This window comes from Arvicola amphibius, chromosome 11 (genome assembly GCF_903992535.2).
Source record: "Arvicola amphibius chromosome 11, mArvAmp1.2, whole genome shotgun sequence".
NCBI lineage: Eukaryota > Metazoa > Chordata > Mammalia > Rodentia > Cricetidae > Arvicola > Arvicola amphibius.
In genome coordinates, this window is record NC_052057.2 from 95,961,955 (window position 1) to 96,073,665 (window position 111,711).

General features: G+C 49.3%; 7 protein-coding genes and 1 non-coding gene across 12 annotated transcripts; 3 read left to right on the forward strand and 5 right to left on the reverse strand.

The window, feature by feature from the left end:
• The first annotated feature begins 277 nt into the window (after positions 1 to 277).
• Positions 278 to 6,502, forward strand: Ca9 (carbonic anhydrase 9). The gene is made up of 11 exons (XM_038347608.2): positions 278 to 629; positions 1,521 to 1,550; positions 1,776 to 1,946; positions 2,060 to 2,202; positions 2,286 to 2,378; positions 3,316 to 3,382; positions 4,621 to 4,778; positions 4,937 to 5,072; positions 5,210 to 5,236; positions 5,635 to 5,713; positions 5,824 to 6,502. The coding sequence occupies exons 1-11, from the start codon at positions 293 to 295 to the stop codon at positions 5,888 to 5,890; spliced, it is 1,308 nt and encodes a 435-aa protein (XP_038203536.1). The 5' UTR covers positions 278 to 292; the 3' UTR covers positions 5,891 to 6,502.
• Positions 6,503 to 7,402: 900 nt separating this feature from the next.
• Tpm2 (tropomyosin 2) lies at positions 7,403 to 15,736 on the reverse strand. The gene is given in 10 exon segments (XM_042055975.1): positions 7,403 to 7,544; positions 10,551 to 10,620; positions 10,727 to 10,789; positions 11,323 to 11,398; positions 11,537 to 11,607; positions 11,699 to 11,816; positions 11,920 to 12,053; positions 15,111 to 15,242; positions 15,621 to 15,686; positions 15,689 to 15,736. Coding segments are annotated over 10 exon segments (861 nt in total). The 3' UTR covers positions 7,403 to 7,461.
• Positions 15,737 to 23,728: 7,992 nt separating this feature from the next.
• Tln1 (talin 1) lies at positions 23,729 to 54,846 on the reverse strand. Its single transcript, XM_038347506.2, is given in 61 exon segments — positions 23,729 to 24,239; positions 24,348 to 24,476; positions 24,963 to 25,145; positions 25,259 to 25,321; positions 25,444 to 25,569; positions 25,674 to 25,798; positions 26,061 to 26,166; positions 26,565 to 26,672; positions 26,762 to 26,947; positions 27,424 to 27,540; positions 27,638 to 27,763; positions 27,849 to 28,032; positions 28,142 to 28,308; positions 28,416 to 28,562; positions 29,468 to 29,587; positions 29,662 to 29,763; positions 29,872 to 30,021; positions 30,108 to 30,278; positions 30,357 to 30,458; positions 30,751 to 30,849; positions 30,852 to 30,885; positions 31,056 to 31,090; positions 31,092 to 31,238; positions 31,327 to 31,467; positions 31,661 to 31,846; positions 32,304 to 32,447; positions 34,085 to 34,207; positions 34,321 to 34,417; positions 34,495 to 34,581; positions 34,763 to 34,890; positions 34,892 to 34,903; positions 35,085 to 35,282; positions 35,464 to 35,514; positions 35,516 to 35,573; positions 35,930 to 36,143; positions 36,255 to 36,357; positions 36,509 to 36,637; positions 36,759 to 36,893; positions 37,077 to 37,190; positions 37,292 to 37,408; positions 37,968 to 38,096; positions 38,810 to 38,976; positions 39,560 to 39,857; positions 40,028 to 40,195; positions 41,078 to 41,176; positions 41,338 to 41,546; positions 41,743 to 41,851; positions 41,960 to 42,073; positions 42,222 to 42,402; positions 43,358 to 43,434; positions 43,582 to 43,683; positions 45,147 to 45,302; positions 45,653 to 45,757; positions 46,492 to 46,552; positions 47,225 to 47,352; positions 47,451 to 47,593; positions 47,783 to 47,935; positions 48,033 to 48,162; positions 48,458 to 48,555; positions 48,973 to 49,135; positions 54,524 to 54,846. Coding segments are annotated over 60 exon segments (7,647 nt in total). The 5' UTR covers positions 49,103 to 49,135; positions 54,524 to 54,846; the 3' UTR covers positions 23,729 to 24,113.
• A 142-nt stretch (positions 54,847 to 54,988) lies between these two features.
• Positions 54,989 to 60,171, forward strand: Creb3 (cAMP responsive element binding protein 3). Its single transcript, XM_038347505.2, has 10 exons — positions 54,989 to 55,128; positions 55,212 to 55,367; positions 55,455 to 55,611; positions 55,686 to 55,756; positions 55,874 to 55,963; positions 58,036 to 58,142; positions 58,233 to 58,301; positions 59,304 to 59,388; positions 59,474 to 59,558; positions 59,646 to 60,171. The coding sequence occupies exons 2-10, from the start codon at positions 55,215 to 55,217 to the stop codon at positions 59,969 to 59,971; spliced, it is 1,143 nt and encodes a 380-aa protein (XP_038203433.1). The 5' UTR covers positions 54,989 to 55,128; positions 55,212 to 55,214; the 3' UTR covers positions 59,972 to 60,171.
• On the reverse strand, positions 60,103 to 72,403 carry Gba2 (glucosylceramidase beta 2). 3 transcript variants are annotated; one of them, XM_038347499.2, is made up of 17 exons: positions 71,549 to 72,403; positions 67,396 to 67,487; positions 67,104 to 67,219; positions 64,426 to 64,644; positions 63,903 to 64,142; positions 63,576 to 63,678; positions 63,277 to 63,430; positions 63,077 to 63,202; positions 62,719 to 62,891; positions 62,411 to 62,515; positions 62,109 to 62,216; positions 61,854 to 62,005; positions 61,634 to 61,740; positions 61,373 to 61,515; positions 61,181 to 61,296; positions 60,898 to 61,089; positions 60,103 to 60,649 (listed from the first exon to the last, which is right to left on the reverse strand). In XM_038347499.2, exons 1-17 carry the CDS (start codon positions 71,881 to 71,883, stop codon positions 60,371 to 60,373), a joined length of 2,760 nt encoding a protein of 919 aa, XP_038203427.1. In that variant the 5' UTR covers positions 71,884 to 72,403; the 3' UTR covers positions 60,103 to 60,370. The 3 variants fall into 3 exon arrangements, with proteins under 3 accessions (XP_038203427.1, XP_041911911.1, XP_038203428.1); XM_042055977.1 differs by having other exon boundaries at positions 63,903 to 64,137; positions 71,549 to 71,598; XM_038347500.2 differs by having other exon boundaries at positions 64,426 to 64,663; positions 71,549 to 71,598.
• Positions 72,225 to 81,009, forward strand: Rgp1 (RGP1 homolog, RAB6A GEF complex partner 1). 3 transcript variants are annotated; one of them, XM_038347503.1, is made up of 9 exons: positions 72,225 to 72,633; positions 72,907 to 73,041; positions 73,359 to 73,495; positions 73,751 to 73,834; positions 73,932 to 74,081; positions 74,294 to 74,440; positions 74,633 to 74,760; positions 74,934 to 75,123; positions 76,480 to 81,009. In XM_038347503.1, the coding sequence occupies exons 2-9, from the start codon at positions 72,926 to 72,928 to the stop codon at positions 76,701 to 76,703; spliced, it is 1,176 nt and encodes a 391-aa protein (XP_038203431.1). In that variant the 5' UTR covers positions 72,225 to 72,633; positions 72,907 to 72,925; the 3' UTR covers positions 76,704 to 81,009. The 3 variants fall into 3 exon arrangements, with proteins under 3 accessions (XP_038203431.1, XP_038203432.1, XP_038203430.1); XM_038347504.1 differs by having other exon boundaries at positions 72,225 to 72,627; XM_038347502.1 differs by having other exon boundaries at positions 72,226 to 72,526.
• On the reverse strand, positions 76,929 to 77,850 carry LOC119826300 (microseminoprotein, prostate associated). Its single transcript, XM_038347507.1, has 3 exons — positions 77,721 to 77,850; positions 77,427 to 77,535; positions 76,929 to 77,109 (listed from the first exon to the last, which is right to left on the reverse strand). Exons 1-3 carry the CDS (start codon positions 77,848 to 77,850, stop codon positions 76,929 to 76,931), a joined length of 420 nt encoding a protein of 139 aa, XP_038203435.1.
• Positions 81,010 to 84,319: 3,310 nt separating the features above from the next.
• On the reverse strand, positions 84,320 to 84,423 carry LOC119826993. The gene has a single exon (XR_005287544.1). It is a non-coding gene; the product is annotated as a U6 spliceosomal RNA (small nuclear RNA).
• Between the last annotated feature and the right edge of the window lie 27,288 nt (positions 84,424 to 111,711).

The following is a 111,711-nucleotide window of genomic DNA, read 5'->3' on the forward strand; positions in this document are numbered from 1 at the left end:
GCCTTGGGCTCCAAGCTGAGCTGGTGATTCCGATAACCTTCTGCCTGTGAACACACCTGCCTCTCGCCCCAACCCTACCTCTTACCCAACCTGTGTCCAGGCTTTGATATCGGGGAGGGGGGCACAGGGCCAGGCAGACCTGTGGGACTTTGGCTCCATCTCTGCAAAAGGGCATTCCGTGAGTCAGCCTGCTCCCCTCAAGGCTTGCTCCTCCCCCAACCCGGCTCCTATTTCCGATGCACGTACAGCCCGTACACTCCACACCGTGTCCTGGGACACCCCAGTCAGTCGCATGGCTTCCCTGGGCCCCAGACCCTGGCCCTCTTTGTTGATCCCAGCCCCTACTGTGCTGCTGCTGCTGCTGCTGCTGCTGCTGCTGTTTCTGCTGCCCCTAGTGTCTGCTCATCCCCAGGGCCTGTCCGGATTGCAGGGGGAGCCCTCCTTGGGAGAAAGTTCATCTGGGGAAGATGATCTGGGCGTGGAGGATCTGCCCAGTGAAGAGGATGCACCTGGAGAGGCTCCACCTGAAGTTAATACTGAAGCTGAAAAGGTGGATTCCCCGAAGTTAGAGGATCTACCCACTGTTGAGGCTCCTGAGGACGGTCATGGCTCCCACGAGGACAGTCATGGCTCCCACGAGGATGGAAAAGGTAAGTGGTCATCAGCTTCCAAACTGAGGCTCAGATAGTTTTAGGCCTCCCCTCCCCACATCCCAACCCTAGCAAAGCATGCAGGAAGGACACTGCGCTCTAATAGGCAGCCCTTCTCCCTAAAGGGGGGAATAACTGGGAGAGATGGCAAAGAAGAAGGGAGGAAGCTGAAGAGGAACTAGAACTGAGGAATAGACAGAGAGGGGGGAAATGCAGAGAGAGAGAAAAGAGTAAGACGAGGAGAGGAGGAGAGGAAAGGAGAGGAGAGGAAAGAAGAGAAGAGAAGAGAAGTGAAGAGTAGAGAAGAGGGGGTCCCAGAGGACGTATAGAGAGCATACAACTGTCACAATTTTCAGTGAAGGAAGAACCAATCAACAGGCGGAGGAACTTTGATTTGTTTCTTTGGGGGTGGGGGGAGGTGAGGGGTGAGACGGGGGTCTTATCGTATAGATTGGGTTGGTCTTGAATTATTTTCTGCCATCTACCTGTCTCTACCGCTGAGTTCTAGGATTTCAGGTGTGCGCCACCACACTTGGCTCTAAGTTAGGGACTTTGGGAACGCTGGAGACAGGAAAAAGAGGAAAGTGAGCCGAGTAAAGGGAAAAGGACCACCTGCAGGCTTGGATCTGCTAATTGAAGCTGCTCTGCAGACCCTAGCATTTGCTGGTCTGCTGGTCACTCCCCAGAGGCCGAGTCACAGTTGGTGGCAGGACACCGTGCTTTGTGCCTAGCTTTCTTCATTCATTACCTGCACACTCTTGTGAAACAGCCGGGTCTGTGAGGCCCTACCAGAGCCGGAGGGAATCTCTTTCATTCTGGGCACTGACTGGGCTGTAAGAGTGAGCTTATTAATTCTTCTCATTTATACAGGGGGTGGCCACGGTCTTTGGAGCTATAGAGGTAAGACACCCACCTCCTACACACACCTAATCTTGGAGTCCAACCCTATTGATCCCCCCCCCTCGCCTCCCGCCACCTCCAATACAAGCTCTACTCTGGACCCACGTCTCTGACCCCACCCTCCACCCCACTCCCGCCTCTAAGCTTCCTGACTCCACCCCCTGCTTATCCTAACGGTTCTTGTCCTAATCATCTGACTTCGTGCACCTTTTTCTCTCATCCCAGGCACTCTACTCTGGCCCCAGGTGTCCCCAGCCTGTGCCGGCCGATTTCAGTCCCCTATAGACATCCGCCCAGAGCTCACCTCGTTCTGCCGCGCCCTGCCCCCCCTGGAACTACTCGGCTACGAGCTCCAACCTCTCCCGGAACTGAGCCTGCGGAATAATGGCCACACCGGTGAGGTGTCTGGGGCGGGACCTACGGAGGGGAGTGGCAATTCAGCCGTGCTTGGGGGGTTCTGCTGGCGCTCACGGGTGGGTAGACATCGCTCCCTTGCACTCCCCACGCAGTACAGCTGACTCTGCCACCTGGGCTGAAGATGGCTCTGGGACCAGGGCAGGAATACCGGGCTCTGCAGTTGCACTTACACTGGGGAACTTCAGATCACCCGGGCTCAGAGCATACTGTGAATGGCCACCGTTACCCTGCTGAGGTGGGCATTGGGCTGTCCCGGAGAGGAACAAAGAGGATGTGATCGGAGCACTGGGCTCATTCTGACCCTTAAACCCTCTCTAGATCCATGTGGTTCACCTCAGTACTGCTTTCTCCGAGCTTCATGAAGCCTTGGGTCGCCCTGGGGGCCTGGCCGTTTTGGCTGCCTTTCTGCAGGTACCACACTTGACACTCCTATCCCATGGGTTCGGTGCATCTTGTTAGCAGGGACTCCATTCCAGCATTCTCAAGCTGGTCAATTAGCTGTCTGCTCCATTCACGCCTTTGTTCATTCAGCAGCAGCAGGGAACCAGGAAGCAGGGTACAAGAGGGCTTCCTTTAAGGAGCCCATAGGGCAAAGGCTGACTTGACAGTCATAAACGAAGAACACTAAAACAGTGGTCAAGGAGGAGGTGAAACTTAAATCCTTCACCGGTGGGAAACAAGGAGGGCTGTTGCACAGAGACCATCATGATCAAAGACAGTATGGACCATTTCAGGGAATGCCACATGCAACAAATGGCCTGGGGAAGAGGCATTTCTCGGCTACTTCTGTGAGCCATCAGGTCCCCGTCATGAAATGCAGTGTTCACTGACCTCTGTGTACCCTTAACTATCAAGAACGTGCTTGCCATGGTAGGAGGGAGCCAGGAAGTGAGGAGATGCCAGGCCTGTAAACCTCACTAGTGTGAAGTTCACAGCATCGAGCCAGACAAGTGCCTTAGATATAGCATGCAGGACTCCACTCCAAGAGTCAAACTCATGAATCATTAAAGCGAATACAGAGGCAACACAAGTACAAAACCTATTATGGTTTTCTTCGGGAGACCATGGAGTATATGTGGAAATAATGACAAGGGACACTATGAAAGTGAGCAGGGCCCAGATCCCTGAGGGGCCAAGCATCCTCCTTCAGTTTGCCATTAAAATCCAGGACACCAAGCTAATTCATTTGCAAAGCAAGAATAACAGAATTTGAATAATCAGATTTTTATATTTTCCCAGCATCATCAGAGGTGAGGAATGGGGAAAGACTACAGGAAACCTACCCCATGTTCAGGCCTCTAACTGTGGTCAATCTGCCCTGTACTGTACCCCATGCCCACCCCTGCAGGAGAGCCCAGAGGAGAACGATGCCTATGAACAGCTGCTGTCGCATTTGGGAGAAATTGCAGAGGAAGGTCAGTTTGTGGCTCCCTCAGGAGCTGCCCATCTGAGGATGGAGATAAGGAAGGAGTTGAGGGTGAACTGGCTCTGAGATTGGTAACGATGGCGAAACTGCTGAGAGACGAATGGGAACAGGGAAACTACTGTCCTCAATTAGAAATCAAAACCAAACAGAAGATACAATTAGACGAAAAAGCCAAGTTGAGGCTGGGCATGGTGGCATGTGCCTTTAGTTCAAGGCCAACCTGGTCTACATAATGAGTTCCAGGCCAGCCAGGAGTGTATAGTGAGACCGTCTCAAAAACAAACAAACACAACAATAAATAAAGTAGAGAGGAAAAAATGTTTAATGTTTCAAGCATAGGATTGAGTGTGAAAAGCTAAACTGACTACCATGTATGAACATCAAACATTTTGTTTGTAAATGTTTGAGAGCAGGTCACGGCAGAGCATGCCTGCAATCCATAGTGCTTGGGAGGCTGGCTACACACCAAGTTGGAAGCTAGCCAGAGACCGTGTCTCTGAAAGGCTAGGGGTATAGCTTGACGGCAGAGAGAGAGCATGTGTGACACCCTAGGTCTGGCACTGAAAACCCACTTTAGCTGAAAAGTTAGCTCTCTTCTCAATGACTGAGTTATTTTAAATCTCAACTTACTAGACTTTTAGGTTTTTGATAAACTAAAACACATAGAGCTTTGTGTCTTTTTTGTGTTTTGGTTTTTTTTTTGTTGTTGTTGTTTTTGTTTTGTTTTTCAAGACAGGGTTTCACTGTGGAGCTCTGGCTGTCCTGGAACTCACTCTGTAGACCAGGCTGGACTTGAACTCACAGAGATCCTGCCTCTGCCTCCCAAGTGCTGGGATTAAAGGCGTGCGCCACCACCGCCCGCATTTGTGTCCGTCTTTTATAGTTACAAATATTAAATGTATTTACAAGTTATTCTACGTGTGTGTGCTCACTAGATAGAATACAGGATCTCCACCAGTGACCTACATCCTAGCTCCACTTTCTCCTTTGATTCCAATCTGGGTTGAGTCCTGAATGAAGACTGAAGGCCTCGAGGAGGGCTGATGAGCTCTTTTCTTGGGACTGGAGAAATGGCTCAGCAGCACAAGGCCTCCTCTAATTGCCCAAAACCCTTCACCTCCTTTTGGATCAACCACACATAGTGAGAAGCAGTGAACCTAGGCGTCTGCCCGGAGCTTCCAGGGCCACATGATCTAGGTGAGACCTCAACACAGACCCTCTCCACAGGCACACAGATCGAGATCCCAGGTCTGGATATCTCCGCGTTGCTGCCCTCGGACCTCAGCCGCTACTACCGATATGAAGGGTCTCTAACCACACCTCCCTGCAGCCAGGGGGTCATCTGGACTGTGTTCAATCAGACAGTGAAGCTGAGCGCGAAGCAGGTAAGAGTGGGGTGCGGTAATGACACGGGGCGTTGGGAAATGGGAACGTAGGAGGAGATAAGGGCGAGTCAAGGGGCCATGTCGTGAAGGGAGACAGAGGGCTGGGGACCCCTTGCTCCTTTTTGTCTTGTACTATCTACCGGCCCTCCCTCTCCCAGCTCCATACTCTCTCTGTTTCCCTGTGGGGACCTCATGATTCTCGGCTACAACGGAATTTCCGAGCCACACAACTTTTGAATGGGCGAATGATTGAGGCTTCTTTCCCTGCGGAAGTGGACAGCAGCCCTGAGCCAGGTGCATAGTTGTCTGATGGCCCATGTTGCCAGGTCCCCTAGCCATGGGTCCCTCCTCTTCCCGTGTCTTCATTTTGTGCTACAGCCCTGTCACAGGTACTCATGGGCCCGGCTCTAATGTCTCCTTTTTCTCTTCAGTCCACACGAATTCCTGCCTTGCTGCTGGTGAGTTGGGGTCCCTCTTGTTCCTGATGGTGGGGAGCACCCTTTAGTATCATTCAGTCTAGCAGCTAGGATTTTATTTTTCGGCAGAATAAATGGCCCTAAGCCAATGCTAGATCAGGTAGATAGATCTGTACCCACTGGTTTAGTTTATCAGGATGAGGCCTCAGAACTCTCCTGAGATGCCCCTCTCTCCCCGAACACCTCTTTCACCTAGCTACTGGGGGGAAACCTGTGCTTTTCTTACCCTTCTGCTCTCCACCTCCAACCTCCAGCTGGCCTGCCCTGGAGACTGAAGCCCTGGGGGCTGCCTGAGCACTCACTCGGGCAAAGAGTCAGGAGTATAGGAAGCCAACTTGGAGGGAAACCCACTTTCTGAAGCAGCCCCTCCTTTCTCCTAGGTGACATCCTAGCCTTGGTGTTTGGCATTCTCTTTGCTGCCACCAGCGTGGCCTTCCTCATACAGCTGAGGCAGAACAGGTATCTATGGTCCTCCCTTGGCACAGCCTCTTTTGTAGAACCCAGAATTCCAGGACTGCCAATGAGCTCATTCAGGGCTGGCTTTCTGATTCTAGTTCTCTGTTCTATAGGCACAGAAGTGAGACCAAAGATGGAGCTAGCTACAGCCCAGCAGAAATGGCAGAGACTGGAGCCTAATGAGAAGCCAGCTAGAGGATCCTGGAAACCTTGTCCTGTCCATCCATCACACAACTCCTTTTAACCACTAAGGAACCTTCCTCGCCTTTTTAACTTTTCTTCTTTTCCGTAAAGTACTGTAATGGGATCTTATAGTGAAAAGCCAAGCCTGCCTGGACTCAATTCTTGCTTTTTTTGTTTGTTTTGTTTTTTGAGACAGGGTTTCTCTGTAGCCCTGTATTGGAACTAGCTCTGTAGACCAGGCTGGCCTCAAACAGTGATCTGAATGCCTCTGCCTCCTGAGTGCTGGAATTATAAAGGTGTGCACCAGCACTGCCTGGCAATTCTTGTTCTTACTATGCAGTCAAATGCTCTACTACTAAACAATACACCCCTTGATCTTACTATGGAGGCCAGGCTGGCCTTGAACTGAGTGTGTGGGTAATGGAGTTTGAACCCAGTCTCTTGCTCTGACTAGGCAAGTGTTCTACCAATGACTAAGCTTCTAGCCCCTTCCCTTGAACGCTCCATCCTCCTGTCTCAGCCCCTTGACTGCTGGGATTACAGGCATGCACCATCATGCCTGGCTCATCCTGATTATTTTTAAAATAAATATTTCTAATAAAACACGTATAAGTTGCCTTTGTCCTTGAATCAAAAGGATGTTCTATTAATTTCCCATGGCTGCTGGAGGAAGAAACAACTCCCACAAGATGACACACTTACAGTCCCCGAGGCAGGGTTGTCCAAGAACTTTATGTGTTAGCCCAGGTGTGAGGGGGCTATGTTCTTCATGGCTTTCTCAAGCAGAACATGCCCACTTTCAGATTTTAGAATCTGCCTGCTTTCCTTGCTCATGGCCCCTTCACTACTCCGACTCCTTGCTTCCAATGTTCCATCTTCATTACTACCTTTCACCTATTCCCAGCCCCTCTTTTCCCTTCTAGGCAGTCTTTGTGGTGGCTTAGACTGGATCAAGACTACAGGACCTGCACCATCATGCATGGCTTTTTCCTAACCCTCTGAGGACCTTGGGATGATACTGGCCTGACCCCTAAACCCAAAACAACCTCTTCCATTTCCAGTTCTTTGCTCACACAGTGTCTCTTTCTGGCTAACGTGGCATTTTTCAGGATTAGAATATGGACCTTGTTGGGGCAAGAACACAGAGCAGTTTGAGTCAGATGGTTGGCTTAGTCACACGGAGTGAGCCTTTTGGGCTTGTACCCTGTTGGAACATCTGCCCCTTTTTGAAGTTTTGCCTCTAGAATGTCTGGCCCAGTGACTGTTGAAGCAGAGCTGGGCCATGGATGGCAGCTCTGCCCTGTGAGGACTAGAGGCCAGGACAGTTTCCTACCTGCTAGGGAACCGCTACACAGGGTTGTTTGCCGAGTCTCGGACCTACACCTCAGAACTCCCATTACAAAGGGGATCCCACTGCAGGGATGGGAGCCAGGCCCTGCCCATTCAGGGCCCCTCCCAGCACTACTGCCAACCAAAAAAAGGCTTAAAAGGGCCCTGGCATGCCAGGAACATCAGTTTATTGGCCTGAGCAGGGAACTAGACAGTCTGGTAGGCAGCAGGGCCAGCCCTTACAGGTTGTTGAGTTCCAGAAGGGTCTGGTCCAAGGTCTGGTGAATCTCCACATTCTCTTCCTTGGCACTAGCCAAAGTCTCTGTGAGGGGAAGCAACAGGTGAGGTGGGGGAGGGGAAACGGGAAGCAGGAACAGGAGGGAGGGAACCAAGGACAGGGATGGCAACACATACAGAAACATGTTAGGAGACACTTTGTGGACCTGGGGCAAATGGGTAGACCGACTGGACACAAAAGGCTGGGGTGGCATCAGTGGCCTGGGGAGGTAAACAGGCGGCCTTCCTTTAGAAGGTTCAGGAAAATTGAAAACAGAAGGGAGGACAAAGGTTCAGTCAGGAAATGGAGGGTCAGACAGACAGAATTGGGACAGAAAACAGACCTGCAGTTGCTGTGAAAGCCCCTCTTGCTGAGATCCAATACTTTTTCGACTTCACTGGACCTTTTCTGACCTTCCAGCCCCTCCCCTGTGCCTCACTACCCCATCTCCCTTCCAGCCATTCCATCAGATTCCAGAATCCCAGTTAAGTGCTCCAAGGTCAGTGATGGGCTGCAGAGGGGAAGGGAGGCTGTGCTCGATGGACCCACTTATATCACATGCATGGATTATCAGGAAGTGACAGGCTGGGGTGCCATGCAGAAGGATCTGTGTGGGCCAGTGTTCTGCGCGGGGGGGGCTGAGTGTCACAAGACCAAGGACGTTGGTAAAAGCCAGGGTCTCAGGAGTAAACAGTGCTTTGACAGTGATGATGGGGGACTCTCTGGGGGGGCAGGAAAACAGCATGGAGACCGAGTTCAGAGTTTATTAAGTAGTAGAGGAGGAGGGAGGTCAGTGGATGGTGGATAGACAGCAGGGGGAAGCCAGTGCCAGAGTAGGTGACAGAAATGATAGGCATGCTCCCTCAGCTGCCCTCGGCCTGGCTATGCAATGTTGCCAATTTGTGCTCCTCTTGGCTGCCCCCGCTCCCTCAAAGAGAATGGAAAAAGAGACGAGAAGGGGCCTGCAGTGGCCACAGTGGTATGGACTCAGAGGGAGGTGATGTCATTGAGCGCGTTGTCCAGCTCCTCGCTGATGGCCTTGTACTTCATCTTCTGTGCATAGACCTCATCTAGGGAGTCCAAAGAGGAGGAGGAGAGGAGGGAGCATGGGGGAGGAGATGGAGGAGGGGAGGAGGAGAGGAAGGAGCACAGAGGGGGAGGAGGTGGGGGGAGGAAGAGATGGAAGAGGGGAGGAGGAGAGGAGGGAGCATGGGGGAGGAGATGGAGGACGGGAGGAGGAGAGAAGGGAGCACGGGGGTGGAGGAGGGAGCATGGGGAGAGGAGATGGGAGAGGGGAGGAGGAGATGGAGGAGGGGAGGAGGAAAGGAGGGAGAGGTGATGAAATGGAAAATAGAATCAGAGAGATGAACGGAAGAGAGAGGCCAGAGGACAGGCCAGATGGCAGTCAGGGCTTCCTCTTCCCCTTTCTCTCCCCTGGCTTCTTTTTGTCCTCCGCACCCCAACTTCTCTCTCCCGCTGCAGCATCTCCCAGTAGCCTGTGGGCAGTGCTCTGAGCAGGCAGCCATGCAAGCTTAAGAGGGAAAGAAAGGGTGCTGGCCAGGAAAGTCTAAAGTCCTACAGTTGGAGATAAAATCCTGCTTGCCTGAGAAGATTGGAAACAGGAGACATGGGGATTAATGGAAGTAAAAGGTTATCAGAATAAAAGAGAAAGGCGACCTTTGTTGACAACAGCAGTAACCACAGACTAGCAGATACCTGGATTTCTGGTTTTGCTAAGGCTAGCTCAAAGTAGCATCTTCCATTAACAGTATTGTGTAAATCCTGACATTTGATCAAATAGTGGTTGGGGATATAGCTCAGTGGTAAAGAACTTGCCTACCATGTATGAAGCCCTAGGTTCAATCCCCAGCACCAAATTTAAAAAAAAAAAAATCAAATATCTCTGTATTCAGTAAAGAAGGCTTGTGGCTGCAGACAGGCCTGTGGCAGAGCTCAGGTCTAGAACATACAAGGCTGTGGGTTCCATCCCCAGCACAAGGGGGTGGGGCATCTGCAATAAGACCATTGCATTGTCCTTAGTGGTGGCATTTGCTACACTAGTGTTATGCAAGACCGGCAGATCAGCATGAAGGAGCTGGTGGCCCAAGCCTGTAATCCCAGCATTGTGGAGCCAGATTCCAAGGGATTGCCACAGTTTTGAGGCCAGCCTGGTCTACAGAATAAGATCCTGTCCAGTGAAAACAATCATTTGGAGTAGGGTCTATATGCTGCTTGTTTATGTTTCTTTCTTCTTCTCTCTTTCTCTTCACCTCCCATGTGACCTACCACTCCAGCCCTCAGAAATCCAATTCTGAAAATTGTGTAAATATATAATGATATGTGTGTGTACATGCTATAGTGTTTGTGTGGATGTCAAAGGTCAACTCTGACGTTGGTCCTTAACTTCTATCCTGTTTGAGACCAAGTTTTATCATCACTTCGCATGCCAGGCCAGTTGCGCTTCTAGCCATCCTCCTGTCTCCACCCCCATTTCCTCTCCTCCAAGGTAGGAGTGTTGGGACTGCAGACACCGGCTACTGTGTCTAGCTTTTACACGCATTTCTGGGTTTCGGAATTCATGTTCTCACGTTTGTGGGACATGCTTTACCCACTGAGCCACTCTTCCAAGCCCAGGAACATGTTTTCTTTTTTAGATTAAAAAAAAAAAATGTGCCGGGCAGTGGTGGCGCACACCTTTAATCCCAACACTCCGAAGGCACAGGCAAGTGGATCTCTGTTCGAAGCCAGCCTGGCCTACTGAGGTCCAGGATAGTCAGGGATACACAGAGGGTGTTACAGAAGCTGGTGAACCACCATGTAGATGCTGGGACTCAAGCCCGGGTCCTCTGGAGGAGCAGCCAGTGCTCTTAACCACCGAGCCAGCTCTATAGCCCCATCAACCTGGTTTTAACTTTTCAGATAATCATTCATTCTAAACCCAGAAAAGCACTGGAGTGTCCTGTCATAATTCCTTGGGTTGTGGGTCTGCAGACCCTGGGTAATTAACAAATACAGTGAGATAAGGGGCAGGCTGAGGGGCGTCCTTTTTACCTTCTAGGTCATCGATGGTCTTCTCCAACTTTGCCACAGATCTTTCAGCAAACTCTGCTCGGGTCTCAGCCTGCAGTAAAGACGGATTGGAGACGCGGTCAAGCAAGGCCTTCCTCCCAGCACTCACCCCTCTTTCTCGTCTCAAACCCCCAGTTTCCCACCAGGGGCAATCTCACCTCCTTCAGCTTCTCCTCCAGAAGTTTGATCTCCTCTTCATACTTGTCCTCTTTGGTGGAATACTTTTAAGAGACACACACATGCCGTCAGTGAACTGCTTCCTGCACCCTGAACCCTGGAGCTCCCCGTGAACCCCACGGGCTCCTGCTGACCTTCATTAAGCACCTAGCCCTCCCTACCTAAGCCCTCTTCTCCGCCCGGCATGACCCCAAGACCCAGTCCTCACTGCCCCTCTGCCCCTTCTACCTTGTCCGCTTGGGCTTCCAGGGATTTCAAGTTGTTGGTAACAATTTTCAGCTCTTCCTCTAGGTCCCCACATTTACTGCAGGGGTGTGTGGCAGGATGGAGCGTGAAGGCACAGTGAGGTGAGACAGGGGTGGAGGGTGGGGGGGGGGTGGCACAGTGGGGGAGGGGTGGAAGAGAAAAGAGAAGAGCCAAGTGGTGAGAGTGACAGCAGGCTGAGTTTGGAAGCCTTATCCCCTCCCCCCCAATCCCTACTGCAGGAGAGAGACAGAAGCCTGAGATGCTGAGCCGAGGTGAGATGTGAGGTGAGAAAAAGGTGCCATTGCCTAGAAAGGCCCAGAGAGGTTACTACCTCCTCCTCAGAGGCTATCAGCGACTTGAGGGCCTGGTCCATGGTTCGAAGCTCCTCCTCCAGCTGCCTGGCTCGGCTGGGGGGCAGCAGGCATAGATCAGTGGATAAGGCCTGCCCCTGTGGCCTCTGGCCCGGGGAACTGCCTGACCACTGTGCACAGTGCCGAGCCCTTAGCTGTTTACTGTCCCCTTCCGGCCCCCCAGGGTATCCTTACCTCTCGGCCACCTCAGCCCTCTCTTCAGAGCGCTCCAGCTCTCCTTCCAGGATCACCAGCTTCCTGGCCACCTGAGGGAACGTGGGAGGGAGAAGCAGGTCAGTGGCAACTGCCGGGAACTTTGGGGACTGCGGGTGAAACAAAGCGGGGCAAGGCCGGCACCTCTTCATATTTGCGGTCTGAGTCCTCGGCGATGTGCTTGGCCTCCTTCAGCTGCATCTCCTGCAGCTCCATCTTTTCCTCATCCTTCATGGCCCGGTTTTCAATGACCTTCATTCCTCTGAGAAGCAGGGGGAGGAGTTCACGCGGGGTCAGTCCCAGCAGAGGCAGGCCCCTCCCTCTGGAGCCCCTGACCTGCCTCCCTCCAGGGCCCCCTCCCCCACCTCTCGCTCTCATCAGCCGCTTTCTCAGCCTCCTCCAGCTTTTGCAGGGCTGTAGCCAGGCGCTCCTGCGCCCGATCCAACTCCTCCTCTACTAGCTGGATGCGGCGGTTCAGGGAGGCCACATCTGCTTCAGCCTGTGGGTCAGAGGGCAGAGGGCAAAAGGCTTTGTGTGTCTTAATGAGCATCAGCTAAGCTCCAAGAACAGCACAGTTCTTCTGAATCTTAGCTTTCTGGTTTCTGTGTGGTCACCGTATCTTCCCCCTCCCACCCATCTGAACAATAATGTTCTGCTTAGGTGAAAACCTGCATCCCCGCCCCTCCCAAGCTCCGTTCTCCCGAGGTGCTGCCTCTTCTGGCACTATACATGGTAGTTCCTATAACTCCCTTGAGAGAGACCACTCCAAATGTTAACACCTAAGTCTGGGGCAGCTCTGTCCTACAAAGCAGACCCTGGCTCAGGTAAGAAGGAATTGGGAAGAAACAGTACAACTAGACTTTGCCGCTGCTAAAAAAGCAGCCAATCACAGAATCAAGGTTCTGTGATATCACCAGTTGCCAGGCAGACTCTCAGCAAGGCAATCCAAAAAGGCAAGCCGGGCCTGTAGGGAGCTGTGGCAACAGCAAGGGGCTCCCTGCCAAGGTGACAGTGGGGGGCAGGAGGAGGGAATGCAAGTGATGAGACTCAGACTCTGAATATGGAAGCAAAACCTTAAAGGTTTTGGAGAAGGTCCATGGAAACCCAGGCTACCCTGAGAAAGAGAGGCAGGGCGGGGCGGGGCAAGACGGCCCATAAGGGAAGATGACAACAGCGGTGTGGTTTTTACGCGCACTGTCGTCTTTGAGCCGCGGCTCGGCCACTCCACACTTGTTAAGTGACCTTGGGCAGCACTTTTGGCCTCTCTAAGCCTCAGTTTCCTCCTTCACAAACCGGAACTAACAATCACAGCAGACGCGCTGTTAACCCACTGGACCAGGCGGGAAGCTCATGAAACTAAGGCAGGTTTTCGACCCCATGCTAGATTCACTGAACTGAGACCTCCAAGGGGCTTGGGACTCTTGTGCCTTAAAAAAAAAAAAAGTATTGATTTTATTTTATATGTATCATTGTTTTGCCCACACGTATGTGCGCTGCATGTGTGCCTAGTACCCATATGCTTGTGAACCACCAGGAACTGAATCCAGGCCCTCTGAAAGAGCAGCAAGAGCTCTTAACCACTGAACCATCTCCCCAGCTCCTCCCCACTTTAAGCCGCCTATGGGAAAGAGGGACGTTCTCTGCAGGTAACATTCTAAACGCATTGCCTGCTCAGAGTCCTCCCTTCACGTTAGATAGGTTAGATAGCCGTGTCTCATTCTCCAAGACAAAACCAGAGACCCCTGTTGAGATTTAAGACCAAAAAGAAGGGATGGGACTAGTGGAGGGGAAGGGGGAGTGAAGGGGAAGAGCTGGGAAGGGGGGTGAAGGGGAAGAGCTGGGAAGGGGGAGTGAAGGGGAAGAGCTGGGAAGGGGGGTGAAGGGGAAGAGCTGGGAAGGGGGAGTGAAGGGGAAGAGCTGGGAAGGGGGGTGCAGGGGAAGAGTTGGGAAGGGGGGTGAAGGGGAAGAGCTGGGAAGGGGGAGTGAAGGGGAAGAGCGGGGGGGGGAAGGGGCAAGGCTGGCACAGAGGGAGGCCCTGGGAAACATCACCATATATAGAAAGCGGCTTATGGCTTGTCCTCCAGGTGCCTTCAGTACCCAGAGTTTGGCCACCTAGAACAAGAGTCCATAGTGGGCACAGGGCCCAGTGACTCAGTGTGGAAACACTGGAGACAGCACAGGGGAGAATGACTCTGGGGGACGCTGGGGTTTACTCTAGAGAGATGATTGTGGTAGGGTAACAGTGACTGCCTATGGGCCTGTATAATACGGCCTGACAAGCTTCAGAAGTCCTGGGGTCATCCAAGACTGATATCTGTCATGTCTGCTTTCCTAAGCTGTGGATGCAGGCTCTTCTCCACTACAGGATAGTCACAATAGTCACTGGCTGAACGGCAAACAGAGAAGAGAAACTGAGGCACTGTGTAAGTTAACCGCCGTGTTCAAGGTAACACTATAAAATTGGGCTGCTTTTCCTATTTATGCTGGCAGGGCTGCCTGCTTCCCCAACTGTCCCTGCCCCCCCTGCCCCCCACCAAGCTCCTTGGGTTTCCAGTCTTGCCTCCAGCTGCACTGAGCCTTGGTTATTTATAGAGTACCAGATGCCCAGGGTCAACTTTGCTAGCAGCTGCTGGTCAGTTCCCTCCCAAATGCCAGCGCTGGTAGAGAACCCAACCTGGAGACTAGAGGTCAAAGAAACCCAGCTATGTGGGCGCGGGGAAATAGAGAAAGAGCAGCCCCAGTGCCATCTCGGTGTTCAGACCACACTTGTGTTACTCACCCCCCAGGCCTAATTACAGACTCATCTTAAATCCCAAACCAGAAACTGAGGCAGGGAATGGTGGCAGTGCCTCATGCACAGTCCTGTGATCACCCTGCCTGAGGACGCCAGTGGGGAGCGGCAGGAAGCAGAGAAGTCTGGCTGGGGATGGGCAGGCAAACCTCAGGGTAAGTGGAGCCTGCCAAGTGGAGCCTTGGCAGTTGTGGCCCTGTCCCTCTGCCCTGTGGCCTGGCCTGGGCCTGAGGTTGACAGCTTAACAAGGGTAAATGAGGAGCCATTAGAACCTGAGCTGAGGCTCCAGGGCAGCAGCCCTGCTGGGGCCAGAGGTCAGGGTGGGGAATTCCTAACTGCGGCCCCTTAGCGCCGGAACTCTCTCCCTGTCCTGCCCGCTAGCTCCCCACATTCAACCCCAGCCCTCAAACCCCCCAAATGTGGCTGCTGTCTCCTCCTCTTCATGCTCAGAGGGAGGATGAATCAAGGGGGGGGGAATGGTAAATTCTCACCTCCCACCCTCAGTGACTCACCCAGTCGATCACTGTACATTCTAAGGGCTGGAACCCAAGGGAATTACAAGGCTGAGTCCTGAGGGGATGTAGTAGGGTTTTGTGGTTTACCCAGGTCTTGCGGTTACTTGTGTTGTTAACCCTGTTCCTAGCTGGTGTTATAGAGAGGAAACTGTTTCTGGTGCTAGAGACCTTGGTCCCTTTCTCCCTTCACGCTCATGCCTGGGGCTCCTAGCCAGTGTCCCAGTGTCATCAGACGTCCCCAAAGCCACACTCACGTCGGTTTGGCCTTCTTCCGGATGCTCCCACGTTCTCCTGGAGCATCCTTCACAGACTCAGAATACTTTTCCACCTCATCCTCTGTCCCCTTCAGCTTCTTCTGGAAGGGCTGCTGCTCTTCCTCCAGCTGTGGAAGAGGGAAGACATGCTCAGCCAGGTCTGGGTCAGGCCCTGGAGGCAAGGAAGGCAGTGGTCTGGGAAGGATTGTTGTGTGTGTGTGTGTGTGTGTGTGTGTGTGTAGGAGACACTTGGAGATTGTTGGGTGAGAAGGAGAGACAGTACAGTTAGCAGGGTTGGGAGGCCCTGGGAGGCGATGCAAGGACCCTCTGCAGCTTGTAAAGACAGGAGTGGGAACTGGGGACTCCTGGGGGTGGGGTTAAAAGATATAGTTAGGGCTGAGCTCTGAAGGGTCATGTGAAGACCCAGCTCCCCACATTGAAAGGAAGGCCTTGGAGAGCAGACACAAGGCTTGAGGAGAGCAGGGGAGGTTACACGGGACCCACACTGCTTGCATCGGTCCCTCAGCTTGCTTTTTGTCAGCTTCGGCCTGTTCCGCGCGGTCGATGGCACTTCCTCCTTGTCCAGTTTCAGCATCTGCATCTTCTTCTTTGATGGGTCCATGGCTGCAGTTGCGGGTGGGGCCGACAGGCGGGCTGTGAAGACTGGGTAGACTGGGCTGTATGCGAGCACTGGATGCACGTGGGGGGACAGGTCAGGAGGAAGGAGAGGGACTGGGGTGTGTTCCAGCAGCGCGGGCGCCTAAAAGGCGGGGAGGGAACGGGCGGAAGCCGGGTGACCAGGGACCCCTCCCCACACCAAGGCCCAAACCTTGTAGGGGCAGAAAGCACTGCACGGTCGCGGGGGCGCGGCCGCCTCTTTGCGACCACCCCTCCGGTCCGCCCCTCTTGGGTCCTGGCCCCGCCTCCCCTCTTCCCCTGGGCCAGCCGTCGGAAGGAAAATTGAGGGCTTGTTAAAATCTTGGTCCAGCAGAGGGGACAGGACCCTTGGGCGGGGGCTCAGTGCTTCCTCTGAGTGCAGCCGGGATCGTGGCAGCTGTGGCTGGGGCCCCCGGGGCTATTTCAGGGCGTGAGCTCACGGCAGCTGCCCGGGCGCAGGGACCGCGTGCCCTCCCTCAGCTAGCAGCAGCCGCTGCCCTTAATTTAGAAGTTTCCTGTAAATCCCCCCAGATTAAATGTCTCTTGGGAGGCGGATCTTCTGCACGCCTCGAGTGCCTCAGTTTACCCCGGGTTCCAGACTCCAGGTTTGCGCTAACGACGTGGAGGTGGTGGCGAACTCTCTTCGAATGATTGGGGAAACTGAGGCAGGAGGCCTCCTGCCTCCAAGGGCGGGCCTGGCATCTGTTAACCTAGTGTCCCTTCCCAGTCTCAATGCCCAGAGCCAGGTTCTCAGCTCCCTCCCGCCCCGCCCCCCACGTGCCCCGCATATTTTCCACGAGGCTGCAGCCCGGCTGGCCAGGGAGCTCTCCCCACCCCCACTCGGGACCCGGCGCTCCCGCCCCCTCGGGTTGTGTTTGCTCCCCCTTTTCGCCTCTCTCTTCTTTCCCAGGCGCCCGCCCTCCTCCCCACTTCTCCCAGCGGACTCCAGCGGTCTTCCCCAATGGGCCAACTTGACTCCGAATTTCTTTTCTGCCCTTTTTTTGGGATGTTTCCCTGTGGAGGGGCGGTGGCCGGGCCACAGAGAAGCCGAGGGGGAAACGCCAGGCGTTGGGAGAGGGGCGGTGAGACGTCCCCCTCCTCCGAGGGCTTCTACAAACCTCGGTGGAGCTGGGCGACCGTGGCGGGGATCTCATTCCCCTCTGGAGTGGGCGAGCGCAGCGGCGCCGGGAGGAAGGCGCCCAGGGAGAGAGTGGTCTAGCGCCTCGCCTGGACCAGCGGGTGCAGAGGGGTCAGAGGGCCTGGGATTTGCTGGCGACAGGAGGACAACCGTGGGAATCTTGAACAGAGAGGGCTGGCGGGTGTGAAAGGGGCACGGGTGGATCCTCCTCTGCTTCGCCGTCTGCTAACCAGACTCTAACTAGAGCACACAGGTCTGACCTTGGCGTTGACTCCAGCCCACTGCTGTGTGTTCCCTAAATTTTGTGAAGGACAAAGATACCTCATCCATCCAATAAGCCTATACTAGACCTCTAGGGTTTTGCTTTCTCCCTCTCCTTGTCTTTCACTTTTCATATGCGCAGAAGCCTGGAGAGTCTTTTTGACACGAAGTCGACCGCCCCTGGAAGTCCAAATGGACTCTGAGCTTGCTTTCTTGAAAGTTCCTGGTGGTTTATTGGGTCGGTTGTGACCTTTCTTGTTTCTGGTTCTCTAGTTTCTTCCTTTAACTACCACTGGCTTTTGCTGCCTTTTTTTTTTTTTTTTTTTTAAGTTAGTGAAACAGAAAACTCCTCCAGTGTCCCCTCCCTATTCCTTTTGTGACTTCAACATTTAAAAGAAAAGGGCCACTCACATTTCTTAATATGGTTTAACTACTCTTTGTTTGCGTCCCTGTGTTACGCTCAAATCCGTGGGTCCCCACAAAAGCCAACAAAGGGGACCGAGTCCCATATGTAAAAGCAAAGAGCCTTTATTTTAATCAAGTTTGCAAACTCAGTCTCTCCGCATGTCCATTGTATTGGAATAACCGGAGAGCCCCCTGAGCTCAATTAGAATAGGATATTATAGTAGTAAAGGTGGGGGTGAGGGGTTTCTGAGATTTTAAGACCCCTGATTGGCTAACATTCATCTAGGGTTTCCTGGTGACTGTGCACTGGCAGGTGTTTGTATCTACAGTGCTTGGAATGCCAGGAATTCCCTTTGAAAGGTCTGCTCTTGGGTGGGTGGGGTCGGGTGACCTCAATTGTGGTGTCTCCTGCAGCCCAGCGTCATCTCAGGGTAAACAGTTTCAGACTCCACTGAAATTCATCAAAGGCCAGAGTCCCAGGTGGAGGAAGTAAAGAACTCCCTTTCTGCCCAGACTTCGATTTTCATGGCTGGCCCTCACACCTGCCTACTTCGCTAACCTCATCTTCAGTTTCCAGCCCCACCCCAGTACTCGGACTGGTGCTTCAGCTTACATTCATATCGAGCTATGGACCAGGCTGGAAATAGCCATACCTTCTTAACAGCGTCCACATTTTATGCATTCTGTTCCCTCTCCCTAAAACACCCTTCCCTAACTTGATTGCTAGTGGCCTTTAAGGCTCAGATCAAGTGTCAGCTCTTCTGGGAAGTCCTTCCCTGGCCACCTCCCGTTCTGGCCTCTTTCATCTATTAGGTGTTTGTTTTCCAGTGTAAGCTTGATTCTCAGCCTGGTCTCCGCGCTACAAATCCTTGTACCTGTTTGAACTCTTGTGAGTCCTCCAGAGCAAGGGACTGTTGTTCTCAGTTCTGGGTCCCACAGCGCCCTGACACAATACCAGGCTTAGACTAAGCAGTGCTTTATAAACATTCGGACAGTGTGGTTTTTGCATAGACGCTTTCAGACACTCAATACACGGCTCATATGGTGTTGTGAATTTAGGAGAACGAATGGCCCGGTGCAGAACTCCTCAATGGTTTTTTCCGTTAGAACCCCCTTATGCACTTAAAAATTATGGAAGATCGCCTGATAGTTTTTGTTGAAGGTATTCTAGACTCAACACTTGCTGTATAAGGATGCAAGCCCAGAAAACGTAAAATTTTTTTAAATTATGAATTCATTAAAAAATCATGAAAGTTAAGGCTGGAGGCATAGCTTAGCTGGTAGTGTTTGCCTGACATGCACCAAGCCCAGAGTCAACCCCTGACACAGCAGGAGCTGATCAGGGTGGCTTCCCCCACTAACCCCAGCTCTCAGGTGGCCATGGGAGGACCAGAAGTACTAGGTCATCATCTGCCACACATTCAGTTTGAGGCCAACCTGGACTACAGTTAGACGTCGTCTCAAACAAAACACACACGCACACCCCGTTATGTACCATCATGTTACTATAAACGATATTTAGAATAAAAAAGTATATCCCCTCCCTCAGACTAGTGAAGCAATTATACTTGTTAATTTTTTTCTGGGAGGGGTTGACAGGGTCTCATGTAGTCCAGGGCTGGCTGGTCTTGAATTGCTGAGGATGACCTTGAACTTTTTTTTTTTTTTTTTTGGAGACTGAGTCAGTGCAGCCTGACTACTAATCTTGACTTGCTGTGCAAACTGGCCTGGAACTCCCGCCTTCCTCTGCCTGGGGTCAAAGCTGTGTACCGCCATGTCCACCTTGAATTTCTTATCCTTCTTTTGGGTAATCGCTTACTCACACATAATTTTGTTATGTCATTCGTTGGTCAATTAGAAAATATTGATTCACTGAGCCACACAGATGTTCCAAATGTTGACACATCTCAATAAATGCACTATATCAAAATATCACATTCTTTAATATCTTGATTATTTCATCGGAGAGTCTACAACTATGTTCTAAACTTGGAGAAGCTGTGAGGTCACAGTGTCAGAGAAGAGTTATTCAAAATTAGAATTTTCACTAAAATTTTAACTGTATAATTGGTAACAAATACTGTCTCTGAAGTGACATCCATCGTTTCTTTTTGAGAACAGATCTGCCAGATATCCAAGTTTGAGAACAAGAGTTTATATGTCACTTTTCAAGTAAACATGGTATTGCACACACACTCACACGCGATCATGCCAAATGATTCACACTTAACAGCGGTCTGCTTTCCTCAGGGGAGCCGTCACATTGCTGTATGCAGAAGAGTTTCGTGTGTGCTTCACGTTCATGAGAAGGATTCCTGAAAGGCACAGCCAGCAGGGTCATAATACTAGCACTTGGGAAGTACAGACAGAAAGATGAGCATTCAAGGCCAGTTTTGGACACAGTGAATTTGGGGCCAGCCTGGTCTACATGAGACCCCGTCTCAAACAATGATCAACAACAATAACACAAACAGAGAAGAGAAGAGAGAAAAGTTTTTGCTTAAGAATTAAGATTCAGGGCCTTCCAGATGGCTCAACAGTTAAGAGCACTTGCTGCTCTTGCAAAGGACCCAGGTTTGGTTTCCATGGCGGCTCAGTTCCAGAGGATATAGCGCCCTCTTCAAGCTTGTGCAGGTACTTCACACATGTAGTACACATACATTCATTTAGGTGCACCATGCATGGGTGAACACACATACACATAGAATAAAAAATAAATCTTCAGCAACTCTGAGTTCAAGGCCAACCTGGTCTACATAGCAAGTTGTAGGTCAGACAGAGCTACGTAGTAAGATCTTTCTTTAAAAACAAAACAAAATGCCAGGTGGTGGTGGCTTACATCTTTAATCCCGCACTTGGGAGGCAGAGGCAGGTGGATTTCTGTGAGTTTGAGGCACAGCCTTGTCTACAGAGAGAGTTCAGACAGGCTCTATATAGCTACACAGGAAGAGAATCCTGTTTCAAAAACAAAAGAAAAGAAAAAGCCCACACAGCTAGGGCTGACGATATTTGCTCTTAGCAGAGTGCCTCTCTAGCGTGCCCGCGGCCTGAGTTCAATCTCCAGAATCAAATAAACTGGACGTTGGTGCTATGCATTCGAATCCCAGCCCCTGAGAGTGGAGACAGGAGGGTCAGGAGTTCAAGGTCACCCTTGGTAAATTCAAGGCCGGTCTGGGTTACACAATGTCCTGATCCTGTTTATTTGGATGTGTGTGTGTGCGCGCAATTGTCTGTGCATGCAGGTGTGGAGGCCAGAGGTTGATGTCAGGCATTTTCTCCTATTGTTTTCTACCTTATTTTTATTATTTATTTTATTTTAGAGACAGGATCACTTAATGAACATGGGGCTTGCCATTTAGGCTAGACTGGTTGGCCACTAAGGCCCTGGTACCCATCTATCTCTGACACCCAGTACTTGGTTATATGTGCTTGGGCACACCCAGCTTTTGTGAGGGTGCTGGAATCCCACATTCAGGTCTTCATGCTTGAGTTTCTCCCCAGCCCTAGACTTTTTTTTTTTGAAAGAGGGGAACAGAGTGATGCCTAGGTGGAAGAAAAACTTACTGAGCCAGCATGAGGGTTCAAGTTCATATTCCAGCACCCACATAAAGATCTGGATGTGGCCTTTAATGTGCCTTTAACCTCAGCATTGTGGCAGGTGGGGGCAGGGTTGCTGGGGATTGCTAGCCACCAGCCTGATCCGGGCTCGGTGATGGAACAGTCTCTGGAGGACTGGATGGAAAGTGATAGAGGACACCAGTGTCTTTCCCTGGCTTCCTCACAAGCACATGTACACGTGTGTGTGAGCATGCGCATGCACACACATTTAGGCACAAAAAGCACACATACCAAAAACCTGAAAGACAATAAAATTAACCATTTTGTACAATTTATTTGAACTCTTGATTCTTCTGCCTCTACCTCCTTCATATTGGAATTATACAGAAATGTCAACATGTCTAAGATTAGGATACTTAAGAACATTCTTTTTAATATTCATTCATTCATTCATTCATTCATTTATTTATTTATTCATCATGTATACAATATTCTGTCTGTGTGTATGTCTGCAGGCCCGAAGAGGGCACCAGGCCGGGAATTGAACTCAGGACCTTTGGAAGAGCAGGCAATGCTCTTAACCACTGAGCCATCTCTCCAGGCCCCAGAACATTCCTTTTTTCAAGCAAGGTTTCTCTGTAGCTTTGGAGCCTGTCCTGGAACTCACTCTGTAGACCAGGCTGGCCTCGAACTCACAGAGATCTGCCTGCCTCTGCCTCTTGAGTGCTAGGGTTAAAAGAGTGCACCACCACGGCCTGGCTTAAGAACTTTCTTAAATAAGGAAGCGCTCACCTGTAATCCCAGCGCTCAGGAGGCAGAAGCAGGTGGAGCTCTTTGAGTTCTAGGCCAGTGAAAGCTACAAGCTACATAGTAAAAACCTGACCCCCCCCCAAAAAAAAACTTATGAAGTTGCATTTATGTTTTATATGCAAATTCACAGTGAGTATATGGCAATCAGTGTAATTTGGGACCACTGCTTTGATCTGTGCTGAGATGGTTTCACTCAACAGTATTATTTGTGTAATGTTGATGCTGTAAAAAGTTTTTTTTTTTTTTTTTTCCAATGCCTCATTGTGAAACTAATTTTGACTTCTGGATAGCTGAAAGGGTCTTGGAGAATCTCCAGAGGGGGAGACCCCATCTGAAGAACAGCCAGAGGTGGCTGGAGCAGCTCGGGAAGCTATCACCACAGAGATGTACGTGACTGGCTGCGGTTCCTAAGGGGCACCATAAGGAAGTGGCAGCAGAAGAAGGCAGCTGTGCAGGGCTCAGAGCTGGCGCTCAGTCTAGATTACCATTCGCGTGGGAGGCTGTGAAGAGACTTGATCTCCAAGGCCCTCCAGTCACAGCGCTGTGACATTGAATCTGGGGTTCAGGGCCCACTGCAGTCCGTGGTGGAGCTACCAGTCTGTGCGTCAGAGAAGCGATAATCATCTTGATTTTCCAGTGCTTAGCACAGGCATGGCTTAGTAAATATTGAATGAATGAATCACAGGTGACCTAGTGATGGTAGGAAGTGGGCACTGGCCCAGATGGGTGGCCCTGGAGAGGACAGAGTATTCCCATCTGCTTTAAACTTGCTGTAATGGGGAGAAAGCTGGTGATGCCCATAGTAGCTGCAAATGAGCGCTGTTTGTTTTCTACGTGGAGAAGTACTGTATAATACACTGGGCAGCAGGATTGGCAAAAAAAAAAAGTCACACATAACAACACGGTCAGGCTGTGAGCAGAGGGGGTGGATGATGAGGGAAGCAGAAGACAGTTTGTATATACCTCCTTGACTGACTCCTTTCAGGGAACCAGGCTATAATCAGTAACCAACTTTTGCCTGGCCACTAGGGGTCGCTCTACCCATCTATAAAGTCTCAAAGATGGATCAAGTTCCCTTGTTTTTGGCAGGAATCCCCCGAACCAATCAACAATAGCCTGAGAACCACACATTTTTGGAAAAGGATTTGTGTGTGTGTCCCCTAAAGGCCAGGAGAGGGCATTTATAGTTTACTCTTTATTTACTTGTTGTCCATGTCCCTCCCTGAGCTTACGGGAAGGAGCCCAAGGTCAGAAGCTGGCACTATACCCTCCTGGACTGGAGTTCCAGGCAGTTGTGAGCTGCCATGCGGGTGCTGGAAACAGAACCCGTATCTTCTGCAAGGGCAGCAAGTGTTCCTTGACCACTATCTCTCCAGTCCCTTACTCTTATTTTTTAGTAAAGTTACTTTTGAAAAATGCAATTTGGCCAGGGACTAAATCTGAACCTCTTTATGTACTCTAACTGGGCATGAAGAGTAAGGTGTACTGCCAGCCAGAGATAGACAGACGCACTAGAAGCTGGCTCTTGGCCAGTGAGATGGGGACAGAGAATGGTTTTGGAGGCACAGTTTCCCATGTAGGGTGACTGATGGGTGCAGGCAGGAGAAGGGGGTCTGACGGGCAGATGGCTCCCATTTGAACCAATCAAGTCAGGTGACAGCTCACTCCTACTCTCCCACAGAGCCCCTGGGGAAGATTTCCCATCTCCTCACAAAGCCTGGCTGCAGCTGTAGGTAGAATCACTTTTATTGGAGCATGACCTTTTTGGGGTTTACAACCCCCAAGCTCCACAGGTAGCTGGGGTAGGAGATACAGTATCAGAAAGGGATGAGTTGAGCTGAGGTCGTGGGGCCTGGCTGGAAGCTGCTGGCAGGCTGGAGCAGATGAGGCCCTGGCAGGTTCAAGCTGAGGTACAGCAGCGTTAATAATACTCTTGGAGCGTTAATACTCTGGGAAGGAGCAGGCACTTAGCGGCCCTAGGTACGAAGGCACTTGGAGTCAGGAGGAGGACAGGGCTTGCAGTGGGACTGGGCAGGGCCAGGCCCGGGGTTTGGCAGGCACTTTTGGGGAGTGCTGGGGTTGGGCAGGTTGGGCCCGGATAGCCCAGAAGGCTTTGGTAGTGGCAGGCACAGTCTCTGGGCTGGGTCTGCTTTAAATAGAAATGACTTCCCTAGTGCTCATCTCGAAGCTCTGAAGGCAAAAACTTGTACTGCTGCTGCCGGATCTGCGCAAGCTTTTTCCGCGCTTCTTCCAGCTCTCGCTCCTTCCGAAGCATCTCTTCCTGTGCTGCGATAATCTGAGGGGCGAAGGGAAGAAAGCTCAGTAAATGTGCGTCAGGGCAGAGGCTGCTGGGGCAGCTCAGGCAACAGGACCATGTTCCCAACAGTGTCCCCGAGGGTCTCACCTGGGCAATGCCCCCAACCATTTTCTCCTTCACCACCACTGTCTCATTCTCTTGGTCTTCAAAGGCTGCAGCCTTTTGGGCCGCCTTCACCAAGTTATCTGAAGCCCTCTTCACTGCATTGCCCGCAGCCTGCATGAGAAGCAAGGAGCAACTCCTGAGAATTCAGAGTTCCTCAACTCCCACAAAGACAGTTGTCCCAGGTGTGGTAGTGTTGATTGTCAAGTTTATATAATCTGGGAGCAGCTGAGCAGGGAGGACAAATGAAGGACTGTCTGGATTGGGTAGGCCTGTGGGGGTGTCTGTGGGGAACTGTCTGACTACATTGATCAAGGTGGGGAGAACTGACCACTGTGGGCGGCACATCCCATCAGCCTTGGGCACTCTGGATTGTATGAGTGGGAAAAACTGCCAGCTAGCACGCACCTAGTAATCCACTGCTCTCTGCTCTTGACTGTGGATATAACGTACCCAGCTGCTTTAAGTTCCTACTACATTGAGTAGTCAGCAACGATAAACTGTCTCCCTTAAACTGCTTTTGTTAGGGAATGTTATCATCAGCAAGTCCGTTTAAAGCAGCGCTGCAGATGGGATGGGGGATGGGCCAGGATTTCTTACCTGAAGCCGTTTCATTGCCTCAGAATCTTGATCAGCTTTGACTTTGCAAGCTACCAGGAGCTGGGCTGTGGAGGCAGCTACCTGCTTGGCTGAGGAAATGAGTTTCTCCTGACTAGCATGGCCCTGGACGGCTGCATTGGCTGCCTCACACAGATTGTTGGTGGCTGCAGCCACCATACGGGCCTAACGGAGAGAGAGCTGAGATTAAAGTATGTTTCTTGTTCTGGCCCATTCCATTCCACTCCACCCTCAAGTCTACCCAACTCAGAAAGACACAGAGGGTGTTAAACACTCACAGCAGAAATGAGGCCCTGGGACCACTGCCCATCATCCAGTGCATTGGCTGGAATGGCGCCCACCTGCAGAAGAAAGAAGTGAGCCCACTTAGACCTACACTGTCCTACTTCAAAGCCACTGCTGGTTAAGGATGAGAGTGGGATTGGTCACCTTGTCCTCATTCTTCTGGTGGCAAAGTACTGACCTTTCCTTGAGCCACCAGTTCCCTCTGGGCTGCTGAAGCAGCCTTTACTAGTGCACTGGTGGCTGCTGCAATGGACTTGGCAGCTTCTAGGATTTGCTCCTCAAAGTTCAAGGACTCATCTGCCTCCTATAAAGAGAAGGTTGCAGAGGGGCGGGGAGGCTGTAAGAAAGGGAACAAAGGTGGAGATCTCCTGCCCCAGTGAGGGTGGAAAGGGAGGGAGTAACCCTGACCTTGGGTTTGGCCCGGGGCTTCAGCTGCTCTAGCTTTTTGGCTGCAGCCTCAATGGCAGCCGCAGCTCCCAGGAGCTCATTCTCGGCAATAACAGTGGGGTCCTCTGGGTCCACCCATTCTGTCCCTGTGGGATGAAGATGGAAGGAGGAGGCTGAGGCAGGGCAGGGGGACAGAAGCCCTGGGTGTTTGTTTAGCATCACTAGGCCCTGGCACCTGTGACTGGATGCAGAGGCTAGCTCAGGAGACAGAGGCCACGACAACTAGCTCAGGACCATCCAACCAGTAGACAGAGGCCACGACAACTAGCTCAGGACCATCCAACCAGGAGATAGAGGCCACGACAAGAGTTTCTCTGGCCCGCCCTTCTGTCTCTCATCACCCCTTACCTTTCATGGCCTCAGCAGCCTGGATGAGCTCAGTCACGGAGCCAGCCACCCGTTTTGAGTGTCCTGTCAACTGCTGCTTCAGTTCTGGGTTTGGCTTTTGAAGGGTCTGGCGGGAGGGAGAGTGCACAACAAAGAACATCGGATCCTGGGTTTCACCTTGACCTGTGAGGCAAGGCAGACCACGCTCCCGCCCCACCCCCCAGAGCACTCCACAGCACAGCCCTTGAACACTCGGTCCTGCTCAAGTGCACACAGTGCAGCAGCATGCTCCACGCACGGTGAAAAGTGGCTGTCACTCACCGGCTGACAAGCACGGAGAATGGTGAAGTGAGAAGAGATGGTAAAGACAGAGAAGCAGGCCAGGTGGGGAGGAGACAAGAGAAGAGGAAGAAGAGGTGAAAGGAAGAACAGTGGGGGCCTGGGTCTGAGGTGCTCAGGAAACTGACTGTGTTTGCAAAAGGCTGGGACAGAGGCTGGGACGAGGAGCAACGAATGCCTTCTTACCAGCAGCACGTGGTCCAGCAGCTCCAGGTAGCCATTGGCACATTCCCGGCCATAGTGCAGGGCTCGAAGCCGCACATCAGGTGCCACTTCTGGGTGGAAAGCTGCTTCCTGTCCCCAGAGCAGCAGGTTAGCTTTAGAGCTTCAGGCCTCCCAAACCCCTCCCTGCAGTGCTACCACTGCACTACCAGCATTTCTACCTTGCAAGCCCGAAGCATATCTGCAATAGCACGCCGGCTCAGATTGGCTGTGGCAATGACGTCTTCCTGTCGACAGGAATTGCCAGCAGCAACAGCTTTGGCTGTTGCCATAGTAATACCCTTGGTCATTCGGATGAAATCTTCAGGGGTAGAGGTCTTGGCAGGTGGTTCTGGGGAACAGAAGACCTGTTGAGAAAAAGGATTGAAGATTTTATGAATTCTAAGCCTGGAAGACAAACAATCACATGATATAGTTCACACATTCAAAAGCTTTTCTTTCTTTTTTGTTTTTGGAGACATGGTTTCTGTGTGTAGCCCTGGCTACCCTTGAACTTAAAGAGATCCACCTGCTCTGCCTCCCAAGTGATGGGTACAGGTGTGTGGCACCACCATCTGGCTCACAAAGCTTTCCTTGATTAGCTAATGCAGGTCAGGTCCCTGCAGATATTCCTACAGCACAGCTAACACAGCCGCGGTTGGCCACGCTCTGACTGAAGAGAGGCTGGGAGACTATCTGGAGTTTCAGCTGTGCCTTTTGGCCAGGATGCAGCTCAGCAGAGACACAGAGGTCATGTGGGAAGTTTGGTAATAAGCAAGCAGAGTGCTGAGGAATGCAGGTGAGGTCCACACTCAGCTTATCACCCAATGCCCCGGGTGCTTACCGCCAGTTCCTGACGTATGTGTTCTGTGGTTGCCTCGAGGGCCCGTGTGCCTTTGGTGGCCTCATCCTCCACAGCCTTCACTGTCTTGAGCAATGATGTCACATTGGTCACCATCACCTGAGGGCGACAGTGGAATGGGGGTGGAGATCACTTTAAGAAGCAGGAGAGAGACCATTAAACATCCCTCCTGCTGCTGCTCCTCACTGCCTCCAACCTTGGCAGAGTTCTTGAGCTGCCACACTGCAGGGTCGTCCCCAACTTTGCCCGCTGCAGCCTTTGTTGCACTGATGAGGTCTCCTAGGGCCTTGGCTACATCCTTTACTGCATTGATCAGTACCACCTGTGTGGGAGAGGCGACTCTGTGAGAGAGAGCAGGGCAACAGGAAGTGAGGTTCTGGACAGAGGTAGGGATGTTAGGCAGATACCTGAGTTTCTGGGTCTTCCGCTCCCAGGCTGGCTGCACCAAGCTTGACGACATCAGCAAGACGGGTAATGGTGGCCACTGAGGACTGGGCAGCTTGTGCCAACTTCTCCTGGCTCCCAGCTGCATTCTGCACTAGGACTTTGGTGTCCTCCACAAGAACCTTCGCTGTCTTTAAGATACCCTCCCTGGGGAGGTCCCAGCCTGGTCAGCTTCCCTCAGAGTCCCCAGCCTCCAGCCCAGTGTCCCTCTGGCTCATCCCCCAACCTGCTCCCTCTGAACAGTTTCCCCCCTTACCGGTGGTCAGCGAAAGTTTCAGCACCCTCACGGTTGAGCGTGCCAGCAGTGGCAAACATGATGGTGGTGTCGAGGTCCGCAATAATACCCGACACGGCACTGGCTGCTGTAATGCAGGCCTGGGTTCCACGATTCCCAGCCTGGAGTGCAGCCAGCACATGGGAGACCTGCAGGCCAAGTTATACAGCGCACAGTGAAGGGAAGGTCACCCATGCTTGTCTGGGGAGACACATGGAGGGGGAGAGACATGCAATCCCAGGAGATCAGTAGTCACCTTCTCTGATACTCTCCGGGCACACTCTATGAGCTCCTTCTTGGTGTAGACATCACTGGGGCTACACTGCAGGGCGCCTGCCTTCGTGACCAGAGCGGAACAGCCATGGCCCAGCTCCTGCACTCGGTGCTTGATATGGGCACCTATCTGTGAACAACAGAGGGGACACCTGTTATTTTATGAGGGTGCTCAGGGGCCCTCCACTGCACCTAGAGGAATCACTGAAGATGCATGAAAATGGGAACAGAGCGATGACTGGGGGTAAGAACACCTGCTGTGTATGCCTGATCACCTAAGGCAGCCTCCGGAGCGGAGGTGGACGGAGGTCTGATTCTTCACAGCTGTCACCTGACCTCCACATGCGCACTGTGACATGTGCATGCCTGCACTCACACATGTTGAATATATACTCAGATACAAATAAGTAAAGAAACACGGACCACCGGCTCATGGAGTTGTAAGGAACAGCTCCCAGCACAGCCCTCTCAGGTTTCACTCAAGCATGAGTGGTCTTCTACACACAGAAAACAGTGAGAGAGCGCCACTGTGTGAGGGCTGTGTTCAGCACCATGGGAGAGAGAATCTCTTCATGCCTGGTTATCTGAATCAGAGCCGTAGATTATGAGTCAGCCTGTCTGGGTTTATGGAGGGTTTGCGGATTAGGTGTGTCCTACTAAGATCCAGTTACTCACTTTCTTGGAAAGAGCTTAGGCAAGGGCGAGCTTCATGGAGTGTGCGACAAGGAAGTACTGAGGAGGGAAGAGACTCATGGCCCAGCAGAGAAGATGCCATAGGCCTCACAGGGGTTGGGCAGAGGCAAGAGAAGCAGAACCCAGAAGCCAAAGGGTCCTGAGCTGCCCTTTGTCTCTGTGTTGAAGGTTTTAATCCTTAATATCTACCCTGCTTATTCTTTATGGAGTGGCCCTGAAGGTCACTATGTGCTGCCCTTCATCTAGAGAGAGGGAGTGTGGGGCAGCCCTGGAAGCTGCCATAGGAACAAGGGGCATAACCCGGACTCTCCTGAGAGAAGGCAGAACTGCCTCCATGTTTACCTCTTCATTTTCAGCAGCCACAGCTGCAGGCTTGGCTTGTGAGGCTAGTCGGCCATAGTCACTGGTCAGCTGGTTGGCAAGAGGCCCCAGCTCTTCAGGGCTGGTGTTGGACTTGGTTACCTAGCAATAAGGGAAGAAGTGAAATTCTGACCAAGCTCAGCTCTCTAGGAAAATCCTATTTGTCCCAAACTTACCATCTCCTGCACAGTGACAGCAATGGCCTTGGCTGTCCTCACCATGGTTGTTTGGTAATCTACGAACGAACCTTCTGGTTCACCCATAGGTCCTTCATCTAGCTGAGGAAGGAGGATGAGGCAAGGAGAAAGACCATCAGGATCACGGCTGCTGTGCCCAAAGTCCCTAGACCAAGGCAGCCTCTGTGCCCACAGTACCCAAGGCTCTACCTGGTTGATGGCCTGGGTGATAGAGTCCACCATGCCACCGACAACTCCGGCAGCACTGGCTGCTTCATTGAGGGTGGCTGTTAGGTCCTCCACAGCCTCTGTCATCATCTGGACAGCTTCCTCCAGGGCTTCCTGGGTGTGTGCTGCTTGCTATGGGGACACAGAGCAAAGACAGGCTATAGCTCCTGCTTTTCTGGCTCTTCCTAGCAACTACCCCTCCTGGGCCCCCTCACTACCTTGGGGTTACCACCAGCTTCCTTGGCAGTGTACAGCAACTGCAAGGCAGACTCTGCCAACGTTTTAGTCTGGTCCAGAAGTGCCATCTGCTGCGGGTGGCTCAGTGTCTTAGATGCAGCACCCACTGCGGCCAGGGTGAGTGGTTCAAAGTACTGAGCCATCTGGGACACCTGAAGCAAAAGTTGGGGTTAGGGTCAGGTACTCTCTTAACTTGTCCCCTGGGACTCCTCACACGGTCCCCTAGGTACCTTGTGTCCCAGCTGTGAGGCTTCGGCCCGGGCAGCAGTGGCCAGTGGCTCAATGAGATGGGAAATTTCCTGCACTGCAGTGAGCATCTGAGTGTGCAGAGCCTGCGGAGAAAGCGGACAGCAGTCCTGAGTCTAACTGTAACAGGGCCCGCGGGTGCAGTCTTCCGTCCAGCTGTCTGCATGGGGATGCAAACCAGGGCTCTGTGTGCTTAACATACACTCTTCACTGAGCTACACCCAGCCCCAGGCTTCCTTCTGTATCTAACGCCTTACCAGACCCAGCATGTTCCAGCCCTTGGATGTCTCCGTGAAGGATGTCTCCCTGAAATCCTTCTACCCCTGTATCCCCTTCCCTGAGCCTGACATCTCTATTCTTGAATACGTTTCTCCTCACCTCCTGAGAGATTCCTTCACGGGGAGCAAGCTGTTGGCTGACAGCAGCAAGAGAAGCCTGGTCTAGATCCCGCAAGCAGCTGTCAGAGCTGTCAATGGCCTGTTCTCGCACCTCAACTGCCCTGGGGCTTTGTCTCTGCAGATACAGCACAGCTACCACGTAAGACCATCTCTTTAAAGGCATCTGCCTCAGCCTACCCATCCCCAAATCTGGAGTACATGTCACCAGCAGTGTGCCACCTCATCCCCACTCCGTCATCTGCCATGTCTGTCCTCCGGCCACACGTGCTTCCCAACCCTCAGTACCTCATGCTTGTAATAAGTTTCTTGATGGAATCCGAGGACAGTCCGAGAGTGGCCAGCCAACACCGACCAGCGTGGGGGATCCCGGGGATTGACAGCTAGCGCCCGAGCTGTCTGGATGAGCCCTCCAGCACTCTCTAGCATTGTTTTGGCAGAGATTACAATAGGCTCCATGGCAGCTCGGCCCTGAGGAGAGAGGAGGCATGGAGGCAAGTCTCAGACTTGTGTCCATGAAGACGAAGTGGCTCGTCAGTTCTCTGTGACAGTCACTCACCTCAGGGCTGATCTGGGCAGGGACGCTGGAGAATTCGGGGTTGGATGCAAAGGCACTCAGATTATCCACAGCTTCCAGTAGAGGAGCTGTAGCTGCTCGGCACTGGGCACGGTTCTCTTCTGTGAAGGCCCCGTCTAGTGCCTAGAAGTGAACGGGGAGCCCCAGGACTCAGTAAGCAGGCACACAGTGAAACCCAGGCCACCCGCAAGGGCTCAGAGGACTGAAGAGCTGGAATTGGTAAGTCTGGAGAGGCAATAGTAGGGGGATCTAGCAGAAGACTTCATGACTTCCTAGTCATTCCCAAACTCAGGAAGAGAGGAGATGGTCAGGGCACTGAAATTCAAAACACCGGAAAACCTTGATGGTCTCTGACAAGATTGGCTGTACTGTTGGCCACCTCCTTGGCTGACTGTACAAACTGGCGCTTGGCAGTGGGATTGGCGGTCCGAGCAGAAGCCAGGCGACAGCTGTTACACAGTGCAGATGTGTGTTTGGCCACAATAGTGGCTGCGGATAACACCTGAGGAGAGAGACGGAGCAGCTGTGACAAGAGCAGGACGGAAGGATGCCAACCTAAGGGAGCCACTTTAGAGCTGGAGGACGGAGGAGGATGCCCTGAAAGTCTGATAGGAAAGAGCTACAGGAAAAGTGGATACTTGGGGATAACAAAGGGCACTTAAAGACGACTGGACGTGGGGGCGGGGAGAGAGAATGCACAACACATACATTCATGGAGCAAAATCAAAATGGGGCAAGTGGAAAGAATGAGCTCAGAGGTCTCTAGAGAGGTTGGTAACCTCAGCACTAAGTGGGAGGAGAACAAGAAAGAAGACGGCAGAAGTCAGTCAAAGCGAAGTGTTCTATGGATGGTGGGGGTGGATCCCCGCCCTCTCCTCATGTGCTTCCTCTCCCCTTTCCTCCTGGGGCCTGTCCATCCTTTCTCAGCCTTGCCCAGGGTACCTGTACTCTTGCATTACCTGAGCTTGGGTACAGCCAGGCTCCCCCAAACTCTGACAGGCCATCTGAATTGCCTGGTTTGCACGGGCAAATTGTGTGGGTTCCACCAGTCCTTGCTGTCCAGCTTGGCTATTGGGGTCAGAGACACCAACCAGATATGCTGCCTGAGGAGAAATGGACAGTGGTGGAGGGAAAGGCAGTTTAGAGAACAGACCTTATCCTTCCGAGTTCTATGTGCACAGAAGCAGTACTAACAAACCTTAGCTACCCGACTAAAACAAATGTTCATTCAGCTAAACTGATCCAACATTTCAGAAGATTTGAGAAGTAAACAGGCTGGAGGTAGTGTTTGCCTGTAATCCCAATCCCAGGAGACAAAGATGCTGAGTTTGAAGACAGCTTGGAGTAGTGAGATACCATCTCAAAAAAAAAAAAAAAAAAAAAAAAAGGATTTTATTGAACTTCATTTCAGTTTAGAAGTACATGTGTTTGTGCTGGATCATAGACTGAAAAGTACCAAGCACAACACACTTAAGAAGCAGTATGAATATTTAAAATGCAATTGCATACAAAGAGGCAAGAGTGTATGAATGTTTGAGGCCTAGCCTAGTTTACGTAGTGAATTTGAGGCCAGTCAAGGACTATCCTGCTCAAAAAGAAAAAAACAAAAAAGATAAAATTCTAGAACTAGAAGGCTCTTAAACTAATAGTATCCACTAGGCTTTGGAGTCTGGGAAATGGCAACAGATGCGTACACTGTTTACTTATTGTGTTGTTTTGTTTTTTGTTTCTTGAAGACAGGGTTTCTCTGTGTAACAGCCCTGGCTGTCCTAGACCTCGCTCACAGAGATCCACCTGCCTCTGCCTCCCAAGTGCTGGGATTAAAGGCATGCACCACTATGCCCAGCAACATTTACCATTTTTATAATGAAAAGAGCATCAGAATGTTTAATTCATACTTCAATCAACACAGGATAGGTTTGCTTTTTCTTCTGTATGTTTTCCAAAAATAAAAGAAGAAACAAAACACAGGAAGATTTTTAAAAGTCAAGCCTGGGGCTGAAGAGACAGCTCAGCAATTAAGAGTACTTGTTCTTGCAAAACACCTGGGTTCAATTCCCAGCACACACATGGTGGCTCACAAAGTTTCCTCTGGGGTATCTGACACCCTCTTCTCATCTCTGAAGGCACCAGGTTCTCACATGGTACACAGACATACATACAAGAAAAACATACACATAAAATAAAAAATTAAAAAAGTCAAGCTACTTACAGCAGGGTACCTAGGGCAAAGGGAAATAAGGGAGAGGGAAGAGAACGGTAGGCTTTCAGGAAAAAAACAGCTGGAAAGAAATTCCCAGGCGGTATTCATTTTTTTGAGGGTCACCTAGAACTCACTCTGTAGACCAGGCTGGCCTCAAACTCAGCGATCCGCCTGCCTCCGCCTAGTGCTCTAGACGGTGAGCACGGTGACAACGATCTTCCCTTCTCTGCAATACTTTAACCAAACGTGCTTCACTAGGTGCGAGGTGTAGCTCAGTAGTACAGTGCTTGCCTAACAGGCTGCGAGCTTTAGTTCAATCCCCAACACCATAAACAACCTCACAGCTGGTCAATATAATCAAACTAAGGGTCACAGCACCTCAACTGTTGGTTGTTCAACCACTTCTGATGGACCGTCTCCCTCCCCTACTGGAAGAGCCCCAGATTTTGCACGAGCCTCTTGAGTTATAGCCTTGCAAAAGGAGAGAAGGGCGTGGAAAGCAAGAGCTGCTCTAGGGGTCCATCTGAGGGAAATAACCTGCGCAGCTGCCTCGGTGAAGCCGCAGAGAGCCTTGGAGGCTGTAGCAATGGCATCTCCAAACTCCGGCAGATTTCCGTTCTTCGCATTTTGGGAGATGCCAGTCATGGCCTCACCTAGGACCTAATCGGAATAGAGGGTATCAGGAGGGTGTGGATCACGTCCCTGAGCATCAAGGTATCTGTGTTAAGTCCACTTTCCTGTCCCGCCTCTCTGGAGCTCCCCATTCCACTAACCTTGGAGTTCTCCATGACACTGTCCAAGCATCCGAAGTAAGACATGTCGTTGATGGGCTGGACTGGATTCTCCAGAAGTTCTCTGACTGTCTGTGTAGGGGAGTGACATGAAATTTAGACATTCTGTCAACCCTAGCTCCGTGTCTCAGCTTCCATGCTAAAGCTCACCTCTAGTCCCGAAGGGCATTGTCACACTCCTTCTGTCCAGGTGCTTGCTGGGTGCACATGGTGATGAGCTGGTTGATGCTGTCTGTCACTGCCCTGATTTGGGGGAGAGGTGTGGAACTAAGTGACTGGGTGATCTTCCCTGAGTCTTGTGTGCATGGGACTGTATATATTTTCTTTTGCTTGACTATTGCCAAATCTGGGGATGTCTCATGAAATGTTCCCTCTCTGGCCTCTTCACAGGTCCCCAGAGCTGGGCTTTTCAGTTCCTGCTTACCTAGCAGCTGCAGCCAGTTGACTCTTGAGGTTAGGAGCAGCAGGATCTGTGGATAGGGCCTTAGCAGCAGAAGGAAGTTTGCTTGAAGACATGGATATGCCCTCAAATTGGATACCCACCTGGGCTCGTGTCCTCTTGGCTCTGTTAAAGGTGATGGCATACATTACCCTGTTATATCTGTTTCTAAAAGTATCTTCTTTCCTAAATGTTTACATTCTGTTAGACACTGCGCAAAGGGAACCAAGAGGAACCAAGGGAACCCAGGCCCTAAATACCCCGTGCTCCCTATAGTGCCCTGATCGCACCCACTGCCCCTTTGTACCGGAGCCTGTCCTGCCATCTCAACTCCAGCTTCCAGGAAGGTGCTGAAGTCCTGTCCAAATCGGCCCGAGGCCCGAGCCAGGTCCTGAGGGGTTCCTCGGGAGGCCTGCACCAGCTCTGTGGCTGCCTGATTTAACCCAGCAGCAGCTTCATTTAGTCGGCTTTGAGCTTCTTGAAATGTCCCCGTGCTGGGCGGAAGCTGAGGGGTCAAGGGGGAAAGTCAGTAAAATGGATGGGAGCTGAGACAGTTTGGGAAAGGAAGCCAGTAAGAAGGGCAAGGGATCTAGGACTAGTGGAAAGGGACAGCTCTTGGGAGGGCAGGGTCAGAGAAGAAGCTCAGAGACAGAAAGCTCTCCTCTGCTGGCCATGCCTGTTCCTACCGAGTCACTGAGGAGTCGCTTGCTGGCATCTCCAACTGTTCTTAGGGCATTAATCCACATATCTCTGGCCAGGCAGGCAGCTGACACAGCGGTTCAGGGCCTGGTCACAGCTTTCGCCACCTGGAGTGCAAAAGAAACAGGGTTGCCAAGAGAGAATAATCTGGGAGAGCCCTCCTTCCACACTGGGACGTAGGAGATAACCCAGCTGTCCTGCCACTAAACTGGAAGAAGCTGAGGTCAGGGTCAGAAAACAATGGTCACCAAAACATCCCAAACCGGCTGCTCTGCAAGCTTGTGCCTAAGTTAACAGACACTTTTAAGACAAGAGAGAAGGGTGAATTCAGACAGGTGCTCTATGAGCAGATCTGAGAACACATGAAGCTGACTGAAGGCTGAAGAAGGTGTCCTGTTAGGGCGGCTTTATGAAGACATAAAGGACGGGTGGGGAGATGCCCCTCCCCAATACCTGACCTGAGCAAGCCTTTGCTGGCTCTCTGGGTCCCCTGGATGGCCAGCTGCTTTTTTTGCCTCCTCAATGAGGCTGCTGGCCTTGTCCAGAACGTCACTGGCTGTGTCGAGAACAATGGCCTGCACTGCAGGATCTGACGTCAGGGCAGCGACACCCCGAGCAGCCTGGGCAAGTGACCGGAGTCCACCTGCCACATCCCGAGCTGCAATACCTGGGAATACATAGAGCAGAGGGGTTTGCTCCATCAGCTTCTTTCTTCAACAAGCTCCCACTTCTCCACTTCCCTATCATGTGTCCCATTTCTAGCCTTGTGCCCACATACCTGCATAGTTCTCATTGCCCTGGGCAACCTCCCCCAGCAGCTTAGCGATGGCGGAGCTCACTGCTTTGGTGCTGTTGCCAAGATCTTGGGCACACTTCTCCATCTGCAGATAAGGGGGTGAAGGCTTAGGAGGAGGAACTGAGAAGACATCTGAGAAGGTTCTGGGGACAGCTGGCAGACTAAAGGAAGGTTCTAGAGCACAGCTGGACAGACTTTCAGGGTTTGAGTGAAGGCCTGTTATTAAGAATACTCACTGTTTCCCCGGGTAAGGGTTTAAGCTTGCCATCTCGAGCTGCTGCCTTTACTTCCTGCAGGTCTTTCTCTAGATTCTGTACGACACTCAGTGCGGAATCCATCTCCAAAGGTCCACATGCCTCCTGAGCTGTGACAGTGAGCGCAGGGTATGGCTAGAGTCATCCCTTGGAGGTTCTACCGTACAAATTCTCCCCATCCAGGAGTTCACATGCAGGGCCTCATCCTCCACACTAGAACCAGCGCCCATACCTTCTGGGCAGCAGTACGGAGTTCTGCCAGCGCAGTGCCCAGGTTCTTTGCACACTGACTCAGCTGCATTGCTGAAGCCTGGTCCTGAATTGTTGGCACTGAGGCTTTTGCAGCTGCCACCATCTTCCCACCTGGCTGTTGGAGAAGATATGCAAATGAGGTGCAACATCCTGGCTCTCTAGCCTTCAATGGACACTGGCAGGATGGAGTAAGTACTCAGGTTCGGTCTTAGCTACTAGCAGATATTCAGACTGTGGGAGATTTAAGGTCTTGGGAAGGTGAGGAGGATCTGGGTCTTAGAAGTGGAGAGTGTCTTGCCTGCAGGAAGCTCTGGCTGGCAGCAATGAGGGCGAGCTGAGCACTGGGGCTGTCAGGTTGAGCTTGGCTTCCTCGGACGCCCTGTACCAGCAGTGGAATCTGCTCTGCCACAGCCTGTAGGTCAAAGTGCCGTGAGTACCATGTTCTTGAACTTAGGGAAAGAACAACCTTTCTTCTCACCCCTCCTCACTCCCACATGCCTCCTGGAAACTTACCTTACAGCTCTGAACCAGCAGGGGCTGGGGGCCCGCAGAGGCCTTGGAGGCAGAGGCTGCATGTTGGGCTGCAGCAATGGTCTGTGTAGCAGAGGCTGCGGCTTGCTTGGCTGCATGCTGAGAGGACAGAGTGATCAGAAGACCAGGAATTCCCAGGCTTTGGCTTACCAAGCCCATGTTATATATTCCTTGAGGAAATACTGATTCTACCCATCTGTCCCTGCTCATTCCTCTTGCTGCATCCATGCGTTTACCCCACCACCCTCTGCAGACACTGCCCAGCTTTACCCCCCCCCCCCCCCCCCCCCCGGCACAGACTGCCCAGCTTTACACCCCTTGCACAGACTGCCCAGCTTTACGCCCCCTGCAGACTGCCCAGCTTTACACCCCCTGCAGACTGCCCAGCTTTACGCCCCCCAGCCTCTGCACACACTGCCCAGCTTTACCCCCCACTCTCTGCACACACTGCCCAGCTTTACCCCCACCCTCTGCACACACTGCCCAGCTTTACCCCCCACCCTCTGCACACACTGCCCAGCTTTACGCCCCCCAGCCTCTGCACACACTGCTCAGCTTTACCCCCCACTCTCTGCACACACTGCCCAGCTTTACCCCCCACCCTCTGCACACACTGCCCAGCTTTACCCCCCACCCTCTGCACGCTGCCCAACTTTACCTCCAAGCGCTGCACCAATTTTTTCTTGATGGCATTCTGTGCAGCTGCATTAGTGGCCATGCGAAGCCCCTCAGCCGCTTCACGCAGTCGCTGCTGCTGTTCCTCACTGTCAGGATGGGCGGCTGCTCCCTGAGAGGACAGTCAGTCATCATCCATCATCACTTTGACCCGAAGTACACTCTTTTCTGACCCCTCTAAACCCAGTTTAAAACTCACTTGTTTTCCTAATTGCTAATTACCTGCACTTAGGCAGTGACTGTTGAAAACTGAGAACCATTTCTAAATGGGCAGGCTGGGGGGTGGGGATGCCCCAGGTTACTCTTTTTCTAGCTGTTCCCCATAGACTACTCAGAGTTCTCTGTTAACTCAGGGTGGCCCGGGAGAGGAAGGCTTTCTTTGGAGAAGTGGCAGCAGGAACCTGCAGCAGTTGTAAAGTCCTAAAGTTCGGGGATCTTCGGCGCTTCCTGTGTGTCACACCCTGTGTGTCAGCATCTAATACTATCTTATTCTGTACGACCTGCAGAGACCCTGGACCAAAAGGCTGTCTGCCTTCACAGGGGACCAGGAAAGATGTCAAGCAGATGTGGTGGCGGCAGAAGGAAGATGGGAACAGCAGCCTTCAACACAAAGTAAGAAAAGGATGTAGACGCTCACAGTCAGAGAGCACTGGGAGTCTCAGTGGCTGAAGGTCTGCCTGGTGGCCCCTGCTACAGGCTGGGAGCTTCCTGGGGTTTCCTCATCTGGGCTATTTTCAGCTTTTCCCATCAGACAAGGTCCCCATATGGACTTCTCTACTTCCCCTCAGAGCCCAGTCAGGGCCCGCACAGAAAACTACTCTGTACCTTGGCAGCCTCCACCATCTTGGCAGTGGCATCAGCAAGGATCTTGGCAGCACTCAGGAGCTTTCGAGAGTTCTCCAGATCGCTCTCCCCCTCAGCATCGGCCTTGATGGCGTTGACCAGGTCTGAGGTGGCCTGGGCCAGGATGCGGGCCTGTCGTACCATCTCCCCTAGAACACAGGGTATCATCAAGTAAGAAAGCCAGAGACACTGAAAGTGGGCAAAGGAGGAGGAGGAATGGGTCAGACAATGTAGACAAGGACTTTCAGGGACAGAAGAGACTGGGAAAGTTCTCAAGTGACTTCCTCAGCATGCCAGTTTCCTGGGTTAAGATCTTGGAGAACAGATCTAGGGAGTTCCCATGGGAGGAAGGACAGTTTCCAGCTAGTATTCTAGTAAATGTCTTTGAGAAGAGAGACAGTCTCGCTGAACGATGTGGGGGTGAAGAAAGTGAAGTGGAGGAGGCCACAATTTCCCCCCTCTTCTTCCTTATTTTCGAGGCTATTTTTTTTTTCTCGAGGCTACCTTTTAACCTGCAATTTGCTGCCCTATTGTTGTCTTCTTTAATGTTCCAAGGGAGACAGAACAATGCTGTACTGCTTTCTGATGGGGAAATGAAGGTTCTAGATTCATTAATGAGTGACTCAATAGTCACACAGCTAGGAAGGCCACTGTGCTGATCCTCACAGGTAGCATGGCTGGGTCTGTAAGGGACACTGGGGCTTCTGGCTTCCTGGGGGTGAGTATTCTTACCAGCATCACCCATGGAGCTGAAGATATTCTCAGTGACAGTGAGGATGGTGTCAGTGGCCTGGTCATAGCGGCCAGCAGGCCCAGCCCCTGTGGCATGGGCCTTCACATGCTGCAGCAGCTCATTGAGGGCCTGGGTGACAGCTGTGGCCGCAGCTCCTACCCCTCGCAATAGCTGTCCGTCTTCTGTAGCTGCCTGGGAGGCAGACACACAGCCCTCCACAGGCCTTGGCTACCCAGTTCGTCCAGCCTCTACCAGCTGCTCCTGGCAGACAGGTGAGCTGATCGTAGGCGCTACCACCTATGGGAAAACTGAGTTTCAGACATGTAGGCAAGGGACAGAGGCTATGAGATGAGGTATAGGCATCACTGGGATGACTGCTGTGGCCTCAAGAGCCAGAGACAAAGACGTTTGTGTGAGTGTGTGGTTGTACTAGCCAAGGGTAGAAGACACAGCAAACCTGGGCTCACCTTCGTACAGGCCACCAGTTGGGAGGTAGACAGGGCACACTGTGTAGCTGCAGCAATAACTTGGGTCTGAAGCCCTGAATCCTCTGTGCGCTGGGCCACGCTCTTGGCCTTGAGGACCAGGGCAGCCGCAGCGCTCGCCACTGCCTTTGCTAGTTGCATTAGAACGTCCTGTGCAGAAAAAAGGAGTCAGCAAGATCTGATTCTGAGCTTAGGCTCCAGACACTTCTCACAGGCTTAAGCTGCTTCATTATTCCCACTGACTCCAATCAGAGGACAGTATATGCAGAAGCGTTCAGAACCTATCCCAAGCCCCTCTACCTTCAGCACCCAGAAGGACAGACAAACCCTCACCGACAGAAATAGAGTCTACACCAAAGGGAGAGATGCTTGAGGCGGATACACTCGGACAGTGATGGGGGTGTGGTAAAATGGGTGGACGCTTCATGTCTCCATGCCTCTCAATCTCAGTGTGCAAGGAGCAAGACCCTGTACTACCCTGTCTGATCTCTTTACTCCAACCACGCCAGTTTAGGCCTCCCCATCTCCCATCATGTCTGTTCCCCTAGGAGGCTGAGGAAGAGGTGTAGAAGCGAGTGTATGCGGCTCAGAGAGGACCAAGCTGGGAAGGCCCAGGCCAGAGGCCGTTACCGTAGGGGAATCGGGGAGAGATCGAGCCCCAGCCCCTCTGGGTACACACATCTGCATGGGAAATCCAGGATGAAAAGTCAGCTGAGGCAACTCGCCTAGGGTGGGGGAAGGGGACAGCTTCCTCCTCAGTGTGGCAGGGGTATTTGAGATAGCTTAGAGCTGGGGCCATGGCTATGCAAAGGGACACCATCAATAAGGGCCAAAGCGAGGTAGGTTGTATTTTTATTTAGGGGTCTGAGTTCTCACCCCAAGAGACTAGAAGTTCTCAGTCTCATTCCTGGAAACAGATGACCAGGCTGGTTTAGATGGGCCAATTCACAGAAATAGGGACTAAGATCTGGATTTAGGATCAAAGATTTCCTCCTAGTAGTAGGGGTTCTAGTAGCTGGGTACATCACCAACCTGGAAGTGGGGGTCAGTGTCACTTTCCCCAATTTGCTGCAACAGCTCCCCACTGGCCTGGCCCACGTTCCCAGCTGCTTGAAGCAGGTTCTGACGGGGCTGTGGAGAAGGAACACCGTCAGAAGCCGCTTGACCCCTGGCCTCGTGTCCACGGGGCTCACAGGCTCCTGGGTTACATTTCCAACCTACAATCTAGACTGCCCTTCCTCCTTGGAGTGGAACCCTGTGTCCACCCTCACCCCGGCCCCGTGGCCCCTAACCTCGGCGCTAGCTGGCTGAGCACTGCGAAGCAGTTCTGACACTGCTCCTGCAAGGCCCTTCGCTGCTTGCAGGAGGGGCCGGCCATTGCCACCTTCATCCTCCAGGAGGGCAGCCAACAACTTCACCCCACGGGACATCTCCGTCAGGTTGGAGGAGATGGTGGTGACGGCACAGCCCACTGCGGTATAGTCTGTCTCTGCAGGGTCTCCTGAAACCAGGGGAGGAACAGACGTGATGGGGAAGGAGCATCACCCGTTAGTCACACGTGTCATGAGGGAGATGGACACACACAACCTTCCACTGTGAGTCAAGCACAGTCACACATGGAGCAGATCACATACTATGCTGGTGCACATGTGCTTCCCCTTCCCCTTCACACATACATAGGCTGACATCCAGCCTACCTGCTGTCAGGTTTACCACGGAGGCAGTGCCAGCTGTGATGGCGTCTACCTGGGAGTGGATTTCATGCTTCGACTCATCCATCTTGTTCTTACGCCAAGCTTTGGAGGCCTGAGAGAAGGAAAACCCTTAGAGTCTACTCTGGTTTAACTACCCCTCTATTCCTTAGAGTTCAGCTTTAAATTAAATCACTCAGCTCCTTCTCTACCCCACACTCACAGCATCCTGGCCAAGAGGGGGCAGTGTGTCAAAGTCATCCAGAGTAGCCTGGGCAGCCTGCACAGCCTGCATGCTGGAGTTAATGGTTCCAGTGAGCGCCTGCTGGGCTGAAGTCTAAAAGACAAGGAAAAGAGTAACCGACATTTAGAAGAAAGAAAAGATGAAGTCAGAGGGCAGGGAGAGGACTATAAAACACTGCTTACTCAGGACACTTGGGAGAGGGACCGACCCATGGACCATGCAGAGGTAGATGTACTCTTACCAAAGGCGGCATGTGGCCTCGGTGCATCTGGCCACTGGTAATCTGCTGCTGGGCAGGTGGCATGCTACCCACTTGGAAATTCTCGGGACCAGAGGCTCCAGAGCGCATGATAGCTGGTAGAGCCACAGAGCCATGCTCCACTTTCCCCACTCGGTTATACTGCTGTTGAAGTACTGTTGACCTGGAGACAGGATGAACAGCTGCGGTCCTTCAGCAGTCCTGGGATCTCAGGCAGTGGTTCCCAACCTTCCTAACCCTGTGACTCTTTAATACAGTTCCTCACAATGTGGTGACCCCCCCAACCATAAAATTATTTCATTGCTAATTCAAAACTGTAATTTTTTGTTTGTTTGGGTTTTGTTTTGTTTTGTTTTTTAGGACAAAGTTTTTCTGTGTAACCACCCTAGCTGTCCTGGAACTTGATCTGTACATCAGACTGGCTTTAACCTCACAGAGATCCACCTGCCTCTGCCTCCCAAGTGCTGGGATTAAAGGCATGCACCACTATTGCCTGACCATAACTGTAATTATGCTACTGTTATGAATTGTAGTGTAAGTATCTGACTCACAGGATATCTGAGACCCCCAAAGGGGTCGTGACCCACAGGTTGAGAACCACTGATGTAGGGTTTCATGAGCCTGAGCCTAGTGAAAGAACCATGGGATGGACAACAGGCTCAGCAGTTAAGAGTGCCTGCCGCTCTTGCAAGGGGCAAAGTACAGTTCCTAGAACCCAAGTCAGACAGCTCACAATTACTGTTCCAGGGACCAAACACCTGAGAGCACCTGAACTCACTCACACAAATAAAAAAATACAACTTTTTTAAAAAGAAGAAAGAACAAGCTATGTGGTGGTGGTGCACGCCTTTAATCCCAGCACTTGGGAGGCAGAGGCAGGTGGATCTCTGTGAGTTCAAGGCCAACCTGGTCTATAAGAGCTAGTTCCAGGACTGGCTTCAAAGCTACAGAGAATCCTGTCTTGAAAAACCAAAAAAAAAAAAAAAAAAAAAAAACCAAACCAAAACAAAACAAAGAACAAAGAACTAGGCTAAAGATGCCCAGCACCCAGTGACTCCTTGCAGTCAAGCCTTACTTTCCCTACTCATGGAATGGTTATCAGCCCACTCCCTTCCTACTTTTTGGGAGACACCGAGTCCTCCAACATAGTAGACTCTTCATCCCCCTCCAGCCCAAAATGGTCCTTGCTTTTTTTCTGTAAGAAGAAAAGGGAAAAGGAGTTAGGTAGTTAAGCAGAGGCAGTCAGCCATTTCTAGAACTTGGGCCTGTTTCTAGAGGGCTGGCGTGGGGAGGGGCTCGGGAGCAGTGCCAAGAAGTGCGCAGGCTGGGTGGAAGCACTCACCTTCTTAAGGATGATATCGATGTAGCCGGCAATGAGTTGTGCGATCTGCTCACCTTCAGTCGTCTGTACTGAGTAGTAGCCGTCCTGGTAGTCTCCAAAGTCCTAAAGAGACAAGGTGGAGACTGAGCAGGAGACATGAATCTACCCAGGGGGGAAATGGAGGAGGAATGGCTCAAAGTCCACCTGATGAAGGTGCTGTCCATGCCAACAGCCCTCTAGGAAGCTGGCCCACCTTTCTTCAATCACTGATTTCTTCACCTCCCTTCCTAGAGGGGACTTTGCTTCTGAGAAGTGGCTTTTATGCTACACAGTTTCAGATACATGTCATTTAAAAGATCTCTTCTACCTTCCCCAGAGAATACAACTGGGAAGGCACCAGTATGTTTATTAAATGACAAACATCCAAAGTGGAAAAATAGCATCTATCATTCCCATTTCCATCATCTAGCATTCTATCAAGCTGGTATCAGCATTCAATGCATAACCTTAAAATTATAAAGCCAGCGGGAAAGAATTACTGTAAATAGCTGGAGCTCAAAGAAGGGAGGCTTGCTCGTCTATTAGCGTTTCCTGACAGTTCACATAACCTCAGCAGCTGGCTACAGCATGCTCTGTCGACTTTACTTTTCTCTTTTGATACTATATAGCCTTGGATGGTTTGCTACTCACTCACTAGTGCAGGCTAGCCTCAAACTCACTGCCATTTCCTTGCCTCAGAGTGCTACGTACATGCCCAACTTGTTTGTGTGTGTGGAACTGGGGCATGAACTCCTCCTGTCTTTACAAATGACAGGCAAGCAGTTTACCACTGAGGTGATGCCCCTTCCCCACAGTCTCAGGCATTTAAACACTTGGCTGCACTGTTTAGGGAGGCTTAGGAGGTGTGGCCTTGCTGGAGAAAGTATGGGCTTTGAGAATTCAAGACTTCAACCATTGCCAGTTTGCTCTCTGATTCCTGCCTGTGGTTTAATATGATTTCTCAGCTCACTGCTCCAGCTGCCATGACTGTCTGCTCTGTGCATTTCCCAGTGATGGCAAAGAGCTCTTATCCCATTGCCCATATAAACTATATAACCATAAGCCCAAACAAACTCTTCCTTCTACAAGCTGCCTTGGTCATGTTGCTTTGGCAGAGCAATAGGATGGTAACAAATACTCCCTAAGCTCTGTTGAATATAAGGAGTATATCCATCCATTACCTGGTCCATTTAAGCATCCCTCACTGAGTTTCTTTTTTTTTTTTTTTAAATATTTATTTATTATGTATACAATATTCTGTGTGTATGTCTGCAGGCCAGAAGAGGGCACCAGACCTCATTACAGATGGTTGTGAGCCACCATGTGGTTTCTGGGAATTGAACTCAGGACCTTTGGAAGAGCAGGCAATGCTCTTAACCACTGAGCCATCTCTCCAGCCCCCTGAGTTTCTTATCCAGTCTAACCTCCACTTCCCATGACAGAAGTACTTTCCCTGCAGCCCTGTTCACTTCACCCCACCCTAAGGAAGAGGGGAAAGACCTTTGGATGTAACCCCAAGCCCTTCCCACTGGAATCCCAACACACACCAGGGTAAAGCTCTTGGGAGAGGCAGCCCAGCGTTTGATGTTGGTGAGGCTCCATTCCTGGATCACCTCCTTGGTCTTCTCATCCACACGCATCACACACTCCTTAGTGATGCCCAACAGCCTGGGCACTAGTTTATTCTTCCCCTTCATCTTTTCCTGTGAGACAGAGGTTGCAGTTGGTGTTAAGGTTAGAGGTCAAATGTGGGGCAAATGCTCAGATCAGCTCCAGACCACAAGGGATGCTGAGGTAGCCAGGAGGGCTAGGCTACTGTGCTCATGAGCAGGCCCAGGATGAAGCTCTACTACAGACAAAGTATGCTGGGGAAGGAGGAGGTGGTGGTGATGGGGACCGACAACAGACAGGTTTTCACAGTCAAAGCAACACTGAGAATCAGATTCCTGGGAACTGGAGGGGAAGACAAAGGACAGAGTCAGAGGAGTCTGGAGAGACAGGGAAGGACAAGAGTTAGGCATAAGGAAGGTAGTAAGAAGGGGACAGGACCCACCTTGACTAGGAAGAAGGAGACACCGTAGGTCTTGAGGGAGCGGGCCAGCTTCACATAGCGCACCTTGGCCTCGATCTCACTCATCTGCCCACAGTTCTTGTGTGCCTTCAAGTGGGAAATGGGAAAGTTAGCAATCTGGGGATAGTACTGCAATGGAGGAGTCAAGCAGAATGTTAACTGTAATGACAGAGTATTATTAGCACACAGAAAGGTTTAGGAAGGCAAGAGATGAGATGCAGTGTGGGCTGGCTAAGGAGCAGAAGCGACGTAAGGAACAAGGTTAAGGAACTTGCAGACATTCTAAACATGGGTCTGGGGAGTTAAGAAGCAGGAGGATCCAGGACTGTCAGAGTTCACAAAGAGGTCTTTGGGGCTGAGTATTCAGAACAGGGACAAAGACTATGCTTCACAGTCACTTCAGGCCAAAAGCCCAGTGATGCTCCTATCTGGTGTCCACAGTGTAGGCACCATTAACCCAGGGGAGAGGACAAGGAAAATACTGAATTGAGCCAGGCATGGTAACTCACACCCATAATCCCAATACTCAGGAGGCTGAGGTAAGAGGATTGCTGTGTGTTTGAGGCCAGCCTGGGCTACAAAGTGAGATCCTATCTCAAACAAAAAGCAAAACCCAAAATGGGAATTCCACAACAAAATTGGTGACGAGCTGAGATTAAAACCCAAATCTTCTGCTTTCTTGGCATAAGGCAGGTGGAGAACAGCTCGGAGGGCAGAAGCAAGGTGAGCAGAGATGGAGAGAAGGTGGGGGCCACTTAGCCAGGAGAATCAAGCAGCCAAGCTCCCAGGTCAGCCCAGACACTTTCCCCTACCCCATTCACCTGAAAGATCTTACGCTCGCCCTTCTGCTTCACATACTCCTTGGGCAGGAAGTCCTTCAGGCTACACCAGAAAAGGGAGGGTCAGCATGGAGTGGATAGCATCAGGGGCATGTGGGCCTAGAGGTTTGAGGAAACGTCTAGGACAGTATCATCTCTAAGAGAGACTGAGGAAACTGGTTTGCACTGGTTTCTGAACTAGTCGGAACTCAGCATGAGCTACTGAGTGACCTGTGCTTTCTTGGGGGATGGGGTGTTGAGGAAACTTCAATTGGGAACCTAGTTTTCTGAGAAAAAGAGGGAGCCAAGAAGAGAGGAAGCTCCCTAGAAGGAGGGTCACGTACTTAGGACACTAACAAAGCCTCACTAAGGTCTTTGGATCCTGAGAAATAACAGCGAATGAGATTTGGGGAACCTTTTAATGTAATGTTCCCCAAAAGGAAAATGTCCTATTATTTTACTTTGGCCAATACAGCAAATTCTTCAGAGACTCTAAAACAAACAGAAACAAGTTACAGGGGACAGGGCGGAGATACTGAACAAACATTGCCACTCTGATGGGGCCAGTGAGGAGACAAAGGACGATGGTAGCTGAAAGCATGAAGACCTGTGGGCGTCAAATTCTCATACCTTGGAAGAGGAAATGGGGAGGGAAGGTGAGGTGCAGACAGGTCCACTGGATCACAGTGGTAGGGGGTTCCAAGACATGACAGGGTATGGGATGTGGGTCACTTACTCAAGGAAGCCAGCCTTGTGCTTCTGCTCATTGTGAGGTCCAAACTGGATCTGGCATTGGAAGCCTGCAAACTCACAGGCCTTGTCAAAGGAGACAGGGTGGGAGCCGTTCAGGATGTCATCTCGCGCCTGGAGAACACAGAAGGAGCGAACGCTGCATGGGTGCAGGGACAGCCCTGTTAATGCCTGCCCCGCCCCATCTCACCCCGTCCAGGTCTACTCCATACCTGCACATAGAGAAGGTTCAGCTGTACAGGGTCCCGGGAATCCACATTCTGGTCTGAGTAGAAGAACTTTCTCCGCAGCAGCAGCGTCTCGTGCTCTTCTACCCCCTGTTCCCTCAGTGTCCGCCCGTGGTCCAGCCAGTTCACTGGAGCAGACAGTACCCTTAGCACCAACCCCACCCGGCCCTTGTGCTGCCTCCTGTCTAGGCTTTCACTTCTTCATGCCGGCCTTTCCTCATCAAAATGTAAATTCCATGACTCGGCAAACACAGAAGAAATGGCTGCCCTTCCCCTCCCTCCCCTGCATTTCCAAGGACCCCTTTGGTTCTGCTTACATTCATCATCTGTGTGTAATTTCTGCTTCAGTTTCTCCATCTTCTTTTCATCTCGCAAGAGGGTCTTGTCTTTCCTTAGGGTCCCTGTTCCCTCGTCCTTTTTCTCTTCCATCAGCTCTCGAACCAGTGAATATTCATCATGGTTGGTGATGCCTAGGGAAATGGATGGGTTGGTAAGTCCAAGCACAAAAGTCTTTTGACAGAGTTGGAACCTCCCCACCCAGGCCTTTGCCCTCCCAAGACCCCTTACCAATTCGGGCACAGATAGTCATGAGCATGTCAGTGACTGTCTTGGAGTCATCCACCATGATAGTCTTCACGGTTCCATCCAACATCCGGATTTTCAGGGGTCTCTGTTTCTTCCTGTACTCCATGGTGTCCTGTTGGAGCAGGGAAATGCAGTCAGGGCCTATTTAAACTAGTTCTCTTTATAGCTAAGGAGAAGGAAAGTAGACTACTGAAAGGAAGACTATGGTGGCTCAGCCAAAAAGAGGGTGCTTTGACTGCCTGTCATAGAAAGCCACATGGGCATGCTAGGGGTAGTGGGCCTGGTACGTGCAAAGCCCAGGGTTGGGGGGGAAGGAACTGGTGTGAGAAAGGAGTAGCAGATATAGTGGTGGAAACAGGTGAGACACTGGTTAGAGGAAGCAAGTGGTCACTGAGGAAGATACTCACCCCATTTCGGAGCATGTAGTAGTCCAAAGCTTTCCCAGCCTCTAGCCATATACCTTTTTTGGGGTCATCATCTGACAGAAACAGCCCAAAGTCGCTGGCTAAAAGAGATGGTAGATCACCTTAGACTTATAAAACCTCCACTGTGGCCAAACAGCTATACCATTGCCTTTGTATATAATTTTCTCCTAGACCTTGGACTTAAAGAGGAAAAGAAACACCGGGTGGTGGTGACACACGCCTTTAATCCCAGTACTCGGGAGGCAGAGGCTGGTGGATCTCTGAGTTCAAGGCCAGCCTGGTCTACAAGAGCTAGTTCGAGGACAGGCTCCAAAGCACAGAGAAACCCTGTCTTAAAAACAACAACAAAAAGACAAACAAACAAAAAAAAAGAGGAAAAGAAACATTGAAACAATTGGAGCATAGGTTTAAGAGATGAAGAGTTTCAGAACACAATGCAGATACTGAATAAGGGATGGAAGATTCCTGCCCCCCACCACTGGGGTAGTCACACTCACGAGGGCCAGCCAGGGCCTCTGGGATCCGTTCACGAATCATGCGGCAGGCATCATACACCATGGTAGATGGCTCAAACTGCATCGTCTTCACCACATTCCCGATGCTGATCTTCAGCGAAAGTGCAACCATGGTGGCGGCTTCTGCTCTTCAGCCTGGCTACACCTGGCCCGTGACATCAGAGCATTAGAACACACTCTCACTGGAGCCCCCAGACGGTCCCAGGCAAAGGACTCTTAAGGGACTCACCACAACCAAGAATTATAATAAGTTGTTTTGCTCTATTTAATAATTTCAAAAGGTGAAAGGTTACTTCTATCAAGTGATCTGTCTTGATCACTGAAGACGTCCCAGAGAGAGGCTGGTCTCTGGAGAACAAGAGCGAGCAGCCTGAAATGTGGTGTCACCTGAGGACACTGTCCTGCCTGCACCACTGGAATTCGTACCTCTCTGGTTCCAACTGCCTCGGGCCTCTTGTTCCGATCTCCTCTTTTTCCAGCCCTGCCTCTGCCTTGTTTTTTTCTTGTCTTCATCTCCCATTCTATCCTGGGATTTTCAGAGTGCTGCCTGTGGCCCATTTGTGGCCTTCCCTCTCATAGCTTTTGCCTTCTTCTTGGCAAAATGCAGAATCCCAGGGGCTCCCGAATCCTGCAGTCTGTGGCCAGCATTGTCAGGGAGACCTAATTCTGTGCCTGCTCTCTCCCAACCCGAATGGTATAGGCTCTCCCAGTGAGCTGTGCAGTCAAGGTGGAATCATGATCCTCTGTCTGCAGACTTCACAAATGACCTCGCCAACACTTTTTGGAGAGGAGAAAGTTTGAGGCAAGCAAGACAGAGTCCAGACCTTTACAACCAGCCGTTGATCTTTACTGTGGCTCTCTTGCACTCACTCTCGCTTGTTCAAGTTCTTCTCAGACTATCCTCCACCTTAACCAGGAACCCAGACAATGCTTTCAGTGCAGCTCAGCACTGCAGAGCCAACTCTATTCCTCTACCTTTCAGCCACCACTTCTCAGTGGGCTAAAGAAGCCACAGTGAGCAGCACATTACATACAGGCCTGCCCAGCAGCTGATGATGTGACCCGATGTGGTATGGGGCTAAGTGCCTCTCAATGAAGAGGGAAGGGAGGTAAGGTAGCCTCCCATTCTCCACCTAGCAAGCTGCTAGCCCAAGGGTGTAAGCTGGACTGGGAAACAGATGGGTACCATGATACAGAAGGCACCTGAGAACCAGGTAAGCCAGGAAAGGGTAGAGGATAAAGAGGTTGGGAAAGATGGGACAGGAGAGCAGAAAGTCTTGACAGAAACCAGACACAGATATAGGAAATACCAGGATCGGTGACCGGGAGAAGGTTTCTGATCATACATACAGTTCAGGACTGCAGGAGAAGAGGCAGAGCTTGTTCTCCATCCTTACCCCAAATGAGAGGACCCTCCCAGCCCCCCCACCCCCATTCATAGAGGACAGACCTGGTTGTCAGCGATGCAGGAGTGCGAGGAACCAGAGTAGGAGTGAGAGGCCAACGCAGCCCAAGCTGAAACTGCATGAACGCCCCTCCTCCCCGTTTCCTCCGGACATATGGATACCCACTTCTTCCTCTGTGAGACCCCGATAACAGAGCCGAGTCATGCCTGCCCTAACTTCCAGACTGGCTGTAGGTAGCTATCCACACAATTAATTGAGAGTGTAGGGAAGTCAAGGAATTGGACACTGAATTGGGACTAGTGGCAAACAAGACCCCTGGAACTATTAGTAGAAGCTGTCTGCTTCCTGTCCTGATCTGAGAACCCTGGCCCACTTTCTATCATGTTTTATAAACAACAACACCCCCTCCATGTCCCCCTCCCAGAGAACTCCTCCTCCCCCAATACATTCCTGAGATGCATTCCAGAGGCGTTGGGCAATTGGAGGGGGGAGTGGAGGACAGGAGGTCAAAACCCAGCAAGGAATGGAATGCAAGTGCACTAGAGCTAAGGAATTTTGGGGTACAGGGAGACTATCACCAGAGCAGGTACCCACAAGAGGGAACCACAGAAAGATAGGGAGCTACGAAAGGGCACAAAGGGAGAGAGAAAGCCAAACACAGAGTCAAAATGTAAGAGGGTTGGGGGAATAACACTCAGTCTGTTACCAAATTTGGCCTCTGAGTCCTCAACCGCTGGGAGGGGGAGGGGTTTGTGGGTGAGACTGACATATCCGGCCTCGGGCTGCTGGAGGCTCATTTAAGGCTGGACTGGGCAGCTGATGGGCTGGACCTGACTTCCTCCAGCACAGGGTCTGCATATCCATACATGCAAACTCACTCTTCACCAAGTCCCCTTAGCCTGCACACAACTCCTTCCCACAGAACTACTCACGATGTCCCTACATAGACCTTATCGCGGTCTCACAGCCTCTACAAAAGATGTATCTCTTGAAGGCACCACACGTGTGCACACGGCTTCCTCACCAGTGCACCAGGCCCTGATGCCAGGTTCCCAACCCCTCCCCTTCCATTATGCACATTTTCCCTCCACGCATTTTTGAGGGCCCATTGTGGGAAGGCCCCGGGCCAAACTTTCAGTGGCTGGGAACCAAGGTGAGTAAGACTTAGACTTTGCTTTCCGCAGGTTGCCAGCCTTCCAGGTGGGTGGATAAGCTAAACACAGAGTTACAACAGAGGGCAGGAAGTGAAAAGAGCCAAAATGTGTATGCTCAGAAAAGGGATCCCTTCAGGTTAGGGTAGAGGGACCAGGGTACCCATGAGAGGAATTATTTGAAGTTAGGACTTTAAAAACATGGAGCTAAGGAAAAGTAATAGTGATATGTTATTTATTGACTATGTTAATTGCACTGCATACATCATATCAGTTAATCCTTCAACAACCCTACAAGGTAGGTGCCATTACTTCCAGTTTTACATTTTAGGAACCAAGGCTCAAGAATGTTAAATACTTTTCCAAAGTGCTTGTCCAAATAATAAGTTGTGAAGCCAAGATCCGAACCCACGTCTCTTTGACTCCAAAGCCCAAGCAAGCTCTCTCCTTTAGGTCAATCGAAGATGCGTCAGAGGTAGCATCCTAAGCAGAGAGAATGACATGAGCAAAGGTGGGGAAGCAGGAAATCATGGAGGAACGTTCGGGAGGGTGAGCGGGCGAGCTGGCTGAAGCACAGCGACGGGGAAGGCAGGGTTAAGATGGAGAGGCAAAGGCTGAGAAGAGTATGAGGAACTTAGCTGACAGGAGGGGAACAGGAGGTCAGGGAACTTTGCGCAGGGACATCCCCAGAACTGGACTTTAGGGCAACTTTGGGGCCAGGTTAGGAGGACCCTGTATTAGTACAAGGGATAATGAAGCCAGAGTTAAAGCTGTGTGGAGAGGAAGCTGCCATTCATAAGAAAAACCTGAGGGAGGAACTGATGAGCCTCCTCTGCTCCCAGAAGCCTGAGCCCAGGGGCAGTCTCCTATGAGCAGCAGGCCCTTATTAACGAGACAGCTCCAGTTAAGTAACGCAACGAGAGAGAGGGATGGGGCTAGATTGGGATGGGGGGAAAGGGATGTGATGGGACAGTGTGTGAAGGTAGAGGCAGAAGGGTGGAGCTACTGACCGCATCAGGCTGCGACTGGGGAGGACTGGGGAGGGCAGAGGGGAGGTGATGAGAAGAAACAGAGCGTGTGATGGTGACCGGACCAGATGGGGAAGAGCAAGAGTGGCTCCATGGATGGTGACTAACTGGGGAATGACAGCAGGAGGTCAGAGGCCAGGTCAGGAGCTTCACAAGAGCGAGGGATGTGGTAAGTGGCTATATTAGGCTGCTGCTGGGGTAGTGGAGGGTCACTGGCAGCGGCTAAGTAATGCTGGAGCTGGGAGGAGGGGCAGCATGGGGTAGAAGCCAAAGGCTGAATCAGTCTGGATAGGGGGTAGCGTTGTGGTCAGTGGCAGGGTCAAGCTGGTAGTGACACGGGGGTGTGGTCAGTGGCCTGGCTGGGCGTGGGATCAGTAAGACCCAGTTTCCTCTTTGGGTATCATTTCCTCTTTTCCGTTGGGGATGGGGGAAGGGGATTTACAACTGGACCTAGATATTAAAGGAGGCTCAGAAACCAGGGGGGGACACACAGCAAGAGCTGGGAGGCGGGGGTTCAGCAGCTGACCAGGTGGAGCGCCTGAGAAAGTGCTTTATGACGATGGGAAAGCTCAGATTTGAGCGACAGAAACTAAAGTAGGGTGTGTGGATGAAGAGATGGGGAAAGAGGATGGGAATGAAGAGTTAAGATGGACAACCAGGAAAGAGCTAAAGGCCAGGAAAGACTCTATAAGGAAGTGTGCAGGGTGTGCAGTGTAGGGCCAGGGGCAAGAGGCCGGCAGGGCAGGGAAGAGAACGAAGTTGTATGTTAAACTGCGGAAGCTCAGTTGAAACAGTGTTTGTCTGGCCAGCTTCCCCCTCAGTCATGGCCTCCTCTCTCCCAGTCTTCCCCACTTAGGACTAGACCTGGTCTGACTCCTGGGTCGCTTTCCAGTTCCTACCTTCCACCTAGTAAAAGGTGTAAGTCTAGAAACCCCTGCCTCCCAGTGATGGTAGCCCCAGGAAGTCCCAGGCTTAAGCAGCGGAATAAAGCGGAGTCCCAGGTGTCAGCAGTTCTAGCTGGAACCCAGACTGTCGCCTCTGGGTAAAAGATGCCTCTGTGATTACACGGGAATAAGGGACCTCACCATGAAACAAAGGCAGCTACATTCTGCCAACCTCTCACGTTTTTTTACCTGTTCAACCGCGGCTGCAAAGCTCAACCCCTAACACTGCTGCCGGTTGCTAACATTAACCCTGACTTTGTTTCCGAATTCCCCAGTCCTTGCCATTCATCCCTTCCACAGTAGACATCCAAACTAATCTAGCTTTTATTTTTAGGCCTAAATCCCTCGACTTTAACCCTAAATACTGACCCTTAGTCCTAAAGCTTATTTTTTAACTTGCTTCCTAATTCACCTTTCCACTGTTTATTCTTAATTCTAACCATGACAATGGCCTTTAATCCCTAAAACGGGCTAAGTCAATTCCTGTTGTTGATCCTTAACCTGATCCTGTACTCTGATATATGCTGGTCATACCATAAAACAAAATAATGACCTCAACCTAAATGTCACCTAAACGAAACAGACTTGACTAGTGCAGCTAATGTTTAAAATTCAGTCCAGCTTCGTAACTTCTAAAGGGATCCCCGCTTCCTAAAGTCGACCGCGCCTAATCCCAAACTCACCCAAAGCTTTCCTAACCATATACTCACTATCTGCTAACACCAAAGGACATCCCCGCCCAGTGCCTCACTGCCACCCCATTCCTCACCCTCCCCCAAACCTAGCCGAGACAGAGAACAGTCTGCTCCCACGAAAGGGGCCTGCCTCTCGCCACACGGCTAGCTTAATCCCAAACCCCAAACGAAACGCACTGGATGCTGACCTCCCCAACAGGACCGGACACAGGATATGCAGGAGGATGGGGGGGGCCCGCCCGCCGCTTCCCGGGCTGGCCTGTCCCCGCAGCCCCACCTAGAAGCTCCGGCCCGGCCCGCCTGGCCTACCTGCGCTGCCGGCTCTGCGCCCCGCCCGCCGGCCCGCTACCAGCTCGTTCTCCCGGTCGCTCTGGGGCTACGGCCTCGCCCTCCCTTCGACACTCTGGTCCACTTCCGTCCTGGAAACGTCCCCCACCCGCTGGCGGCGCCCAGGGCCCGCGCTCTATGGTCGCGGAGACTTCAGGAAGCTACTCTAGCCGCAGCTCTCGATGCTCGGGCGGGCGCTCGCTGAAGCCTGGCCGCCCCTCCCCGGCAGGAAGCGAGGGTGCGGCGCGCAGGAGAGAACGCCAGAATTTAGCTAGTTCCCTTTTAAACTCTTAGGCTTCTTTTTTTCTAGCTGGAGGCGAAGGCGGAGCCGGATCCCCAGAATCCCCGCCCTGGGGTGTGGGAAACTGTAGGGACGTCCCTACAATTTGCATAGCTCCCGGGACGTGGCGCAGCACACGAGCCACTTCCGAGTAGGAGGGAACTCCAAGTTCCAAGATGCCTTTGGGCTGGACTATTGCATCTTTTCCGTTGTGTTGGAAGCTGAGGAGGCTAGAAGCTGGGTGGCGGCTGTGGTTTACTGTGACCACTAGGCCCTCGGCCCTGCCCCCTGGAGAAGGGTGACTAAGGTAAGTCGAGCCGATTTGACAGACTGAGGGGTCGTGCCTAAGGTTCTGAGATTGTATCTGCGCTCAGGGATTTCTATCCGTAGATAATGGAAATGGATCCTGGTGGTCAGGACCTGCTAGCTTTGGATCCTGATGATCAGGTCGCGCTGGACTTCCTGCTGGAGGAAAGCGGAGATTTGTGGACTGCGATCGAGCAGGACGTGGAGGCTCCGCTGGACCTGGAGCTGTCGCCTTCCGAGGTGGGTGGGCGTTCTGAGTGGGAAAGCTAAGCGATGTCCGTGAGACCCAAAGGTACAGAGATAAACCAAGGCCTGTGAATTTGTTAGAACTCCGGGCAAGCCCTGAGCGACTGGGAGGTAGAGGATTTACTGAGCTCTCTGCTCAGTCCCTCGGCATCTCTGGATGGTCTCAGTTCCACCATCTCTTCTATTTGCCACGACCACAACTACTCCCTCTCACAGGACCATGTCTCCATAGATCTAGGTGGGTGTGAAATGTTAAGTTATGGGGGAGGAAAGAGCTCACAGGCCTAGCCAACCCGACTTTCGCTTTTGCAGATCCCGAGATCTTCGAAAAGGAGGGGTTCTGTGTGACTTCACTGTGTGTGGAGGAAACAGCCGCAGAACAGGTACTGGGCTTGGGTTTTCAGGATCATCTTACCTTGCAGGACTGGGGTCAGATTCCCCCAGTCTTCTCTGACATCCCCATGCAACTCTGCTCTCTCCTCTGTGTCCTCCAACCTTAGGAGATTTCTAGGCTGATACTGACTGAGGAAGAGAAGAGGCTCTTGGAGAAGGAGGGGATTTCTCTGCCCTCAACACTTCCTCTCACTAAGGTAAGGTTCCTGTTGCTGGAGCAAAAGCTGGAGGGGAATTTATGGCCCAAGTAGGCAAATTCAGTTTATTTTATATCAGTTACTTGAAAAAGGACTGAGGTCAGAACCTAAGCAAACTTGTTGCTAGCGGGAAGCTGGGTCAGGTAGATAATAGGCTAGAAGCAAGAGCAGTTCCTGATCTTGTAGGGCTTATGTAAGTTTTGGTGTTACTTTCAAAATTACCAGTGTGTGGCTTGGTTGGAAAAGGCCCTTGCTGCCCTACCAGACCTGGTATCTATCCCCAGGACCCACGCGATGGAAGGAGAGAACTGACTTCCTACTAGTTTTCTGATCTCCAAACAAGCCCACACCCACATATAAAAACAATTTTTGAAACTAACATTAATATAGGGCCTTGAAAAGGCCTGCAAATGAAGGGCCTTTACAGATGTCATCATGACCACAGACCCCCACCTCTTGCTCAGCAGTAGAAATGTCTGAGTCTGAACCAGCCTAACAAAACAGTTGTCAAACCGGCCATGATGGCTCACACCTCTCTTGTCCCAGCACTCAGAGGCAGAGACAAGAAGGTCCTCATATATTCAAAGCCATTTTCCAAGTGCTGTGATTACAGGCAGACACTACATCTAGCTTTCGTGGCAAGTATTTTTATGTTGTTTGCCTTTTTAATGTTTTCGTGGTATCTATTGTTTGTTTGTCTTTTGTTTTTTTTTTTTCTCAGGACAGGGTTCTGTGTAGCAGCACTGGCTGTTCTGGAACTCACTTTGTAGACCAGACTGGCCTTGAACTCACAGAGATCTGCCTGCCTCTGCCTCCCAAGTGCTGGGATTAGAAGTGTGCATTGCCACTACCACCCAGCCTTATGGTGTCTTTGGTTAATGTAGATGTTTATTTATGGCTGGAAAATCAGGAGTTAAAGGGCAGACTTAGCTTCAGGACGAGTACAGGCCAGCCTGGGCTACATGAGATACTGTCTCCTGTCCCTCCACCACCATTACAAGATGAGTGAGTAAAATATTAGTAAGAAAGAAAATAGAATTTGGAAATGATCAGTAGTGGTGCTGTCCTTAGGACGGTGACTGTCTTGTCCTCCTTTCTACTGGTCAGACCACACCTTAATCCCCCCACCCATTGCGAGTTGAGTATAACACCTCATGCTACATCCTCTGTCCTGCTTTTTGAGAGAGGGGCTTGTAAGCCTAGGCTGGGCTGGCCTTAGACTGTGTACTGGCCTCAGACTTTGAACTCCGGATCCTCCTTCTACCTCCCTTGGACTAGATAACAGGTGAATGATATCATTCTTGGCTAGTGTCCAGATTTGACAGGCTATATTGGAGAATATAAGAGTTAACAACTTCAATTTTAATTTCTGGAAAAAAAAGCTTAAGTGGCTTAAAATAAGGATTTATTCTATATAACCCCAGAGATTGTAGGTAAATCCAATGGAGAGAAATTATGAGATTGATGTTGGCTTAGGATAAGAATGGATTTTTGTTGTTGTTGTTCTTAGTTTTGAGACTGGTCTTATGTAGCACAGTCTGGCCTCAAACTACTCTAGCCAAGGATGGTCTTGAAGTCCTGATCTCCTCCCTCTCCCTCCTAAGTGCTGAGATTACAGGCATGTGCTAACCCCTAGTTTAAGAGGAATTTTTTTTTTTAATTTAATTAAAGACTGGAAAGTGGTTTAGAGCACTTTCTGTTCTTCTGTGGGGTTTGGGTGCAAGCCCCAGCACCCACATGACAGCTCACAACTGCCTGTAACTGCATTCCCAGGGGATCTGACACCCTCTTCTGGCCTATGTGGGCAGCAGGCAGACACATTATATACAGACATACATATAGACAAAAACACCCATACACATAAAAGTAATACCAAAAAATAATCTGGCTTTTGAGTGTTGAACACCTGGTCCCTGGAGACATTCACAGAGAAGGCGGATGTGTACTAGTCAGAGAAGCTGCAGTCTTTCACTGGGAAGAAGGCTGGACTTAGCTGCCTTCCAACACACCTATATAATACGATATGTATATAACAATACACCTTGGATGACCTTTTTTCCGTCTTCTCTTAGGTGGAAGAACAGGTTCTAAAACGCGTACGGAGAAAGATTCGCAACAAGAGAGCTGCTCAAGAAAGCCGCAAGAAGAAGAAGGTGTATGTCGGAGGGCTGGAGAGCAGGTAGGGAAGAAAGAATATGGGGGAAGCTGGAGGCCTTAAGGTTTTGAAGGGAAGACACGGCAATATTTTGATATTCATGTTATCCTCCAGGGTCTTGAAATACACAGCCCAGAATCAGGAGCTGCAGAACAAAGTACAGCTTCTAGAGGAACAGAATCTGTAAGCAACCATTTATAGTCATTCATTTTTTAAATCTTGTTTGTTTTTCTGAGACAGGGTTTCTCTGTGCTTTGGAGCCTGTCCTGTAACTAGCTCTTGTAGTCCAGACTGGCCTCAAACTCACAGAGATCCACCTGCCTCTGCCTCCCGAGTGCTGGGATTAAAGGCATGTGCCACCACTGCCCGTCTTAATTTTTTTTTTTTAACAATTTTTACTTTATATGCATTGTTATTTTGCCTGCACGTGTATCTATTTGAGAGTGTCAGGGCCTCTGGAACTGGAGTTACAGACAGCTGTGAGCTGCCATGTGGGTGCTAGGAATTGAACCCAGGTTCCTCTGGCAGAGCAGTCAGTGCTCTTAACTGCTGAGCAAACTATCCAGCCTCCACACTAATTTCTTAATGCTTTCTCACTCTTTCCACTATTCCACACTTGACTTCTAACTAGATACCTCCTAAGTACAAAAACCTAGTGGTTGGCCTTACCAGGTCTCAAGCTCAGAGCAATGGGAAATAAATTTACAAGTAGCTAAGGAGAAATTAAGTACCAAGAAAAAGAAAGGGAAGGAAGCAAAGACCAAATGGAGGTAGTTGGCATCAGAGCAGCTGCAATTTGGGCATGGGACTGGGTAAGGGAAGCATTCTAGTGGAGAGAAGACAAGTTTGTGTTTGGCTGGAACTCTCTAGCATGGTGGTGTTGTCCCAGAAAGTAGAGAACACAGTACCTGGTGAGGATTATGTGCATAGTTGATCAGGTGTTATGAGAATTCTGGAAGGCATTTGCAAAGGGGTTTAAGTCAAGGCAGAGAAGTTTTGATTTTTCATTTTAATAAGGAACTACAGGCATTTGTCCACAAAGGATAAGTCATTTGGGAACAAAAGGCAAGGAGGTCGAGGGACTGGATCGTCTGCGCTAGTGGAGAGGGTGGCTCAAGTAGAAGGTTTCATGTGACTCGGGTGCTCGGCCAGGGCATGCTCACCCCTGTGTTCTCTCTCCCTTAGGTCCCTTCTAGACCAACTGAGGAAACTCCAGGCCATGGTTATTGGGATAGCAAACAAGAGCAGCAGCGGCAGCACATGTGTTCTGGTGAGGAGGAGGATGAGAGATCCTGTCCTTGGCAGAGACAGGATGATGACCCACAGCCCTCAACCACCTTTTTCTTGTGTTCCAGGTCCTGCTCTTTTCTTTCTGCCTTCTTCTTGTACCCGCTATGTACTCCTCTGACACAAGGGGGAGTGTGCCAGCTGAGTATGTGGGTAAGAGGCTTAAGGACACCTTTAAGGCATGGGCTGTGGTAAAGGGCTTCTTCTGTGTTGTCTCTTGACAAGCCTTTGTCTCTTCAGTGTTGCACCGTCAGCTCCGTGCCCTCCCCAGTGAGGACCAGGATCAGATGAAGCTGCCTGCCCAGCAGTCAAAGTTACCAACGGACAGCACAAACCAGCTACTGGGTAGCTCAGAGCATACGCTCCAGGCCTCCGGCAACTTTACCTGCCTGCTATACGACGCCCCTCAAGCAGAACCACCTCTGCGCTGGCCACACTTTGATCTTTCCTCAGAGACCCCCTTTGTAGGTCCCGACCATCTCCTGCAGGCAAATCTTTCAAAGGAAGAGGGGTGGCTGCCTACCCACAGCCCTTCTGTCATCTTGCAGGGCAGGTTTTCAGGTTAGATGTGACAACATGGGGGATCCTCAGCCTGAGGATTCCTGTCTGTATTCAAGTAAGACAGAATGGGGGAAAGAGCTGGCCTTTGCTTCTGTGCCTGTTAGGATGCCTGGGAACTCAAACACACCACACTTACTAGATTTATGGGTCTTTTATTTATACCCATGTGTATCTGTTGTTCCATGAATAGACTTGGAGAAATTTACTGGCCTTGACTATTTCATCCACAGAAGGAACGGGTAGGGTAAGAAATAAATAAGTGGTTCTTCAGCCCCTTCTTACTGGCACAGTTAGGTAGGAAGAAGGGAAGGGGCATGATTGTCCTAGTGGCTCAGGGCTGCAGGCGTTGTGGGAGGAAAGAGGAAAGACCAGTGTGGGTGCTGGGCTTCCACAGTTCAGAGGGGTCACTCTGGACTTAGGTTTGTCCAAGATTTCTTTGGTCCACATTCAGGCTCTGTGCTTAGTCCTACGCCCTGTGTGATGACTGGCCTGCTGCCCTTTTTATGCTGCTGCTGTTGCAGGGCCAGCTGCATGGCCCAGATGCTGAGTGGCCTCATGTAGGCCAGTGAGCGGAACACTCGCTGCTGGCAGTATGCCTCTGGGGTCTGGAAAGCCAGGCCCAGGCGTTCCCATACAGTGCGGTAGCAGCCTTCAGCTGTCTGGAAACCTTCCCAAGTCAGACCCTGTGGGGAGAGGTAGAAGTCATACATAATAACTGGCTCCCATGGTACAATTCCCTCTGGTGAGCAGATAGTATGCCTTTTGCCCCCAGGTTAGAACTAAAGGCAGGAGGTGGAACACGTACCAGGGAAAAGGGGACTCAGAGGATGGGTAAGATGAATTTAGGATGTTCTAAGAATAATTTAGTAGTTGAGGAAGTTTTCTGGACCACAGTACAAGTGGTGAAGGGATGAGAAAGAGAATACATTACCTCTTGGATCATGGTGGCTGCCAGCCCGTAGACCACACCCACCCAGACTTCATCAGACTGCACACTGGATCTGTCGGGAACACCATGAGGCTGCATCCCATTCACAGCCCCCATAGCTCCTCCTGCAAAGGCCTGGACATTGAGCTCGAAGATGGTTTGGAGAGCACGGACCACATGCAGCGTAGGAAATACCTAGAAGAAGAGAAAAGGCAGAGAGATAGTCTCTTATACTTGCTTCCCACCTCCAGGGAAACCAGCCTTTCTGGCTTTTCTAGCCTCTCACCTCAGTGTCTCCTTCTCCCAGGCCACAGGCCCTCAGGAACCACTGCCCAGCACACTGGTCAGACATGACACTACGGGACTGAGGCTGGGAGCTGCTGTCGTAGTTGTAATAGCGGCCTAGAGTAGAAGGGCAAAATAAAGCTGCTGCGTGCGTGGAGCTGGCTTTGAGATGCCCCAGGCTGCTCTCACTCACCGTTCCAGAGCAGTCTCTCATAAGCTTCTCGGCCTCGGCAGAGAATGGAAGAAAACTTATCCCGGACATCCTGGGCCCCACACAGAACAGCCATCTGAACCATCACAGCCACAGCAGCCAGCCACAGCCCTCCACAGTAAGCACTGATCAGGGACAGGGGCTGGGGTGAGACTGGCAGCTCCAGCCCCTCCCAGGCACGAGTGCCACCATCCTTCCATGACCAGTTCCCCACCTCAGACCTGGAAATCCCTCTCCCCCAACCTGGGGCCTGTGGCGACCCAGCCATCATAGGTCTGGTCCGCATAGCCTCCGTTCTCAATGAGTCCATCCTGGTCCTTATCAAACTTCATTTCAGACTCCATCACAGCCTAGAGAGGAAGCAAGACACTGCAGATGTAGGCTCTAAGATGCTGGCTATCTGGGCTCTCCCGAGACACTATTATGTCCCTGGTATACTGGACACTGTATACACATGCCTTACCAGACACACAGGCCACATGTCCTTCAGGAAGCCTTGGTCACCTGTCAGGTAATAGTCCCGATAAACTTGCAGCACAAACTTCAGGTTCAGGTCCTTCCAGTCAGCAGTGTCATGAATCAAATAGGCATTGACCCGGAGCCATGGCTCGTCATCTGTGGGAGGGGAGGGGAGGGACCTGGTTTTTCTGCGTCGGTGGACAGGATAGAGGGAATAAAAACAGAGAGGAAAGTTGACTTGGGGATAGCGGAACCTTACCTGGGTCCCCAATGTCGTGAGGGATAACGTTCCTCCTCTTCACAGGTGCCACCACTCCACTCATCAGGTACCGTCGCCTTGTCAGGTCCTCCTTGAAAGTTGCCAGAGCTGGAGGAGCAGATACACAAGTAGGTGAGGGAAAGCAGGAAATGGGCAGTCGGGGCGGGTCATAGAGCTGTGTGTGTGTGACCCAGAGGAAAACCAATAAGCAGGATGTAGTATGCTCAGGGCAAGGGGAAGGACATCATTTGAGAGACTATAAAGGTTCAAGGGTAAAAGAAGCTAAGAGGAGTTACCCTCACCCATATCATACTGTAGACTGAGTTCAAGTTTGGGCCACAGCATGACGAGGGCAAAAGAGGCATAAAAGTGGACATCGTATGTGTTGTACATGCGGTACTCCTGGCCTGGAGAGATGACAGAGACACTGTTGCAAGAATCCCAGCTCCCTTTGATAGCCCTTCAGACGCTGGAAGCAGGGCACAGTCCTCCGCCCATAGTCACCATTTATCCCTTGGCCCATGGTTATCTTGGGACAGGCAAAAATCTATCAGCTTGCTTTAAGCAGGACACTAGCTAGCCTGACACACCCCAACCCAGCAGCCCATACCCTCAAGATAGCCAAATCGCCCATAGTCCTGCAGAATGGGGCGGAGCTGATACATGCTCCCTCCCAGCTCCTCTGGCAGAGAGTCTTCAGGAACTTCCAGCCATACTGTGCCTCCATCAGCCAGGAAGTATAATTCATTGAACAGCGCAGATTTGTACCAGGCAGGCAAGGATCTGGGAAGCGAAGAAGAGAGAATAGATCTTTATGAACTTCCCATGAAAGAAAGGATTCTAGAGGAGCAGGGGCACTCAGTGAATCCCAGCACAGCCCTACTGACTAGGGGGAGGAGTGTAGAACTAGATCAAGTCCTATTTGGAGTAAGTGCCTGGGGAAAAGTACAAGAGGTCTCTACTGGCACCTGTCATCCAATACTGGGCTCTGCCACGCTGAGATTCTCTTCTCCCAGTCTGCATATTGGCACAGTGCGTAGTGGCTAAGGGCAGGTGCCACATCACCGTCTGAACCAAAGAACCGTGTGTATCGCCTGAGATGGAAAGAAAGGCATAAGAAGGGGTGCTCTAGGTCAGAGCCCCAGTGCCTCTGCATCCCTGCATTTACCTGTAGTGGACTTGGCCCTTAGCTCCAAACATGATCCTAGGCATATCCCAAGCCAGTGAAAACTCCAAGCAGCACCGGCCTCGTGGTGGCAGCTTGCTGGAGATACATACAGCCCCAGCGACACCCTCTCCTTTCTGCGAGGGGGTGCTCTGGCCTAAGAAACACAGGGGAATCAACACAGGCCCTCCCTAGGGACTCCCAACTCAAGGACAGGGCTAGTCATTATCAGGTCTCCCACCCTGGTCCTAAGACAAGACACAGCCTTTCCCCCAACACCTCCCTGCCAAACCCCCCATCACCAGCAGGGGAGTCCAGCTGTCCATCCTGAAGTAGGTCCTGCCACACCTGCTGCCCAGTGCTGTCAGGGTCAAAGGCTGTGATGTGGGTTACGGTGGCATCTGCCTGTTAAGGGGTCAAAGACTCAGTGAAGGCAAGTACAACGACCCTGGATTCTGACTAGCTCTTCTGCTCCTCTTACACACTGTCACCTCTGAGTTCCAGAGGCAGGGCTGTGATGAAGATGGGACTTGGGAGCTGATGAAATGAAAGACTATGAGAATAGGTTCGGGGTCAGGCTGTGAGGTTGGGGCTCAGGCAGAGAGGTATAGGGCAGACTCTTCCATTACCGTGCATCGTGCAGCCACAGCCATGGTGTAGGGATTCGGGGCGGTTGGGTGATGCAGGAGTAGCCCCTGCACGGTCTTCCCATCCCGCTGCAGACAGAAGGGCTCATTCCATAGCCCTCCTGCAGCATCATCTTCACCCCCTAGTCCATTCCGCATAGAGAACATGATAGACACATCCAGAGTCTCGTCTCCTTCGTTTTCTACATCCCACACAAAGACTCCTACAGGGAGGCAGCTGTCCTGGGGATAAAAGACCAGACTCAGGCTCAATGTATCCATTCTTGGCTCCACTCCTCAGGATCAGCCATGGGCATAGAGAACCTTTTCAATTATTCCCTGCTACATGCCTGTCTCTCTTGCATCTCCCATATTCCCAGGAGAATGGCCTACCAGAAGATTTAGAAGGCTAGCATTAACTGGACTGGGGAGCCAGTGTGATGCTCACAGCTTCCGTCTGTCCCTTTCGTCTGCAGAGGTGGACCTATGGGAGGGAAGGTCAGGAAGAAACAGGAGGAAGCCTCACCTGGTAGTCATGGGGCAAGATAGGTGTGATCTGGCGGCAGGTGAGAGTGACTTTCTGCCCAGGAAGCTGATAGACTGTCCAGGCTCGGGGGTAAAGGGCATGGTAGAAAGCAAAGTGACCACACAGGCCCCAGTTCCAGCTGCGCAGGACACTTGGACGCTCCAGGGACAGAACTTGCTGATACACAGTCCGCCCATCTCGGCGCAAGCATACTGTAAACTTGGAGAGAGCAGACAGGCTGCAACAAGTAACCCATGAGCAACACACACTGGTCCCCTCCCCCAAAACATTTCCTCCCTTCTCAGACTCACCACCAGCCTTAGGCCATCTCCCAGCTCAGTGAGCCACCACCATGTCCTCCTGCCTCCCCCTCCAGCTACCTCCTAGACTTCCTCTCCCTTCATGCCTGATCTCAGTACCTTAATCAGGCCTAGACTATCTCTGCCTTTTATGGTAGCAGAAATCAAGATGTGCCAATCCCTGCTTAGCATGTTTCAGTGACTACTACGGCACTCAGAATGAATTCTGAACTCTAAGCTGACTTCCTGGTCACACAAATACTCTCCAGTCTTGAGCATCCTTTATTTCCTCTTTATACATCTGCCCATATTCATCTCCATCTAGTTAGATCCCGTCATCCTTCAAGGATTAAGTCACATAATATCATCTTCCTCCTTCTAGCAGGGAGCCGGCTACTCTGTTATGCCCTATCCCTCTTTATTCTGGTAGTCAATGAATTATGTCACCATGTTTTTATTTGCTATCCTGTGTCCCCGACTGTCCCCATGGCTTACTCTGAAGGCAGGGGCCACTTCTAGCTTACTGAAGTGGTCCTCACAGAGCTGGTGTGTGTGCAAAGAACAAGCCAAGTCTCTGCAGCACTGTCTGTTTTCTCAGTACTGCACGTCCCCTCATGGTGGCAGTCTCCGTTTTCTCCAAGTCCCATTTCTCCAGTAAAACTTTAGGCTCCAGAAAGGAGGAATCTGGGGGTTTAATATCTCTTTCCTCGGTCCAAACTATGTTTGGTGTTTTTATTGTATTAAAGTTTTTTTTTTCCCTTTCTTTTATTGCTTTTGAGATAACCTAGGCTGGCTTTGAACTGGTGATCCTCTGACCTGAGTAACGGGATTACAGATATGGGCCTAGTCATAAAATAAATTTTTTCATTTTGCTGGTAAAGTACAAATGGTCGAGACCACCAGCTCTTTGTCACAGAGGTGACTGGGCTCAGAGTCCCATCCTTTCCCTACCATGCTATCTTGAGCATGTTACCAATGCCCTCTGGATCCTGTTTCCTCATCTGTAAAATAATCACTAAATGGTACTTTGTAGGCTCGTTAATATAAACATCCCCAAAGCCTACCCCAGAGTACTGACACAGTATACAGGCCATAATTACCGCAGAGTCATGCTTCCAAAGGCATTCCCCTGGGAATACAGAAGAGATGAGGCATGCACTGGGGGTGGAGCATGGCTATTGAGCACAGCCACTAAACTTGATTTGAGAAGGATACTGGCATCAACAGGTTTAAGACCTGCCAGTCATCTCCCCTTTGAAGATAAGCTGAAGGCGGAGGCATCAGAACTTGCTAACTCAGAAGGGGAAGGGGAGGTCATCGAGAACTATGATGAAAGGCGGGTCATATACTGTAAGATAAGGCCCAGATAAGATATAGAAATAGAAATGAAAAACCTGAAGCTTTAGAAAAGACAACTAGAGAGAGAGGATTTAGGGAGTCCTGAGCAGACCTCAAGAGATCTGCAGCAGGGGAGCTGACCTTTGGCTAAAGGTTTATACATCTAGGTAAGGAGAATTAGCGCTGTGCATCTGTTTTCAGCATGACATTTTAGGTTTTATTTTACCCCTTCCAATCTTTTTAAATGTCCTTTCTGTAAAAAAAATAAAATAAAATAAAAAAAAATTGGGGGGCTGGCCAAGATGGCTCAAACAATGAAGGCACTTGTCACCAAGCCTAACAACCGGAGTTTGATCTCCCAAGCCCACGTGTGGGGTAAGAACCAGCTCCTTCCTATCAGTTGTCTCTGACCTTCACCCCAGGCCATAGTGTGCAGACGCCACAGTGCATAGTGCACATAACTATGTATGGAGGCTGGAAGGGAATTTGTAGGAGCTGGTTCTCCCCCTTCTTCCACCAAGTGGGTCCCAGGCATGGAATGCAGGTTGTCAGACTTGGGTGGCTTCACCCCTTGAGTATTCTCACTGCACCCCCACCCTTTTATTTTGAGAGAGAGAGGGTTTTAGGTAGCCTGGGCTAGTCTCAGCCTCATTGTGTAACTGAGGCTGGTCTTGAACTCCTGATCCTTTTGCATCTACTTCCCAAGTACTGGGATAGGGATGTGCTACCCCACACAGTTCCAAATGTTCTTTTAAGCCAGTTTAAATGTTCCAGAAGTTTCTGCTCTTTGGAGGGTACTGCCTGAGCTAGAAGACTGAGCAAGCCAGGAAACATGGACATGGGAATTATCAGGCATGTTTACTCTTTCAAGAAACATGGGTTCTGTGTTCATCTTAATGTACTACTGTCCATCCTAGCACTGGGCTGGGTATACAGCATCCTGAAAGCACTCATTGAACTGGACCTTGTAGATGTCTAACTGCCACATCGCATGCTAGTCAAGAGCCACAACTTTGCCTGCCCCCATTTCCTGGCCCTTACTTGGTCTGCAATGACTGTCTGGTGCTGGTACATGCCAGGATTAAGTTGCCAACGACAAAACTGGCCTCTCCAGCCCCGGGTGATAGTGCCTCCTCCAATGCCACCCAAGGGACAACCTGGAAAGAAAATCAGGATAGTTAGTGGAGAATTAGAAGAGGAACGCAGGCCTTCCTGTCTGGGCTCTAGGGAATGGAGCCATGTACTATGCATGAACTGGAAGCCTCTTTGCCTGCCTCTGCAGAAGCACAGAAGCCAGACCCACTCTGAAAAGAGCAGTTGAGCTGAGACTCACCATAGATCTGTCTCAGGGGTACAGAATTGAACATGTCGATGAAAGGGGTCTTCTTTTCCACCTGGGTCTTCCGGTACCACCACTTCAAGTACCTGAGGAGCAAGTGTCAACATGAGTAGGAGGGCGAGTGTGCTGTTTCTTTCTTTATTTTTTTTTAAGATTTATTTATTATGTATACAGTGTTCTGCCTGCATGTGTCCCTACAAGCCACGAGAGGGCACCAAATCTCACTACAGCTGGTCGTGAGCCACTGTGTGATTGCTGGGAGTTGAACTCAGGACCTTGACCTCTGAGCCATCTCTCCAGCCCAAGTGTGCTGTTTCTTAAAAGCTGCAGTCATCTCCCTTTCTCTTGGTCCTCGGCTGTGATCTCCCACTAAATGCCCCAAGAATGTCAGGCTCCACAAACAGTCCTGTAATCATAGCATTCTGAAGGTTGAGGCAGAAGGATCTCAAGTTTGAGTCCAGCATGAGCTACACGGTGAGACTCTGTCTCAAACAATAACCTAGGACCCATCACTGTGTCTTCCAAACTGTCTTCCTCTGGATTACTCCACCTCAAGGACCTTTATCCCAGCTGCCCAGGTACTGGTGCAGGATGCCCTTGTTTCTCCATCCTGGGGAGAACTGATTGTTCTAACTCCACCACCACTGTGTTAGCTCAAGCCCAGGAGCTTTTGTCTGTATTGACAGGGCTGGTTGCCCTTCCCTGACTACATCCTCCACACATCCCCTTAATTTCCAAACAAGCAGAAGCTGCCAAAAGGACTTCCTCTTTTAAAAACGACTTTATTTATGATTATGAATGGTGACAAATTAGGGAGACAAATGGCCTCAGCGGAAGATAGCTGGTGATTATGTATTCTGGACCGTGTCCCCTTAGGCCCATGCCCCCTTCAATTTAACTGTAGGTTTTCAGATTGTGCTCCTTAAAAATACCCAGTAAATTAACTGGGCATAATGGCTCACACCTATAAAACCAGCACTTGGGGTTGAGGTTAGCCTGGGCTACACAATGATTTCCAGGACAACCTAGGCATCGGTGAGAACCTGTCTCAACAAAATAAAACAAAATCAAAATACCCCCTACAGTAAAGCTTTCTAAAAATGTCAGTGTCAGCCAGGTGGTGTGGCCACACCTTTAATCCCAGCTCTCAGGAGGCGGGTGGATCTCTGTGAGTTCAGGACAGCCTGGTGCACAGTTCGAGTACCAGGACAGGCAGGGTTACACAGAGAAACCCTGCCTTGAAAAACAAAAACCAAAAAAGTCACAGTGTTTCCCTGTTCTTACTCCTTGCTTTGTACCTAATGAGAAAACAATCAGGACTGTCACATACAAGTCTCTGGGTCTATTTTCAAGGCCAGCACCCCTGCTTCATCCTTCCCTCTGCTCGTCTTCTTTATGCATTCTCATTCAGGATGGGATGCCCTGATGTCCTTCCCACTTCCACTCTCCTCCTTAAGCAATCATTTTAGGCCTAACATTCGGTCACATCTAAACAGGTGATTGGCTATGTGAACCCTCAAGCTTCTGCTTCCTCATCTACAAAATGGGAATAGCTTCTGCCCTAGCTACCTCCTGTTATCACCGAAAGATCAAATACCCTAACAGATAAGAAAGTCATAAAGTCGACTATTGGTGACAGGTATGATTATTGCCACACACGATCTCAGCTCCTAATTAGACACTGCCTTGTTATTTCAGCGTGTTCCTCACGTGAGCATGACATTTGGGTTAGGGGACAGTGACCAAGACAAGATGAATGTTACCCACAGCTCTAAGCACAGGACAAGGCACAGGGCCTGCAGCCTGTAAATATTTGATGAATTTATAAATGAATGGATGCACAAACAGTTGACATAGAAAGAACAATGGAAGACAGACTGGAGCAGGAGTTGGGAGGGAGAAATGGATGAGGTAAATTCTGGGGGCAAGGTAAAAGGCGTGGAAGACACAGGATAGGTGGTGGCAACTCTGAAGGTCCTCTGCCAGTTCAGAGGCGCTAGGACAGCAATGAGAGGCCAGAAAGGATTGGAGAAGAGTTCTAAGACAGGCAGAACAAAGGACTGTCTAGTAGTAAACATTACTCACTGAACTGACTGGCTGAAGGAACAGCAATCAAAACTGAAGCTGAGCCTTCAGTAACTATCCTGCCAGTAGTGCTGCGGGTGCTCCTCAGTTCAGCTCACTCCAAGGGGCTCCTTGTTCTCCTTCAGCAGCCGGCCATTCCTGACATACCCAGTCTTCTCTATAATACCAATCCCCGCTCAAAAATGACCATTCTGAATTCTTGCCTCTCCTTTAACCTCAACCTAGGACCTCATCCCATTCCAAAAGCCATGTGTTGATGATATCCACCCTATCTTAGTATGGGAAGCCAAGGTCCAAGGGGCTGAGCAAGAGCTTGAGGCCTCTGTGACTCAGCTCATATTTAGTGGCTAAGAGGCTAGGATGAATGTACACCTGCTCTCGACCTTATCCTGATCACATGCAATCCACCGTGCTTGTCTCAGCACCCGAGATCCCATCCTAACACAAAGGCTCTGGGATCAGAGCTGGACTGGAACAATATGATGGTTAATTCTTACAACTTGCTCAGCTCTAGAGTCACCCAGAATACAAGCCTGTGGGCATGCCTATGAGGAATGGTTGTCCATATTAGGTTAACCGAGGTGGGAAGATAACTCCTTAACTGTGGCTGACACCATCCCGTGGGCTGGAGTCCTGAAGAAAAGAAAGCGGGGTTCTAGCATTCATTGCTCTCTGCAGCTGGCTGTGATGGTGTGACCAGCTGCCTCTCATTCCTGCCACCACTACTTCTCTGCCATGACAGAATGTACCCTCAAACTATAAGCCAAACAAACTCTTGAATTACTTTTGTCTGGTTTTGATCATACCAATAAGAAAAGTAACTAGTCCAGACAGTTTCCTAAAGGGCCTAGAGGAATGATTCTCCAAGATGGGCCACCCACAGGAGCACCAGGCCTTCTCATTGTCTAGGGCTAGGGCTAGTTAGGTAAGTGGATTTCCCACCACAGTCCCACAGCACTGACTGGGGCAGGAAGGTTTAGATATTGCTGGGGTTGAGTTTCCCAACTTTTATGCCTCCCTCCCCAGCACTGCGCTTATATGCGAACTGACTCAGAATGACCTCAGAATGATGCTCTGTCTTTATAGCCATCTGTTCCTGTTAATGGGTATGGCTGCTCATCACTAGCCTTCCAACTCCATGGGAATCCAGAAGGGTTCCATAGTAGCTGCTCTGGAGTGTCTGTGACCTCTGGGATAGGAGGACAAGCCAAGACTGGCTCTGGAAGACTTACCTACAATACAACACAATACTGGGGATGCCCGAGCACACCAGGCTGGAAGTCATCTTTAAGGATCTGGGGGGAGGGGGTATTCCGGTGGTGGAATGTGTGCTCCCTACAACTGTGCTTTATTCCCAGATCTCCCCATTTTTTACATGCGGATGCTTTCACTGTGGTGTTCAGGCTTGCTCTGAACTCTTAGGTTCAAACTAATTTCCCGCCTCAGCCTCCCAAGTAGGTGACACTATAGTGTCATATATGTGTGCACTACTTTGCCCAATTCCAATTTTGCTTCTTTTGTATCAGAAGCCCTCTGTCACAAAATAGAGTGAACTTGTCACCCTCTCTTTAGGGTTGACAAGAGCCAGACAGCTATTCCAGGAGTCAGGGCTTGAGGACAGAAACAGATGAAGCAGCGCATGCTTAAATAAGGTACAGAACGCTTCAGCTGCTGAGGGGAATGTCGGCTGGAGAATGCCTCACAAATAAAACACTGTATCAGGACAACAGAGGCTGGCCTTCCACTTTGCCACAAAGTATAGCTAATCTCAAAGTGAAGTCTGGGAAAGAGGAAGTGCTTCGGAGGGAGCCTAAATAGGAAAAGACTGAGGGCAGGACTAAACGCTCCTTCCCTTTGCTGCGAAGATGCTAGGAAAAGGGGGTTTCAAAAAGATGCTCTTCAATCTCCCCCTCAAAAATTGCAGGGGTAAAGAATGCAGGGGATATGGCACACTTGACTGGAACCAGGAGCCCACCTACTTGATTACCCTTCTCTGCTTATGCAGGGAGTCTTGAATGGGAACAAAGGAACCAAGGCATTCTAGGCGAAGGGATTGACTCACCTCAAGCCCAAACCGAAATGCTTTACCAAGTTGCTTAGAGAGACGTTGTTAGCTTGAAAGGGTTTCCTCTTCTCTGCAAACTCATGAGCCAAGCAGATCCGCCAGCCAAAAGGAGGCACCTGGTAGCCCCTAGCATTACCCTCGTAGGAGGCCATCAGCTGCCCAGAGTCCTCTGAATTGCAGTAGCCGGGATCATTCTGGGGTCCACTGTCCTCAGGGCTCCCGCAGTCAGTAACCCGCACAGCCTTAGTGTCCCCAGTATTTTCAGGACAATAAACTTGAGGATCTCCTTCGGCACAACTGATTTGCTCTGAGGCCGGTACGCAGGTTACCATGTTCACTGGCTCCTGGGTCCTCACGACCCTGGGGGTCTCGGCTCCCTCTGTCACCTTTTTGACGGAAACGCGGACACCAGTTGCAGTTAGGGCCGGACGCTGGGGAAAGCCGAAGGAAGTTGGTGTTCGGGTAAAGTGTCAGAGAGCTCTTGCTGCAGCAGCAGTGGCCACAGCAATAAAGTCTCCGCGGGCTCTCTTGGGTCGCGTCTCTAGATCCTAGGCGGGAAGGGTTGGGCCTTGTTGTCATTGGGCCCTGGCGAATAGCTCGCCCGGCCAAAGGCCGACCGGCTCCGCGGACGGGGGCGGAGCCGCGGTACCTGCCCGCAAAGCACCGCCCCTGGGCCCCGCCCGGGAGTTCGCGGCGACCCTGGGCCCCGCCCCGGTCCGAGGCTCCAGGGTCTCCAGGGCGGGGTACCGGATCCCTCCGGCCGGGATCCCCAGCGCCCGCGCTCAGGTGCCTCCTCTGGGAGGGTGACCCGCAGCCCAGGGACCACCCGAACCCCTTCCGGTCGGAAGCACCCCGCAGGTCGGACCGGAAGGGGAGCCTCAACCCTGCAGTGTGACAAAGGAAGTCCCGCCTCTGTCGCGCCGCTGACACCGCGGACGCCACCGATCTCCGAGCCGGTCTCGGAGGGGCGGGCAGGTGAGGATCTCCATCTAGGAGTCCGCGTTTGTATCCAGAGACGTGGCGCGCAGCGGCGTCCTGAGCTAGGATGTGGAGCCTCGAGGGGAGCGGAGACAAAGGCAAAGGCAGGCCTGGGAGCCTGTGGGTGGCGACGCAGGGGGCCTAGCTCGACTCTAGAAGCGGAGAGGTCTGGGGCTAGAGCGACGCCCTCACGCAGGCTGTACGGAGTCAGTATCCGTCGCCAGATCCCCAAATCCCAGCTCTTCCCACCCGCACCGAAACTTGAAAACCCCTACTTTTTGCCCCTGGGACCCAGATCTAAACATAACCCTAGGTCCTGGACACTCCTTTCTCCTTTCCCCTTGTACTGACTTCTGGCACTTTGTGTTTCCTTCTAGATTTGTTTCTGGAGCTGCCATGATTGAAGTGGTGGCTGAACTGAGTCGAGGTCCTGTATTTCTGGCGGGGGAGGCTCTGGAATGTTTAGTGACTGTCACTAATCCCCTGCCCCCGACCGCCACTTCTGCATCCAGGTGGGGATGCTGGTACTGAAGGTGGCGGCCCCTCCGGGAGGAAGCCTGGTATCGCTCGCTCCTTCTAAATCAGAGCTTTGGTTATCCTGTAACTACACTACCATCACCACCTACTTCCTCCTTGCTGGTTGTAGGGAAGAGCTTTTCAACAAAGATGTGGATGACACGGTCCCTACCCACCTTTCCTCCTCCTCCCTCTGAACTTGTTGCGCTTTGCATTGTGAAATGGTTTCACATTGGTGATCTTGTCAGGCAGTATCGGAGGGAAAGCATTTGTGAAGTCTATCTTCTCATCCCTTCTTTTTCCTTTTCCACAGTGAGGCTCTGGCCTGGGCCAGTGCCCAGATCCACTGCCAGTTCCATGCCAGTGAGAGTCGAGTAGCCCTGCCACCCCCGGACTCTAGTCAGCCAGATGTCCAGCCTGACAGCCAGACTGTCTTTCTGCCGCACCGAGGTTAGAGACAGAGTATTTGTCTTGGAGGGAGGGGAAGTCTGTGTCACCCAGGGGTAGAGTTAAGTTGTTCTTGTAAGATGCAGTCGCCAATGCATCAGGAGTGGAGCGGAAGGTAGCTATTGGTTTGGGGCTATGAGACTGTCCCTGAACTACAATAGAAAGAGTTGGCCTCTTCCCTGCCTCCCCTTGCTGTGTGACCCTGGTCAACAATGGACAACAGAGTCATTTCATTGCACTCTTTCTTACTTTCCATAGGTGAGAGGGGTCAGTGTATCCTTTCTACTCCACCAAAAATTCTGTTTTGTGACTTGAGGCTAGACCCTGGAGAGTCCAAATCATGTGAGTGGTTGTCCCCCAGCCCAGAACTGCCTTCTCAGTTCCCTGGAGGGGGACTCTGACGACCTCCAGCTGCCCTGACTACTGTTTCCCTTCCCAGACTCCTACAGCGAAGTGCTGCCCACAGAGGGACCACCTTCCTTTCGGGGTCAGTCAGTCAAGTACGTCTACAAATTGACCATTGGCTGCCAGCGTGTCAACTCGCCCATCACTTTACTCAGGGTCCCTTTGAGAGTTCTTGTGCTGACTGGTGAGCCAGGTTCCTAGAGGGAATGGATGGCGTGGAGGCTTACCGAGCATAGTCCCAGAGGACCTGCAGGGACTCCTAGGGACAGTGCTGGGGATGAGGTGGGGAGTAAGCTGAGACATAGACCTTCAGCCTCCTCAGGTGGGACCCTCAAACCCATTGTCTGTGTACATCTCTGATCCCTCCCGGCATTACCTCTGCTCAATTCTGTCTAGGTCTTCAGGATGTCCACTTTCCACAGGATGAGGCGGTGGCTCCATCCAGTCCATTCTTAGAGGAGGATGAAAGCGGCAAGAAGGAATCATGGCTAGCTGAGCTGGCTGGGGAGCGCCTCATGGCTGCCACCTCCTGCCGCAGCCTCCGTGAGAATCCTTTCATAATTGCCCTGATCCAACTTTTCCCTCGGTGTGTCCCTGTCTGAAAAGTCTCCTGTCTACTACATCTCTTCATGGTCCACTAATATCTTGTCCCCATTGGAAAGAAAAGCCTCGTGTTCTGGCCTCCTAGATATTCCCCAGTGTAAACTGTAACCTTTTGGTGTCTATTCTCCCCAGATCTGTACAATATCAGTGATGGCCGAGGGAAAGTTGGGACATTTGGTATCTTCAAATCTGTGTACAGACTCGGCGAGGATGTGGTGGGGACCTTAAACTTAGGGGAAGGAACGGTAGCCTGTTTGCAGGTGAGAAAGGAGCAGCTTTGTTGTTCTCAGCCCGAAAGGCGAGGGTGGAAGAGGGGCCTGCATGAAGAGGGGTGGTTTGTAGAAGTGGAAATTGGGGTTCCTCAGGGCTACCACTCACCTACAGTCCAGATTTCCAAATGTCTGCTGGTATATGTCTCTCTTCTTGCTCCCAGTTTTCAGTAAGCTTGCAGACTGAAGAGCGTGTACAGCCTGAATACCAGCGGCGCCGTGGGACAGGAGTTGCCCCTTCGGTGTCCCACGTGACGCATGCCCGGCACCAGGAGTCCTGCCTCCATACAACTAGAACCAGCTTCTCCCTCCCCATCCCTCTTTGCTCTACCCCTGGCTTCTGCACTGCCATCGGTGAGAACCTGACCGTTACTGGAGAAAGGAGTGGGGGAAATAAATGCTGGGCTTTGGGAGAGTGTAATGATCCTAAAACTCCCATGTGACATGCATGCCTGCATCCAGCCCAACCCTTCGTATTTTCTTACATCTTTCCACGGACCCTCAGTTACTTAGATGTGCCGACCCCTAAACTCTTAACAGCTTTGTAAAGCACTGTTCCTGCCCTGTGATGCACTGATCTCTGGCTTCTTAGCACATTTGTTTCAAGCTACCTACTCTTGACTATCCTGACCTTGGGTTGCTAGGTAGTTGACACTGCTATCCTTATGGCATCTCTGGATAACATATTAACACACCAGGTTTCTTAGAAACAAAGTGTTTGATTGAAGCTTCTGCCCTGTGTCTTCTCTTTATGGATACAATCTGTTTTTTCTTTCTTTTCTTTTTTTTTTTTAAATTGTTTTCTGAAGCGGGATTTCTTTGTTTCACCTGGAGCTAACTCTGTAGACCAGACTGGTTGTGAGATTAAAGGCATGTGCCATCATTGCCTGCCTGTTTTTTTGTTTTTTGTTTGTTTGTTTTTAAGAGAGGTACTCATTGTACCTCTGGCTGGCCTGGAGTTCATCGTGTAAACCACATTGGCCTCAAACTCATAGAGATCCACCTGCTTCAGTCTCTTCTTCCTGAGCAATGGGATGAAAGGCATGCACCATCACACCCAGTCAGAGAATTTTAAATTCATTCATTCATTCATTTTCTTTTGTGTGTGTGTCTGGGCATATGCACCACAGCACGTGTGTGGAGGTCAGAGGACAACTTTCTGGAGTTGGTTCTCTTCACCACATGAGTTCCGGGGATCCGGTTTAGGTCGGCAGCCTTGGTGGCAAGTCCCCTTAACCTGCTGAACCATCATGATGGGTCTTAGTTTCGGGTTTTTTAGTTTACTGGCACATCCCGTCACTGACTTTACTACCTACCACTTGCTTGCTCTTTTTTGATATTAGGGTCTCATGTAGTCTCCCAGCTGGCATCAAACTGACCTTGAGCTTGTGGTCTCCTGTCTTCAGCAAATACTGGAATTACGGGCATGTGCCACCACACCTGCTTTAGAGCAGTGGTTCTCAACCTTCTTAATGCTGTGCCCCTTTAATACAGTTCCTCATGCTGAGCTGACCCCCCAACCATAAAATTATCTTTATTACTACATCATAACTGTAACTTTGCTACTGTTATGAATGGTAGTGTAAATAAATATCTCTCTTTTCTGGTGGTCTTAGGTAACCCCGTGAAAGGGTCCTTTGGCCCATAGGGGTTGTGACCTACAGATTGAGAGCCACCGTTTTAAAGTAGCTCTGTCTTTTTCTTTTACAGTGTCCTTGAAGTGGCGACTGCATTTTGAGTTTGTAACATCCCGGGAACCAGGATTGGTTCTTCTGCCCCCATTGGAGCAGCCTGAACCTGCGACCTGGACGGGGCCTGAGCAGGTGCCTGTAGACACCTTCAGCTGGGACCTCCCCATCAAAGTGCTTCCTACGAGCCCCACCCTGGTCTCATATGCTGCCCCAGGCCCCAGCACCAGCAGTATAACTATCTGAAGGTGGCCCACATGCCCACCGTGGCACAACTTTCTTCAAGACATTGAAAACTCAACAGCTGGACCCGGTGGGGCCCGCTTTCCCCACCTGGGGCCCTGCCGCACAGCGATGAGAACCAGGCTTTCAGCTGTGGCATTGATTTATTTATTCAGAGTAAACGGGCAGCTGCTAGTGGTTTCCCTGGAAGTGGCAGCAGCAATGGGCAGTCAGCAGATGGGTGATCCTTCAGCTGGAGTGGGGAGCAGGAGCTCTAGGGACAGGGGTGTTAGCTGAGCCCCATTCTAGGTCAGGTCCTCCCCCTTTGCAGGGCAGCCGAGGGTCAGATTTTTGCACCAGAGAAAACCGACAGGTTCCTGCTTCCTGGCGCACTTCACACCCAGCGGGGAAGTCAATGGGATGCTGAGACCTAGAAAACCAAAGATTGGGAGTCGGTACAGTGGAAAGCCACCTCTAGGGTGTGCCCTTCCCTCTCATAGCTGTGTCTCCGTCCCCCCTCCCCCCCCCCGGTATCTTCTAGTGTCCCCCAGACTCTCCAGCTCAGCTCTCTATATAAGGAATTTTTAGTTTCCTAAGCAGGAGTATTTCCCTCCAGATCTACCTCAGCTCCCCTTCCTCCTTGGTGCCTTCACCTCTGTGGTCGCATGATGCTCTCCTGCTTATTCTTGCCTCACAGAAATTAGTTCCTCCCCACCGTCCTCCCTCTGGCCACCCTGGGTCACTTACGTGTCACAGCAGCCCACACCCACGGGGTGCAGACAGGTGCAGTGGAAACAGTCCTTGCGGAGCCAGGATTCACCCAGAGTGAAGTATTTCCCGTCATAGTGGCAGGGAGCTAGGGAGAAGAGAACTGGTCAGTTGGTAGGTGAAAACTGGGCGTGTCGGCAGCAGCCTCTTCTGCTCTAGGGTGGGAGAGAAGCCATGCATACTAGCCGCCTTGTCCCTCCTGTGTCACAGGGTCATCTCTGAGCTGTCGTCACCCCCTCATCTTTCCCTTAAGCATCAATCAGTCCACCTTACCTTGAGCTTGGAAGTAACACTTGCTGTTAACTCCTGGGTGCTGCAGAAGCAGAGACACCACCAAGCAGACGATCCTCCAGCCTCCCAGGATCCCCTTGCCCTGTCCAGCCCAGAGCATCCTCAGAGCCATTCCTGCAGCTCAGCTCTCTCAGACCCTGCCTGGCTTTTGTTCAGATTCCTCTGGCCTTATCCCCCTTCTTTTGCTGCCTTGCTCCTTGACTCCTGAGTGTCTTTCTCCTTGGGTTCTGTCTCATACCATGGCAGTGCCCTCTGCTCTTACAGGCTGGGCATGTTTATAAAGTGAGGACCCTGGCCCCCTGCTGAGCAGAACTGGACAGGCTGCCGCTCTGTTTCCTGAGGTGAGGGCATGAAAACAAGAGGTCCTGCTTTTAACAAGCTGTGAGGGCTGATTCATGCCCCCACACAGCTAGGAGGAGGGAGGTGGCCATGGAAGGGGCACTGGACTGGGCACTTCCCCAGCCGGGAGGGGGAGGGTTGAAGGCCCCAGGTGGTCCCCAGATCTCCTTGACCTGCAGAGAGGAAGCATTCCATCAACCCTCCCTCCACCACCACCAGGGGTGTGTGTGCTGGGATCCCTGCCTGGACCGGAGGGAGGCATTTCCTGGGGATGGCTAATCCTGTGCCCCAGCCAAACCAAGGAGCTGCAGCAGGGTGCAGCTGCCAGAGGCTCCAGGAGAGCAGGCAGGCATCTGGAGTGGAGGGCATGTTTCCTTCAGTTCCTAGGGGGGTCGGGGGGACGGGGGCAGGGTTTCCCTGGTGCATCTGAGAAATGACTGTCCTCAGCACCCATGGGCACCCCAAAGGTAAACTTTCCATTGTTTTTTATACCCAATGGGCAGCAGTTACAAGATTGCCCCATCCCGAGCAATGCCCTCCCTCAGAGAGAAGCATCTCTTCCAAGTACCCCAACAGATCATCCTCCTACTACAGAGATGCTCCCTCCCTCACGATGGAGCAAGGCCTCGTGGGCTTTCGTCTTTGGCATTCTTTGAGTTTTGCAGGCTCTGGAAGACTAGAAACAGACAGCTGAGATTCAGACTCTTACTAGCCACCTGACCTCACACAAGTCACTTCCCCTCTGTCATCCTTTCTTTTCATCTGTGCATTGCCAGCACATGGGTTCATCGTGAGATAGCACATGGGATGTTCCTAGTAGCGTCTTTGGCCCGTGACCATCAGAAAATAGCCTCTTCTTGAGGCTAAAGCTCAGAGACAATGCTGGTGCAGTCTCTGGAGGACAGTAAGCAGCTCTGAACAGCCGAGCTCTGCTGTTGTGAGCTGCACTTTTGTGCTCCGAGGTCCCCTACTGCCTCCTTCGAAAACAGGTATGGCCCTGTGAGCATTTTGGTTCCAGTCGTTAACATCTGGAGTTCCTCCCACCTGGTTTGAGCTGCTTTTCCCACCTCAGTACCTTGGGAAGAGGAATCTTACCCTCCCACTAGCCTTAGGTCTCTGCTTTTTCTTATTTGATCCTGACCCCCTTTTTCCCCTTGTCCCCTCATGTGGATCTTAAATCTCCATTGTGACACTTGTGATAATAGTTTATCGATTACTAACGCCCTGATCTAACTGGTCCTCTTTACTTTTTACTTCCCCACATTTCAAAGGCCCCGCTGCTGCTCCAACTACCCCTCTCCTGCTCATAGGACCTTTGCTCTGGTTTTCCTTCAAGCCTGTAGTCCCGTGCAGCCAAGTTTACTCTCCATACAGTAGATATGACTTACCCTGCCTGCCATCTCTTCGTCCAGCAGCCACTGTCAGTGCCCCTCTAATTCCTTAGCTGTCTTCCTCCAAGATACCTTTGGCCTTGGCCGGGGATGCAGGTCAGTGATAGAGTGCTTGCCTACCATCTCCGTGTCCTGGTTCCACCCCCCCCCCAAATTGAGTGAAAGAAAACATGATTCCCTTTTAGAGGGGTATCAAGACAAAAACAAAGGAAAACTTAGGGTACACCCGGTAGGCTCCTGTGTAGGGGCCATGGCCTTGACTCCCTGACATCCTGGCTGGAGAAGGGATTAGAAGGCATCAGACAAGCACAGGTTTTAGCAGTCTGGTCATAGCTCTTCCTCTGCTTTGGGGGACGCACCTGAAGGCTGAGCGTAGGCTATCTTCTGCACGCACTACAGACTAGAAGTGGAGGCGAGTGGGAAGCTAGAGACCCGGGAGGCAGTGGAGGCGCTGGAAGTGGACCTGATGGGCACTGGTGTGTGAGCCACACTGCATTAGAAGGGAGGATTAGCCTCCTGGAATGCAGACAAAGCAGGCGTGTCGCGGTGAGAATAGGACAACTTCCTGAGGTTGCGGAGCAGTGTAGAACTGATGGACGGCCTGGGCCTGCAGTGAATGTGTAGGGTATCAGTGGCTGACATCCAGCCCGCTGAGTCCTTGGAGAGCAGCCTCAGGAGCAAGGGGCAGGGTGGAGTTGGCACAGGCCACCTGTGCAGGGACAAGGACAACATCCGCTGGAGGTGGGCCAGGCTGTGTTCCAGCAGTGCAGGCAGGTGCGCAGAGTGAGGAAGTGAGCACATTCCGGGGCTGAGTCACCCCAGTGCTGCCACTTTGCCCAGAAGGTACAGAGCATGGCCTTTGAAGATCATGGCTCTGGGAGATTTGAGGACCGAACCCGGAGTGGGGAGGGTCTTGAAAGAGCCCAAAGAAATCATGGAAGGGGCTGTCTGCCCAGCAGGCACCACAGTGTGAAATGCAAAGCCCCTAAGTTCACAGCTTGTTTCTGAATAGAGACAGCCAGGCAGGGTAGAGCCCCTGGGAAACAAGGGGAGAGGCAGAGGAAAGGTCCTCCAAAGGCTTCCTAGAGAGAGCAGGATCCGGGAAAACTGGGAGGCAGGTGGTGCGGTTCACCTGGGTTAGGCTTCTGAGACCAAAGCATCCCAGCAGCGGGCTGTGCTGGGCCAGAGGTGTTTGTCCAGAGGCCTGTGTGAAGGACGGGCTTCAGGGAGTGTGGAGAGTTGAGGGATCTGGATCTTTGCAGAAGTTCTTGGTTCTGAAGAGGCTTGCTGTGGTAGAAAAATGATGGGTGAATTTTTCGGGTGGACTGGGACAGCGTGTTGGCTGGTGCGCAAAGGTGGTGAAGGGTGTGAAAACAAAGCCATCTCTGTCTGCCGTAGTCACCAGCCCAGCACCGAGAAATCTCAGGAGGGTTGCCACTAGCGCGAGGCCAACCTGGGCTACAGAGAGAGACCCTATCTTAAAAAACAATTTGTTCTTACTGAATTTTAAAACAAAATCTTGAATAAAAGTTGAAAATCAATGTCATGTGTTTGATTTAAAACCGACATTTAGGTCACTAAGATTAGTTTTATGGGGTCTGGAGAGATGACTTCGGGTTTAAGAGCATTTATACTTGAAGACCTGGGTTTGATTCCCAGCACCCACATGCTTGTTCATAACCATTTGTAATCCCAGTACCAGGGCATCTTGACACCATACCCTTTTCTGATTTTGGGCACCCAGCATACTATACTCATTGTTCACGTACATGCATGGATGGAAGACACTCATCCACATGAATAAACCTTAAAACATTCTGAAAGATTAGTTATAGCTGGGCGGTGGTGGCAGCACTCAGGAAGGCAGAGGCAAGCCTGGTCTACAAGAGCTAGTTCCAGGACAGCCAGAGATACACAAAGAAACCCTGTCTGGGGGGAAAAATTAGTTAGATTGCCAAACCTAGTGGTTTATGTCTGTGCTCTAATCACTTGGGATGGGGTGGCTGAGGCAGGAAGCTCCTCTTGAGCTGGTGAATTCCAAGGCAGAAAGAAGAAAGAAAGAGAAAGATGATTCTACGATGTTGAATGTTTTCTTTCCTGATCTGAGGCTCCTGCGGCTTCTGGGCTGCACTGAATTCTGCATATCCGTCTTGGTTCTTATCAGCAACACACTCTGCTTCCCTTTCCTTTATTTAATTGTCTTTATTTTTAACCTTAACTTTCCTCCACAGCCCTTTATTTAGCCTGTCCTATGCATTCTGACCTAAGTGAATGGTTCCTTAGGATGGGATATTGAATTCCAGTATGCAAAGAAAAGCGGGTTCCAATCCTGTTGTGTGTGCTGGGTACCAACTGTCTAGTGGGGACTGGTAGCCACTGTGAGTTTCTGTGTTTGCTCTGTGGTGGGTAAGAGGAAGACAGCCGTCTAACTCAGTAGTGTTTCCACAATGCAGCCACTGACTCTGACTTCAGATGGATTTGTTTGTCTCAAACTAACATGCTCTATCTCGATCCTTCTAATTTGTGCACTCTTGCACCAAAGGCATTGCAAGGGTGAAGATCTTCTCAGTCAAAAGAGCATTAAACTCTGCAGTTGTCTTTGGTCCGAAACAAGAAAACTAGGTCAGTTAATGAAAAGAAGAAAATGTCCTCTTTGGAGCCCTGTTGCTTTGTCCCGTGGTGTTCCAGCCCCGGCCCTGCCTCCTTCCCAGTAGCCCGGGCTTTATTTCTTCTTTGCTCTGCTGGACTTCTTGAGAGGAAAACTCCACACCAACTTCCTCTGCTATAAATTTTCTCCTTCCTCTCATCTCCTCACGTCTTTTTGCCAACAAACACCACTACTTATTCACCCCTTTTTTTAAAAAAAGCCCACGGCCCTCCTTGGCTCTCTTCCGTCTTTAACACCCTTGTGGAAGTGCTCTATTTTTCTTTGATGTGTCCTTTGGTCTCTAAAAAGCTCTGCTTTGGTTATTTATTCTGCATGGTCCATTTCTGCCTTCCTTCCTCTGCTATCGCTTTTTTCCTTTTTATCCTAGATCATTTCTAAACCGCTTTTTACTCCAGCTCTTACCTTTCCTTGTGATTAAACTCCTTCCTCCAGATACAATAAAAGATGTTTGTGTTCCTATTTTATTGTTATTATCACCATTATTTTATTTTTAAGTTCTCAGTGGCCGGAGATGTAACCCGGTGACATGCTTGACTAGCGTACACAAGGCCCTGGTTCAATCTCCTCCAGTACCACCTGGGTTTGGTGGCGCATGCCTGTAATCCAACCCTCAGGAGGTGGAAGCAGGGTGGTCAGATGTACTACTTCAGCCTCAGCTATATGACACAAGGCCAGCTTAGACTAATAAGAACTTGTCTCAAAGGAAAAAATAAAAGCATTTTGAGATTCACGTTTCCTGTAAATTCTCTCAACCTGGCATGTCCAGATTATAGTGAAACTCACTGACAGGTACTCTGAGTTCATGGTCGACACTGTGTGAAGAGTTTCATGATTCTAGCACTGGATCCTAAGTGCTTTCCAAGCAAGGATGCCATCATGTATGCGCATGATGTTATCATGTACACATATACAAGTAACAGCCCCAGGCAAATACATGCAAATATGGATATTTAGTATATCACCTTAGAGTAAGCATTACATTTTGGGGATGGAAGATGACACTGGTTTCTGTATTCAGCCTGGAGACGGGTCAGATGAGAATCACTCATTCCTATGGACTTGAAGAAACCTCACCAAGGAGGCCAAGTGTTCAGCGTTACAGCGTTAAGATGGTTTGTAAGGCTGAGGTGAATGCCAGGAACATGGGTGGGGGTGCCGACTTCTAAGAGTGTACAATGGCTGTGTCTGAGACTATGAAGAGTCCTCTGTAGTCTGACTGCAGCTATGATCTGTCTGCTAAGACTCACTGAGACTGGGTATGGGGTAGGCGAAGGCAGGAGGATTGCCGTAAGTCTGAGGCCAGCCTGAGCTACAGAGTGAGCTCCTGTCTCATCCCATCTTGTCCCTGTACCATTGGAGCCGTTCTTATCAGAGTTTACATTATTTTTGCTTGTAAGTTATGTTCATGGTAGTTCCTCCCAGCAACAATTGTCTCCAGCTAACGACCGCTAGTCCTCATTGACGTCCCTATTCACCTGTGCGCTTTCTCTGCCCTGCTGCATTATCTGACTGTGATAATCGCGACTTAAAATCCCATTCGTAGCTCTTGCCTTCCTTTCTCACATTTGTAAATTGCTTACATTTTTATTAGTTCTTTGAGAATTTCACACTTACACACAATGTATTTTAATCGCATTTCCCCCAATCCTCCCCTAACTGTCCACCCTACTGCTATTTTCTTCCTTTTTTTTCCCAGACCAGGTTGGCCTCGGACTCACAGAGATCCACCTGCCTCTGCCTCCTGAGTGCCAGGATTAAAGGCCTGCACTCCCGCCCCCCTATTTCCTAAAATAGACTTAAAGCTAGATTACTAAAAAGGTTTCCAGTCTTTTGTTTGATTTATAATTCTACTCATTGAAAACAGCAGTTTGCTGGGCTCTCTGCTATATGGGGCCGGTTGCGTCCTGCTGAGACAGGCTGCCTGCTGTACCGTAACATAGCTTCTTTCCTCAGAACCGTGACACTGCTCTGTTTTCTGCTCTCTGCATTTCCCCATAGTTCTTCTCTTGGAAACAATTTGGGAGAATTATTGTTGTTGTTGTTGTTAGTTTTTTTTGAAAGACTTTATTTGTTTGTTTGTTTTATTTTCTCTGCATTCCCCTGGCTGTCCTGGACCTCACTCTGTAGACCAGGCTGGCCTGCCTCTGCCTCCCAAGTGCTGGGACTAAAGGTATGTTCCACCACTGTGCAGCTTAATGTTCATGAATTTGTGTGTCATCCTTGCACAGGAGCCGTACTAATCTCTGGATCATTCCAATTTTAGTATACATACTGCCGAAGCGATCATAAGAATTATTTTTATAACACGACTCAGTTTCTGTGATTGTCTTTGCTTTGTGTTTTGTTTTGTGGTATTTTGCTTTGTTTTGAGACAGTCTCACATTGTATCCCTGATAGCCTGGAACTCTATATACACCACGCTGGCCTTGAACTCATAGAGTTCACCGGTGTATCCGCTTCCCCAGTGCTGGGATTATAGGTGCTCACTATTCCAGGCAACCATCTTACTTTTTGAGACAGGGTGTCTCACTAAACCATTTCTGCTGGACTGACTGGATTCACCTATCCCCGTCTCCCCTATACTGGGATTATAGGTGTACACCATCACATCTGGCTTTTATGAGGGTGCTGGGAAGCTGAACAGGGGTCCCCACACTTGTGTAACAAACACTTTACTCACTGAGCTGTCTCCCCAGCCCAGAAGCTACTTTTTAAAATTAGATTTAAAATTTTTATTTTATGTGTGTAGGTGTTTTGACAGTGCACGGCATTTATGCGTGGTGCCCACAGAGGCCAGAAGACGGGATGCCCTGGGACTGGAGTTAGAGATGGTGGTGAGCTTCCAGGTGGGTGGTAGGAATCAAATCTGAGTCCCCTGGCCAACCAGCCAGTGTTCTTAGCCGCTAAGCCATCTTTCCAACTCCACAGAAACTTCTGCTTGTGAGTTTTGTTTAAGAGATAGGAAAGGAGATGAGAAGGACAGACAATAAAGGAACGTGAGTAAGACAGTAACAATAAGCCAAAAGAATGAAAGGAAGATGAGACACTAGGTGACAGCGCAGGGACACAGCTGCTATATCCTTGGTGGACCAAGCATATTTATGCTTAGGAGACCGGCAAAGAAATGATCAGCCTCTTTAGCAGACCTGGATGCAAAACAAAGGGTCAGAGAGCTGGCTCAGCAATCAAGAGCACTTGGTGCTCTTGCAAAGGACCCAGACTTGGTTTTCAGTACCCATGTGGCAGCTCACAGCCAACTCCAGGTCCTGGGCTCAGATTCCCTCCTCTGGTATCCATGGGCACGGTACACAGATGATAGACACACATGCATGCAGCAAACACTCACACACATGAAATACAAAGAAATCTTTTTTTAAAATGCAAAACTTAAAAAGTGAACCAAAGAGCTATCTGTAGTGTGTCTGTTGGAGCAGCTTTGAGATGTGCCGCAGCTTTAGGATCAGGGATGAAAAGAAAACGTTAGATATTTCTTCAAAAGAATGCTCAAATATCCTCCGGGCCAGAGGTGGTAGCATGTTTGTAACCCCAGCACTTGGAAGGCTAAGGTAGGAGGGTGGCCTCAAGTTTAAGGCCAGCCTGGGATACGTAAGTACCAGGTCAGTCAGGGTTACACAGTTAGACACTGTCTAAAACAAGACAGAAACAAAACACAGTGTCTTTGACCCCCTTGGTAGAAGACAGCCTCATGAACCTGTAGGCTCCTGAACTCTTCAGTGAGCTACCAAATCAGAAATGCTAGACATGAGATCCAGAGATCTGGATTTTATATGACAATCCCTTCGATCCTCCATTAAGTAACTCTTCTGTCCTAGGCCTGACCCTCCTGTGGCATAACTGTTACCTTGCCCACATTTTTCCCTGCACGTCTTCCTGGTGCTCCAGCTCTGCTTCCGCTCTTGGCCTCTGATGCCAACGCAAATAGGGAGGCCTCAGGTTACCAGGACAACCAAAGCACAGGAAACCATAAAGGTTCAGCACCCCCACAGCCACCACGGCCCATGACTGTGCTGCTCGCTTTTTCCTTAGGGACCAAGTCATGCATCTTACACCCTGTGTCCCAAAGTCCTGATGCTAGAAGGTACGCCAGCCCACACCACACCCTCACTTTCCTGAGGTGGTGGGATTTAAGGAGTCTGGGGAGGGACAGTGAATGAAGCGTTTGTTCCAATACTGCTGTTTCATATCGCCTTGATGGCAGTCAGATTTTGTAGTGAGAATTGTACTTCCCTGAAGTCTGGTCAGATCACAAGCTTGGACGACAGGAGGCTTCCATTTAGTTACCTTACCGATTCCTATTACATGGAGCCTCTAGTCTTGAGTGGTTTTTTCATACTCTCTCCCCAACTAGATGTCTTATAATTTGCTTTGAACCAAAAGGTTTAGCTCTCTACTTTTGATACACTGAGAGCCTCTAATGTTTAGCCTGGAAGGAATAGTTGCCAAATAATAAAATGTGGGTTCTTCTTACGTGCCATCATCAGAGCTAGTCAAGAGCATTCATCTTGCACTCATCTTTTAAAGTCAGGACTGAAAGAAAATGAAAATCTACTTGTACTTAAAAATGTTGAATTAAAGCCGGGCTTGGTAGCTCATGTATGTAATCCCAGCACTAAGGAAGTTGAGGCAGAAGGATCACTGTGCATTCAAAACCAGCCTGGACTAGATAGTGAGTTCCAGAACAGCCTGGACTAGAGTAGATGTGTGTGTGCGTGTGTGTGTGTGCGTGTGCGTGTGCATGTGTGTGTGTGTGTGTGTGTGTGTGTGTGTGTGTTGGGGGCCGGGTGTGAAAGATCTGAAATGAGGAAACACAAGGTCGTCTTCGTGGACTATTCTATTCATGGCAAGAAGTAGCAAGGAAGATGAGGTAGTAAGGCAGACTTGATAGCTCTCTTCCTGTGAAGATGTCCAGGATGGATTGGACTCCCTTGCTTTAGCTCCAGAAAGTAGAACAAGAACATTAAAAAAAAATCACTACAGGCCAGGCGGTGGTGGCACACTTTAATCCCAGTACTCAGGAGGCAGAGACAGGAGGATCTCTGTGAGTTCGAGGTCAGTCTGGTCTACAGAACAAGTTTCAGGACAGGCTCCAAAGCTACAGAGAAACCCTGTCTCGGGGGGAAAAAAAAGGAGTGTCTGGAAAGCAGCAGTGGGACAGAGCTCCGGGCCGTGACCCTGCTCTAACTAGAACAATCTTGCTTTTATTTTATTTTTTTGTGAATTTATATTCATGCTGTCTGGGCATGGGAGCCATGGGAATATATGGAGGGCAGAGGACAACTTTGTAAAATTAGTTTTCTCCTTCTGCCCCGTGTGGGTCCTGGGGATTAAACGTGGGTGACTAAGCTCGTGTCTCACTGATCCTGTCTCTTTCACATTAGATTTCCTGCAAGACTTTTTATTCCATAAAATAAAGGGGGCTGTTAAAATACAAGTCAAGGTCTCTGATATGGTAATATAATTTTATTGACAAAGAAACTGAGATATGGAACAGGGAAATTCTATCTCAAAGGCCACACAGCCAATAAATTTTACAAGTGGCCTCCAAGCTCACCATTATTTTTTTTTTTCTCGGTGGTGCTGAGGATGGTGGGGATTGTGTGTGTGACCGCTAGTCAAGTGCTCTGCCACGAACCGGTATCCCCTAGTCCTCAGTCCTTCTAATTAGAGACTGTCTCTTTCATTTTCATTTTACCTTATGGTTCACCGAAACGTTCTGGCCACCACTCTAATCTAGAACAGCATTTCTTCTGATTTATCATTTATTTACTGAAGCAGGGTCTCGCTGTGTATTAACTAGCACCCCGTCCCCTTTTGTCCAGTCTCCCTCTTGCTCTATATTGCTTACCCCATGGCTATCTTTGTGTACGCAGTCTGGTGTTTCGAAGCAGCTTTACTATCTAGCCTCTTAGGTGGTTGGCCTCCCCACCCTGCTGTCTCTGCCACCTCCCAGTGCTTGGATTTCAGGTTCTTACTCCCTGCTATTTTTCTAGCTCTTGAAACATTGCCAGGCCTGAGAATTCTCTGCTCGACAACCTCCTCCACGTGTGCGCCATGCACTGGGTCCCTGTCGTGCACACGTGCAATGAATAGTAATAGAAATGATGAAGTTTAGCAGAAAGAGCCATCTGTCTAGAGTGAGGCAGGATAGAAAGGGAAATTGTTGGGGTAGGAGAAAGGAAGTGAGACTCTCTGGAGTCCCATTCAAGCCTCTTATTAGCTGGAAAGAATTCTAGAACAATTAACACCTGCTGTAAAGGCTGCCAACATAGAAATAATATTTAGGTATGAAGACATTGTTTTAAACTTTTGAAAGTTACATTAGTTTATTTAGTGTGTGCGAGTGTGTGTTTGTGTGTTGTTCGTTATGTGCACATGTGAGCTTATGTGCACCAGCAAGCCACAGCACACGTGTGAAGGTCAGAGGACTTGCAGGAGTCAGATCTTTTCTTCCACCATGTGGGTTTCAGGATCAAACTCAGGTTGTTAGATGTAGAGGCAAGTGACTTTACCCATAAGCCATCTTACCAGGTGAAATACTTAATTCTAAAACAGAACCAGGCTTAAAGTCAAGAGAGAGGAAAGGGGTGGGGGTGGGCTACTCTACTACTAGCTATTCCCGAAATTCCTTTCTGCACTGAAGCCACACATCCCAGTCTGACCTGAGTCCAGGTCCCTAAGTATCTAGAGGAACTCCTTAGGCTGCTGAAGGAGGCACTGGGAGTCGTGTCTCCTGACTGTCCCCTTAAACGCTGACATGCAGGAATTCAGAGTGACAGCTCAGTGTTCTTTAGGATCACTTAGTAATGTATTCTGATCATTGTTTCTTCTCCTTCTACTTAGCATTCTTTAGCATGTTCCTTGTCTGCGCAGTGTGAAGCAATCATCCTAGCTGAATCATTAACACGCTGTATAGTAGTGACATTAACCAGGGATTTCAGGCCTCATGCGTGCTAGGCTAGTGCTTTACCACTGACACTTACTTTCTTTTTTTCTTTCTTTCCTTCTTTCCTTTCCTTTCCTTCTTTCCTTCTTTCCTTCCTTCCTTCCTTCCTTCCTTCCTTCCTTTTTTTTGTGGTTTTTCAAAACAGGGTTTCTTTGTGTAGCTTTGGAGCCTGTCCTGAAACTCATTTTGTAGACCAGGCTGGCCTCAAACTTACAGAGATCCACTTGCCTCTGCCTCCCAAGTGCTGGGATTAAAGATGTGTGCCACCACTGCCTGGCTACCACTGATTCTATTCCCCAACTCCCATATATGCAATGTGCAATTTTTCTTCAAATTTGATAAGAAGATAGAAAATGTGCCAGGTTTGATGGCACACACCTATAATCCTAGAATTCCAAAGGCAGGGACAGCATGCTCTAAGTATGAAGGTCAGCTAGGGCCACATAGCAAAGCCCTGTCTCAACCCAAACAAGTAAATATCATGGCTCATAAAAAGCCACGTAACAATATGGATAATATAATGCTACTTATATCAAACATGGTGTTATTTAAAAAAATAAACAGAAAGAGATATAAAATTATCTGGACGAGAACACATCAAACTGAACACAGACATTAGTTCTGATAAGAGAAAAAGACAAGGACAGAGAAGGAAAGGAGGATTTGAAGTATTTCTCTTATGATTAATATTGTGCATGAGGTGGCATGTGCCTTTACGGGGGCGGGGTGTGTGCCTCGGCATGCGTGTGGAGTTGGTTCTCTTTTTTCACCCTTGTGTGGGTTCCAGGGATGGAACTTGCCCAAGCTAGCATAGCAAGCGTCTTTCCCTGGGGCTCTCAGGTCCAGGACTTACAAATTGAATCCAGCGCCTTGCCCATGACAAGCAAGCGCTCCCCTGAGCCGTGTTCCCAACACTAAAGTATTCACATCACTACTCTGAAACCTTCTCGTGGTGGGAGGGGAATCTAAGGAGCCAGGTTCAGAACGGACAAAAGAGGGCCTGACACCAGGGACTGCTCAGCTGCTTGCCAGGCTCTTGCCAATGCTGACCTTTGTCTCACTTCTCCTATCACCAAGGAGGCCGTAACGCCAGCAGGTGATTTGGTTAGGTGCCACCGTTGTCTCTGGTAGCAAAGAGCACATGTGCTGTTGTTGAGTTCCCGGCACCCATGTCTAGCAGCTGTGACCAGTAGTTCACATTCGCCTGGCCCTCCAGCTCGAGGGGATCCAATACCCTCTTCCTGCATCCATGGTCACCCACAAACACATACCCACCCTCACACACACACACACACACACACACACACACACACACACACACACACACTAAGGGATGTTTTTAAAAGAAGGAAATAAAGTAAAAACTGAAAGAAGAACCTAGGGATTCCCCATGTTCCTGTTTAGGGTCAGAGTGAAGAATTTGTTTCTTCCAACAAGGTCAGTACATAGAGAGGGGAGAATATTGCTGGAAAGGACATCAGAGAAAGGTGGCATGTCTGTTGTGACCAGGAATGACAGATATCCAGCACAATGAAACCCACCAGCCCCCCTTTCTTATCTACACGCCTTGATCCTAGTCCTTTTCTATTTTGTTTTTGGTTTTCTGAGACAGGATTTCTCTGCAGCTTTGGAGCCTGTCCTGGAACTCACTCTGTAGACCAGGCTGGCCTCGAACTCACAGAGATCCACCTGCCTCTGCCTCCCAAGTGTTGGGATTAAAGGTGTGCGCCACCATCACCTGGTATCCTTTCTGTTTAAAAACTTTTGTCTAGCCAAAGCCCCTCTGGTGTGGTTTGAACACATGCTGAAGGGTGAGAGCCGTGAGGTAAGGGACCAGAGCGGAGAAACGTGAGAGGGAGCAGGTAGGGCAGTTAGTGGGCTTGACCTTTGTTTTTCTTTTTCCTGTGTCTTTTTGGTGACTGACAGTCAAAGTTGGCTAAGTTACCATGAGAGCCCACATTCATCTAGCTGTCCTAACAACCTGCAGGTCCAATGGGAAACCACGCTTCCCTGTGTCATAGTGATGGTGCCGGAGTCACGTCTGTCCATCTCCCACTCCAGCATCTACCTGACGGTTCTCTTGGAAGGTTCAGGAGCCAATCAGATGATGTCGTCAACGTGTTCTGCTTTGCCATATGGAGAGTGTTTACTTTGGGAGCAGCAACCTTCTGCTGAGGTCTTATTATGTGCAGTTTTTATTGAAGCTTGGGATGGTCTTTAAACAACAGATATGACAGCTTAAGTCTGTGGTCCCGGCATTGTGGAAGCTGAACCATGAGAATCTGAATTCAGAGCAAGCCTGGGCTGTGTAGCCTGAACTATAGAGTGAAACTCTGTCTCAGTAAGTACGTAAGTAAGGTTAACTCGTGAGAGGGCATACATCTCCCCTAACCTGTTGTTTCCACTGAACAGAGAACCTCTGCTATTTCAGAAAGCCAAAAGGAACAAGGCTAATCCCGTTCTAATTAACTGATAAACCTTTGCCTTGGTTGCTTTGGCCAGCTACAGTTGATAACAGCAATGACCTAAAAATAACTCCTTAACTGCTTCAGAAAACTGTATCAAAATACAATTTACACTTAGCAGATTGTAACCATCTAGTGCCTAGGAAAGAAACAGAACATCTCTGTTCCTTCTCTCTCTTTTTATAAGATGAATTTAGTTTTAATTGTGTGTGAACCCGTGTGGGTGTGAGCCTGTGAGCCCAGGTAGCAGTGGAGGTGGAGGTCTGAGGAAGGTGTCAGACGCTCTGGAGCTGGAGCTACAGGCAATTGTAAACTTCCCGATATGGGTGTTTGGAACTGAACTTGGGTACCCTGTAAGAGCAGTACACATTCTTAACCAGCCTCCCCTTTTTTGTGTGTGATAAAATTTTGATGTTTCTCAAACTCAAGCAACCCTCCTGCCTCAACCACTTCCATATCTGGGTCTACGGGCGTGTCCCACTGTGCCCAGCTCTGCACTATCCTTCAAAGCCATCCTCTTCGAGCCTAACCCAGACAGCTCCTCACACCGACTCTGTGTTTGCTTCATTCTGAGGACCAGGTTGGTCTCGAACTCACAGAGATCACCTGCCTCTGCCTCTCCAGTGGTGGGATTAAAGGTGTGCGCCACCTTGCCCCGTGATCTGATTTCTGTTTTGCCTGTTGTTGACCTTTATGTAAATGGAGTCACAGAGACCTGACTTGCATTTGGCTTTTTTAATTCAGCATACTATTTTTCCTATTTATTCAAGTCTTTGTGAATATCACTAGTTTTTTTTTTGTTTGTTTGTTTTTCCTTCCCGATGGGTAATGTTCGATTGTAAGAATATACTATTCCATAATTTCTTTATCCTCTCATATTTCTATGGACATTTGGTTGTTTACACTTCTTAGAAATTGCTTTTGGCTGGGCGGTGGTGGCGCACGCCTTTAATCCCAGCACTCGGGAGGCAGAGGCAGGCGGATCTCTGAGTTTGAGGCCAGCCTGGTCTACAAGAGCTAGTTCCAGGACAGACTCTAGAAACTACAGGGAAACCCTGTCTCGAAAAACCAAAAAAAAAAAAAAAAAAAAAAAAAAAAAGAATATTTCAGACTGGATGGTAGTGGTGCATATCTTTAGTTGGGAGGCAGAGGCAGGTGGATCTCTGTGAGTTCGAGACCATCCTGGCCTACAGAGTGAGCTCCAGGACAGCCAGGGCTGCACAGAGGAGCCCTGTCTAGAAAAAAATGACAACAACAAAAAGCCAAGAAATTCCCTTCCAGCTGGTGCTCAGCATTTTCTTTTTCTTCTGCCCTTCTGGTTTTCATCAGACAGTCGAAAGTCTCCCAGTGGTTCAGGCTGGCTTCAGAACTCAGCATCCTCCAGCTTCAGCCTCCTGCATTTTGGGATTACAGGTATAAGTCACCTTGCTCAGCTTTTTAAAAAAATTATTATTTTTAATGGTATATTTTGAAGAGCCAAAGTTTTAAAATTCTGAAGTCTAATTTATTGCTTCCTTTGACTAATTATTGAATTTATTTATTTTTTTCTTCAAAGTATGACTCATCCTTAGCCCTTTTAACCCAAGAATTTTAAAAACACACTCTGCTGACTTTCCTATTTATGTATTATTTTTATTTGGTTTGCTCTGTGAGGAGAGAGGAAATAAATTTATTGCCCTTGATGTCAATCTTCCCTCACATCCTCCAGACGCTCTTTTCTCTGGGGCGTTGTATGGTGTAATTCTAACCCTTTGTTGTGTGGCTTTTTCTGGGGCGATGTGAACAGACATCTGCTCACCCCAGAGAGGGTACTGAAGACAGGACCAAGAAAAGATCCCACAGGGTGCAGTTTAGTAAGTCAGTGAGGTTCCTGGTGTTATTTCCGGGACACTAGGTGAGAGGTTAGTTACAGGTGTGCAGGTGACCCGTAGGCTGTCACATCACAAAAGTCACCGTAATGACTCATGAAAACTGCATCCCTTCAGCTCCTGGCACAACTCGCTGGCAACTCAACTCATCCATTCTGGGAGTCTTCTCTCCAGCAATTGTTACCGCGAGCTCAGGGAGGGACCTTGTGACTCTTGGAAGTTTAGGCACTTTGTAAGCCTTGGAAGTTCCCTGGAGTTTCTGAGTCTTAGGAAGCTCCCTCTGTCCTCCAGGAGGAAATGGCTACACCACACCATTGCTATTTGGCAATCTCAAAATACCTTATCTGTGTAGCAATGATAGCATCCTGTACACACCCAACAAAGCAAGTCATTGCAGAAGGTATGTATGAGGTGACAGGGGATTCGGTGACTGTGCGTGAACTCACCGGGGAAGCAGGCTCTGGAAAAAGCGTGTAGAAATCCAAGGACAGAAAGAGCCCTGTCGGGAAAGCCGGCACACTTCGGAGGAGGAAGAGGAATTCCGTATGAGATATCAGTTGAACTTTGGGTGGAGAGGTGACTAGGGACATGAGCTATTGGATAAGCCATGGTAGGAGTCTGAGGAAGGAAGTGACTACCAACAGTCAAGTGTGATGTCAGAGTCACAGACAGTGTCACAGACAGACTGCCATCTGTACGCTAACAGCTCATCAGCTAGACCAGTGGTTCTTAGTCTATGGGTGGCGAGCCCTTTGGGGGTGGGAGACCCTTCACAGGGGTCACCTAAGACCATCGGAAAACACAGATATTTATATTATGATTCATAACAACAGCAAAATTGCAGTTATGAAGTAGCAGCAAATATAATTGTATGGCTGGGGGTCATCACAACAGGAGAAACTGTATTAAAGGGCCACAGCACCAGGAAAATTTGGAGCCACTCACTAGGTCATTTGTAGGAAATGTACTGTCCCAGGTGCAGTGGTGCAGATGTGTGGGTCCCGTGGTCCGTGAAATGACTCAGGACACTCTGAGAATGAGCTTGGTCTTCGTGGTCGCAGGGGTCCCAGCCTCAGTGGACTGAAGCCCTTCCCCTTAGCCCATGGCATTTTTATTTCCCCCTTCATTTATACTTTAGCCAGTAGATTTCCATATGCTAAAAACAAAAACAACAAAAAACCTGAATGAAGTTTCCAAAAATAAAATACCAAATGCAAATACCTGACTCAGGAGGTACCACGGTTTTCTGGGTTGCCTCCTAACCAAGCTTTGTATCCATGGAGAATTCTCAGACAAGATTCACATAGGGCGACAAAAGGTATCTGTAACACAAAGGATGGAGGAGGCTGTGTTCTAACTCCAGAGCTAGGCCAGGTGTGGCCCACTCTGTGATGCCAGGCCAGCAAGAAACTCTGCCACAGATCCCCCTTTCTTTTATATAAAATGACTTTATCTCAGAGCCTATGCAGCCTCACAGTATATCCAGCTTTTCCCGTCTGTCTGTCTTACAATCTTACGTAAGGAGGCCATTTTCAAACTAGTAAGGCTACTGTTGTTAGGACAGGAGCAACACCTGCTATGGTAAGAATTCTACTAAAGTGATTCACGGTATCTGCAGGACTTTCCATAATATACATTCCTGTCAATGTCAATCAGGCAACTCTTTTTTTTTTTTTTTTTTTTGCAAAAGTTTCCTTCATTTCTTTCTGTAAATCATAAACCATTTGAGAAGAATTAGGGTGACCCAACAAATGTTCCTTAACCTTATCCCAATCATGCCTGACTTCATTAAATCTTAAGGGTGTAGTACAATAAGAAACATTGCAATCACACTTTAATTTTATCTGCCCCTTCAAAATTTCTGATTCGCCAACACTATAACAGTTTGCCTTAACTCAACTAATTCATTCACTGTCTCAATATCAATTTTATTTTGTTTTGTGCAAAGTTCTCTTGAATGTTTATGCCAGTCCCTAACGGATTCAGCAGTTTGGATTTATATATATATATGTGTGTGTGTGTGTGTATATATATGTATATATATGTATATATACGTATATATACATATATATAAACATTATACACACACACACGTACAACATTCCTTCCATGTATGCTTGCATGCCAGAAGAGGGCACTAGATCTCATTACAGATGGCTGTGAGCCACCACGTGGTTGCTGGGAATTGAACTCAGGACCTCTGGAAGAGCAGTCAGTGCTCTTAACCTCTGAGCCATCTCTCCAGCCCTTGACATGTCTTTTTAAAAATTTTCTCTGTGAGTTTCTACACCAGGATCATCACAGGAGAGTCTTGCCATGGCCTCAACAACCTTACTGGCATCCAGATTGCCAACCTTGCTCTACGAATATATGAACTTTCAACAGTCAAAGCATACTAGAGTTAGCACAGGTTGTGAAGGGCCCAGCAGTCACAAGCGATGCTGTAATTGTTAGGGTGCCATTAAGCCCCTTTCAGTAGCAAGGAAGGTAGTGGTACACGCGCCAGAAGAGAATGGCTCTGATTTAGTCTAAAAGACAAATTGTATTTATCATCCTTAACGTTTAATTTTCCTTTCCATGCCGTAAGTGGGTGGAAGGCACTTGCCAATTTCCACAAGTTAGTCTGAATTGAAGTGCCAAATTGCAGGCGAGGACTTGCCATTCCAACTCCACGCCATTGGATAGGTTCATTAACAGAAGAACTAATTTCCACAGTTCCATTCAAATTATACCGTTTCCATCTTAACTCTGAGTGAGAATATTTTTCTTGAGCAGAGCCAAAAGGGATCCAATGCTGCACCCAATCAGAGTCCTTGTTGGTAACCCACATCTCACAGAATGGTAGACTTATGGAACTAGAAGCATTAATCTCCTGCCCGTTAAAACCAGATATAAAACTTGTTACGATAATCTCAGGTAGTATTGACTATGGTTAGCCATTACTTGAGAAGTTATATTTAAGCACTGAGTTCCATTTTCACGCAAATAAGAATTCCTTGTACGCCCACAGTGTAACTGTCAATCACTCTACTCTCCTTCATTGACTGAGAAGGACTGCTGTTGTCATATGGACCAGGTAGCCGTGAAAATTCATTAACCACTACAGGAATATCCGTATCTCCCAAATTACTGCTCGAATAATTGGAGGATTGGGGATAAAAGCCTATATGCATAGTTTGCCCCTGTTATCTATATAATGACCCCAATAAGTATATCAAGGGCCAGATCTGCAGCTTTCCGAGGTTTCTGGGTCATTCGCCTCCCCTTGTCATAAACTCCAGCTGTCCCTAGGTGGGAGGCCTTTTGTTTCCCAGAGGTGTCTCTGCATCTGCAGCATCTGGAGACGTCTCTTGCTCATGCCCATTTTTATCAGTTTCAATAGGATCCACAGCTGACTGTCTCCTGTGGAAACATAAGCATAGCCTTGGCCCTGACTTAACACTTTCCCTGGTTTTTCACAGCCGACTAAACTCAGCAATTTTTCTACAATCCACTGTCTTTCAGCAGCTGCCACCCCCATCTCATTAATGTTTAAAAATTTTAAAATTAGAAGTTAGTAAAGCATTATGCAGTCTGTCTCTGGGGGTCCTCATATCCCCTCCTGTTTAACAAGCATCTCCCTTAGGATGCAATTAGGTACCTTTTGTTAAAAAATATTTTTATGGTTTATTTAACTTTATTTTATGTGCATTGGTATGAAGGTGTCAGATCCCCTGGAACTAGATCTTCAGACAGTTGTGAGCTGCCATGTGGGTGCTGGCAATTGAACCCGGGTCCTCTGGAAGAGCAGTCAGTGCTCTTAACCACCGAGCCATCTCTTCAGCTCCCCTGAATCTGTACCTTTTGCAGCTGAATTCTAATAGTTAAGAGAATCTCCTCTTGTCTTTTTTTTTCAGGAGAAATTTGTAATTCCCAACTGGATAAATTTTTCTCACCATATTAGACATTCTAAGGTATCTGTATCAGAAGCAACCAATCATACCATCCCTATAATGATAAATAAGAGACTGAGGGGATTGTTCACATATTACTTCCAGTGGCTGATTTATAAAATACTGACACAAAGCTGGGTTATTTAACAGTTTTTAAGGAAGTGCTTTTATTGGTATCTCTTTACAGGCTGGGCATTATTATAAGTAAGCAGTGGAAAGGCAAATTTTTCTGTTCTGTTCTTGTAAAGGAATCCCAGGCTGTAAAGATCCCATAGGTTAAATTCTTTTTAGTAGCTCTTAGCTCAGTGAATATTCTCCATTTTCCAGATTCTTTTTTATTACAAATACAGGAGAATTCTAAGGACTAGGAGTTTCCTCATGTGCTTAGCATCTAACTGTTCTTTCATTAGCTTTTTAAGTGCCTACAATTTTTCTTTAGTTAAGGGCATTGTTTTACCTTCATAGGCTCCATCCTTTCCTTCCTCCCTTCAGGTCCTTTACATTTATTTAATCAGCTTCACAATTTGCTCCACCTGAGATAAGATTTCAATGTCTAAAAGCTGAGTGGAGATCTTGTAAAGGCCAATTGAGATTCTTGGGAGTTTTGAAAAACGACAGATACATCAGCTTTAGCGTCTGGTAGGCCTGAATCTCAGTGCCATTTACCTGCAATCTTAGCTTTGGCCTCTCATCATTAATAACAGTTTGCCAAAACACCTATTTGCCAAAACACCTATATTTAAAGCCCATCCTATAATTGGAGCTGTTTTACCTTTAAAATATGGAAGCAACAATTGAGTGGTTCTCTCACCGGCTTCTCTCTGCGTAATCTTTTTCACATAAGTCATCTATAACAGTATGAAAACAATCTCTGTAGGATTTTAGAGGTGACTTCAGGCAACACTCATGAGCATTTTTATAAAATCTTACAAGAGGATCCTTGTTTATAGGTTCCAAGTAACATGTTAATGCAAGTTGTCAATTACTATCAGGGTGGATCAAGCAATTTGCCTGTATTTTATTTAATGAAGAAACAATTCCATAACCTTTTTTATCAGTAAAAGATTAATTTTTATGAGCTTTTACCTTAGTAGCTATATTATCTAATAACTTAACAACCCAATCTGTATCAGTGGTTACATTTTTATAGAATTTAACCTGAATTTTTAGAAAGCAACTTAAAGAGCAGAACCAAATTCCCAGTAATGATAAATAGACAAGAGCACATAGTCCAAAATCATGAATTTTGTTCTTTTAGTTCATTTACTATGAAAATTAAACATTCATTTAAACATTAATTAGATAATCAAAAGAAAACAGCCTCTATACAATGAATGATAGTATCTTTGGAAATTTAAATAACATTGACTTAGTATTTCATGCCCCGACCTCAATTGTTCTTCTTCTTCTTCTTCTTCTTCTTTTTTTTTTTTTTTTTTTTTTTCGAGACAGGGTTTCCTTGTAGTTTCTAGAGCCTGTCCTGGAACTAGCTCTTGTAGACCAGGCTGGCCTCAAACTCAGAGATCCACCTGCCTCTGCCTCCCAAGGCGTGCGCCACTACCGCCTGGCTTTCAATTGTTCTTAATAGAAGTGGGGCTTGTTTTAAATCCTTCTTTCTCCTATGAAGGGGCTATTGATAATGAATTATTCCCACTATTAGGGAAAAATAAAAACATTCCCCAAGAAAGGACCTTCAATATTGAATTATTCCCACTCTGAAGGATAAACAATAACAACAAAATTTTAACCAAAGTTAAGCAAGCAACAGAATTCTAAGCTCTGGGCTTTCTGGGCTCCCTCTCTGCAGCAGAGAGGCCCACCTGTTGTTATTGAGATGCTTCTGCTCTGCGCTCACCTCGGGAAGATCTGAGAGGCAGCCTGCAGCCAGAGACAGGGAGCTCTGATTTTTAACTATTTTTAATTTCTTAGATTGGAAAGATCCTTTTTATTTCCTCTATATCTGCTGGGAAAAGGTTTTTTTTTTTTTCTTTCCTTTATTTTTTCTTTACAGGGCCCTTTAATTTCTAGGCTTTGATTCAGTATTTTCCCACTTTTTACCAGGAAAATCTTTTTTCTTCATTAATCATTTCTCCCTTTTCCTCGAGAAATTTCCTTTTATTTCCTTTCCTTCCCTCTTCTCTATAGGGAAGATTTTCTTACTTGCCTTTTCTCGACTGGGAAGTTTCCCTTTTTCTCCTTTGTCTCAGGCGTTCTCATATTTTTAAACGTGTAGTCAACCTCCCAGCCTTTCTGATTTCTACATCTGTTTCATCTGATGAAGACAGAGCGGAGTCCTCTCCAGGATCCAGGCTTCCCTCACTCTCGCTGGCCTTTGAGACAGCGTTCCTATCCCTCTGGAAAGGAACGTTCTCCTCTCCTGACCATTTCTAGTCTGAGTTCTTCTCTTTTACTTTCCTGTTCTACGTCTGATGCAGCTTTAAGTGACGCCTCTCACTCTGCAACGGCTCCAGAGCATTTGATATTAAATTACAGAAAGTTCAAATTTTTAACGGCATGCGCTCTCCTTTTCGATGAGCTCTCCTCAAAGCTCTCAGCTTGCTTCCGTACCTTCAGCTTCAATTGAGCGTGAGGAGTTGCCTGAAACCAATGGCAATGGAGTTTAATTAACACCCAAAGCTCTGCAAGCCGTTTTCCTTCCCTTTCAATCCATTTCTCTTTTGTTTGTTTTTCAAGACAGGGTTTCTCTGCAGCCTCATCGGAACCCACTCCCCGGCCATCAAGGTCTCGTGCTCAGAAGCAGCTGCAGGCACAGGTGTTTTGCTCAGTTCACTCCATCAGGCAAAGGGTCTGAGGCAGGCAAAGAAAGTCAAAGGGCCAGGGGTCTGCAGCCCCCAACAAATACTGTTGCTCCTGAGACTGGAGGTTTCCCATGACCCTGCCAATCCTTAAGTCCCCTTACCTTGAGGACGCTTGTCCTTCCAGTTCTCAAAGTGGCTGATTTCTCTGTTCTTCTTCAGTGGACCCTTTGTCCTCCTTCAAGTCAATGCATTGGGCATCAGAATGTCGCCGGTAAAGCAACGCGGGTGTGTGGGTTCACGTGGTCTGTGAAATGAAGACTCAGAGACACTTTGAGAATGAGCTTAGTTTTTGCAGCCCGCAGGGGTCCCAGCCTCGGTGGACTGAAGCATTTTTTTCTTAGTTCACGGCGTTTTCATTTTTCTCTTTATTTACACTTTAGCCAGTAGATTTCCATACACTAAGGAAACAAAAAACCTGGATGAAGCTTCCAAAAATAAAATGCCCAGTGTAAATACCTGATTCAGGAGGCACCATGGGTTTCTGGGTTGCCTCCTAACCAAGTTTTCCTTAGGCTTTGTATCCATGGGAAACTCTCAGACAACATTCCCACATGTATCTATACCTGGCCAGCAGGGAACTCTGCCACAATTTATATTAGACAAACCCATCCTGGTCACATATTTAATTATTTAACATTTTATTTTATTTTTTGAGACAAGGTCTTACTCTGTAGCTCAGGCTGGCCTTGAATTTGTGGGTAATCCTTCTGCCTCAGTCTTCCACTGCCTGAACTTACAGGTAAGAGCCGCCATGCCTGGTCCCTCAAAACATTTTTTATTTTAAATCTTGAGACAGAATCGTTTTACATTGCCCAAACTATCCCTAAACTTGCCCTGTAGTCCAAACTGGTTTGAACTTAAGGATCTCCTGCCCCCCAACTATCTGAGTAACTGGGATTATAGACATGCAACATTGCACCCACCAACCACAAATATCTATTGAGCTGAATACAAACAGTGGTAGTCTGTATAAAAACCATTACGTTGCATTATAAAGTACTATCTTTCTGTAAATAAGTATATGGGTTTGGCCTCAAAGAAATCATCAGAGTTGTGTGGTTGTTGTTTTATTATGTGTATCTGAGGGAGGTCACAGGTCAGAAGAGGGCATTGGATCCCTTAGAGCTGGAGTTTCGGCAGTAGTGAACCTGCTCACTGTGGGCACTGGGATCTGCGTTCCATTGCTATGAAAGAACATGGAACGCTTTTCATCGCTGAGCCATCTCTCCAGCCCCTACTGCCAGTTCTTCACTGGTAGAGTTTAGCTCTGCTTCTGCGGCTCTAACGATACCTGAGACTATGATATTTACAGGAAGCAGACTGCTGTAGTTCCAGAAACTGGGAAAGCTGAAGTCAGAGGCCTGGCAAGGGCCTTGCCGCATCATCTCGGGGCAGAATATCGAAAGGAAGAGAGAGAAAAGAGAAGGGGAAGGGAAGTAAAAGAGGAGAGCAGGGAGGAGAGGAAGAGAGAGAGAGAGAGAGAGAGAGAGAGAGAGAGAGAGAGAGAGAGAGAGAGGGCAGAAAAGGAATCAAGCTTATGCTTTTATCAGAACGTACCCAGCAGTTTGTGAATAGTCTTGGACTACTCTTGAGAGCAGGGCCTTTTTGGTCTAATTAACTCTTAAAGGTTCTCCCTTCCCTTCTCTCTCCAGACAGGGACCCACTATGGAACCCTGGCTAACTTGGAACTCACTATGCCCTTAAGCTCAGAGATCTGCTACCTGAGTTCTGGGTAAAGGTGTGCAGAGGCCAGAAGAAGGCATTAGATCTTCTGGAGCTGGAGTTACAGGGGGTTGTGAGCCATCCTGTGTGAATACCAGGGACGAGACTTGGGTTCTATCCAAGAGCAGTACTCTTATTTTTTTTTAAATTTCTTTTTATTTATTCTTTGTGTCTTTCACATCATGCATCGTGATCCCATTCATTTCCCATCCCTGCGTATCTGACCTTTGTTTGCCCTTGTGCTCCCCTGCTGCCCCCACTACAGATAAAATGGAAGCTGCAGTGTGACACAGTGAGCCACACAGTAAACCCTTTTTATCCATTTATCTTTACTTGCGAGTGTTCATTGCAAAGAGTCATTGGTTTGGCTCAAGGCCTCTTTCTTTCTTTAAAGTTTTGTTTTATGTTTTATTTATTATATATTCAGTGTTCCTTCAGCATGTATTCCTGCAGGCCAGAAGAGGGCATCAGAGCTCATCACAGATGGTTGTGGGCTACAGTATGGTTGCTGGGAATTGAATTCAAATCCTCTGGCAGGACAGCCAGTGCTCTTAACCTCTAAGCCATCTCTCCAGCCCAAGGCCTCTGGTTTCTGCTACACTATCAATGCTGGCCCTCACTGAACTCCTCTTAATTATTCTGCTGTTGCCCTGTGGTGTGGAAATCCTGCAGCTTTAGGTCTGCAGGACCAGTTCCTTCACATGCTCCAGCAGATCACAGATGGGGTAGATATTGGGGTGGGCCAACCCATAACCCTGGTTCTGGGCCTGGGTAGTTGCAGGATTGGTCAGCATCTGCCCCTCCTCTTCTCCTCACCACCACCAGGGTGAGCTCTCCTTCGTTGCCCTGGCAAGTTCAACCCTTGCAGCTGTGACCAGCACTCCTGTTCTCAAGGTCGGATCTCCGATACCTACACCTTCAGGACCGGCTCTACCGTGTTGTCCAGGCTTGGTGCCGAGGCCAATGTCCCAAGAGCTGCAATATGCAAGGGACAGGATCAACTCTCCTGTTCTTATGACCTCAGGGCCAGCTCTCCCACCTACCTCAGGTGCACAGGGTGGGGGGCACCCCCCTCCGCTAGTCCACGTTGCCATATGACAGGTGCAGATGAGCAATGGGGACAGCTCTCCCACACTCACAACTTCCGGGCTGGTTCACCCACACCTCCACCCACAGGATTGGCTCTATTGTGCTGCCCAGGTGAGGTGCAGGGCCAACAGCAGTACTCTTAATGCCTAGCTACTTCTCCAGTCCTGAGATAAAAAAAAAAGTGTTCTTTTATTCCTGTGGTATTTTCAAAAGATAATTCTCAGTTTCCTTTTCCTCCCTCCCTCCCTTCTTTATTTTCTTTAGACCAGGTCCCACTGTGTAGCCCTGACTGGATTGGAACTTGCTAAGAAGATAGGCTGGATTCGAACTCACAGAGATTGGTCTGTTTCTGCCTCCAAATGCTAGGATTCAGTGTGTATGCATCTCTACACCTGGCTCTTAAATTTTTTCTTCTTTCTTTCTTTCTTTCTTTCTTTCTTTCTTTCTTCCTTCCTTCCTTTCTTCCTTCCTTCCTTCCTTCCTTCCTCCCTTCCTCCCTTCCTCCCTCTCTCCCTCCCTCTCTCGCTCCTTCCTTCCTTTTTTCCTTCCTTCCTTCCAAAAATGTCTTATTACAGGACTGATGCAGCATGCACACCAGTCCACGTCCTATCTAATACTGTTGTGGGGTATTCGCCAGAGCAGACTGCTCACATGTGGGTTTAAGCCAATAGACAGTTTTTATCAGCTTGCCAGCGACTACACTGGCTGTTCAGGATTCCAGGACAGCCCTGAGCCTTTCTCAGGATGAGCTCTTAAGCACAAAAGCTGTGTTCTGGGTCGGCATACATCAGTTAACAAGAACAGTTAGCCAGAAGCGGAACTAGAGAAGTCAAAAGCAAGGCTGGAACATTTAGAGACTTTCCTACAACTGTGGACTTTGATGGATTGGGCCTTTGTTTTAGTTTTGGCAGGTGGTGCTGTCTATGTATTGGTTTTACAGCTTAAATTGCACTTTCATCATGGAGTCAGTGTGGGGTACTGTTACAATACAGCCCCTAGCAACAAAAATGTTGCTAAAAAGTTTATACTGCTTGGATTTCTATTGTATATGTGTGTATGTTCATAAGGAAAATGGGCTTGGTCTATACATCTTCAAACTCTTTCTTTCTTTCTTTCTTTCTCTCTCTCTTTCTTTTCTTTCTCTCTTTCTTCCCTCTCTTTCCTCTCTCTCTCTCTCTCTCTCTCTCTCTCTCTCTCTCTCTCTCTCTCTCTCTCTCTCTCTCTCTCTTTTTGGTGAGCGTGAGTCAGGTTTTCTCCATGTAGTCCTAATTGTCCTGGAACTCGCTCTGTAGACCAGGCTGGCCTCAAACTCACAGAGAACTTCCTGACTGCCTCCGGAGGAATTAAAGGTGTGCGCCACCACTGCCCAGCACCTCTGGGGCTTTTGTGTTCTGTCACTGGTGGGAGACGCAGGATCCATGACTACTCCCTGGTCACTTGAAGGGAGCTCGCAGGTATTTGGGGCCCCAGTTGCCTTCCTGGTGTGGTCTTTTTGCAGTCTCAGACATGGTACCTGTTGTTTCCACGTCTATTTTCCCACCTAAATACTTACTTTATTTATCACTTTTCTTTCTGAATGGTCATCCTTGGCATCAGGAAAGCCTACATCAGCCACACAGCTCAACTTCTCTGGTGTTTGGCACATATGCGCTTCATGGGAATAAAAGAACTAGAGTTATTCCTGCATCAGAAATGACCTAACCAATCTTAGTGTTTTGGTTTTTGATTTTTCTTTTTTGTTTTATTTTAAATGCTCTGCTGAGAATACTTTTTAATTAGTTTCTTTTTTAAAAATTAATTTATGCGCATAGGTATTTGCTTGCAGAGGTCAGAAGAAACCGTCCAATCCCTGGGAATGGGGTAAGAGGCAGCTGTGAGCCACCGTGTGGGTGTTGGGAATCAAACCTGGGTTTCTTGCTAAACAGTGGTGACACACACCTTTAATCCCAACACTTGGGGGTGAGTTCGAGGCCAGCTGGTCTAAAGAGTGAGTTTCAGGAGAGCCAGGGCTGTTACACACAGAAAGCCTGTCTCAAAAAACTAAGCAACAACAATAAACCTGGATCTTTTAGAAGAACAGTATATGCTCTTGACTGTTAAGCCATCTTCTTCATTCCTGTTGTTATTTTGAGACAAAGTCTCACTATGCAGCCCTGGCTGTCCTGGAACTCACTATCACAGAGATCCACAAGCATCTGCCTCTCAAGTGCTGGGATTAAAGGTGTGCACCACAACACCTGACTGTTGTTTGTTTTTATGATGTTGTACAGGAAACTGTGTAAGCCATTTTTAGTGACTTTTGGAGATAACTGTTTCATATAGAATATTTCAGCCCTAAGTTCCTCTTTAGATCTACTGATTTTAGATTACACTCTCTGGAATGTTTAATTCGTATCTTTTGTCCCAAATGACTGGTCTTCCGAAAAGCCCCTTAAGTTTTGATATCACCATTCCAAATCTATGATGGGTTTAATCTCCCTGGAACAGATTTTGTTTCTGAACTAGGCCCATCTTGCCCACCACAGAATGCCACACAGTAAGCCAGCCACCGCAAGATGAGAGGTTGTTCTCAAAGAACCGAACAGAGAAGTGTCAGGTCCCCCTCCCTGACTGCAGGTTTGGATCTCTGTGGGGAAATGCAGGGAAGGTACATGCATAAGCAGTTTTCATAACTCTCCACAAGATGCAGGTCCAGAAAATAAGACTTTTTAGCATGCTTAAGAATAGAGTTTATGCCAGGCAGTGGTGGCGCACGCCTTTAATCCCAGCACTCGGGAGGCAGAGGCAGATGGAGCTCTTTGAGTTTGAAGCTAGCTTGATCTACAGAGTGAGTTCCAGGACAGCCAGAACTGTTACACAGAGAAAACCTGTCTTGAAAAACAAAAAAACAAGAAAACAAACCATCAAAAAAAATGAGTTTATGATCTTCTGATATTCTGAGCTGACCTAAATGTGTGACTTCCACCCAAAAAAAAAAAAAAAAAAAAAAAAAAAAAGGCCTTCAGTGCCTCAAAAGTAACCCAGGTGACTATTACCGTGACCTCATATGGAGCCAGGGGAGGTAATTCTGCCTGTGGTCCTAGTGCTTGGGAGATGGGAGCACGAGGATCCAGAGTTCAGGTCCAGCCTGGGCTACATAATGAGTTTAAGGCTAGTTTGGGGCGTGAGGTGAGTCACATTTCCAAATCCACATTTCAGTATGTGATCTCTAAAATTAGTGAATTTTTTTTTTTTTTAATTTGAGACAGGAAAAAATAAAGGCTTGGCTGGAACTTGTTCTGTAGCCCAGGGGTCCTTGGAACTCATGGTTGTTCTTCTGCCTCAAGCTGCCAAGTGTTGGGATTAGAAGTATGTGTAACCAAGCCTGGATTTTTGTGTGTGTGTTCATCCCAGTTGGTGCACACGTGCATACACAAGCACATGTATATACCCACATGTGTGTGCAGACCAGAGGTCAACTTCTCATGCAGTTTCTTAGGGGCTATCTTTAAATAAAAATTTAAATTTATTCTTTGTGTCTTTGCTTATTTATTTATTTATTTATTTTTCTTGAGACAGGGTTTCTCTGTGTAGTTCAGACTGCCCTGGAACTCACTCTGGCCTCTAACTCACTGAGATTTAGCTGCCTCTGCCTTCTGAGTGCTGGGATTGAAGGTGTGCACCACTGTGCCTGGCTCTTTGTGTCATTTACATCTTGCATCTTTGTCCCATTCATTTCCTGTCTCTTTGTATTCATCTCCAAAATAAAAAAAAATAAAATTTAAGAGATAAAAGAGAAAAAAGAAAAAATATCATCATCAAAGCTGTAGGTTTTTGTTTTTGTTTTTGTTTTTGTTTTTTAATGTAGGGTCTCTCTCTGCCCTAGGGCTTCCCAGGTAGGCTGTTCTGGCTGCCAAGCCCCAGAGATTTTCCTTCCTCCCATTCTTAGCACTGGGGTTAAAGATGTGTGCTGCCTGAGTTTCTTATGTGGGTTCTGGGGATCAGATTCTGACCTCGCCCTCTACTGAATATACAGTATGCTTGCTCTCTCTCTTTCTCTCTTTGTAGATGGGTTTTTGTGAAGCCCAAGCTGGCATTGAACTCCCAATCCTCTTGTTTCCACATCATAAATACTGGAATGGAAAGTATGTGCTATTGCTCCTAGCTAAAAACTGTAATTTAAAAAAAAAATCACCTAAGGCACAAGATCATGATGAGTCCAAGCCAACCTGGGCTAAATTGAGACCCTGGCCAAAAAAAGTGGTTTATGTCTGTAATCCCAGCATTTGGAAGGTCGAGACTGTCTCAAAAACAACAAGACAACAACAACAACAACAACAAAATGGGTAGCGTGCAGTAGGATGTAGTCCAGTAGTAGAGGACTTGCCTGGCATGCAACCGGCCCTCAGTTCAGTCCCGTGCACTCTTACACACACACACTTGCACACACACACACATTCACACACATACATAATACACACTTGCACACACATGCACACACGCACACACACAGAGAACTGGATCAAAATTGTTTATATCAGGACACAGCTCAGTGGAGAGGCCCCACTGATCCTTCTAGAGAAACCACAATTGCCCCATAAGAACCAGCATTTGGACATCTGCCAAACAGGCTGGATGGCTTAGCCTGCCCAGCAGGCTGTGATTTGCCATGGCCTCGGCTGCATGAAGAGGTGACTGCCCCCTCCTCCCACCTCCTTGACATTAACAGCTACTTAAAAGTTAGAATCCTTCTATAGACTCTTCCAGAAGACTAGGAGGAGAAGTGATGGGAGAGACTATGCCATCCTCCCTGCATCAGGCTCCCTAGGCCATGGCTCCCATCTGGGTTGGATGGGGAGAGGAGGGGAATTTTGCTTGAACTGAGAATAGAGCGTCACTTCTGATTGGGCTGGGTTCGTAGACACAAAAGGACACAGTCTGCGATGGTGCCTGTTCCCAAGGCTTTGAAGAGGTGAATTGGAGACCTTTGTCATGGTGTAGGCGAAGTCTGTGACGGTATGGGAGATTATATTTATGCAAGCCTGGGTTTAATGCTCAATATGTAAATTTATTTATCGCTAACCCATCCCTGATTCCATGTCCCACATTGCCCTGCTATCTGAGGGAAGGTATTTCTTTTCCCTTTAGTGTGAATCCCTTCATCTTCATCTACACCCTTGTTTATCCAATGAAGAAACAGTAATCTGACATCTAAAGATGTATTGCCAATGCTGAGGCACAGAGATGAAATAGAATCAGATTCTTCTGGCCCTGGACATGCACTTGAAGTGCCCATTTGCCTTAGTGCTGGGGTGACAGGCCTGAACCACCCTGTCTGATGGTGCCACAGGCATTTGAGTAGCTGGGAACCAGTGTCTAGACTCTCAGAGTCTAAGAGTGGGTCACATACAGCAGGGGACATAGCTCAAAGGTTAAGAGCACTTTCTGCTCTTCCAGGTGACCCGAGTTAGGTACCCAGTACTAACGCAGGTCCAGGCAAATGTCCAGTTCCAGGGAATTTGATGCCTCCTCTTGCCTCTGAGGGGACACGTGTACATACACACCAATAAGTAAACCTTCTTTAGAAGAATGTATCAAAGGAAGGAATGTTATCTTGTTGATCTCTTTGCAATACATTTGAGATGTTAAAAGGAATCCTAAATTCTTCATGATTTAGATGTCCTGAGTTTTGTAAAATCTTGGCATGCTCCACCAAACTGTTACGTGGGGCTTTATCTATAAATCAGTCTCCTCTATTATCCTAACATTAGTGTTAATTTAAGAGCCCTTGTTAGGGAACGGCTTTTGATCTTATTTCTCACACATTCTATTCTACTCATTCCTTAAGGTGGAAGCATCCTCTACCATCTTCATCCCCAGCCATGGACACGCTGCAATAGCCATCACTTTGGGAAGTATTTCTTTCTCTCTTTATGTCTTGTTTGTTTCTTCAGTACTGAGGGCCAGGTGGAGGACCTGTGGCGCATGCTCAGCAAGTGCTCTGGTAGAGCACTGTACCCCCAGCCCCATCTCTCTTATATTACAGTTAAGGTCACCTTGTTGAACTTGTACATAAGTGTATGGATTGATTGTGCCATCTCTCAATTTTATTTTAGGTTGGTACATCCACCTGTGCAGAGGAAGGCTGATAACACTGAGGAGTACTGTTCACCACTGATTTTTTTTTAAAACTGTTATCTTGAGCCTCAGGCAAATGCCAGGGCTCAAAAGCTGCTTTTGTTTTTGTTACTTCATCTTTTTCTTTTTGGTCATGGGTCAAACCCAGGGCTTTGCACATGCTAGCTAGGTGCTGTCCTACTGAGCTAGGCCCTGCCCTCCTCTAGACTTAGAAGAAAATCTGTCCCTAATGTATTCTCTTTTGCTACATTTGTTTTCGAGACCCCACTGAGGTCGGGGTGCTAGCGCTGACCTGTAATCCTGACTAGTTGGGAGGTTGAGGCAGAAGGCCATTAGTAAGTACAGGCCAGCCAGGGCTGCAAAATAAGAACTTATCTTAAAAAATGATAATTAAAATTAGACTGGAGAGATGGCTCATATGTGGAGAGAGCAGTTGATGCTCTCATAAAGGATCCAGGTCAGCTCCCAGTACCTACATGGCAGATCACAACTATCTGTAGCTTTGGTCCTAGAACTCCAGTGCTCCCTCCTGACACCTGATGACACCGGGCACACGTGTGGTGCTCGTCATACAGGCAGGAAGAACATTCACACACACAAAATAATATATATATATATATATATATATATATATATACACATACATATATATATATATATATGTCCATCTTGATAACCCCCCTGCAGTAGACTAACTGAACTTTTCTTTCTAAAAACAAACAAATAAGCAAATAACAGTAACAACCAAATAAAACAAAAATAAAATATATACATAAACTTTTGTTGTTGTGTTTATTTTTTGTTTTGTTTTGTCTTGGAGAGAGGGTTTCTCTGTGTAGCTCTGACTGTCCTGGAGCTCACTTTTTAGACCAGGCAGGTCTTGAACTCACAGAGATGCCCAGCAATCCACCTGCTGCCTCCCCAGTACTGGGATTAAAGGTGAACACCACTGTGCCCCGCTACACATAAACTTTTTTTTTTTTTTTTTTTTTTTTGGTTTTTCGAGACAGGGTTTCTCTGCAGCTTTTTATTTTTTAGAGCCTGTCCTGGACCTAGCTCTTGTAGACCAGGCTGGCCTCAAACTCACAGAGATCCGCCTGCCTCTGCCTCCCGAGTGCTGGGATTAAAGGCGTGCGCCACCACCGCCCGGCTACACATAAACTTTTAAAGTAAAGGATAGAATTAGGGAAGGACATGGTGGCACAATTCTTTAGTCCCAGAACTCCGGGAGCAGAGGCAGAGCTCTGTGGGTTTGAGGATGTTTCTCTTCTTCTCTTTTCTTTGTTTTGGGAGTGGTGATGGTGTTGTCCTGGAACTTGCTATGTAAAGCAATCTAGCCTTGAACTTGCCATGACCCTTCCTCTTTAGCTGCCTGAGTGCTGGGATTATGTGTCATCATACCCCAGGTCGTCCTCGTCATGTCTTCTTCTTCTTCTTCTTCTTCTTCTTCTTCTTCTTCTTCTTCTTCTTCTTCTTCTTCTTCTTCTTCTTCTTCTTCTTCTTCTTCTTCCTCCTCCTCCTCTTCCTCCTCCTCCTCCTCCTCTTCCTCCTTCTTCCTCTTCCTCTTCCTCTTCAGTCTGAAAAACATCTTCCTTGGGGAACGATGGAAGAATTTTAAGCAGGGAATTGGTGTAATTAGTTTTTTGCTTCAAAGATTGCTTTGGCATCTGGGCACACTGCAGAGGCTAGATAGAGGGAGTCATCACTGGAGACCCTGTCAGATGGTGGTGGCAGGCCCTTAGGTGGAGCCAAGCTTCTTGGATGGCAACATTGTCCTGGCCCCTCCCTCTCCGCAAGCTTCCTGCTCACCCTGGCTTTAGAGCCCCTGCCTATAGCGAGATTTGTCTCCTTTATTTTCATCTTACGAATTTAATCCTCTGCAGAGCCTGTTGTTTCTTCAAGTTTGTTTCTGGCTAATCCTATCTTGTCGTCTACATCAGTTTTGGCTTTGTTTGTTTGTGACAGGGTCTTGCTGTGTAGCCTTCGCTGCCCTGGGCCTCACTGTGCAGGCCAGGCTGCCTGACACTCGTAGTGCTCCTCCTGCCCCTGCATGTCGTACACTGCCATCATCCTTAGGTGTTTCTTCTTGGAATCTTTCAACTGGCCTTCCTGCTCCCTCTGTCATCAGCCAATCCCTCATTGTCACCCTGAGCTCCTCTTGTTTCTCAGGAAATATCGCAGCACAGGCAAGAGAGTAGTTTTGTCTAATTTTTCCCCAATTTCTCTTCCTATACAGTGTCTTTGGCTTCTCTAGGAAGTGATAAGTAGAGCAGAAGGTTAGAATAATGAGGAATACATCTCCATTCTCTGGGAGCTACTGTTTCCTTTGCTTCTTGCCCTGTGGGCTGTTTGCAAAGCTAGCAGGGTTGGATGTGAGGAAACACCTTCTCCTTGGCCCTTACCACTTCTTCTCAGGGAAAGACTTTTGTGAAGAAAGCAGAATTTGAAGTGGTGTATAATAGAAACTCTAATAGTATATTTTGGGTGAGACTTTTGTCAGTCGCTTCCCAAGGGTGAGCATCAGGTTAGCAGTATGTGGACTTGAGAGAAGACAATCTAAGTGTGAGGGAGCAGTGAAGGCCACTGGGGTCTCCCTGGA

What these genes read in the sequence shown, in the direction of transcription:
- Ca9 (XM_038347608.2), top strand. Translation starts at nt 293, where the DNA reads ATGGCTTCCCTGGGCCCCAGACCCTGGCCCTCTTTGTTGATCCCAGCC. An exon ending in CTCCCACGAGGACAGTCATG is followed by an intron (nt 630 to 1,520) that starts GCTCCCACGAGG and finishes TCATTTATACAG; the next exon opens with GGGGTGGCCACGGTCTTTGG. An exon ending in GCCACCGTTACCCTGCTGAG is followed by an intron (nt 2,203 to 2,285) that starts GTGGGCATTGGG and finishes AACCCTCTCTAG; the next exon opens with ATCCATGTGGTTCACCTCAG.
- Creb3 (XM_038347505.2), top strand. Translation starts at nt 55,215, where the DNA reads ATGGAAATGGATCCTGGTGGTCAGGACCTGCTAGCTTTGGATCCTGAT. An exon ending in TGGAGCTGTCGCCTTCCGAG is followed by an intron (nt 55,368 to 55,454) that starts GTGGGTGGGCGT and finishes TGAATTTGTTAG; the next exon opens with AACTCCGGGCAAGCCCTGAG. An exon ending in GTCGGAGGGCTGGAGAGCAG is followed by an intron (nt 58,143 to 58,232) that starts GTAGGGAAGAAA and finishes GTTATCCTCCAG; the next exon opens with GGTCTTGAAATACACAGCCC.
- Gba2 (XM_038347499.2), bottom strand. Translation starts at nt 71,883, where the DNA reads ATGGTAACCTGCGTACCGGCCTCAGAGCAAATCAGTTGTGCCGAAGGA. An exon ending in CATTTCGGTTTGGGCTTGAG is followed by an intron (nt 67,488 to 71,548) that starts GTGAGTCAATCC and finishes CTTGCTCCTCAG; the next exon opens with GTACTTGAAGTGGTGGTACC. An exon ending in AGACAGTCATTGCAGACCAA is followed by an intron (nt 64,645 to 67,103) that starts GTAAGGGCCAGG and finishes GCTCTCTCCAAG; the next exon opens with TTTACAGTATGCTTGCGCCG.
- Rgp1 (XM_038347503.1), top strand. Translation starts at nt 72,926, where the DNA reads ATGATTGAAGTGGTGGCTGAACTGAGTCGAGGTCCTGTATTTCTGGCG. An exon ending in ACCGCCACTTCTGCATCCAG is followed by an intron (nt 73,042 to 73,358) that starts GTGGGGATGCTG and finishes CCTTTTCCACAG; the next exon opens with TGAGGCTCTGGCCTGGGCCA. An exon ending in TGGCTTCTGCACTGCCATCG is followed by an intron (nt 75,124 to 76,479) that starts GTGAGAACCTGA and finishes TTTCTTTTACAG; the next exon opens with TGTCCTTGAAGTGGCGACTG.
- LOC119826300 (XM_038347507.1), bottom strand. Translation starts at nt 77,850, where the DNA reads ATGGCTCTGAGGATGCTCTGGGCTGGACAGGGCAAGGGGATCCTGGGA. An exon ending in GTGTTACTTCCAAGCTCAAG is followed by an intron (nt 77,536 to 77,720) that starts GTAAGGTGGACT and finishes TCTTCTCCCTAG; the next exon opens with CTCCCTGCCACTATGACGGG. An exon ending in GGTGTGGGCTGCTGTGACAC is followed by an intron (nt 77,110 to 77,426) that starts GTAAGTGACCCA and finishes TTGGTTTTCTAG; the next exon opens with GTCTCAGCATCCCATTGACT.